This window comes from Arachis stenosperma, chromosome 9, assembly GCF_014773155.1.
Source record: "Arachis stenosperma cultivar V10309 chromosome 9, arast.V10309.gnm1.PFL2, whole genome shotgun sequence".
Classification (NCBI taxonomy): domain Eukaryota; kingdom Viridiplantae; phylum Streptophyta; class Magnoliopsida; order Fabales; family Fabaceae; genus Arachis; species Arachis stenosperma.
Window position 1 is genome coordinate 158,475,117 of NC_080385.1, and position 133,114 is coordinate 158,608,230.

At 31.4% G+C, this 133,114-nt stretch overlaps 14 protein-coding genes and 1 non-coding gene across 18 annotated transcripts; 4 read left to right on the forward strand and 11 right to left on the reverse strand.

The window, feature by feature from the left end:
* The first annotated feature begins 14,462 nt into the window (after positions 1-14,462).
* LOC130951851 (transcription factor ABORTED MICROSPORES) lies at positions 14,463-16,773 on the forward strand. The gene is made up of 3 exons (XM_057880594.1): positions 14,463-15,296; positions 15,697-15,873; positions 16,517-16,773. Exons 1-3 carry the CDS (start codon positions 14,475-14,477, stop codon positions 16,727-16,729), a joined length of 1,212 nt encoding a protein of 403 aa, XP_057736577.1. The 5' UTR covers positions 14,463-14,474; the 3' UTR covers positions 16,730-16,773.
* A 141-nt stretch (positions 16,774-16,914) lies between these two features.
* Positions 16,915-17,003, reverse strand: LOC130952795 (small nucleolar RNA SNORD36). Its single transcript, XR_009074971.1, has one exon. It is a non-coding gene; the product is annotated as a small nucleolar RNA SNORD36 (small nucleolar RNA).
* Positions 17,004-17,529: 526 nt separating this feature from the next.
* LOC130950288 (mavicyanin-like) lies at positions 17,530-18,867 on the reverse strand. The gene is made up of 3 exons (XM_057878800.1): positions 18,387-18,867; positions 17,703-18,014; positions 17,530-17,576 (listed from the first exon to the last, which is right to left on the reverse strand). Exons 1-3 carry the CDS (start codon positions 18,574-18,576, stop codon positions 17,530-17,532), a joined length of 549 nt encoding a protein of 182 aa, XP_057734783.1. The 5' UTR covers positions 18,577-18,867.
* Positions 18,868-19,542: 675 nt separating this feature from the next.
* LOC130948512 (probable ubiquitin-conjugating enzyme E2 23) lies at positions 19,543-26,285 on the reverse strand. Its single transcript, XM_057877260.1, has 8 exons — positions 26,068-26,285; positions 23,198-25,282; positions 22,756-22,893; positions 21,955-22,398; positions 21,558-21,624; positions 21,331-21,470; positions 20,834-21,145; positions 19,543-20,294 (listed from the first exon to the last, which is right to left on the reverse strand). Exons 2-8 carry the CDS (start codon positions 25,280-25,282, stop codon positions 20,043-20,045), a joined length of 3,438 nt encoding a protein of 1,145 aa, XP_057733243.1. The 5' UTR covers positions 26,068-26,285; the 3' UTR covers positions 19,543-20,042.
* Positions 26,286-29,463: 3,178 nt separating this feature from the next.
* LOC130951007 (monooxygenase 2-like) lies at positions 29,464-35,212 on the reverse strand. The gene is made up of 6 exons (XM_057879615.1): positions 34,998-35,212; positions 34,779-34,925; positions 33,156-33,224; positions 32,866-33,034; positions 30,176-30,404; positions 29,464-30,095 (listed from the first exon to the last, which is right to left on the reverse strand). The coding sequence occupies exons 1-6, from the start codon at positions 35,072-35,074 to the stop codon at positions 29,533-29,535; spliced, it is 1,254 nt and encodes a 417-aa protein (XP_057735598.1). The 5' UTR covers positions 35,075-35,212; the 3' UTR covers positions 29,464-29,532.
* Positions 35,213-35,976: 764 nt separating this feature from the next.
* On the forward strand, positions 35,977-37,122 carry LOC130950289 (uncharacterized). Its single transcript, XM_057878801.1, has 2 exons — positions 35,977-36,707; positions 36,885-37,122. Exons 1-2 carry the CDS (start codon positions 35,977-35,979, stop codon positions 37,120-37,122), a joined length of 969 nt encoding a protein of 322 aa, XP_057734784.1.
* A 3,714-nt stretch (positions 37,123-40,836) lies between these two features.
* Positions 40,837-43,780, reverse strand: LOC130950426 (monooxygenase 2-like). Its single transcript, XM_057878912.1, has 6 exons — positions 43,566-43,780; positions 43,336-43,482; positions 42,466-42,534; positions 42,215-42,380; positions 41,885-42,113; positions 40,837-41,507 (listed from the first exon to the last, which is right to left on the reverse strand). Exons 1-6 carry the CDS (start codon positions 43,661-43,663, stop codon positions 40,954-40,956), a joined length of 1,263 nt encoding a protein of 420 aa, XP_057734895.1. The 5' UTR covers positions 43,664-43,780; the 3' UTR covers positions 40,837-40,953.
* Positions 43,781-47,297: 3,517 nt separating this feature from the next.
* On the reverse strand, positions 47,298-50,736 carry LOC130951445 (monooxygenase 2-like). Its single transcript, XM_057880095.1, has 6 exons — positions 50,551-50,736; positions 49,245-49,391; positions 48,915-48,971; positions 48,661-48,817; positions 48,311-48,539; positions 47,298-48,045 (listed from the first exon to the last, which is right to left on the reverse strand). The coding sequence occupies exons 1-6, from the start codon at positions 50,637-50,639 to the stop codon at positions 47,504-47,506; spliced, it is 1,221 nt and encodes a 406-aa protein (XP_057736078.1). The 5' UTR covers positions 50,640-50,736; the 3' UTR covers positions 47,298-47,503.
* A 6,219-nt stretch (positions 50,737-56,955) lies between these two features.
* Positions 56,956-57,891, reverse strand: LOC130950290 (uncharacterized). Its single transcript, XM_057878802.1, has one exon. It carries the CDS (start codon positions 57,889-57,891, stop codon positions 56,956-56,958), a length of 936 nt encoding a protein of 311 aa, XP_057734785.1.
* A 6,282-nt stretch (positions 57,892-64,173) lies between these two features.
* LOC130948538 (monooxygenase 2-like) lies at positions 64,174-66,828 on the reverse strand. 2 transcript variants are annotated; one of them, XM_057877298.1, is made up of 6 exons: positions 66,195-66,828; positions 65,958-66,104; positions 65,765-65,833; positions 65,503-65,659; positions 65,150-65,378; positions 64,174-64,934 (listed from the first exon to the last, which is right to left on the reverse strand). In XM_057877298.1, the coding sequence occupies exons 1-6, from the start codon at positions 66,281-66,283 to the stop codon at positions 64,378-64,380; spliced, it is 1,248 nt and encodes a 415-aa protein (XP_057733281.1). In that variant the 5' UTR covers positions 66,284-66,828; the 3' UTR covers positions 64,174-64,377. The 2 variants fall into 2 exon arrangements, with proteins under 2 accessions (XP_057733281.1, XP_057733282.1); XM_057877299.1 differs by having other exon boundaries at positions 65,765-65,852; positions 66,195-66,422.
* Positions 66,829-67,059: 231 nt separating this feature from the next.
* Positions 67,060-74,019, reverse strand: LOC130948537 (uncharacterized). 3 transcript variants are annotated; one of them, XM_057877296.1, is made up of 15 exons: positions 73,851-74,019; positions 73,103-73,702; positions 71,462-71,540; positions 71,025-71,106; positions 70,879-70,935; positions 70,275-70,330; positions 69,462-69,696; positions 69,081-69,164; positions 68,760-68,834; positions 68,356-68,439; positions 68,023-68,087; positions 67,736-67,946; positions 67,556-67,644; positions 67,352-67,466; positions 67,060-67,236 (listed from the first exon to the last, which is right to left on the reverse strand). In XM_057877296.1, the coding sequence occupies exons 2-15, from the start codon at positions 73,611-73,613 to the stop codon at positions 67,195-67,197; spliced, it is 1,785 nt and encodes a 594-aa protein (XP_057733279.1). In that variant the 5' UTR covers positions 73,614-73,702; positions 73,851-74,019; the 3' UTR covers positions 67,060-67,194. The 3 variants fall into 3 exon arrangements, with proteins under 3 accessions (XP_057733279.1, XP_057733278.1, XP_057733280.1); XM_057877295.1 differs by lacking the exon at positions 71,462-71,540; XM_057877297.1 differs by lacking the exons at positions 71,462-71,540; positions 73,103-73,702; positions 73,851-74,019 and adding an exon at positions 71,969-72,176.
* A 21,050-nt stretch (positions 74,020-95,069) lies between these two features.
* Positions 95,070-98,344, forward strand: LOC130948784 (probable protein phosphatase 2C 64). The gene is made up of 5 exons (XM_057877650.1): positions 95,070-95,371; positions 95,803-96,269; positions 96,667-97,034; positions 97,266-97,502; positions 97,801-98,344. The coding sequence occupies exons 2-5, from the start codon at positions 95,951-95,953 to the stop codon at positions 98,068-98,070; spliced, it is 1,194 nt and encodes a 397-aa protein (XP_057733633.1). The 5' UTR covers positions 95,070-95,371; positions 95,803-95,950; the 3' UTR covers positions 98,071-98,344.
* A 4,303-nt stretch (positions 98,345-102,647) lies between these two features.
* Positions 102,648-105,596, forward strand: LOC130950291 (protein ALTERED PHOSPHATE STARVATION RESPONSE 1-like). Its single transcript, XM_057878803.1, has 4 exons — positions 102,648-103,659; positions 103,909-104,129; positions 104,402-104,625; positions 104,726-105,596. Exons 1-4 carry the CDS (start codon positions 102,648-102,650, stop codon positions 105,594-105,596), a joined length of 2,328 nt encoding a protein of 775 aa, XP_057734786.1.
* Positions 105,597-106,231: 635 nt separating this feature from the next.
* Positions 106,232-109,177, reverse strand: LOC130947403 (protein CHAPERONE-LIKE PROTEIN OF POR1, chloroplastic). Its single transcript, XM_057876098.1, is given in 4 exon segments — positions 106,232-106,645; positions 107,559-107,855; positions 107,858-107,915; positions 108,707-109,177. Coding segments are annotated over 4 exon segments (888 nt in total). The 5' UTR covers positions 109,064-109,177; the 3' UTR covers positions 106,232-106,469.
* Positions 109,178-123,011: 13,834 nt separating this feature from the next.
* LOC130950292 (uncharacterized) lies at positions 123,012-124,996 on the reverse strand. Its single transcript, XM_057878804.1, has 4 exons — positions 124,265-124,996; positions 123,979-124,162; positions 123,150-123,879; positions 123,012-123,033 (listed from the first exon to the last, which is right to left on the reverse strand). Exons 1-4 carry the CDS (start codon positions 124,994-124,996, stop codon positions 123,012-123,014), a joined length of 1,668 nt encoding a protein of 555 aa, XP_057734787.1.
* Between the last annotated feature and the right edge of the window lie 8,118 nt (positions 124,997-133,114).

A 133,114-nucleotide genomic window follows, 5' to 3' on the forward strand; every position in this document is an offset into this window, starting at 1 on the left:
AAAGTTCTTTCATAACATTCTTAAAATATACTTCTAAGATATATATTAATAAAATCTTTATCAAAATTGTTTGTATTATTACCATTAGTATATGGTACTAATGTACGTATCTATAATTTATTAAATATGCGTAAGAATAATAAAAATATAATTAATTAAGATAATAAATAGTTCATAATTCAATAAGAAATTTTGAATGTAACTACTGAAAATAATAAAAATTAACTTTTTAATAATTAATATAATAAAAAAATAATTATCCAAATCAATTTTTGAATATTTTAAAAGTGGATATTTTAATTTTTTTAAAAAATAATACACATATTAATTTTTAGCATTTTTTTGTTCGTCAGCCAAATCAGTCACTAGTCCAGTTTTTAGCTTGACTCACTAACAGAAAGTACTGAGGTGACATATTAACTTATACACGTGGCTGTTAATTATCCACGTATACAAAGAGGACAAAATACTTCTTGAGCAGTAGTAAAACACATTATTGTTTTGGTGTAGAGTATAGACGCAGAAAAAATACATCTTCAATTTCATCACTGATCATAGCACCAATATAGTTTTTGGATTGGGTGAGAAACAAAACAACAAAAACAAAGAGCTCAGAATCAAAAAATCAACAGCCGACATAGCAGACAAACTGGTATACTTCCAAGCCATAACTGACCTCCAAGATCCGAACCTCTACACCGAAATTCTCATAGCACACGGCTGGCACCTTGAACTCGCCATCTCCTTTTTCACCTCTTCCCCTAACATCGCCAACCAATCACCACTTGCCTCATCTTCATTATCAACAATACCATTCCTTCACCACAAAAATGATGTCGCTTCATCCCAATTATCTGATTTTGAGCCCCTCGTTTTCTCTTCTTCCCGAATTGGCATGAAAGCTCATCCAATTAACTATTTTTGTGATCTCCAACAATTTAGGATTAATCTCTGGTGCAATTTGACTTTGGTCTTTAGGTGGGCCATCGGTGGTGTCCTCTCCTAATTCCTTGGATTCAAATAAATCGACGGCGGAGGTGAATCCTCTCCTTAGTTGTCGACGCCGTTGGTCTTGATGTCGGTGGTAGCTATTGAAGAAATGGATTTTGTTGCTAAGTTCGAGAGAAAGTATGGTGGACCCAATAGCAACCTCAATTTTTTCGAGAAAGGGTTTATGGATGCGCTGCAGAGACTAAGGAATGAGTTCAAGCTGTAAACATATTTAAATTAATAGTTCAATACAATATGGTCTCACTTTTTTCAGTGTGTGTCTTTTCTAAAAATATCTCTTCCTTACGAATCGGTGATGACATATTTACGAGAGACATCTTGCAAAAGGTAACGAAATGCGAACGTTGAAGGCCAAAATTGAATAACGTAACATTCATCACGATGGTGATGTTGGGAATGAGGTGGGAGGTGATGAGACAATGAGGTAAGGTTGAGTAGAGGAGAAGAGTCGCGACTTTTACTCTTCTATTGGAACATTGCATTTCACGCCTTACCCTAAAATGACGTCATTTTATTGACAATAATAGGGATCAATTTGTCAATAAAAGACAACTGGACACCTGATTGGACACGTTGATACTAACGTGTCACCTCATAATTTTCGAATGGCCTTAAACAAAAAAATCATGTGAGGCATTAATTTAGCTAATGAAAGAAAATGTTGGAAATTAATATGTATATTCACTTTTTTTTAAGATTAAAATGTATATTTTAAAAATTTTTTAGAATTGATCTGAATAATTATTTATAATAAAAATATATATATAATTGTAAATATTTTTGACGCGGTAATTTAAAATACAGTGCTCCTGTTTAAGTGATGGTGGAGATTTTTAAAAGAGAATTGTCCACTTTAAAAAAAAAAATTGTATGTTCCTGTAATAACATGAATCCTTCTAAGATGATTTGTGATTAGCTTATACCTACAAGTGGGGTCCTTAAAAGGATATTTGTCAACTACAAATCAGGGAGCCACAAGTAAGAGAGAAGATTATTAGAATGATCAGAGGCTTGGCTATGGAATTAGGGGATAGTAGGATAATCCGTTTCTAGGAAGATAGCTGGTTACCTTGTAGTGTTCTGAAAGTTATTTTTCCAAGACTTTTCTCGGTCTCAAATCTTCAAGAATCTGTCATAGGGAATTGTGGGTTTTGGGATGAGTTAGAGTGGATTTGGAATTTCTAGTAGCGACGAAAGTTATTTCAATGAAAGCTAGAACTAGTAAACCAGCTTCATGCGGTTCTGAAATCAGTGAAATTGACAACTAAGAGAGAGGACAGAGTGATCTGAAAATTTGATAAAACAAAATGTGTTTATTCTGCTAATTCATTTGTACAGATATTGCAGGCAGAGGTACTTCTCGCGAATATCACAAGCTATAACTTCACTAGTACTATTTGGAGAGGATTTGTCCCACCAAAGGTTGAGTTGTTTACTTGGTTTGTACTGGTTGGTAGGATAAATACAAGAAAAAGACTGTGCAGTGTAGATTAGGTGTTATTGGCCAGAATGATAACATGTGTGTTTTATGTCATAATAAATCTGTTGAAACTGCTTTTCACTTGTTCATTGGTGGGAGCTCACTTAGTAGGTATGGTGTGCTTGGTTGTTCGCTCTTGGAAGGATATGAACTACTCTAGGTACGCTCAAGCAACACTATGAAAGTTGGACGGATATATCGGCGAGAAAGATGGAATGGAAGTGGTGGTTGGTTGGTTATTTTACGGTCATCTGGACAATTTGGTTAGAAAAAAATGATAGAATCTTCAAAAATCAAGGTTCAAGTGTGGTAGATATTATTAACAGATCCTTTACAAGTTACCATCAATGGATTGGTGTTGAAGCTTATGGTTGTTAACGATAATGTCGGAAATAATTAAAGGTTGTTATTTTCAGCATTATGAATTTTTATTTCTTTTCTTTTGCTCTACTTTATTGTGTTGAGCTTTTTTACTTCAATATGTATGTATGTATATATGTACGTATGATAGAGAGTTAAGGATATTAGAAGAGATCCACGTGCAAGTGCAATGACAGGATCGTCTTGATCACAGCTTAGATTACGTGTGTTGCCAAACTCCGCAAGCTAACAGATTCCCTGCCTATGTCAACGGAGGGGGTGACCGTTTGCTATCATGTTTTTTTGTTATAACCAAGGCTTTTACTTTTTAATGCTAAGATTTCTTTTTCTTTTTCTTTTTCCTCTTTAGATTTAATTAACAATACTATAAGAGCTTTAAGACTTTGTTTGTTTGGGAGAAAAATAGAAGGAAAAAAATTAAAAGAAAAATATTATTTAATTATTTTTATTATTTAGTTAAAGAGATAAATAAAAAAAAGTTTAAATAGTATAAAATAAATTAGTAGAATCCACTAAAAACTTTTTCTTTTAATGTTGGATGAAAAACTTGCCATGCCATTTTATTATAATATTATTTTTTTGAATATATTTTATAATACAAAGATAAAATTATCTTTTTATAATTTTTTATTTTTTATTCATCTAAATATATATAAAAAATAGAAATTTACTCAATTTTGTTTCTTTCTCTTTTTTTATTTTTTTCTTTCAACCAAATAAAATCTAAGAGTATTAGATAAGATATTAAATATAAAAAAATTATATGATAAACATAAATACTTCAAATTTTTAAAGATTTATTATATAAAAGTTAAGAAACGATAATATCACTCATATTTTTTATAATATTATTTCATATTTTTTTATATTATATATTTGCATAAATAAAAAAAAAGACATTAATAAAATAGAAGTCATGATAATAGTCGTTCTCTGAAAGTTACATAAAAATTATTTAACAAAAAATTAACTAATGCTTTAAGACGTGTTAAGAATTTTGTTTTTATTATTTAGTAGAACATATGTAAGGTTAGTCATGCAGTTGACCATTAGCCTATCTTCTTATAAGGTTCAATTTCTTACAAATGATAACAATTTTGACTTATAAAAAATAAAAAATCAATTTTTAGCCTTATAAATAAATGTTAAAAAATCAATGAACTGAAAGCGTGCATATTCTTAGAATAATTTCGGTGTAATTTCTTTATTCTTTAATAAGTCCCGTTGAATACATATAAGAAAAATCAATGAATAAAGGTCCTCGTTCATTTGTTAGTTATTATAAATTAGTGAGTTTATGAGATGGATGGATTATTTTTACCAAAAAAATGGGCACTAGCGATATTATATTAAATCAGAAAGTGGTGAGTTTGTTCCGTTTAGCCTTATGTTTGCAACAAAGTCAATAAGTCACAAGATGGATGGTGACTTGGCATTTCTTCCGACTTTTCTAGAAAGAGTAAATTAAAGTCGCAATTTTCTAGTAAGAATTTTAATTTGTCAACATAAAAAAAAGTTAATAATTAGTTAAAAAATTGTATAGAGTTAATTGATCCCGTAAAATTTGAGGTGGGATTTAAATTAATCTATAAAATTATAATTAATTTAATTTAATTTTTAAAATTTATAATAATAATTTGTGTTAGTTTTTGAATTGATTTTCGTAAATGAAATAATAATTTTATACGTTAACTAGTTAAAATTTAGACTTTTCACCTAAATTTTATGTGACTAAAATTTATTAAATCTCATAACTAGAAGTTTGATTGGTTTTTTAACATTCTTACAAAAACGATAATAATAAGTTTAATTTAAAAATTTTGTAGCTTTAAGAGCAACAACAAACTTCTAAAATTTTAATAAATTTTGATCATATAAAATTTAGGTGTTTAAATTACAACAAATTAATATATTAAATTAACATATTATTAACAGAGATTAATTCAAAAATTAATATAAATTATAATTATAAATTTTAAAATTCAGTTTGAACCCATTGAAAATTTAAAGATCAAATTAAATTTAATTTTAAATTTTAAAATTCAAATTAAATATTAACTAAAATTATATATCTCAAAATTTGAAATTTGCACATTTAAAATCTTTGTTAACTGCTTATTAGTTATTTTGTTATTATTTCCTCATATTTATCCTTACCCTAATGACTAAATCACAGCAATAATCCCCTCCTCTCCCTACCTCTTGGTACATTTCTACTTTAATTTCTTTTCTTCATGTATAAGTTATTTCTATTTTGATCAATTCTAAATCGTATTTAAAATAAAACCCATGAAAAGGATTAGTTGAGTTTATTTTGATGCAGGTTAACGATACTCCTACAAAAATGTGGGAATAATAAATCTATAGCCTATTATTTCACACAATACTCCTGTATTTACGAAAGTATACATTAATTTTGTTGATATTTAACTCATATCACATTAAATTTGACGAATCCTTTTATTCAAATTTATAACTAAAATGTAATATTAAACTCTCTTATAAACAATACATTAAAAATATAAGACATAATATATTAAAAATAATTAATTTTTATATCCAAATTATTTAACCAATTAAGTCATTAAGTAGATTTAACCTAATTCATCTCCACACGCCACTATTTCTAACAAATTTTTGACTTAGCGCGCAAATATATATAACTGTCATTTTTATACGGATTTCGTTTCTTTTTTTTTGAATTTTCTTAATATTTTTTGCATCTTTGCATTCTCTATGTTTTCTTCCTTCTTTTCGTTCTTTTTGTTCTCTTCATTCAAGATCAATGCTCGCTTTTTTATGTGATTTGAAGATTTGGATTACGGATTTTGAAATCAAGTTTGAACAAATATTTTGTTTTCGAAGACAACAAATGATGTAATAAGTTCACATTGTGAGTTGAACTAAGGTGAATTGGATTATTATTTTGAAACGAATCAAGTGGATGAAGTTTGGTTCGAACCATATTAATGTAGTTTGTTGGTATTTGATGCTCCTATAGTTAAATAATTTCGTTTTCGTTTGTGAAAATCGGTGTTCATGGTTGAAGGTTTGAATTTGAATGTAATGTAGGATTTTGAATTTTTTTCATTGAATATGTTTTTGTTCCTAATTTCATTGCATTATAGATTTAATTTTAGTGTAAAAACTAATAAATTTATGTGTTATTGTTAGGAAATTTTGGTGTATTTTTATTCTAATAAATTCTGCATAATTTAAAACTCTTTATCTTTCTCCTTTTTATCTTTTTCCTCTTCATCTTCTTCTGCTTCTTCTTTTTTATCATCATCATTTTTTTTCTTATTTATCTTTTTCTTCTTGTTTTATCTTCTCAAATTTCTTCTTGTTTTACTCTCTTAACAAAAATAAAAAAAATAATGAAGAAGAAGAAACACATAATGCTGCAAAATTACTAGAAAGAGGATAAACCTACATTGATTCAACTAAAAAAAAAAGAAATAAAAAAAAAGAAAAAAAATACAACATTAAAGAAGACATTTTTGTACTTTTATAATAAAATTTTGGTGTAAAAACTAAGAAATTTATGTGTTATTGTTAAGAAATTTCGGTGTATTTTTATTCTGATAAATTTTGCATAACTCAAAACTCTTCCTCTTCCTCCTCCTCCGTATCTTCTATACTGCTTCTTCTTCTTCTTCTTTTTTTTATCATTATCATCTTTTTTTTTTCTTATTCATCTTTTTCTTTTTTTTTACCTTCTCAAATTTCTTCTTGTTTTACTCTCTTAATAAGAATAAAAACAAAAAAAATCAAACTAAAAAAAGAAGAAATACATAATTAATGCTACAAAATTATTAGAAAGATGATGAACCTACAATCATTCAACTAAAAGGAAGAAAGAAATAAGAAAAAAAAAGAAAAAATACAGTATTAAAGAAGACATTTTTGTGCTTTTATAGCAAAATTTTGGTATAAAAACTAAAAAATTTATGTGTTATTGTCAAGAAATTTCGGTATATTTTTATCTAAAACTCTTCATCTTCTTCCTCTTCATCTTCTGTTGTTTCTTCTTTTTCATCTTCTTCTTATTTCATTTTCTCATAATTTTTTTTGTTTCACTTTTTTAAGAGAAATAAAATAAAAAAAAAAGAAAAATCAATGCTGCAAATTTGTTAGCAAAAAGAATGATGAAGAGAAAACACGTGAAGAAAAAGAAAGAGCGCGATGAAAAGGAAGAAATAATGCGAAGAAGAAGAATGAACGCAAAAAAAAAATGTTTGTGTTAGTAAAACGTATATACACGCTCTGCGTGTAATAAAAATAATTTATGGTAATTTAATTAGATTTAATTAAAAAAATTTGAATGTATAACGGGACTCTATTAAAAAACATCATGAATAATATCGCATAGTCTCAAAGCTAAGGATTTTAATTAATAAAACTTAACCTAGTATAGGATAGTTCTATACACCGTTGTTTAACAGAAATAATTATACTTGTAATTTTTTAAAAATAGTAGTGAGAATTAACTAGCTAATATAATAATAAATAATTAGAAAGTAGCGTATGTAGATATTTTTTATACATTGACAACAATATATAGAAGTTAAATCTAACATTTTCATTAAAAAAAAACAAACATTTTAGATTTCCAATGAAAAATGGTTTAATTTGCTGATTATTTATTCATCACATGATCCTAAAACTCATTATAATTTCGAAATCACTATTCCTCCTCCTGAATTTGGTTTGAACTTTGATATGCTGATGATATAATGATATAGCTAGTCATGTAAATAACAATGCATGGGTAATTTAGAATAGGGTAGGGTGGTGTTTGTGGAATAATTGTGATGGTGATTTGGGTGGCTGGGGCATTTTTTGTTTGGTTGTGGTCTATATGGATAATTATTGTGGCAATGGAATCAAAGCCACACAAAATGAAATAAAATATGAATGGAATGGAGAAATGTCTATTATTATTTTTTTTAATTTCTTATAATATCTCTTAACTTAATATGTTACGGATTAACCTGTTGTAAATTAAAATTTTATTTAAGAATTTAATTATTAGTTAATAAATTATTATATATATAAAATAAAATTTAAATTTTTAATATTTATTTAAATAAATTAATAAATTAATTATTATACCAATCCAACTTAATTAAACTAAAGGTCTATTATTATTTGAAAGGGATGTTGGAATATGCTTAGCTTGTTGTGAAAAAGAAGGAAATTAATTAATGGACTTTGTCAAACTTAAATTCATATAAGTCAAAATAAAGAAAACAAATCGAAGAACACACGTCACTATAGATGCTAATATAGTTATACGATGACGAGATTCTAGAAGTAGCTAGGTTAAAGCAACTTAGAGATTAATTAGATTGTAAGTAAAGAGTAGAAAAATAGTAACCTGATTTGTATATGACTATTCAAATTAAATAAACATTCTCTTTTCTTAATCACACTGCTGCTTTATTACATTATAAATAGAGATGCTATCGTAATTATTAATCCAATATTTTATAAATTGATATGGATAAATACTTTATAATAAAATTGAAAAATTATGGATTCAACTCTATCTTCTATATATCTTGGAGTTAATTAATAAAATATTTTTTTATAGATATATGTGATAAAGGGTTATATATTTTTTATTTATTTGGAAAAAAAAATCTCTCTCATATGTCTCTATTAGATATAGTTATTTTTATTTGAAATCAGTGGAATTATTTTGGGTCACACAAATAAAAAGGACACTCTACGGAGGAGCTCCATGATTCTAAGCATGCAGCAGCGACAATGAGTGTGATATATATATAGGGACACCAATTTGCATATTACTATTAATCTATTATTAATTATTGATGATGGAGTAGTTGACTAATTGTTACGTATTTTTTTTTTTATAATATATCACGTTTGAGATAATAAGTGATTAAGTTGATTTCTTTTCTAATTTAATACATATATAAAAATAAAAATAATGTGTGGTTATAAGGCCATGCACATGCAAATAATGGAGGGTAGGGGTAGGGATATGGTTATTACAATTGAGGCTGCTTTTTTCAGCAAAAGTCGTTGAAGGTTTTAATCCAATATAACGCAAGTCGTCGCAGAAAAGAAAAAAATAGATTGCATTCACACACATAACTCGAAATATATAAAGTAACATGCATGGAAACACATACATATATATAACACATCCACCATTATTAAACATCTGACCTTGTTTTGACTCATGAACTTTATTTGATTTGGATATGGAGTAAGATATCTTTTTAATATATTTGATAGGTGCTTGATTAGTTTTTTTTGCTTATTTAAAATACGTGGTTAAAAAAGAATGACAGAATATTTAAAAATCAAGAAGTAAGTATATCAGAAATTATCAATAAGTTGATTAGAAGCTATAAAGAGTGGGTTAATTTTAATTTTTTAGTTGTTGATAATAATGTAGAAATGACTACGAATTAATTTATATTTGTTTGTCTTGTAACTCTGTGTTCTTTAGTTGCTCTACTTTGTTTTGTTAAATTTTTGTTTCAAAAAAAAAAAAAATTCATCCTCTAGTTCATACTTTAATTGCTTGCTAACAAACTAGTTTGGATTAGGGATAAAACTTGCGTGAGGCCAGGGGCAAATAGGGGCGGGGCTAACCCTAATTTAGAGGGTTAATATTTTTTTTTTTAAAAAAATTCTAATTTAGAGGGCTAAGATTTTTATAATGAAAAATATTAAGGGGCTAATAATTTTAGTATTTTGTAACTATTAATTGGTCATCAATAGTATTTTTAATGGTGTGAGATTATATCCAATGATGAGAAATCACTCACTTTTTTTTATAGTTAAGTGCTGGCCAAAAAACACAAAAGTTACTGATCTAGACTTTTCCTTTTATAATTTCGAAAAAGAAGTATGAAGGAAATGGCAAGCTAGATAGTGAGTCTAATTGGAAATTATATGTAGTGGCGGGTGGGAAGTGCCATTTACTTCTGTTTATAAGCAGGACATTTGAAGTTAAATTAAATGTGATTTTTTTTTTTTTAGTTATAAGGTGTAAGTAAGTCATGTAATAATTCTCACAAATTATTAGAGTGAGCATGCCAATTACAAAATTTCAACTACCTATCAGGTTTGGCTTTAAGATCATCAACATTATTCAACATGTATAAAGAAGTTTAATTTTCTATATTTATCATTAAAAAAAAAAGAGGTGAATGTTAATCATTATACATACTACTATTCAATCAAATCTAAGATTACGCACATTAGGCACTCAGAAAGGACTCAAATTACAATAGAGTTTATGCTTATTCATTACGAGTTTAATTAGGGCATTAATTTTTTTTAAAAAATAATTACCTAAATCACTTTCTACAAATTTTAAAAATAGATATTTTAATTCCAAAAAAATTAATACACAAAAATATCTCTAAAATTTTACTCTAATAGATAAATCAGTCTCTAATTTATTTTTTGATGGAGTAATTACCCAAATCAGTCCCTAAAAATTTTAAATCGGATATTTTAGTTCTCAAAAAAATTTAATATACAGATTAATTCTAATATTTTTCTTTATCAGACATAGCAGTCCTCCATCCATTTTTCGACATGATTAACTAAATTCTTCAAATATTTATTACAAAAAGAATATTAGTAGATATTATAATCAAATTAACTTTTAAAGGTAAGTTAAACCTATTTTATTTTTAATATGGTATTTTTTCAAAAAAAATATTATTAAACCATCTTCACTATATACACAATTTCAAATCCAACAAAAAGAGATGTACTAAATCTCATATTCTCTTAAATTAAAAATATATTATTGTGATTTGTTTAGTTTCATGTTTTGTTGTTTGTAAATTTTATTTTGTTATGTTGAATATTTTCTAACTCCAAACCAAATATGTCTATTATTAAAAAGTGGACCAAACATTGATTATATACATGTATATATACTATATGTAAGATTGTTAGTAGATATTCTCATACAATCATCATCACCGAATGACATTCATTAAAAAAAAATTAGTATCAATTACACCACATTAGACATTCATTAGTATCAATTACACCACATTAAAAAAATAAATTAAAATAAAATTATTATTATTATTATTATTATTATTAATTACACAATAATAATATATTATAATTTTTTAGATATTTTTAGACAAAAATAATGATAAATTTATTTATTAGATTTTTATGTATATATTTATAATATAAAAAGAGTGTTTGCATAAAATATATATATATATATATATTGTCACTCAATAATAATAATAATAATAATAATAATAATAATAATAATAATAATAATGTTCACTAAAATTATTAGAGATTATTCTAAAAAAAATTAAAGTTGAAATCATTTAATATTTTTATATTTAATATAACTTAATTTGGTATGATAGCTAGAAATTAAATATAATAGTCAAAATTATTCTTCTATTTTTATTTGAATCTCAACTTGATTACTAAATTATCAATTAATTCAAAAAAGTAACTGAATTTTTATTTCATAATAAATACCATATTAGAAATCATATATGTTTAACTTAACGTTAAAAGTCAATTTAATTATAATGTCTACTAATATTCTTTGTCTAATAAATATTTGAAAAATTTAGTGAGTCATGTCGAAAAATAGACGGGAAACTGTTATGTCTGATGGAGACAAACGTTAAGGATTGATCATATATTAATTTTTCTTGGGAACTGAAATGTTCACTTTTAAAATCTTTGGAGACTATTTTGTGTAATTACTCTGCCAAAAAAATAAATTGAGGACTGATTTATCTGTTGGAATAAATAAAATCTTAAGGATATTTTTGTGTATTAATTTTTTTTTGGGAACTAAAATATCCGTTTTTAAAATCTTTAAGGAGTGATTTGGGTAATTATTTTTTTAAGTAATATTAATTTTTTTAAAATGATTTTTTATTTCAAATTTCATTTTTTTATTTTAAATTTCAAATTTTAATTCTATATCCTAAATCTTCCCAAAAAAGAAAAAAGAATTAAAAGAAATAAATTTATAATTAAAATTAATTAATATTAACGAATTAAAAATTAATTTTTTGTATTTATTCGTTACAATATTATGAATATATTTTAAACAATTTGGTAATGTGATTATATTTTTCATTGTGAGCATAATAACTAACTATGAGATAAGAATATTAAAGTAATAACACACATGCATGTAATGTAAGTAAGTACCGATTGGTACACCTACTTAATTAATAATTCACCTTTATTTGAAGGGTAAAAAAAAAAAAAAAAATCAAATGTACTAGTTAAAGTTACATCATCCACAATCAAGTGCACACATACACACTCCATCTTATATTATTATTTTTGAGGCTGCAATTTCCATTTGTGGTTAACACAAGAGTGGGGAATTGGAGTAGTTGAGGTTGTTTGAGAGAACATAGTATCCAAAACGAATGAAAAACTTAAGCAAAGAGGTAGTTAAGGTTTTATACGCCATATCTTGGATCATGCAATATGCTCCTTCCATCATTACCAACTCATATCTAATTTAATTTATAATATATCTTTTTTTTTAATTTCCATATATATAATAAGGCATAAAAGAATTATTTCATGGCTTAAATTAAACCTCTCTCTCATACACCCTCTACACTTCACCTACCATATAGCTAGTAACAGCCATACACACAAGCCATAAGCTTACAATATATATAAATAAATAAAGAAAAAACACACATTATTCATTGATCTTTGTGAAATAAATTAAACAAGGGAGTTTTGGCATAATAAGGGGGTGGTGGATATGTTCCAAATTTTGCTATCAACTATTGTGTCCAATTTGTATGGATCTTAGTTTTTGTTTCTCCTGCTTCTTGTTTGTTTGTTATTCAATTTCTCTTCTCTTGGTCTTAGTCAAAGGAATCATTAGTAGTATTCTTAAACACTTTGCATTTGGGAGTTCAAAGAAGGACTTCTACTATCATCTCCTTCCATCAGGTCTATATCTCATCATTCACTCTTTTTAATTAGTAGTTATTTATTAGTAAGGATAGAATATTTAATTATGAACAATGCGACATAGGCAATAAATATTATTATTTTTTATTAATAATTATATATTTACAAATATTTTACACATAATAAAAAAATAATCGAAAATGATCAATATATCTCTCAAAATAAACAAAAAAAAAAAACACAAAACATAAATAATGGATTAATTAAGAATAAGAAGCATATAATTTGCACTTATATTTATCAGAATTTTATACTCGTAAATTAATATGATTTGTACTCACATTTTTTTAGAATTTATACTGACTAAATAATAACAAAAGATACTAAAAATTACTAGTATTTTTTCATAAATTATATAGAAATTTTAATTTAGTCTTCTAAAATATTTAATTTAATCTCTTTTATATTATAAAATTAATTTTTTACCCCCCCCCCCCCTAAAGTTTAGTCTAACTCCTCCCTTGCTGGCCACAAGAGTTTCTCTTTAATTATATGAAAGTTTCAAAAGTGTAAACAAAAGATCTCCTGATATGTCATGCTATATTTGATTTTTTTGTCTTCTTTATGAAAACTATATATATGAGAAAGTGTTGATTGTGTAGGTGACAAGAACAAGAACATGAACATGATGATGATGCAAAACTTAACTGAGAGACTGAGGCCTCTTGTTGGATTGAACGGTTGGGACTACTGTGTATACTGGAAACTAAGTGAAGATCAAAGGTTAATTAATTATTAAATAAAACTCTCTCTATATATATAAATGTTCATGACATTATTTGGTTGTGTTCTTAATTCTGTGTCCAACTAATTAGGTTTGTTGAGTGGTTGGGATGCTGTTGTGGTGGCACTGATCAAAACAATAATGTTGGGGAAGACATTCACATTTTCCCATGTAGGGATACCATGTTCTCACATCCCAGAACTAACCATTGTTATCTTCTTTCTCAGCTTCCTACTTCCATTTCCATCATAGATTCTGGGTATGTATATATCAACTCTATTTTTCATTATTCAACGATGGAAATTCAGGTGCAGTCGACTTCACATGAAGTTAATAACTGAGAACCGTTAGATAATTTGACTGATTTGACTAAATTTTTATCTAACGAGTCTTAGCACCTGAGTTTTCACCTTATTCAATTCAGATATTTATTATTAATAATAATATCTCACTTATTGAACAGGATTCATGCACAGACCCTATTAACAAACCAACCCAATTGGGTCAACTATTCCCCAAATATCTTGCAAGTTAATTAATCTATCTCTTCATCACCATCATCTTAATTAATTAATTAATTAATTATCATTGTGATCCAAAATGAAATTCACTAATTTTTTTATTAATATATGGTTTAGGAAACAATTGGGACCCAGGTTTTGATTCCAGTGCCAGGTGGACTAGTTGAGCTGTTTGTAACCAAACAAGTAATTAATTAATTAGTATTCTCTTTGATCTCACATTTTCAATCTTAATCTAAGTTTACTAATTTATTGTATCTAATTAATTAAGGTACCTGAAGATCATCAAGTAATTGATTTTGTGACAGCACAATGCATTGTGTTGGTAGAGCAAGAAGCAGCAAACAACTCAACAAGTTTCAACATGCAATCAAATGTTGTTGGAGATGATAATAATAATGAAAATCAAGTGATGATGAACAACAACAACAACAATAACAATAATCAGTTTGTTCTCACAACTGCACCAGAAACTTCACCACATGATGAAATCCCCATCACTCTATGCAGTTCTCCACTCAACTTCATGCAACAGTTCAGAACAATGAATAAGAACAACGATAACAACAATAACAACAATGCATTTTCTGAAGAATACCAAGGTTCAATATTCCTCCATGAAAACCAAAACAACAATAACCAGCCAATGAAAGCAGCAGCAATGGAGGAAGAAGAAGAAGAAGAGCAGCAAGTGGGGACAAAGGAGAATAATAACAACCACAAAAATGAAGGAGGAGTTGTTGGTGTTGGAAGGTCAGATTCAATGTCAGATTGCAGTGATCAGAACGAAGAAGAGGAAGATGGAAAATATAGAAGGAGGAATGGAAAAGGGAACCAGTCAAAGAACCTTGTTGCGGAAAGAAAGAGAAGGAAGAAACTGAATGACAGGCTGTACAATCTTCGTTCATTGGTTCCAAGAATATCCAAGCTTGATAGAGCTTCCATTCTTGGCGATGCAATTGAGTTTGTTAAGGATTTGCAAAAGCAGGTCAAGGATCTTCAAGATGAACTTGAGGACAATAACAACAATTCTGACACTACTGCTGTTGATCATCATGATAGTAGCAACCAGTTTCTTGATCATTTCGGAGCATCCTATGTTGTCCCAAATCACAAGCATATGCAGCAAGAAGCAGTGGATGCCACTACTATTACCATGGACAAGCAGCACTCCCAACAAATGGAGGTACTATATCTCAAATGCATTTGTCTTTATATGAAAACTGTATTAATATATAATAATTGGTAAAAACTCAGGTGTAGTGGACTTTACATAACATAAAGTTGATAGTTGAGAGTTGTTGGATGAAATCAAATTATTTAACGACTCTCAGTTATCAACGAAGTTGATTGCACCTGAGTTTCTAGCATAATAATTATATGGGTAATGCTAGAGGGACAAAAAAAAATAGCCAAAATTTGTCTTATTTAATATTCATTAATTGTCGCAACAATTAATAAATACTAAATAAGGCAAGTTATGGCTGTTTTTAGCTGATTTTTTTTGTTACCAAACATTTTTGTAATTATATATTTATTTTAAGTAAGAGCTCGACAGAATAAAGTGAAAATTATTATTGGTGCAGCCGCAAGTGGAAGTGGCAGTGATAGATGGGAAGGAGTACTTTGTGAAGGTATTCTGTGAGCACAGAGCAGGTGGGTTTGTGAAATTGATGGAGGCACTCAACACCTTAGGCATGGATGTTGTACATGCCACTGTCACTAGCCACAAAGGCCTTGTCTCTAATGTCTTCAAAGTTGAGGTCAGATACCATTTAACTCATCATTCTAAACAAAACTAGTGAAATATAATGGTTCAATATTTTGTTCTATCAGTGTAAATTTTGAAATAGATAGATTCATAACATAATATTAAAAAAGTAAAGTATATTTTTTTGTCTTTAAAGTTTGATAAAAATTTTAAAAATACCATAAATTTTACTTTATTTTAATTTTATCCGAAAAGTTTTTTATTTACATTAAATATACCCTTAACAATTAATTTTTCAAAAAATTTAAGACCAATTCAACAACAATTCCATAAGAATAAACCTCTACACAAGCAAATCAAGCATAATTTTCATGCATTATTGTTATATTGGTCTTAAATTTTTTGAAAATTTTTTTGAAAATTTAGTAGTCGAGAGTATATTTGATGCAAATAAAATTTTTTTGGGACAAATGAAACAAAATAAAACATAGAAGTATTTTTAAAATTTTTGCCAAACTTTAGGGACAAAAATTATACTTTACCCTATTAAAAAAATATTAGTTTAATTCTTGTTATTTTTTTGTTAACATATCTACTGATTTAAACAATACTGTACTGAATTTAATTTGCAAAAGAAACTAAGAAAAATCCAAGAAGTGAAAAAAGATTATTGATTATTGTTTGGTTGTTAACAGAAAAAGGATAGTGATATGGTGGAGGCTGAGGATGTGAGAGACTCATTGCTAGAGCTTACAAGGAACCCATCATATAGGGTGTGGAGTAATAATAATACAAAGAATAGTAATCCCACATCGGAGAATTCCAATGGTGTTGCTGTGGGAAGGGATCATCATCATCATCATCATCATCACATGCCCGCATATCATCCCCATCCATTTCATACTTAATTTCATGCCATACTCTCATAAACTTTCTTCTTATTTTTCTTTTATTATTATTTTTCGTTCACAAATGTATTAGTATTATAATTAATATACTTTAACCATGAACAATAATAATACTAATCAATACATTATAGTTTCACAGCACCATAAGCATGACACACACAAATTAACAAGTGATTTTAATAATTTGAGCATCAGTTTTAAAAAGCTCGATTTGAATAGCTTCATGGAATAACCAATAAGCAATTATTCAATTCACTTAATTCATCATCTGCTCAAAGTTTACACTACCCATGATTAATAAATATAAAAGTAAAAAAAAAAAAAGAGAAGAAGAACACAATAGATGAGTTTTGATGAATTCAAGAAATTAGATCATTATTTATATTGTAATCCGTTAAGGTTGCCTTCAAATCTGTAACAGAATTTGTAGGATCAGTTGAGATAATATCTCTCTTTTGATCCTAACTTTAAGAAACCGTTTCAATTAATTTTTTTTATTTTTTAAGTAATATTTTCTCTCTTTTAAATATTAGGATAGGTATCGGTTGTTGCATCGCGTATGAAGCTAAGTTTCAAATCTAATATAATCTAAACTGGTAATTTAATTTAATATAATCCCAAAAAAATTAATCAAACTTACAATAGTTGAATTGAATTGAATTTTATTTTATCCAAGATTGAATCGAATTTCTTAAATTGATGATAAAATCCAACTCAAATCGAATAATATATTAATTAAATAAATTATTTATCTATCAAACCTTTTTATAATAGTACACTTACTAAAATACTAAATACAATCATAATGTTGAGGAAGAAAGAGTATAGAAAAACATGTACATCAAAACTAGAAAGAAAAAAAAAACAATGTGCAAAAAATAAAGTCAAACCTACAATATGTGCCTAGGTTTAAATTCTTAATAAAAATCAACGTTGAACAATAACACTAATAATAATAATAATAATTCAAAACTTATAGAAGAATTATTATTATTAAATGAGGGAGTAGGTTCAATATTGTTATGTGGGGTTAATGCATGATCACTGAAATTTGAAGCATGGTGGGTAAGATTGGTTCTTTGTTTAACATCAATTCCAAATCTCATGCCTCCAAGGCAGTGCCCTGCAATGTTGCAAATGAACCAATATTTCTTCACCTTTTTGAGTTCAACTTCATCTTTTCCACTCTCATATTTTGCCAACACTCCATTGCTTGTGTCACATGATCGGAAACTCTCCTCACTTACTTCATACACATTATGTTGCCCTTTAACATACTTGAAAACTAACCACCAAACAAATAAATAAAATTAAGCCTCATTATTCTAAAATAAAATTGTATTTACTTTCTAATTTTATATCTTTTTTTTTTTCATTAGAACATTCTAAAAATAAAAATTAAAAATTAAAAAAAATAAACTAAGCATACCCTACAAATAAATTCAAGAGTTTCTTGTGTGCTGTTTACAACTATATTACGTATACACTAAAAATCAGTCACTCGTATAAAATATATGTTGAAATACAAAATATACATTGAAAATAAGATAAATAGCACATGTATTTATACACAATGACTGATTTTTTGTGAATAAATAATATTTTGATAAATCAGTATACATAAATAAAAGACAATAATATATATATTTATATGTACCTAGAAGATCACCAAGAGTAAAATTGTTTCCCTCTGCCCATGAAGCATAATCTGTCTGGCTATTCCATTCATCTTGGTCACCAACAAAATAAACAGTAGCCATGGAAAAGCTCAATAGAAAACCACAAAGCAAAGTGAGAGTAATTGAAAGCAGCAAGGTACAATTCTTGAGAGATTTTGTGCCTCCCATGTTTGTGATTGAACAAGAAGCTTAAAATGTGGAATTGTTATTGATGTGTAGTTGATGTTATAAATTCTATAGACATTATTGGAAGCTTGTCATCATCATTTTAGTTTATACGATGGACCTCATCAAGTGTTTAAGATTATTATTATTATATAGACGCGTGGGATTCAAACTAACTCAAAGATACAATAAAATTATATATGGTCCCAACACAAGGGACTTAAGATTTTACACCTTGGAAGTTGGAAGGGCAATGCTGGCTGAAATGATTATTAACTTCATACACAAGATACCTTGCCCTTGTGTTTGGCCACATAAATAACAGTTGCAACCCAAAATTTGTTCACTTCTTTTCTTGTTTTCTTTAATGGGGGCTCTAATGACAGTTCATTATTGTTGGAACATTATTAAAAAAAACAATCTATTGTTGTTGATGCACTCCGATTTGTAATTTACTTGTTCATTCTGTGGCATAAGCTTCTTCATGTTTTTATTCCTTTACCAATTTTCCAACAAAATTCAAAACAAGTGTTCCACCTTATCAAACAAATAAATAAAAATATATGCAACTTGCAAGTTACTAACTAGTAGATAATTAAATTTAGCCCCATAAATTGTGTAGCGTGACTTTAATTAATTTAGACGACTGTAATTGTGGAGGCATGTGTTAAGAGGAACTACAAACTCAAACATCAATTATAAGCTTTCTATACACCTAAGACATCAAACAAAGTATTTGATAAAAATAAAACCACTTATTAATTTAAAAAATCTAACACACAATAATCTGATAAGTTGATAATATAAAACTCTTAAAACTATTATATCAGAGTTAAACTCATTCCCTCCCTCTTTATAACGTTATATTGAGATATGGCAAAGTATCCCCCCTAACAAGAGAAAACCTGCAACATAGGATTTGGTTCTCTTGACAGACAAAGAAACTCTGATTGTAATAGGGAAAGAATATGAAAGAAAAAGAAAGTATTCTTTTTTTTTTTTCATTATATTCGATTCGAGGTAACCATTAACCAATCAATGCAAGACAACTAAATGCTTTGAAATACCTGAGAAAGTCCAACCCTGTTCCCCCACATCTTCCCCAAATATAAAAAATAAAACAATTAATAATAAAAAAAAAAGGAGTAGACAACAACAACATTCAAGTTAGAGACCAACATTGGCACCCCTCACACTCCCCAGACCAAAATCAAAATGATATCTGGTCTGCTCTTTCAGTAATTTGCTCCTCACAATAAATAGCTCAACTCCCACCAATTAAGTTCCTTCAGCCTCTGAAGGCTAACTGTTCTTTTCAGAAAAAAGAGGAAAGGAAGGTTTTGATTGAACAAGAACAGCACCTGAGAGCCTTTACACTTGTTAGTACCTTCAAGTTTCAATTTTGGGGCAGAATCACCTGAACCTGCTGATTGAGTAGGTGATGCATCTTTTGCATAATCTAATGTATTCTACAACTCTTTCAGATGCTTGAATTCTTCGCAATCCGCGCCAACATTGCTCAATGACGAGAAAAGCTTTGGCACTATCTTGGCTAGCATCAACTTGAAACCCACAGAAGTTGAATTCTGTTCACTCTTGTCACTCACAGAAGCATCTTTGGTCAATGTGCCAATCAAGTAACCCTTCATATATGCATCACAAGCCTTGAGGATGTTATGACCGCGCTGCCTAAAATGTTCTTTGATGAGCATGTCAAAGTCCTACAATATTCATCAGTGAGATCACAATCAAATATACTTTGCGGAAGTGAAATAAATAAACTACAGTAGCTACAACACTGAACACTTGAAAGCATTAAATCTAGATGATTAGAATTAGTAGATATAGTATGGTAGAGATGGAATAAACTTCCCGACACAGTATTGCCAAAGCAAATCTGTCATTTCAGCCTATGCAATTTGAAATAAATAAATGAATTTTCTGAAGATATTAATATTATTAGTAAAATGTCTGTAGTTGCAATTAGGTAATTTGGACTATTTACTTTTTTATTACTCCTGATATACATTTGTTTCTAAGAAAATCATGTTCCATATTACACAGATGTAATAGAATTGTACACTGCCAGTGAGTTTTCACTATGAACTAATAATGCCATATTGCCATTTTGCAACCTACACATAAATTTTCCAGCGAGGGAATTCTTTTTTCCTAGCAAAAACTGAGTGTGCTTAATTTAATAGTGACATAGTAACAACGATGGAATCTATCAAATTCAAAGCCAATAGTAAATAAATACCTTGGGGGGTTTACGCATAAGATACATCATAGTCTTGCAGTTGAGTAAAAACGTATTCTCATTGTATGACAGTGAATTCTTCTCTCCTTCTGCTGTTCCAATCTGTTTGTCATACCCAGCTTCGTTGAAGTAAGGCTTAGAGTTGAGCACCAAACCTTGTAGTGAAACTAGGACTTGAAGGATACTGGAAGATTTTGGATCCCATACTTCATTTCCTCTGCCCGTCCATGTATTTAGAAGGCTTAGGCACACCTTCCCTTCCTCGTACAAATTAGGGTTAATACGCCAACCACCAGAATGATAATATGCTGACTGCATCATTTGAGACCCAGACAAAAAACACAAAAAGACATTTAAGATATCTCCATTTGGACACTAAAGTTGAACAAAATGAATATGAAATTACTAACTAATGTTTAACTATCTTCCAATTGTTTTTGTTTGTGAGGAGGATCATAAATAAAAAAGCTGTTCACTTTCAAAATTGTAGTGCTTACTGGTGGCACATCAGGGTACTCTGGTGGAAGGTGAAAATCAAAGAAAAAGAGACCATCTTGGTATGGGGTCCCGTATGGCCCTACAATAACTGCTCTCAAAAGATCCATTCTATCCTCATAAACTCGGACATAGATTTCCTCTGTCAAAACATTTCAACTGTTTACATGTACTGAAATAGGTGTACAGTGGAGTAAGAAACTTGGCAACAGCTAAGAGTCTCGCTAACCTGGAAGGTTATTCTGCAGTATGCTCCAATCTTGTTGCACCTTCTTAAACCATTTTCGGTTATTACTCTGAAAGACAATTGTATGATACCATGAACAAAGTTGCATTCCAAAGAACAAAAGAAACAAGCATTTGAATGTAGGTGCACAGTCATACTTAAGTGCTATGAAGTTATCAATAGGTTAGATCATTTGCTACATTAATATAAGAACCTAAGTAAAAATTAATATGATATATAACTTTTTATTGATACTTAAGGAAAGTGTGTGACTTAATATACCTGTGTCTTGCTCAATACTCATCAAAGGAAGACATTTAAAAAAAAGAGTTCATATTCATTCTTTAATTTCCATACTCTAACAGTAATTGAGATATTAGAGATAAAGCGGTAGCAATACCTGTCCATTTGCACCAATAAAGTAATTGTCTGAAGGGTCTGTCGCTATGTCAAAGTGTTTGAAACTACAAATATCATTGTCGCAAGTTGCTGGAGCATCTTCAGTGCTAAGGCTACACTCTGTCCCAAGTGTTTTCAATATTTCAGCTGCTTCTTGAGCAGCAGCTTCTTCATTTATTTCATTTTTATTGCTTAAATTGTCCCCATCTTTGTTGAGACATTGCTGAGAACAAGACTCGTCACTAAGTTCACTTTCACTTTTGGACTGCGAGTCAGCAGAATCTAAGTTTCTTTGGCCCATTGAGAATATCCCTGAGGCAAGTCTGGTGACAAATCGTAAGGCGGCTAGGGGTACAGAAGAAAGTGCTGCAGCCGTTCCAGAATCGTTCTCTCCAGTCTCATCTGCCTCAGAAGTAACACTGCTTGAATTTTCCCTCTCGATATCCTGCACGTCATTGGTTTGCATAATTAAATACATGAGCTAATGACGTATTAACTTGCACGTCATTGTTCACAATCACTTCATCCATCAACGTTAGACAATGATATTACACTCTAGATGCAGTAAAGATATGTGAAAGCAGAAGAACGAACAATATGGAAAACAGACAAATTTTGCATGTTAAAGAACTTTAGATAAATTTTCCCGTATCAAGATTTCTCACCATTGAATAGAAGCAACTTTCAGAGAGGGATTCAATCATAAGTACTAGCTGACAGATTCTTCTTGGGTGGTCCTCTCAATGAGAAACAACTTTAAGACTTACTAATAACAAAAGTATCGATGTAAAAAGAAACACACCTCTTTGGAGTCCTCGTCGACTTCCATTTCATCATCATTAACAGTTTCCCAGCTTGCAGCATCACTTAGTTCACTTCCAGCAGCAATTGATTCATCATCATCATCTCGACCAACAACATAGATTGCCTGGGGTCCGACCTGAAAGTAAAATGAAAATGTAAACATAGACAGAAAAGAGAAAGTTCTATGTCACGGTACCCTACCCTGATTCCGGGTGTTATAATATCTAGCAACACTAAAGCACAATCACAAGAAAATATTTTAGTCAATGAGAGTCTCAATAGCCCTAGACATAAAGAATTTAGCAAAGGAACCAGTTTTTCTTGTTTCCACTGCACGAAGTAAAGTGCAAGGAGTTTGCAAGTGTAGTGTGTTGTGTGATTGCGCATTGTTAAGACAGCATTATCTTCTATCAAGCAATTAGATAGAAACTAAAACATACCGTTGACACCATCCCATCTGCCCATGTAACTTCAATATCACCATTGTTAAGACCAGTTATATTCCCAACCCAAGAAAGGTCAGAGAACTCTGCACACGTTTGCCCGCCAGATGCATTTTCTGCTTTACTACTACTGGAACCTGTAGGGCTTTTTGTTTCCTTTTTCATCCCAACTTCCTCATTTTTCTGGGACAATTTCTTAGTGGACTCTCCAACAGAATCTGTCTCTATCCAGACAGACACAGGTGACAGCCGAACAACCACATCTCCATAGCAGTAATCATAATCTGGGTGGCCCTCTAGCTCATATACACTTACTATTTCCTCCTTGTCAAAAACTCTAGGATCTTCTGGACGTTCAACTGGTTTTAACCACCTCACACAAGCTGTCCGCTCCTTCGCGTTAACACTTCTAACCACCCCAACACGCCTAGCTTCACAAGTATCCTCACCATCATCAGATGTCTTCTCAACCACATATTGTTCCGAAACAAATTCATGATCACCAGGATTATCTATAGGAATCAGGCTTGTAGAATGTAGTCCACGCTCTATGGTGCCATCCTGCCATGCGACATCAACACGCGTCCTTGTGTTGGCAATCAAAAGAGCTTTCTCAAAACTTTCCTCTTTCTTCCGGGCCCTTTTTTCCTTCCTAATTACAACTTTCCTTATTTTCTTACGATGAAGAGGCCAAGTCTCATGTACCGGTTCCTTAGATACCGAGATGGAACTACCACATGAGCTATTATCACGAGATGTGTTACTTACAGCAGCTCCATCATTCCCTCCCGAAGAATTCACTGGATCAAGGACCATAGCATCCTTATTCCCATTAGATTCCTCAACAGCAGCATCTTCTGAATCACATCCACTTCCTGTTGGATTAGAATCTAGTTCATTGTAAACAGAATCATTAAGTTCTAACTTTGACATGCCTTTCTCCATGGAAATTGATGATGAATATGCTGATGAGGGCAAGAGACACCAGTCACCTAATTGCCAATTTGCATGTGCAAAACAGGACAACAATTTTAGGTTCCTTGGACTTTGCTCTTCAGCTGGTGCAGTAGAAGAATACGCCCCATAACCTGCAGATGCTATCCAATAAACAAACACTGACCCAACTGTAACCTTAGTGACAGTACCTTCCAACCGATTTGCTTTCCACAAGCCAGACAGCCATCTTGAATTCTTGAAAACTGATGATGAACTAGCCCTTACACGTTGCCCAGGGTAATAGGGGAAATGCACATCTTCAACCATATTCTTAGAAATTGGTTTAAGATTCAAAGGATCTGCTTTGGTGACTTTACACACTGAACCATCATCAAATAGGACAGTCACATTATCTAAAACATCATCGATTCTGCCTAGCCAAGGACCAAGCACAACATAATCACCAATGGTAAAGTCCCTAATACGTTTTAAGTTTTTGGATGAGATCTCTTTTATTGTAGATCCATCAGGGGCCAACAAATCCACAGACGTATTCACATCTACCACTACACCAACTTGACCAGTAGGGTCTGAAGCAGCGGCAACGAAATCCCCATGTAAAAATCCACGATCAACTACTTCTACATCACTGAAATTTCGAGTAGGTTCAGATTCATCCATCCAGAGTGCACGCAGCTGGTCAGCTAGAAGGGCACCAGTTTTGGAGTGCCCATCAGTGCCATTCCTATCAGAATTTTTGCTAGCATTATTATTATTAGCATCACCATTGCTTTCCTCAAGATCATCATCCTCATCCTCACTATCATCCTCATCATCAGTAACGCTACTATCTGAATCTGAATCTGAATCACCAGCAACTTCTGTTACAATCCCGATTGCTCCATTGGTTTTATCTTTAACAACATCTTGCCTATAAATATGTGGGGTAATATTTTTCTTGGCAGAAATGTCACTAGGTCCATTAACTTCATCACCATCAGTATTACTACTATTTACACTTGGATTGCTAACAGCCGATGCTGGGGACGCATTCATAGCATCACCGTGATTGGATGAACTGCTGGTGCAAGCATTCCCACCAGCCTCATTGCCTCTAGAACGCACTTTGTGTTGTTGAACTCCCATCTAAAATCATGATACATCAATGTCAAGACACAAAAAATAACAAATAAAAAGCACTATTAACCCACCCCTAGATCTCTTTCGATAGCATCATCATCGATTACTTTGTGAGCAAGGGAAAAAGAACCTATCCTTTAGCTAGAAAATGACAAATGTAAATGTGCAAGAGGCATTTAATTTAAATAAATTGGTTTAATAACTTCAGTGCTACACTTGAAAGTCATAACAAAATTTAACAGCACACAAAAGGAAAAAAGTTGCCAACCAACTTCATCTTCACAATAACAAACAAACAAACAACATGCACATTCAGGATCCATAATAACATTATTATATCCAAACAAAAAACATGGTCAAGCTGCCAATCTCAACCCAGTTTGCAAATTCAAATTGGCTTTCACACGGCACCATCAATAACCATTTATTGTTCAATCCGACCGCATCTCATTCACCGTAATCCCCATAAAAACCTAAATTTACCGCCAAAAACAGTATTCTATACCCTAATGCAGCTCAAACATAAAAAGATGCAAACAAATAAACAAATTGATCCACAATAAAAAAAAAAGGAAAAAAGAAAAAGAGACATTCAGAAGAAACCGGGAAAAGGAGCTATTTTTTCAGCTTGCATCGGCGTTAACCCTTCCGAAATAGAATCGGAAATAATTGCAGTAACGAATCCGAATTACAGAAATTAGAAACAATAATACATAAAATAAATTGAATGAAAAAAGGAAGGAAAGTATAGCTATGGGTATCGGATAAGAGAAAGATTGGAAGAGCAATACCTAGAGAGAAGGAAGAAGAAGCTGGGGTATGAGATGAAGAAGATGAAGACGACGACGAACGAAAGAAAGAAAGAAAGAAAGAAAGAGAGAAAGAAAGAAGACGAATATGCGAAACGAAAGACGCAGCAGAGAGAAATGGTATTTTTCAATTTTTGTGTATCAGAGGTATAAGGGTAGTTCCGTAATTGTGCTTCTCTCCGATTGCTTCTGCTTCGATATCCAGCTACCTAGCTCACTCCATCAACACCGTACGTTTTAAATACTTTATCATACACTCCCACACGCACGTACAAATTTATTACTCATTATTATTATTTTTTTATGTTTAAATAAAATATAATTTAATTTAAATGCTTAAATTTATCTGATTAGTGCTATTTACTTAATGTCTTTATTTAAAGATAAATATTAAATAGATAAGAGCTATGATGCATGCATACTGAATACACGATACGAGATACGACACGTAAATTTTAAAATTTTATAAGACATAGAACACACATACATATAAAATATAAAATATAAAATATTTTTTAGATAAATCGAAATGATATTTTGATATTTTATTGATATTAAAATATAAATTAATTTTTTAAATTATTTTTAACGTCTTATTTTATTTATATTAAGTATTTAAAATATTTTTTGTTTTAATAAATAATAATATATACTATATCTAAATTTATTTTAAAAATATATGTTAAGAATAAGACTCGACACGCTGACAGGTGATGGTATTTAGGAGTGTCCAAGTGTGTCCGAACAAAAATTTTTTATTTTTTATTAAGACATGGTTAGACACAACAGACACGCGTGTTGAACGAGTGTCGATAAGTGTCCTGTCTGAGATGTGTCCGACACGAAGACATGACAAATCAACGAAGTATCCGTACTTCATAGGATTAAAAAAATAAAATAGAATCAACTAAGATAAAAATAAATTAGCAAAATAAATAATCATTTTTTTCTTATATTTGTTTGACCAACTTATTTTTAGCTAATAATAATAACTTTAACGTTGCTTTTTAATTTTTCTTTCCAACCAAGATATATGACATATTTTTTAAGCGTAGAGAATTCGAATTTTATTTTGTATATGTAATACTTTATTAGTTAATAATAAATTCTTCTAATAAATTAATTTTTAGTCAACCAAATCAAAAGATATCATTTAAAAAAAAAAGACATGTTTTGTTTCCCAACTATATCTTCATGAAAGTGCTTTTGTAACATAAAAATTTTGGAAGTCATATCTAACATAAAAATTTAATAATAATATTTATATTAAAATAAAATTTAAAAATATATATTTTTTTAAGTTTATTATTAAAAAAATAATAAATAAATAATTTTATAGATAAAAAACATAAAATAATTTATTTTAATGATGATTTTATTTTTTGTTTTGTTAAATATTTTTTTATCTTTTTTTGTTAAATAATTTTTTTATTTAATTTGATTGTTAGATGATATTTTTCTATTCTTATTTTTTTAGATAATCTTTTTAATTTTATTTTTTAATTTTAATGTATTGTAAAGCTAACAAAACTTTATTCAGTTCAGTATAAATTTAATATATTTTTAATGTTTAAAATTAAAACTGTTATGCAATAAAAATAAAAGTTAAAGATTAAATTTAGATGTTTTAAATTATAATAAATATTTAAATAAATTGAACTATTTTTTATTTTTAAAAAATATTACTAATTTTTTATAAAAAAGTTTAAAAAAATTATAACTCTATTGTCTTAATTAAGCTCCAACACTGCTTTTGGGGTTATGCAAGTTTTGGATCGTTGAGAATTCTTCAAAAATCAGTAGTCTTTCATCCTAAGATAGTGCATAATAATTTTATACGTTTGTTATCAGCAAACGTAAGGAATATAAACGCATTTAGGGTGACTTCATGCACGACCTGAATTAATCCCCTCAATTGGATTATACATTTTTTTTTGCGTTATATATATATATATATATATATATATATATATATATATATATTCAGTTAGCATTTGTTTTAATGATGAACAGCATTTAATCTATTTTATGAGTAATATCAAGTAATTAATAAATATTTCTACTAATTTCAGCTAATTTTTAAAAAAAATTATTTTACTTACTTTAAATTTAAATCTTAAATTATAAATTCGTAATTCTAAAAATTAAATTATAAATCTAAATTTTAAAATTGACAAATTAAAAATTAATTTTTATACTTTTTCTATTTCTTTACACTATTTTGACATTTTTTTTAAATATTGATTAAAAAAATCCCAATATTGTTAGTGATATATAGATATTATTTAGCTAATTGTGTAGAAATATAGATATTATTTTTTAACTAAAATATGTTAACCAGTTTATATGATTTTGCCATAAGTTTAATAACTTTATTTCATAATTGATCAATTAGAACTGTTTTGAGAGTTATCTGAAACGTTAATTTAAATCTGAACGTAAAGTATAATTCTTTTTGTATGGTAGCATTCGATTTGTTAATGCTAAGGTGCTGTCTGTCCGAATTTTTCGTGAAGAGATTGGGAGTAATACTTATAAGAGACTCAAATGCTTAAATTAGTAAGGGCTTTAGACAGGTTTTTAATAGATTATAACATCTATCATACTTGGAGTGTCAGTGTATTTATAGTAGGGTAAATAACTATATTTATTGGAGTAGTTCTATCTTTTTTTATATTGTAGGAGTTTGTTGAGATTTTATCTTCTAGATGAGATACAAATAATAAAAGAAATTTGAAGAGACAGTTACTTATTTAGATAAATATAAGTTAATTTCTTTCATCGGGTTCAATCTCTCAAAAAAATCAGATATCCGGTAGAGACCATCCTTTAAGGTAAGCCTTATATCTTTATTAAACTTTACTTTATAATTTAAGACAGGAAATAAACAGCAAATATAATGATAATAACTTACTTCAATTAAACTCAAACTAATTAGATATTGGTACACATGGACAGCTAGATTCAATTAAACACGATCCATTGTTAAAATATCATAAATTAGATACACTTTTTAATTTGATTAAACAAGTTCAAAATCACACCACTATATTATACTAAAAATAAATAAAAAAATTGCACATTTTTTCACATTATTCATGTATCTCTTTAATGTTACATTTGAAAGAGAGATCAAGACTAAATTAAACTTTTATATTGTGTTTAGTGTTTAATAGATTGGACTAAATTATGTTTTAATATTATATTTAATTTAAAATAAATATAAAAATTGGAGAGGTAGAATTAAAATTTAAAAAATTAAATAAAAATTTTATTTTAGAAATAATATTAAAGTTTTAATATCTATCCTAAAAAATTTTAGTCTTCTATATCTTTATTTTTTAAAAATAAAAGATTAAAATTTTGTATTTCATGACTAAAATTTTAGTTTTAATCTCTAACTATTAAATACAATACTGAGGATTAATCTTAAAAATCAAATGCTAGCTAAGAGTAAGAGGTGACAATGTTTAGTCTACCACAGTCAAAATCTGACTTGTTGACCATCAAATGAGCTAAAAATGAAGCCAAATATTTGTCCCTTAAATGGGACACAAAATCCAAATCACCCTGCTGAATAAAACCCACCACCAAAGATGTAACACTAATATCAATGCTTCTCCATTTTCTCTCATTTGCATATTTCTCCAATGCAGCCTCAACTCTTTTGTAAAGATCCTTTTCTTTTTCTTCTTCAATATTATTATCATAGTCATTGTTGAAGACCTGAGCAACACACCTGGCCAAAACAACAGCATCTTCTAAGGAACAGCAACCACCTTGGCCAAGGTCAGGGGCCATTGGGTGAAATGCATCTCCAGCAACACAAACATTACCTTTGCTAATGTTTCCTCTTATAAGCTCCCATTGAGGTCTATATTTCAATGGAGCTGTGAATATATCTTCTGCTTCTGTTTTTTCTATGATGCTTCTAATATCACTTGGTGCTTTCTCAAGCTTGCTCAACACAAATTGCTTCATTTTATTTGGGCTCTTTGCCATCTCCAATTCTGTTTGTTAAATTAATTAAATGATGAGCATACTGCCATTTGGGAATGAAGAAAGAGAAAGAGTAAAGTATATAATTGACCTTCGTTATTTGGAGTCCAAGTCAAAAACCAGTAAACGGTTTTGTGATCACAGGGGAGAAAACCAGAACGAAAGCCTTTCCCAAAGAAATGCATGAAATTGGGTTGAAGCCCATGGCCATGATTATTATTAACACAACCCCTCACACAATATCTGCCTGTGAAAGAGGTTCCCCTCAACCCTAACCACTTTGAAACCACCGACTTTATACCATCGCACCCTATCAATACCTTCAATTCTCATTCACAAATCAAGTGTCGATCATTCTTGCTATGAACTTGACATCATATCAGATAGATTAAAAACTTATCTGAATTTTATTTACAGCCAATGAGTAATGATATGGCGGGAATTTATATGTAATTTTTATGCAAAATTGATAATTGAAAACTGTTACATGATTCTTTATATTTAAAATTTAATTTTGATGTATATTTAATATACATATATATTCAATTACATAATTCTATATAAATAAAATAACTATTTTTTACGTTGACTGCATATTAACTATACGAGTGAATGATCATTTAAATTAAAATTTAAAATTATTAGATAACAATTTAAATAAGGGAAAATTCACGTAGAATTATTTTCATGTGAAATTAAAAATCGTTAGATAAATTAGAACCGGTTTGAAAAGCTTTAAAAGTTATTTTTTAGAGTTTTTGACTCATGAAAAGTAGTAGTATTAATATTCGGTGCAATTTTAAAAACCAAATTATAATTTTCTAAGAAGTTATTCAAGTGTTTATAGAGAAGTTAAAAAAATTATTTCTTTCATAATAAAAAGCTTTTTTATCACATTTTTTTTAAATAAACACTTTTAGAACAAAAAAATCAAATACAAAATAATTTATTTATAAGCTATTTTTAATATAAGCATTTATTGTTCAAATCATTAAAAAAAATCTTAATTAAGCTATTTTTTTTTTTAAAAAACTTAATTAAACTGTTTACTCAAATTGGGCCACGTCAAAATTATCAAACTCTCAACTTCACATAAAATTAAGTGTTAAATCTCAAAGTGGTCCCTGAACTTACAATCAAGTCTCACGGTCGTCCATAAACATACAATGGCCTCAATATTGTGCCTGAATTCAACAAAGGTGACTCATGGACGTCCTTGAAGCATTTTTCGGATAATATTCCTTAACGGCATGATGACGTGTATTGAGAGACGCCACGGTGAATAGGTGACGAGACTGTTATCGTTATTTGACTCAATTTAGTCTCTGAAGTGGTTTATAACCCTAGTTTCCAATTTGAGTTCCATCTGTGTCCACCATTAGAAGTCACTCTCTTTCTTCTTCTCTGCTCTCCTTCTTTTTTTTCTGTCAGATTTCCTTCAACCAAAGCAGCATAATCAAATAAGATGAACCCAAATAACATCCATGCAAATTCAATTTAGCCTCCGATGAATCCCAAACCATTACCTCTCACACAAGAATCCAATAACTCCTTAAGTCTGGAAACTATTTCCACTGTCGATTACCTCCTGAATGAGTTGCCATTGTCGATTGAGGAGATGAATGAGATGCCCGAGCTTCTCATCTTCTTAAGTCAGGAAACCATTTCCATGTGCTCACCATGAGTGCCAAAAGTTGAAAGAACCATATTGGCGTAAACAGTGTCAAATCTCAAAGCCACCTCACTTTATTTGATCCACAACTCTCTGCAAATCATGGAACAACCCCAGCCTCCCATAACCATACATAATGGACTTCAACTCAAAAGCTGAAGGGTCAATCGTTTCACCCATTGTCTCTCAAATTCTCAACCAAATTCTCAGCTTCACGAGGTCTATCCATTGCACACAAACCACTAACCACATGTATACTCCAAAGTCCTATGTTTTTATGTAAACAGAGGAAGAACTACAAAAAAATTGGTTCATGTAACAATAAACAACATCAAAATCTTTAGGTGAGCCTTGCTTGGAGTGTGACTCAAGCAATTTATAGCAGAAAAGAACAAGCTCTCTGTTTCGAGATTCAAGTTTGGAAGTGACCTCAAAAACCAGAACTTCAGCTTCCTCAGAACGACCCAATTGATTAAGAAGTGTTGCATGGTCAGAAATAATGGTAGGGTTCCAAGTGAACTAGGGAGCTTGGGCGAAACATAAATAAAACTACGAAATTTTGGGAAATTAGAAAATGAGAAAAGAAGAAAAGGGTTTAGAGTACTTACGGAGAGAGCGAGAGAAGAAAGGTGAGAAAAGGAGGAGGAAGGAGATAGAAGATGACAAAATAGTGTCTTCTAATAGTGGAAGAAGAAGAAGGTAAAGTGGTTGAAGGAGATGTGGCATAGAAGAAGAAGACAGAGAGCAGAGAAGAAGAAAAAGCGTGACTTCTAATGGTGGACACAGATGAAACTCAAATTGGAGACTAGGGTTATAAACCACTTCTGGAACTAAATTGAGTCAAATAACAATATCAGTCACGTCACCTATCCATCGTGGCGCCTTTCAGTATACGTCATCACGTCGTTAAGGAATATTTTCCGAAAAATACTTTAGGGACGACTGTGAGTCATTTTTGTTAAATTCATGGACAATATTGAGACCGTTGCAATTTTAAAAACAACCGTAAAATTTGATTACAAGTTTAGAGACCACTTTAAATTTTAACTCTAAAATTAAATTCTAAATTCTAAATTCTAAATCCATGTTTTACACCGTATATAACATACCTTTGTTTTGATGGTTGTTCCATCTTGAAGATGAAGTATCTTGGAGAATCCAGAATCTTCTATTGCAATGACCTTTGAGTTGTATCTGACTGTTCCACTTGGAAGCTCATTGGCAAGTGCTTCCACCATTAACTGTCTTAGAACACAACGAACTTCAATGTCTCCGCAACTGCATGCATAATAATTAAGAATAAAAAAAAACTTTATGTATCACTTGACATAATTAGTATGGTATTTATTTACTTTAATTTAATTTGATATTTTGTTTACTATAAACTTATTATCGTAACTGCTTTGCTGTGCCCCTCAAAGAGGTAGTTGATGTTTCTTGACCCATAATCAAAGAAGTCGTAACACTCCTGCAATCCCATTGATCAAGAATTAGCACAAAAGAAATTAAAACCTAGTTCACAATAATGTAGATAAAAATATTAAATAATTAATATTAGTATATTAATAAATATTAATGTGATTGTTAATCTATTTTTTTATAAATTAAATACATATAGTAATAAACTTGAAATTAATCAATATGATAAATAAATTATCTTCTAATAAAAAAGATTTTTATTCGAGTCTTCGAAATAGTGAAACATATTTTTCATGAATTATATTTATTGAAGGTTATTTTAAGAAAAAAATATGCATATCCCTATTGTATATTTTATATCCTAATAATTATTCAATTATTTAATATAAAAACAAAATTATTGATCTATAATAATAACAGTAAAGTAGTTGGTTAAATAGATAGAAATATAAAATATTTTATTATTTCAACTAATTTTTGAACCAATTTGTGTTTGAGAATCAATTACCAAAATATATATGTAGTATAAAATTATTCAATTCACTAAAAAATGAAGAATAAACTTTAACTAAATAAATTTTTACTACAAGAAAAGAGAGCTATTTTAATACTTTATTTTTTAACACCATAATTAAATATCAAAATTAATATATATTTTTGACAAATATCACAAATGTCAAATTCTCTATATTTTTTTTATGAATAATTTGACCGTAGAAAATTACTTCTTAATTTTGACTCTCATTTGTTTTCAATTTACTCTACTATTTCTCTTCTTCTATGGGCTCAATTTTGACATCTTTCAGTTTGGGATCATACTACTCATTCTTTATTTTCAAAATTTCAATTTATTCTTCAGTTTTAAGATCTCATCTCATTCTTTGTTAAAAAATTTTGTTGAGAATATTTTATGGTTAATAAGTGTCAAAATAAATAGTATTTTTTATGGTTAATAAGTATCACAGAAAATATATTCTCAAGTTTTTCTGACAAATTATTTTTGACAGCTAATATTTATCAAAATAAGATTTAAACTTTTTTCACAATTACTTATATGTTAAAAATACTATTTTTGACAAAACTTTTATTAACATATTTTCATAGTTAAAATAATGTCAAAATTTATTTTTTTGATAAATTTTAATTCTTTTTCTACACATATAATCCTAAAAAAATAATCTATATTGTTGTAGTGTTTGTAATCGAATAATATCACGCAATGTTTTTTTTAATTAAATTGATTTTACATATATTTTTATCTTTTTTGGGATAAAATTTAATAAAAAAAAGTTTATTATTGTATAAGATTAAATTTAATAAAATAAAATTTTGACGCCAAATTTAGTAAGATAATTCTTATTTTAATATAGAGGCAAGCATAATTTTACATTAAAATCAATACACAAATATTTTTTAGAAAATAAAAAAATAAATAAGTCCAAACCGTTTAATCCGTCAAACTGGTTATAAATAGTCCAAATTAAAAAATAATAGTCTATAATTTTATATGAAAATAATAGTTAAAAATTTAAAATATAGATATTATTATGTAATCGATTTAATCCAATATATCAAATTATCTTATGATTGCGTGCATGCTTACTTGGTTAGACGTAGGTGTTGGTGGCGTAGGATGTCTCCAACGCCGAGAGCATCCAAGGCCTTCCAAGCATTAGTCCATGTTGTGAGTCCAAACCCATAAACTCTCAACTTCTCCGATGATTCTAACACCAAACTTGCCACACCCATCCTAATAATAATTAATCAATTAATTAAACTTATTATAGTGTTTAATTTGAATTAATTAGAATGAAGATGATACCTGTGAAGTCCTAAGGATGTTGCAAGGCCAGCAATTCCTGCTCCCACAATCACAATGTCCTCAACTATCATCTCCATTATTCTATCTTATCTCAAATTTTCACAATTCTAAGGTGCTTGTGTATGTGTAATGAAGCGCTTGCTTAATACATACGTACATATATACATAATATAATACAGGAGTAGGACCAATAATAATAGTGCCTTGAATTCACATGCATATATATAATAGTACCATTATTTCATTTTCTTATTATTAGTAGCAGTTTTCTTCATGATGTCAGTAAAATAGTAGATTAATTATTAATTAAGTAAATTTAGACTTTAATTTCTTATTTGTTTTATTTAATGTTTTGTTGAAATAGTAAACTTTTTAGTACCAATCCAAACTTGAAACAGAGAGCGGAGCATCATATGAATCTCTTGAACATCGTGTTGATTCAGACAACTGCAAAGAGAGGACAAAAAAGATAGAAGAGTGATCTCATTATTGTTATAGTTTTTGTTTGTTCACTTTCTTGACAGGGTAAGGTGAATAATCGACACGTGCTGTGTATCGTGTTCAGGAACATTGAAAAGTATCACGGACCATTATTTTTGGAATTTTTTATTTTATTAAATACAATAAATATAATATTTATCGAAATAAATATTTTTACGAATATTTACGGATTTAAATTTGACAAGTCAGACTGACACGTGTATCTCTCGTTTACATTGTAAATGATATATATATATATATATATATATATATATATATATATATATATATATATATATAAAAGATAAATATTCAGCATCTATGAAATGATGTGTAATTCTTGGTATTATTTACACACATTTTATGTCCTTTCACTATCTTTTTTTTTTTGTCTCAAAAACAAAGATGAATGGCCAGTAACAATCCATTCATAGTTGTGCTTCTTTATCCAAATTGTTGTATGAGAAATGGCGACAATGCACAATGGGATGACATTTGAATGTCAGGATCCGATATTGTTTCACACTCAGCGTGTGGAACGTTGTCGGATTTGAAGAGTTTGATATTGAGCAAGTTCGGTGGAACACAAGCGAGGGAAATCGGAAGAGTGGCATATAGGTTGTTGGCACCCATGGAAAATGGAGTATTTCGGTTTCGACTATTCCGACTTCACGAGGACGAGCATGTGCGACTGATGATTGACATTCATGGGAGGATCATGTGTGAACAGGTAATGGAGCTGTCCGCCGAGGTGGGTCACGGTGGTAGTGGGGGTTTCGCACACGAAACATATGTGCAGGACGACCGACCTCTCGCACCACCGCCCATTCATGTCGTTATTCCGGAGCATGAGGCAGAGGAGGGTGAGGAGGATTCGGATGAGGATTACGTGGTGGACAGTGGGGATAGTGAGTCTTCCGATAGTGGCGATGGGGATGAGTTTTTGCCGGAGACACCTGTAGGGGCTGTGCCACGCCATGTGCTGCCTCCACCTTACCCGATTTCGGCGCTATCGGCTGTGCCAAGTCACTATCACAGTCTAGATCTGGACGCCATGCATGAGAGGATCCCGATTTGTGACACCTATGGAATGGATTACAACCTAGACGGCAGTGTGGAGTTTCGGGTCAGACACAGGTTCAGAAGCCGAGAGGCGGTGCTTCAAGGTATGAAGAACTACAGTATTCGCATGAATGCTGAGTACCGGGTGATCGAGTCCGACCGGTTAAAGTACCATGTGTAGTGCCGTCAAGCCGACAGTGGGTGTCAATAGAGCCTCTGTGTGACCCTTCGTCAGAATCTCGGATACTAGTAAGTTCAAGTTTAATTGTGAATTTCAGTAGTTTTGTATGATATTTTATTTTGGTTATAGATGTTGTGTAAGAATAAATTTTTTGTTGTGATTAGGGAGGTTCGGAGGTTTGGTGGACCACACAGCTGTCTGGCACCCATCATGTCTCAAGACCATCGCAAGTTAGATAGCAGTCTCATCTACAAAGTCATCTTACCCTTGATTCAGTCCTACCCGTCTGTGAGTATCCCGGTCTTGCAAGTTGCGGTCCAAGCAAGCTATCACTTAAAATCCTCATACAGAAAGGTGTGGATGACAAAGCAGAAGGCAATTGCACAGATCTACGGTGATTGAGAAGAGTCGTACAACAAGGTGGCGAAACTGTTTCAGGCACTGCAGAGCTGTTTTTCCGGCACCATATGTGACCTACGCGTCAAACCGTACTACGAAGAACACCTCATGGTGCGCAACTGATGCATGTTCGACAAAGTATTTTGGGCTTTGCCGTCATGTGTCGAGGCCTTCAAGCATTGCAAGCCATTTGTCTCTGTAGACGGCATGCATCTGTATGGCAAGTATAGTGGAGTTTTGCTTATAGCAGTGGCGCAAGACGAGAACAGCAATATACTGCCAATTGCTTTTTTCATTGTTGAGTCTGAGAGCACCGAGTCATGGTCGTTCTTTCTTACTAATTTGAGACGCCATGTCACCCCACAAGACGACTTACTAGTTATATCAGACAGATCTCAGGCCATCAAGACCGCCCTAAGCTCCGATGATAATGGGTGGCATCCCCCTGGCCATATGCTAATCCCTGCTCTACTGCTGCAATCCAACCAACCTAACACATCGCAGGAGAGCATATACGATTCGTTAAGTAACATACCAAAAGATTTGACAAAATTATTTAACTCAAATGCATAAAAAGACATTTCTCACCTCGCAACCAGCGGATACTGGTAGACCCCTCTATCTGGTGGACACCATTAGAAAAATCTCTGATAGATCCAGGACATCAACAACGAAGTGCAGCCAGCGATATCCGTGACGCCCTACTGAGCCGCCAAAAAAAGGGACTGATACATCCAGGCCAGCACAGCCGAGCCCCAGAAAAATGCTCTACACTCCGTAAAGTCCCGAAGCAACGGTAGCCAACAAAGGTGCACCAAATTATTGGACTTGTCCGTCATCAGATACCCTCCGATCAGTAACATGATATAACATTTGGCGTACTGTCGGAGGGTCTTGGGATTGTCTGTCTAGGGCATCTGGCTGACACGATCTCGTAGCCATACAAGCTTCAGCGTGAACGACTCCTTCCTCTGCGCTGCCTGCTGTGCTGCCACGGGAGTCTTGGCGCTAAGGAGCTGTTCCACCAACGCCCACGTCTCCGTATGGTACCACCTACCAAAGTCACGGAGGCACCCTCGATGGGGTTACCGTGTGCGCATAGGCCAAGTTGGTATGCCACGTCCTGCAGGATGATAGTGACCTCCCCCCACGGGAGATGAAATGTATGCGTCTCTGGACGCCATCGCTCCACCAGTGCCGAAATCAGAGAATTGTGAAAGGTAAATCCCTGAGGGGCATGGTGTTGCCGAATCCGGCCTCAACCAGATACGGGACGATGGCGTCCGGTGGAGGTAAAGTACAGCTAACTCGCAGGGATAGTAGGAGGCGAGGCCTCTGAAGAATGACAAACAAAAATATTTTAGCCTTAAGAATACAGTATTTCAACTTTCTAGCCTACACATGTCTCTACATTACATATTTGATAATAGGCAAATTCGAACTACAACATTATAACTACTAACAACATAGCACAGGAATAACAGAGTTCCAAACTAATAATATTTATGTCATACCAACCTAGCACAAGCGGATAGAGTTCTAAATTCGGCCTACAAACCTAACTCCTAACTCATATACCAACGTTCTAGATCTTCATGACTACCCTAACAATGGCAACATCATTAAATTTAACAACCATAACGAAACTAACCTGGAAGTCGGCCGCCCCGGTGTAATGTGTTGTCTCGTTCAGCTTGTTTATGTCCCCGTCATTTTCCACTTGGCGTGCCATCACCGCTTGGGTCAAAGGTATAGTCGGAAAGGGTTAAAAGAGGGGAGAAATTAAAGATGTTGATAAAGTCAAATTGGAGCCCGGAACTAAGCTATAAACAACTTCTATATATAGACGCGTACGGGTCATATCTCGTTTACAGTGTAAACGAGATGACATTGTGCATATCTCATTTACAGTGTAAATAAGATATACACGTGTCATGTTGACGTGTCATATCTAGTTTACAGTGTAGACGAGATATACGCAATGTCATATCGTTTACACTATAAACGAGATATATTAAAAAAATTTAAATCGATAATTTTTTGTAAAAATATTTATTTATTAAAATAAAAAATTCTTATTTTTGTAAAATTTAGCTATTATTCAATCAAGAAGTATTTTTATTCCGTTATAATATGGAAGGTCTCTTGCACATTGTTGAAAAAAAAAAATACGATAACATAAATAGATATCTCTCACCCTCCTCTCCAAGGTATTAGGTGGATCTCTCAACTTCTAACCTCTTGTTGACGATTAACATGGTTCTATATTTGTAGTTTTATTGATAAAGATTATGAAATTTCACCTCTTTAAGAACACGACTCTTTTATTTGATTTGTCTGATTTTTAAATTGTCAGTGTTGCTGCTGTTTCACACTTTTTTAAGAATAGAATGAAGATCTCGATTAATGAAAAATATAATGCTCTTACTGATTTTGCTAATTTTTTTTACTCTTATATACAAATTCTTTTTTTTTTTTTGTTGCTTATTCGTTTTCAGCTGTAGAACAATTCACAACTTCATTTTCTCACTCTATATCAATAGTGGAATCAATTTTAAAAGAATAGAATATTAAAATAAATAATTTTTCCTTCTTTTAATTTCATAATTTTTATATTGTATCAATAAACACAATAATAATTATAATTATGATTATGAATTTCTAAGTTTGCAAAGCATGCTATTTTTGAAGGAATCAAAGTTGTTACTAAATTCACTAGTTCTTAGCAGGTTTAGGTTTTTTCATTATTTATTTGAACCTTCATTTTGCTTATCTATGGTACATGTAAATGCAATGCTAATGGTTATTAAATTAATATGTTCTTGTTAGTTCCAATTGATATGGATTTTGAGCATTATTAGATAAATGAATTAGGCTTAAAGTATTATCCTCTTTGAATATAAAAGTTTATATTTTAAATAATAGATTTTAAATTGAATGTACAAAATCTAAATTATACATTATTTGATTTTGATTTTCATAATGTAATAATATACCGTTAACGCAAACTATACGTTTTGAAGATTCTAAACTAAGTGAGTTAAAAATAGAAAATTGAATCAAAGAATCACTTTTACAGATTATGTAGTGAAATAATAAGTCAGGAAATTATTTGTGATTTTTTCGCCTAAATATGTAGGACAAAAAGTGTAGCAAATAAAAAAATAGAAGAGTGACACCCCGATATATTCTAATTTGGCTACGAAGTGTAATATGACTTACATCCAGTCTCCATCAGAATAATAATAGAATTTATACTTTAATTAAGATAGATTACAATTATCAATTCTAAAAGATTCATACTCTTGTAAACCATCATAAGTTATCCTACTCTAATTAAGATAGATTACAATTACCAATTCCAAGAGATTCACACTCTTGTAAACCATCTAAGTTATCTAAAACTTAATAAATCACCTAGATACTAACCCCACTTAATTAAGAAGAACCAAATGCAGTTTAACTCATTATATTTTCGAAATCAAAATACTCAAACAAATTAGACATAATGACATAATCTATTTTATCCGATAACTATTTGACATGTCATAAGAAATAACTAATTTTTTAATTAAAAAACAGTTGAGTAAAATCCACTCTATATTTTTATATATTTAACATCTATAACTATACTTATTAAATATAATATTATACATTTATTTTAGTGGTAGTTAATGAATGCAAAACTAAAATTAAAAAAAAGGGAAAAACTATGAATTTCAAATTTTAGTCCCCAACATTTTCTTAGGAGTAATTGAACATTTGAACCTTAATAGTATTATTCTCACTTGTAATTAACCATTTTACAAAGACAAATGTTTCACTTGATTTTCATCAATTGTAGTCCTCCTTTAGTTTACCACAATCAAAATCAGATTTCTTCAACACCAAGCCAGCAAGAAATGGAGCCAAAAACTTGTCCCTAAAAAAAGAAACCAATTTAGAACCACCACCACCCTCTTGAATAGTACCAACAACATAGGCACTTGTAACAAGATCAATGCTTCTCCATCTCCTCTCATTTGCATATTTCATCAAAGCCTCCTCAATCCTCTTATATTCTTGTTCCTCTCCCTCTTCATTATTGGAGAGTGATAATGATGCCTCACCTAGGCACCTTGCTAGAACAACACCATCTTCCAAAGCAGAGCAACCACCTTGGCCGAGGTCCGGCGTCATCGGATGGAGTGCATCTCCGGCAACACACACATTCCCTTTGCTGATGTTTCCAAACAAGAGCTCCCATGGATGTCTATATCTCAATGGAGATGACATAAAGCTATGTAACTCTGTGTTTTCTATCACTGTTCTAATATCACTTTGCAACTTCTCAAGCTTCTCTAACACAAATTGCTTCAATTTTGCTGGGTTATCTTCCATCTCTTTCCCTGAAATAATATTATACCTTTTAGTGTTTTATTATTTTGAACCAAATCAACCATTAAAAAATCATATCAGTTCAACTAATTTTTTAATTGTTTGATCGATTTTTTTAATATTTTACTAGTTTGCTAACCACTGATTTTTACCCTCGAATCAATCCAATTTAGTGGCTAATTTTGTATTAACCGGATCAAATTGACCTGTTCAGTCCGATTTTCAGAATCATTGATAGGTTAAATGCTTGCGTGACAAGTCAAATACTTATTGTCCCATTGAATCAAAGTCAAACAAAATCTTTATAAAAATCAGGATTCTATAAGGAATACAAACTTATGAACTTATGTTTTTTGAATGAAATGATTAATGCAAAAGAGATTATCACCTTGGGGGGATGGTGTCCAAGTGAAGAACCAATAAAGGGTCTTGTCATCAATAGGAATAGCACCAGCTCTAAAATCATCTCCAAAGAATTGCATGAACTTGTGCTCAAACCCATGATTGTTCTTCAACTCTGTACATCCCCTGATCGCCGATCTCCCCACGAAAGCCGCCGCCTTGAAGCCTAACCACCTTGCCACCACTGAGTTCACTCCATCACAACCAATCAATACCTTTAAAGTTACAAACAATCATCTATCATATGTTGAGCTTTACTAACTTGTGTAATATATTTTTCATAACAAATTGCTTGGTTAAATGAATAATTTCTTACCTTGGTTTTGATGGATGTTCCATCAGCAAGATGGAGAATCTTAGAGAAACCAGATTCCTCAATAGCAACAACCTTTGACAAGTACCTAATGGTTCCACTTGGAAGCTCATTGGCAAGTGCTTCCAACAATAATTCCCTTTTAATGCATCTGGTTTCAGAGGCTCCACTGCATAAAATAAAACAAAATATATTCAATGAACAAAAGTGATTATAGTGAAATTAATCTATATATCATTATAGAGTGTACTTACCCCTTTCCCTTTTCAATGAACGAAACAGTTGATGTTTGTTGCCCTGTGATCAATGAAGTAGTCACATTCCTGCAGTAATCCAATACACACATTAGTATTATAAATTTCAAGTAAACACCAAACTAATCCCAAAGAATTTCATATCAAATACTTTGATTTCCAACTAACTTTTATTCTCTAAAAAGTTACTCTTATCGGACAAATTAGTCGTTCCATCTTAGAGTCTATTCTTTAGACCTAATTATTTTATAATAAAATTTAGGGTTATTTATTTCGTGCTTTAAGAATTTTTTTTTATTGAAAACTAAAAAATTTAAGTTTCCAATGCATTTGTTTTACATTTATTAAATAAAAACTTTTAAAATTTTTTTACTAATGATAAACTTAGCTAGACCCTAAAATTTATTAAAAATGAATGAATGACCATTTGTATTCATAAAAGATGAAAACACTGACATATATACTCATACTTTATCGAAACTAAACTTGTACCCATGCAAGATGCTCTTCGTGTGACAAAAGTACCCTATGTGGCACTCCAACCCTCCAAAGACAGAGTATTTTTGTCACACAGAAGCCATCTTGCGTGGATACAAGTTTAGTTTCAATTTAGTATGAATACATATGTCAACGTTTTCATCTTTCATAGGTACAAATGGTCATTTATTCTATTAAAAATTTATTTATCCAACATGCATATCAAAATTTGATTAGAAGCACGAAAAGACAGAGGGACCAATAATCTGTCCAACGTGAATAATTCTCTCTGGAGAATAAAAATTTCTTAAAAACCAAATTATGTAATGTGAAATCAATTTGAGTGTTTATTCTATAATTTGTTTACTCTTAGTTCATAATAGGGTTTATTACCCATGAAGGTGAACATGTTTGGGGCGAAGAATGTGTGCAACACCAACAGCTTCCAAAGCCTTCCATGCATTCTTCCATGTTAATAGAGCAAAACCAGTGGCTCTCAATTTATCTGAAGATTCTAACACCAAACTTGGGATACCCAACCTGCAAATTACATGTGTATTAGTAAAGTAAATCTTGGAAATTTAAATACACATTTGAATACATAAAAGTATAGTATATTGTACCTTTGAAGTCCTAAGGCAGTTGTAAGGCCAGAAACACCAGCACCCACAATCACAATATCTTTAACTAATGTTGTTGTTGTTGTTGATGTTGTTTCCATTTCTTAATAGGCCTTAATCTTTGATGTGTGTGTTATCTCTTATTATATCCTTATTTATATATGTGGGTACACTTGTTTTTATAAGTGCTTTTGGTCAAACATGGTGAGTGGTGACGGTTGTGCTTATTTAAGATTAAAGGTGCCGTGATTCTTTTTTATTTGCTTCAAGACTCGCAGAGTACATCTGTCACTAAAAACAAATATTGAAGCAACATGTAATTTTTGTGATTTATAAAATAATCAAGGTGATTTATTTAAACTATGCATGTAATTTTTGAGTCATCATATACGTGACCTTACCAATTATATATATATATATATATATAAATACTATTTGTACAGTAAAATTAGTCACTAAAATAAGCTACTAATGTATTTTTGTATAAATATATGTGTAGTTTAATTTCTTTTCAATGTGTATTTATATTTCAATATGTATTTTATACTAATGGCTAATTTTAGTAGCTAATTTTAGTGTACACGTAGCATAACTCATATATATAATATTATGATTCTGGTAAAGTACTAAATTGGTCTTTTAAGTTTGGGTATAATTTTATTTTGGTCTTTAAGGTTTAAAATGTTCTATTTGAATCTAACAAAAATTTCATTTAGCTTCAATGAAGTTTCACCGTGAGGTCAAAGTTAAATAATTAACGGAATATCGTATATGACAGCAGTACAAGAACAAGATCGACAATTTGGAAAACAAGTATACGCTCCAAAGGCACAAAATCAACCATGGATGCATCAATACGTTTATTTATCATTCTCCTTAGTTCTATAAAAAACATTTCATTTAAATTGTAAGAAAAATAATAAATAAATGTATTGATGCATTTACGGTTGATTTTGTGTCTCTGGAACTTGTATTGTTTTTTAAATTATCAACTTTGTTCTTATACTACTGTCATGTATGACATTCTATTAATTATTTAACTTTGATCTCACGATAAAACTACATTCAAACTAAATAAAACTTTTTTAGATAAAATACTTTAAATCTTAAAAATCAAAACAGAATACCTAAGGACTAATTACCCTTATGATTCCAAACTACATGGCAATGTTAATATATTATTCACTATTTAATTATTTATTGCATTGTTACTTTCACTTGAATATTCATGGATAAGCTAGTAAGAGTGGCGAGAGATCCAAAGATGGCAAAAACAAATTTGAAGTGCAGCCATTTAGCAGCCATATTATGGACAGATTTGTGATCAACATTCATTGAATCTAAGTCAGTTAGCTCCTTGTCATTGCTGACTCCTAAGACATTATTGTTCAAAACAAAATATGATGGATTTACTGTGGACACAGGTGCAATATTTGAACGTTGAATATTTTAAAGAAAAATTATTGCTCTACATCTTTGTTTTTTACATTATTTACAAATAATTAAAAAAAGTTAAAAAATAAATTCAAATAAAAATATAAAAAATATAATATAAAAGTATAAATTAATTTTATAATTATGACATATTTAAATATATCTAGTAAAAAAATATTTTGCCAAATTTAAACTTATTTAGAGCAATTTTTAATAATTTATATGAGAGATTAAGAAATGAAGTAATAGTAATAAAAATTGTATGTAATATAATTTATAAATAGACCAAATAGTATAGTAACAAGAGTTTTATATAATATGTATTAGTAAGTCAAATAATGTGCGATTTAAATATTTATAACTGATTCTTTTATAATTATGATTATTATAATACTTTATTTATAAATTTATTATATTTAATTAGTAATTTATGTTTCAATGAATAATAATAGATAAGAATTTTTTTTAATTTTTTTAAAGATGATCGATTGACTGATTTTCATATGTTATCATATATTTAGAAGTGTCGATGTGACATTATTAAAAAAAATTAAGATGATTAAAATTTATTGTATAAAAAGTTAGTATTAATCTTTATAGATTATAAATAGATAAATAGATAGATAGATATACAATAATTCTTTTAGAGAATGGTATGGAATGGATTCTCTCAACTTTTTATTTTATTTGAGATTTGAAAGAATAAAATGTAATTTTTTATTATATATTTTATAGATAGGACAAAAAAATATAAAAAATATTAAAAAATAAAAAATTATATTTTACTTTTTTAATTAAAAAAAATTTGAGAGGGTCTATTTCTATGTTATATATCCTTATAAATAATGCAGGATTGCTTTGTTTCAAAATACCAAGGGAGAGAAAGAAAAAGGTAGTGTATTTTTTCTAACCGAAAGAGGTGCGAGTAATACCTAAAAATGATGTAGTATGAGTTTTTACTCGGAAAATATTTTTGGGGATAATAGCTCTATAATTTTTTCGTATCGAAAAATCGGTATTCAAAAATCACTATATGTAATTTTTCTGTGTTTAACAATGTAGAAAAAATATTGTGTTATTTATTTTGAATATAATGAATTTCTTTCGAAATTTTAGCCTATGATTTTTATCTAAATTTTAAATTTTTCATATAAAATATTAATGTAAGTTACAATTCATGGAATTTTTTATTTTTAATATGATGAAAAGAATGGTGTATACCTGAGTTATGGGTAGGAGTGTCCATGGATCGGATCGTATCCGCAGATCCGCGGTAAATATCCGCATCTGATCCGAATATTGTGGATACGATCCGATCCGCACCCTTTGCGGATCGGATAGCGGATATCTGCTCTACATCCGTGTATCCGATCCGCAGATCCGCACAATAATAATTAAAAAAATATATATATATATATATATATGTTTGGTATAATATTTACTTGTTTGTATGTTTTAGTTAGTAATTATTATTCATATATTGTATTATTTTATTTTTGTTATTTAGAAAGAGTTTGATTAAAAATATTTTAGGAATAAATAAGTTGAAAAGTATGAAAGAAATATTTTTTTGAATTTTTTTACATTGAAATATGATTAAAAAGAGAAGGTTTAATTATGCAGATATATCCGATATCCGATCCGATCCGATCCGCAAATCGGATCGGATCCGGCACTAAAAAGTGCGGATATCATATCTGATCCGATGGAAATTGTGCGGATCGGATCGAATTTTCGGCCATATTCGATCCGCGGACACCCCTAGTTATGGGGGTTCATGGTGATTTACTGACGTATGGTGACTGTTCAAGAGAAATCGGACCGTCCGATTTGAGGTACTGAAAATCCTGGGTCTGATTTGTGTACTGGCAGAAAACTTTGGGTTCGATTTCAGAAAACCCTGGGTCCGATTTGTGTACTGGCAGAAAACCCTGGGTCCGATTTCAGAAAACCCTGGATCCGATTTGTGCCCCTCTCTCTTTGCAATGAAATCGGACCCTTCGATTTGTATACTTTTCACAATTTTAAAAAATACCAAAAATTACAATGTTAAGATATATCACTACTCCTACTTCCATAACAAAAAAAATTAGCCACAATTCATGTAATCGTTTTTGTATAGTACTATCCATTGTAAGTATACAGTACTATTTTTTCTTTTTTTACGTATAAAAACTATTCAAATATACAATATTTTTTGGTGGCTTTTCAAATATACAATATATATAGTATTATTCACGAGTATGATTTATTTGGGTCAAATTTATTTCTCTTTGGTGAAGATTAAAAACTATTTAAATGTAAAACAAACCCTCAATTTACAAATTTATTTGGTTCATGGTAAACACAACATAACAACTATGATATCCATATTATTTTACAAAAAAGATAATGCTTTCATAAGTTGTGATAAAATGACGCCAATGAGCTAGAGTTCAAATGACATCATCTCTCCATATTCACCTAGAAGTTGTGGGTTCGAGTCAAAGATTTCTCTGGGTTCATTATTAGTCGTCTAATTTTCCACAATCAAAATCAGATTTCTTGAGTAACAAACCAGCAAGGGATGTAGCCAAGAATTTGTCCCTCAAAAAAGCAACTAATTTAGAACCACCCTGCTGAAAAACACCAATCATATAAGCAGTGCTAATGAGATCAATGCCTCTCCATCTTCTCTCATTTGCATATTTCTTCAAAGCTTCCTCAATCCTCTTGTATTGTTGTTCATCTTTCAATTGCTGTGTTCCTTGTTTCTTGGAGAATACGTCACCTAAGCACCTTGCAAGAACAACACCATCTTCCAATGCAGAACAACCACCTTGGCCAAGATCAGGAGTCATGGGATGGAATGCATCTCCAGCGACACAAACGTTTCCTTTGCTGATGTTTCCAAACAAGAGCTCCCATGGAGGTCTATATCTAAGTCGTGACGAAAAGAAGCTATGTAGCTCAGTGTTTTCTATGACTGATCTTACATCACTCGGCATTTTCTCAAGCTTGTCCAACACAAATTGCTTCAATTTAGTTGGGTCATGTTCTTGATCTTTCTCTGCAAGAATGGTAACTATAATATTAAATCTCATAGGCTAATAACCATTGTAAATGAATGTTCAAAGTAATCAACAATTTCCACAATAAACCAACTTTGAAAAAAGATTCAAGGACTATTCCTTAAACAAGTGTTAGTGTGCATAGTGGTTTGCAAGAATCTATGATCAAGACAACACCTTTTTTTTTAACATAATTTAGCTTGTTTTAGGAGTTTAAATAAGGAAGCTTAAAACAATTCTACTGGGCTGAAAAAAAGGAATCACCTTGATTGGTATGATTCCAAGTAAAAAACCAATAAACACCCTTTTCATCAGTAGGAATAACCCCAGTTCGAAAACCGTATCCGAAGAACTGCATAAACTTCGGCTCAAACCCATGATTGTTCTTGTACTCTGTATATCCCCTGATTGCAGATCTTCCGGCGAAAGCGGCCTCCTTGAAGCCTAACCACTTTGTAACCACAGAGTTCACTCCATCACAACCAATCAAAACCTATTCAGTTGCAAACACCAAACATCCATTTATATGGATCAGTTAAGGTTTACTAGCATTCATTGCATAAAACTTATTTGTTATGTATATGTCATGAAATGTAACACATTGTTTTAGTTACCTTAGTTTTGATGGTTGTTCCATCAGAAAGATGCAGTATCTTAGAGAATCCAGATTCCTCAATAGCAACAACCTTTGACAAGTATCTGATTCTGTCATTAGGAATCTCACTGGCAAGTGCTTCCAACATTAAGTGCCTTTTAACACAACGACTTTCACTGCATCCATTGAAAACCATTCCATATGGAAAACTTCTCAGATTAAACTAGAACTGAATAATAATAATCAAACAAAAAGCATATATAGTGTACTCACTTCTTGAAAGAACCAGTTGATGTCTGTTGCCCTGTGATCAATGAAGTATTCACATTCCTGCAAACAAATTAACTTCTTATTCAGTTTAACTAATTCAAACCTGAAAGATCACGAGTTAATATTCAGATTAGTCCCTAAAGTTACATTATTCAAGTCTCAATCTGGTCATCAAAATCGATTTACTCAATTTGGTTTCCTAACTTAGTATTCGTATTAGTCCCTGCTTAAGGACTATTTTAACTTCATGGATCAATTTGAGTATTAACTCAAAGATCACATATTGAGAATGCGAATAAGTATGATATGAGAAAATAGTTAGTTGGTAGTTACCCTTCAAGTTGAAAATGTTTGGAGCGGAGGGTGTTTGCAACACCAACAGCATCCAAGGCCTTCCATGCATTCTTCCATACTGTTAGAGCAAAACCAGTAGCTCTCAGTTTATCTGAAGATTCTAGCACCAAACTTGGGATACCCAACCTGCATCAAACAATTTATATTATGATCTCTAAATCATATTGATTCGGGTGGATTTCGTGAAAAATAGATTAAGTGAAAAATAATGGTTAAGATGAGAAATTCGGGGTAAGTAAACTTGTGAGGAAAAACACTTCTATTAATGGCAAATAAGCAATACAAGAACTAATGATGAGAAATAGAGGTGGAGAACAAGTGTTGAGATCTCCACTAATGTCACAAGAGGATGAATGAGCTTTGTTTAAAGTAGACAGGGGTTGGTTAATGGTTGTCGAGTGTTTTGGTGGAACACCAGAACGCCAATTTTTACTCGTGAAGGTGGTGAATGAAATGAAGAACAATGAAAGAAAATTTGGGTAGAGAAAAAGATGAATTTTATAGCTTGTTAGCTTCAAAAGTCAGAAAGATCTAGAAGAAGGTGAAGGTGAAAGTGAAAAGTAGTGAAAGTGAAGAAGAAGATGATCCTGATTTGAAGAGATGGCTTGAAGTCCTTTTATAGTATAAAACCATGATGAAGAGGAAATCTATTGTCCAATGATTTTTAATCTGATATTTGATCTACTGCTTTTTCCAAAATATCTTTAGGTGTTCCTGTCACCTCAAGTCTTGTCAACTGGAAAGGTAAGAAATTGATTACAGCACGCTAAACTAAAGCTCATGACATGTGACATTAGTGAAGGGACATCTAGTTTGATTTTCTTTTAACTAGATGACACATTTACACTTCAAATCTAACCAATCCATTTCCACCAATATAGTTCCACCGAAGAAAAATTCAACTCCTCAAGGTGTTCTTTTGGGTTCCATCCTTTTATAGCCCAATACCTTTAGGAGAAACTTAATTCTTTTTTGACCATGTTTATAGGTCATTATAAAAATTAATTATGTACAAAAAAGGTTTATATTTTTAGTACACAATCACATATAATCATGGTTTAACTCTTGATTCCTATAATTTTATCAAATTTTCAATTAGGTTTTTATATTTTTTTTTTTCAAAAGACTTAATTATAAATAGTATAAGAACTCGATCGAAAGAAAAAAAATATATGAAACTAATTGTAAATTTGATAAAACTATAAAGATCAACAAAATAATTAAAGCTATAATCATCATATGGATTAAATATAATACAAAAGTCTATTATTTTGATGGAAGATACCTGTGAAGCCCTAAGGCAGCAGTTAGGCCAGCAATTCCAGCACCAACAATCACAATATCTTCTTCAATTAACACTGTTGTTGTTTCCATGCTTTTGCTTTTGGGGAGAATACTTAAACTTTAAAGTGAATGTTATGATTGAACACATCACATGCAGGGAACTTAAGTAGTGTGGTTGGAAATACATGATGACGACTATGATTATGACCTGGATTATTGAAGGACCAATGTCCCATAATTCATTTGTTGCTGATGACTGGTCATACGTAAGCACTAACCACCCTTTTTTATTTTAATGCCTTCTAAGTTTATCCGTATTATTTTTTTTTACTATTAATTGCTATCACTAATGAGTAATCACTCTTGAGGCAAACCATCTGTGCACATGCAATTGTTTGGGCGGAAAAAATCGTCATTGCTGATTGTTGGTAGGTCCCCAACTTCAAGTGGGACCTACACATACTAAAATAAAAAAAAAACAAAAAAAGAGAAATAAAGTGGCTATTAGCCATGGAAAGAAAGAGAGAGAGAGGAAGCACGAAGCTTCATTCTTTGAATAAAAAGAAAAAATGGTGTTGACGGAGAAGAGAAAGGTTGGGGGAAGAAGGTAAGCTATTTTGATCTGATTGATTTGGTAAATTTGCTTTATTTTTTTATGAAATTTTAATATGTTATTTCTAGTGTAAAGATAAGAATTAGGATATAACTTGTTAGTTGTATTGTCTTTTTTTTTTTGCCTGATTTGAGATATTTACTTTATGAAAAGTTTATGTTAATTCCATCAGTTTTGATTATATATTTTGTTGATTGTTGAGATGCTCTAGTATTATTAGGAAGACTAATTGTGTATCTATTATTCTGATAGTGAAAGATTTTTTTAGACTAGGTTCTGTGGATTTTTTGTGCCTCTTTTGGAAATTTTTCCACGTTAAAATTCTAGTGTCTGATTATTTAATTTCTGTCATTATATTTCCTGCTTGGAGTATCTTTGGTATCACCTATTTAATCGCACAGGTTGTGTGAAAATTATTTTTGGTGCTTTCGCTGTTAGACAGGTTCTTGTTTTGAACCTTTGTTGAGTTTTTCCAACAAAGTGGTATCTAGAGCTTTGGTTGTTTATCTCTGTGCTGATTAGATGGAGGAAAATACTCATGGACTAAATATGGTTAAATTGAATTTCCAAAATTATTCAATTTGGAAGACCCTCATGGAAGATATGTTGTATAGCAAGGACTTGTATGATCTTGTAGAGGGAGATAAATCCAAAGATACTAAATCTGATGCTGAATGGAAGAAGATGAATCGGAAGGCAGTTGTTTTGATTAGGCAATGACTTGATCTTAGTGTGTATCAACATATTGACACTGAAACGAATGCCGAAAAGATGTGGAACAAATTGAAGGAGCTATATGAGAGGAAGAATGTGCAAAACAAGGCATTCTTGATCCGGAATCTTGTCAATATGAAGTATGTTGTAGGTAAATCAATGTCGAAACACTTGAACATTTTTCAGGAGACAGTGAACCAACTGACAAATAATGATATCACTTTGAATGATGAGTTGCAAGCCTTGTTGTTGTTGAGCTCTTTACCTGATAGTTGGAAAGTTCTGGTTGTGACACTGATTAACTCAGCTCCAAATGGGAAGTTGACGTTAGCAATGGTTAAAGAGAGCATGTTGAATGAAGAAGTCAGAAGAAAAGAGCGAGATTTGACTAATGCCTCCTCTCAGTCAGAAGCACTTGTTTTAGAGTCACGGGGGAGAAATCAAAGTAGAAAACCTCACAGTTCTGACAAATCAGAGAGTCGAAGCAAGTCAAGAGGAAAGTACAAGTCAAGAAAAGAGTTCATTTGTCACCATTGTGGCAAGTCGAGGCATATCAAGAGGTATTGTAGGTTCTTGAAAAGAAAACAATCAAGGGGAAGAAACGAAGACAAAGGTAAAGATAGTGATAAAAAAATTACTGTTATTGTTTATGAAGATGTTCTTATCACATATGATGAAAATTATGTGAATCTTGTCTGTGATGATTCCACTTAAATTATAGGCTCTGGTGCCTTATGTCATGTCATGTCACTTTGAGGTGTGAATTTTTCACTTTTTATACTGCTGAAAATTTTGGCAAAATCAAATTGGGAAATAAAAGAATGTGTGATATCATTAGTATGGGTGATATGTGGCTTGAAACTAACATGGAATGCAAGTTGCAGTTGAAGAATGTTAGGCATGCGCCAGATATGCGGTTCAATCTCATTTCAGTGAAGGCATTGGATCAAGAGGGGTATTGCATTTCCTTTGGTAGTGGAAAATGCAAGATTACCAAAGGGGCTCTCATTATTGCTAAGGAAGACAATAGTCTCAATACTCTACTAGTTGCAAGCAAAGTTGTGCAAAGAAGATGTGAATGTAGCTGATGATTTCTCTTCTGATTTGTGGCACATGCATCTTGGTCACTTGAGCAAGAAAGGACTAAGCATCTTAGCCAAGAAGCACTTACTTTCAGTTAAAGGTACAACTTTAAATACTTGCATTCATTGTTTTGTTGCAATGAAAGCATGCTAGAGTATCATTTCATAATTATGGATCTTATAGGAGATCACATGTTCTAGATTTAGTTCACACTAATGTTTGCACTATAGATGCTAAGACACTAGGTGGTGCATCATATTTCGTTACTTCTATTGATGATTATTCTTGAAAAGTGTGGACTTTTGTTTTGAAATCTAAAGATCAGGTGCTCGGAATCTTCAAACACTTTCATGCAAGTGTTGAAAGAGAAACAGGAAAAAAATTGAAATGTGTTCGAGCAGATAATGGTGGTGAATACAGGGTCCGTTTGAAGAGTATTGTAAAGGACATTGGATCAATCTTGAGAAGGCGGTTCCTAAGACCCCTCAACATAATGGAGTTGCAGAGAGAATGAATCGCACTATCAATGATAGAGTCAGATGTATGCTCTCTCATGCAAAGTTGCCTAAATCCTTTTGGGGTGAAGCGATGAGGACTGCAGTAGATCTGATCAACATTTCTCCTTCAGTTTCACTTAATGGTGATGTTTCAGAGAAAGTTTGGAGAGAGAAAGATGTCTCCTATAAATAATTGCGAGTGTTCGGCTGCAAAGCTTTTGTTCACATTCCAAGAGATGAAAGGTCCAAATTGGATGGAAAGTCAAAGTAGTGTATCTTCATGGGTTATGGTCACGAAGACTTTGGTTACAGATTATGGGATCCAGTGAGCAAGAAGATAATTAGAAGTCGAGATGTGATTTTTTTTGAAGACCAAACTATTGAAGATCTTGAGAAGACAGATAAGCCAATAACTGTTAGTTAGACGTTCTGCTAATGATGAATCTAGTCCTTCCACTAAACCTCCTATTGATGGGGGAGATGTACAAGTTGATAATGATGGTGATGATTTGCATGATGAACCCACACCTCAACTTGAGGTGCCAAATGCAAAAGTTTCGTCAGATGTTGAAGTTCCACCTGAATCACCAGTTGAGCCTGAATTGAGAAAATCTACTAGAGAGCGTCATCCTTCTCAGAAATACTCTCCTCATGAGTTTTTTTTTCGATAATTCTATCCTCACTAAAGTCCAACAGAAGGTGAGGTTTCTAGGCAAACCACCACACAAGTGGCAGCCCTCAACCAAAACAAACATAAACAAAAAGTATCAAAGCAAGAAAGATACAATAAGCAGGCAAGCCAAGCCAAATCCAAACAAAACGAAAGCCAACAAAAAGGGAATAACACCAACACAAGGAGATCTCCAGGGTGTAGGCACTCAATCCATCAACCAAGAGGTGCCAAAGGTCGAGACCAGTAGTTAACACACACTACTACTTCATTGATTGCTGACTCCACTGAGAACAACTCCTCGTTAAAAATCATCTTATTTCTACCTTTCCATAAGCTCCAAATGACAGCAAAAAAACACAGAACCCACCTCTCTTTATAATTATTAGGGACATTCCTTTCAAACCAAGATTCAAAGCACTTAAGAGACTCCCCAGGCCAACCCCACATCACATTGAATTCCTTCAACACAAAGGACCAAACCTTCCACGCTTGCTCACAACCAAAAAATAGGTGGTGAACCGACTCAGGTAACTTCCCACACAGCACACACTCTGGCTGAGGGACAACGCCACAACTGAAAAGTCTTTCTCTAGTGTTAAGTTTTTCATGCATCACAAACCAACACAGCAGCTTCACACGAGACGGGGTAGGCCCCTTCCAGAGCTTCGAAAAACCGCGACTACCCACCACTCCAACACCCTGCCCTTGTTGATTAAGATAAGCCTGCAGAAAGGAATTCACAGAAAAGGATCCCAAACTTTCAAACCGCCAAGCTAATGAATCCTCACCTCCCCTAAAGGCACCCAACTTTGGCAGGAAGTTCAACAGCTCTTGCACCTCCTCCTGCTCCCACTGCCAGGGTTGACGCCTCCATTGAAACTGCCACACCCAAGACAACCCATCCCAAATACCACAATCACTATTGTGGCAATCTTTATCAAGAGCAACAGAAAACAGCTTAGAAAACCTATCCTTAAGGGCTCCACCTTTTATCCACCCACTATGCCAAAAACTAGTCCTATTCCCATTCCCAACTATCAACTGTAAACCTTCTCTAAACACCCCCAAAAGCTCCTTATTTTTCCTACTAATCTGCATAATATCTGTCCACACACCACCACCGCCACAGCCCTCCAAGCCAATCAGATTCAAACTGTTAATTTTATTACAAGAACACATTACTTGTTTCTAAAGAGGAAACTCCTCTTTTTCAAACCTCCACCACCACTTGAATAAGAAAGCCATGTTCTTCAACACTAGATCGCTAACACCTAGACCACCTTGATTTTTGGGTCTCTGAATGATATCCCACTTTATAGTAGGCATACCCCTACTCCCGTCTGCCTTTCCCCAAAAGAAATCACATTGCAAAGACACAATTTTTTTTGCCACAGTTACCGGCATCCTGAAAATGCTTAGATAGTACATTGGAAGATTATTTAGGACAGCTTTAATCAAAACAAGCTTACCTGCCTTAGATAGTAATTTTCCTTTCCAGCCATTCATCCTCTCCTCTATTTTGTTAATCACAGGCCTCCAAGTCTCCACTCTTTTAGGATTAGCTCTGAGGGGGATGCCCAAGTACTTGATTGGGAGATTTGCTTTAGAGCACCCTAAAACATCGCAAGCCATGTCCACCACTTCTTCGTCAGAGTTCAGACCAATAATCGCTGACTTTCTAAAGTTTATCTTCATTCCAGTCATCATTTCTAAACCTTTTAGCAATCTTCTGTAGCCTCTGATAGTTTCTAACTCACACGGACAAAACAAAATCGTGTCGTCTGCAAATTGCAAGTGAGACAACTTAACCCTATTCCTACCAACCTCTAACGGTTTCAACAAACCTTTCTCCCTCAGGTGGCACATCGTGCTATTGAGAATTTCACCAATCAGCACAAAAAGAAACGGCGAAACCGGGTCACCTTGCCGAAGACCTCTTTCCAAAATGAACGGTTTTGTAGGGCAACCATTTACTAGGATAGACATAGAAGCCTTTAAGCAAGCTTGAACCCACCCCCTCCATTTAACACCAAACCCCATGTTAAGTAAGATTTTCTCCACAAAACTCCATCTTACACGATCGTAGGCTTTCTGAAAATCCAGTTTAACAATCCACGCTGACACTCTTTTCTTTCTCACCCAATTCACCACCTCGCACGCTATAAGGGCCCCATCCAAAATCTTCCTACCACCCACAAAAGCCGATTGAACCTCTCCCACCAGCCTTGGCATAAAAGGACGCATTCTATTCGCCAAAAGCTTCGAGATGACTTTATAAACACAGCCCACCATACTAATAGGCCTATAGTCTTTTAAGTCATTATTCCCTCCTTCCTTATGAGCCAAAGCTACCCACGTCAAATTTGCTTGTTTGGGCATTATTCCACTATCAAAAAAACCCAGAACAGTTTCGCAAAAATCCTTCCCAATTACGTCCCAAAGTCTCCGAATACATTTGAAATTGAAACCATCAGGACCGGCTGCCCTAGAGGGCTCGCACTCCCAAACTACACCTCTAATTTCTTCAACAGAAGGACTCCTTTCCAACTAGGTAGTCTCCTCCTTTGAGATTTTGTTTACAAGTTCCTGGTCAAACCTAATATCACAATACTGCTCTTCCGAGTACAGCTGCTTAAAGTACCTTATTACTTCTCCCATAACCCTTCTTGGACCTCTAAAGATCTTTCCATTAATCCTGATCTCCTCTATCCTCTTACCTCTTCTTCTCGTTTTTGCAAGGGCATGAAAGAATTTTGTGTTTCTATCCATTTTTGAAGCAAAGTTAGATCTAGACAACTGTTTCCAATGTTTGTCCTTTCGCTCATACTAGCGTTCTGCCAAAACCCTAAGGGCTTTCATCCTAGCCAGCACACACTCATCAGCTTCACTACTTTCCATCTTCTCATCAATAGCTTTAATTTCGTCTTCAACCTTCTGAATGTTGTAGTCAATGTAACCGAATCTCTCCTTATTCCACACTCTAAGCGGCATCTTAATGGCCTTAAACTTCTCTAGAATTTGGCCTCCAACCAACTTTCTCCATTCCTCTCCGACCTTATTAACAAAGTTTCCATGCAACAACCAAGCATCCATAGTCCTAAACGGCTTAGATCCCCAGTTAAGATCCTCAGAGGCTAAGAGCAAAGGGCAATGATCTGAAAGCGCCCTATTCAATCCCTTTAAGCATAGGTCTTTAGTCACCTCCTGCCACTCACAGTCAACAAACACTCGGTCTATTCTACTACAGCACTTCCCCCCATACCACGTAAATCTCCTCCCACTCAAATTCATATCCATTAGCTCCATGTGACTTACCCATTGTTTAAACTCACGACTACTTTGTGATAGAGTTCTATTTCCTTTCCTTTCTTCCTCCTTCAAAATCTTGTTAAAATCCCCACCATACATAATTGGAACTCCCACCGTCTTCTTAACCTCCATCAGGCCATCCCAGAAGGCTTTCTTTTCATCCCTTAGGTGCGGACCGTAAACCACACAAATGGCACAATCAAACCTCAGCTCCTTGATACAACCCTTCACTACAATCCATCTATCACTTCTAAAAATATCCGAACAAACAAGAAAATTATTACGCCACATACAAATGATACCTCCTACAGAAGAAGAAGATTCCACACCAGCCCAATCAATACTGTTATCCCCCCACAAGTTTCTAATCAACCCTCTATCGAACCCACCTTTCTTTCTTTCGGACAAGCCCACAAAATCCACTCTATTCCTTATACACACTCTTTTGACCATCTGTTCTTTCCCCCTCCCCCCCAAACCTCTAACATTCCAAAATAAAAACTTCATAGAGAAATAAATTTAGCACCTGAACGTAGGACTCTGCAGTGATTCCCGTCGTTGGTCAAGCTTCCTTTCTCCCCCAGCTTCTTGTTTCCCCTGACAAGACGCTTCCCTGTTTTATTTGTGCTCTTCCCCAAACCTTGAAGCTCCTCCAGTATAACCGTTTCTTCGTTTTTTGAGAATATGATGCCACCTTCTTCACAGAAACTCATAGTTCTTCGTGCCTCACACAGCTCCGCCGTATCGTCTTCATCAGCATCGCCAACAGAACAGTTATCACTCTCACACACCAAGTTAGGGCATACCGGCTTAAGGCCCTGAATAAGGTCTCGCTCACGTTGCAGACCTTGGTCACCATCTCTCATGAGCAACTTGTGTACATGGTTTCCTTCCTTACAGGGCCCATAGCCAGGCGGGAATGGGCAAGAAGACTGGGAGTCTAAGCCCAACGAAACCTCATCCTCCTTTAAACTACATCTGTTCCCTGCACTATCCACTTCCAAGGAGAGCTCCGCATTAGCCCTGCAAGGTGTATGGGTCAAAACACCCATGGGCCCACGCTCATATTGCACCATAGCATTCCCCTTATCCTGGACTACTCCACCTTCAAGACCCAATAGATTTTGGACCGCATCTTGTCTCAGCCTAGCGTCTTCACGATCTTCCTCTACTTGATACCTCGTTTCACCCTTTGAGCAAGGAGGCCCATTTTCATTAATCACCCCCCTTAATAATGCTTCATCAAGCACGAGCCTGCTGGTTGCGTCGCTTTCACAGTACTTACTTGGCATACTCCAGTCACGCGACATCAATTCCTCGAGGATAGGGTCATGTGCATAGAAAAAATCATCACCTTGTTCAACCAACTTGGACTCTTGGACTACACTTGAGCTTCGAACTGCCTCTTCCATGGCTACCGAGCTTGCATCCCTATATTTAAGCCTATTAACTGAACTGATATTCATTCCTGATTCGTCTTCTTTACCCACTCCTTCTTCAGACTTAGAAGGATGCACTTGGGCACTGTACACCTCTCTACCCACTTCTTTTGCAAAAACTTAAAATTCAGACTCGTCCACCTTTAGGGTCAGCCATTCTTGAATAGGTTCCCACAAGTAAGAGTCCACGAGGATCCTCGCAGCACTAAAAGAACATGCCGCCTCTGCTATATCTTCCAGCATCACTAACCTTCCCCATATGCTCCCAATCTCCGAGAAAGATTCCCGAGACCAGACATGCACTGGAACACCCATTAGTTCCACCCACACTCTTCTAGACAAACTCCATATATTACCCCCATGGGGCTTAACCTCGTCAAACAAGGAGAGCAGGACTTCATTTTCCAGCACTTTATCCCTGGACTCTACAGATTTTAAGGTTAGAAGGCATTTATAAGGACCCAGATCACGACATTCAATCCTCCCCGGCCCAGACCACTCTTCACGTAGTCTTTCCATAACATTTCCAAACTTAATAGGGTGAAAGCTAGCCGCCACAATACTACATGCTAGAAGGTCCTTCTGTGGTGTAGAGACTTTAACAACCACCACCCTTCTTTCTCCTTTTTCCTGAGGCACCCTCCTATGGATGGAATACCTACCTGTCTCCTTCAAACCTATCATTCCTTCGAAATTATTGACTTTAATATTCTGGGTCTTCTCTTTCCCAATTCAAGCCTCCCCTCTTCTCGCTTCTTTCTGAGTTTGAAAAGTTCTACGAGCATATTTTGATTCCGATGCTGCCAAAGTCCTCCAATTAACCCGAATTCCATTAAACCTATCCATTGCCCTGGTGATCCCCCCTCTGGAGTCAAACCGCACGAAGGCAAAAGAGCCTTTTCCATCCTTCCTTGTTTTACGAGAGATGTAAACATCTACAATACCTCCAACTATACCGAACATTTTAAAGATGTCCCTTTTGGAGATGTCATCTGGTAGATTGTCCACAAAAAGGGTGTGACTTCTTCTATCCTCTCCTACTTCTGTGATGAACAATGAGACTGGTGATGTTTTGCATGATGAACCCACACCTCAACTTGAGGTGCCAAATGCAAAAGTTCCGTCAGATGTTGAAGTTCCACCTGAACCACCAGTTGAGCCTGAATTGAAAAAATCTACTAGAGAGCGTCATCCTTCTCAAAAATACTCTCCTCATGAGTATGTGATGAACATTGAGACTAAGAAGGTAGAGAGCTACCAGAAAGCTATGTCTGATGAGCATAAGGAAGATTGGTTGAAGGCCATACAAGAAGAAATAAAATCCTTGCATGAGAATCACACTTTTGAATTGGTGAAGTTACCGAAGAGTAAGGGAGCATTCAAGAATAAATGGGTGTTCAAATTGAAAGCGGATGAAAATGTCTCACGGCCAAGGTATAAAGCTCGATTGGTTGTGAAAGGCTTTGAGCAAAAGAAATGTATTGATTTTGAGGAGATTTTTTCTCCAGTTATAAAGATGTCCTCTATTCGAGTTGTGCTTGGATTGGCGGCTAGCTTGAATTTAGAGGTTGAGCAGCTTGATGCGAAGACTGCATTCCTTCACGGTGAAATAGATAAAGAAATCTATACGGAGCAACCATAGGGTTTCGAGGTTAAAGGAAAGGAGCATCTTGTATGCAAGTTGAAGAAGAGCTTATATGGGCTGAAGCAAGTGCCAAGACAATGGTACACGAAGTTTGATTCCTTCATGGAAGGTCATGGGTATAGTAAGACTTTTTCTGATCATTGTGTGTATATTAAAAAATTCTCTGATGGTGATTTTATAATTCTCTTGCTTTATGTTGATGACATGTTGATTGTTGGTCATGACACTAAGAAGATTGAAAGTCTTAAGAAAGATTTGAACAGATCCTTTGCTATGAAGGATTTGGATCCTGCAAAGAAAATCATTGGCATGAGTATCACTCGTGACAGGAAGAATGGAAAACTGTGGCTGTTGCAGCAGAAATATATTGAGAAAGGTTTAGAGAGGTTTAGTATGAGTAATTCCAAACCTGTTAGTACTCCACTCGCTAGTCATTTCAAGCTGAGTTCGCAGCAATGTCCTACAAGTGAGAAAGAGAAAGCAGAAATGAAGAAGATTCCATATGCATCTACAGTTGGCAGTTTGATGTATGCTATGATTTGCACCAGGCCAGATATTGCTCATGCTGTTGGAGTTGTTAGTCGATTTCTCTCTAATCCTGGTAAGAAACACTGGCAAGCAGTAAACTAGATTCTCAGATATCTTAATGGTACTTCCAGAGTTTGTTTATGCTTTGGGAGTGGCCAACCTGTGTTGGATGGTTACATAGATGCGGATATGGTTGAGGATCTTGATTCAAGAAAGTCTACTTCTGGTTATATGATGACTTTTGCTGTCGTGACAATCTCGACTTCAGAAATGTGTTGCTTTGTCTACTGCAGAGGCAGAATACATTGCTGTTGTTGAAACTTCTAAGGAACTCTTGTGGATGAAGAAATTTTTACAAGAGTTAGGCATCAATCAAGAGAAGTTTATGTTATTCTGTGACAGTTAGAGTGCTATCCATCTCAGCAAGAATTCAACGTTTCATTCCAGATTGAAGCACAAAGAGGTGAGGTATCATTGGATATGTCAAGCGCTTGAGAAGAAGTCATATGCACTTGAAAAGATCCATACTGATGATAATTGTTCAGATATGATGACTAAGAGTTTACCTATAGTGAAGTTTGATTCCTGCAAAAAGAAGGCGGGCATAGTAGAGCAGCCTATCCCCACTTGAATTGGTGAGGGAGAGATTTGTTGGTGGGTCCCCAACCTTAAGTGGGACCCACACATATTAAAATAAAAAAAGGGAAATAAAGTGGCTATTAGTCACGGGAAGCAAGAGAGAGAGAGACAGGCAGCATGAAGCTTCATTCTTTGAATGAAAAGGAAAAACAGTGTCGAGGGAGAAGAGAAAATTTGGGGAAAAAGGGTAAGCTATCTTAATCTGATTGATCTGGTAAATTCGTTTCATTTCTTATGAAATTTTAGTATGTTATTCCTGGTGTAGAGATAAACATTAGGATATAACTTGTTAGTTGTATTGCCTTCTCTTTTGTCTGATTTGAAATACCCACTTTATGGAAGGTTTATGTTGATTTCATCAATTTTGATGATGTATTTTGTTGATTGTTGAGATGCCCTAGTGTTACTAGGAAGACTGATTGTGTACCCATTATTCTGATGTCTAATTATCCCTCTTTTGGGGGTTTTTCCACGTTAAAATTTTGGTGTCTGATTATTTAATTTCTGTCATTATATTTGCTACTTGAAATATCTTTGATATCACCTATTTAATCGCACAGGTTGTGGAAAAATTATTTTTAGTACTTCCGCTGTTAGACAGATTCTTTGTTTTGAACCTTTGTTGAGTTTTCCCAACACTAACAACCCAAATTGAATAGTTATGTTTCATGTAAATAAAAGATAAGTTACTTATGTTAAGAAATTGTTATTTTTTAATTTATTTATAGGTAATAAAAGATAAAAAAATCAAACTCTTTTAATTATGCTTATGAATTTAAGTATGTTTTCGATTTTTTTTATACTTTCAACTCTCTTAACTTTTTTAATAATTTAACATAAATAATCTTAAAATTAAAGAATTTAAGAATTTTTAACAAGTAGTTTTTCACTTAAAAAAACCAATCTAAACTAGCACTATATCTACAATTAAACTAAGCATCCTCAACATAATATTCATCAACAGATTAGCCTGGCCAGATGAAAAACGAAAGGAAAAAAAAAATCCATTAGGTCAAAGAAGATACCGTAAACAAATCATATGGCGTCTCTACTGGTGAGGTAGATGGTAAAACCTAGAAAATACTCCCTATTTTTGGTTATTAGATTTTCTAATTAAGGTACTAAAGTTTTGTCTTAATCATCTAGGATATTATTGATAGATATTCGACTATTCTAATTTAACTTTAGGTATTATAAAAGAGAATAGGTCTTCAAAACAATTTTTTTTTCCCTCAACTCTAATCAAAACTGTTAGTTAAGAAACTAAATAACTTGTTATCTTTACCCATCTCACATTACCAAAGTTTTTAAAAAATATTATGGTGTAAAGTACTATTTTAGTCTCTAATGTTTGTATTAAATATTAATTTGGTCTTTAACATTTTAAAGATTATGTCTCAATTTCAAAAAATTTTAAATAGGTTCAATGTTATACTGTTAAATTTGATATGAATAATTAGCATATTAAAGAGTCAATAACATTTAATATCAGTAAAATTAAGACACCAACGATCATCAATGTAAACCCTTTTTCTTTAATTCTAAAGCATTAATGGTTGATGATTAGAATTTTAATTTTATACAAAAAGAAGGACAAAAGTATTTTGGTTATATTTATTTAACACATAGAAATAAGAAAATATGACTTAACTAATAAAAAGTTAAAAAACATTGTTAATATCTGCATCACTCATTCCGTTAATTGTTCATGTCAAATTTAACCGCGGAACAAAATTAAATTCGAATCGTTTGAAACTTTTTGAAACTGAAATATAACGTTTGGAACGATATGAGCTAAATTAGTATTTGGCCCAAACATTAAGGACCAAAATAGTATTTTACTCAAATATTATGTATATACAAAAAATTATCATTATATATGTCTTCTTTTTTTTTATGGTATTTCCTGATCTAATAGGCTAAAAACTAATCCATTGCGGATCAAAACTCCATTTAAGGGTTTACCAACTGGTCAATGAGTTACTGCATGTACAAAGCAAAATTCGAATCTTCGACACTTGTTTAAGCGAACTAATGATCGAATCACTAGACCAACTCAAATTAATTATCATGTATTTGTTTATAAATATATGTTATTTTGTACATTTTTAATGTGTATTTTATACCAACATATATTATATGCGAATAAATAATTGATTGTCAGTGTATAAATATAATAAGAAAAATTACAAGTTTAGAATAAAAATTGTCTTATATATAAAGTGGCCTTGGAGATTTCAAAGTTTATACATACAATTTAAGGGCCAAAGGGAAGGAACTTTGCAGTGTAATTTTCTCGTGAAATGCGGTAAGATAGAGAGTAACGAGATACTAAGAATCAAGATTGAAGCATTGGCCATTTATGGCTGATTATCGGTAGGAAGTGGTGTTGTATTTCCGTTTCCATAGTTTCTTTTTCTCCAGCATTAACAACTTTTTTTAACTCAATTATTGAAGAGTAAAACAAGCAAACAACAACTCAAATACTCAATTTATAAATTTATTTGGGTCATAGTAAAAATAACATAACAACTATCATGTACATATCATTTTACAAAAAAGAGAACGGTTTCATAAGTTGGGATAAAATAACTTTTTTTTAACATACGTTTTTAGAACTCATCATGGAACCTGTCAGTACCTTCAGTGGATAAAGTGATCACGATTTATAGAAGGATTTTTCTTGGTTCATTGGTGGTTGTGTAATTTCCCACAGTCAAAATCAGATTTCTTGAGTAACAAGCCACCAAGGAATGTAGCCAATAATTTGTCCCTCATAAAGCCAACCAATTTAGAACCACCCTGCTGAATAAAACCAACCATATAAGATGTGCTAATGAGATCAATGCCTCTCCATCTTCTCTCATTTGCATATTTTTTCATAGCTTCCTCAATCCTCTTGTATTGTTTTTTCTCTTCATCATCATCTTTCAAATGAGTTCCTTGTTTCTTGGAAAATACCTCACCTAGGCACCTTGCTAGAACAACACCATCTTCCAAAGCAGAACAACCACCTTGGCCAATGTCTGGCATCATGGGATGGAATGCATCTCCGGCAACACACACATTCCCTTTGCTGATGTTTCCGAACAAGAGCTCCCATGGATGTCTATATCTCAGTCGCGACAAAAAGAAGTTATCTAGCTCGGTGTTTTCTATGATTGATCTTACATCACTTGGCATTTTCTCAAGCTTGTCCAATGCAAAATGCTTCAATTTAGCTGGGTTATGTTCTAGATCTTTATCTGCAAGAATGGTAAGCATAATGTTAAATCTCATAAGCTAATAACTGTTGTAAATGAATGTTCAAACAGGTAACGATCTCATAATGTTAGTGTGCTTAGCCATTTGTAAGAATCTATTATCAAGAAAAGTGTTTTTTTTATAACAGAATATAGCTTGTTTTCATAGTTTTAAGTAAGGAAACTTGAACAATTATGGGCTGAAACAAAGAAATTACCTTCCCTGGTTGGATTCCAAGTGAAAAACCAATAAATACCCTTTTCATCGGTAGGAATAACACCAGCTCGAAAACCATCACCGAAGAACTGCATGAACTTAGGCTCGAATCCATGATTGTTCTTGTACTCTGCACATCCTCTGATTTCACATCTTCTAGTGAAAGCGGCCTCCTTGAAGCCTAACCACTTTGCAACCAGAGAGTTCACTCCATCACAACCAATCAAAACCTTTTCAGTAGCAAACATAAAAAATCCATGTATGTATAAGTTAAAATTTACTAATAACTTGCATTCATTGGATAAAACTTGTTTGTTATGCATGTCATGTAATGTAACACATTATGCTAATTACCTTAGTTTTGATGGTTGTTCCATCAGAAAGATGGAGCATCTTAAAGAATCCAGTTTCCTCAATAGCAACAACCTTTGACAAATACCTGATTGTGTCACTAGAAAGCTCACTAGCAAGTGCTTCCAACATTATGTGCCTTCTAACACAACGAATTTCACTTCACCCATATAGCAAAATTTTCAAATCAAATTAGAGAACTGAATAATAATCACACAAAAAAAGCATAAATAGAGTGAAATTCATGCATATAGAGTGCACTCACTTCTTTCCTTGCTCCTTGAAAGAAATAGTTGATGTCTGCTGTCCTGTGATCAATGAAGTAGTCCCACTCCTGCAAACAAATTCGAGTTCTAATTCAATTTAACCAATTGAAACCCGAAAAATCACCATAAGTGATAAGTCAAGATTGACAATGTGAATAAGTATGATATGATAAATAGCTAGTTGGTAGTTACCTTTCAAGTTGAGGATGTTTGGAGCGGAGGGTGTTTGCAGCATCAACAGCATCCAAGGCCTTCCATCCATTCTTCCATATTGATAGAGCAAAACCAGTGTCTCTCAATTTATCTGAACTTTCTAACACCAAACTTGGGATACCCAACCTGCACCAAACAATTTATATTATGATCTCTAAATCACATAATCAACATATGGATTATATATAGTACAATAATAATTTTCATGGAAGATACCTGTGAAGTCCCAATGCAGTAGTGAGGCCAGCAATTCCAGCACCAACAATCACAATATCTTCTTCAACTAACACTTTCGTTGTTTCCATGCTTTTGCTTTTCTGTGGGCAATACTAATCTGAATGTTAGGATTGAGCACACCACATGCAAGGACCTTACATATTGAAGTTTGAAATATATGATTGATATATTATTGAAGGACCAAGGTCCCATAATTCATTTGTTGCTTATGATTGGCCTTCATAAGCACCCCTTCTTATTTGAATCCTACTAAGTTCGTCCGGAATATTTATTTATGCGTTTAGCTTAAAGTTACCCATTAAAAAATTTTATAGGAAAAAAAATCTATTTTATTATACAGTACTATCAGTAGAACGACAAATTTCCCATAAATAGGTTCATAAATAGAGAGAAGCATCATAGTACTCGGGATGATCTAAGGAAGAGAAACGTTGCAGTTCTCTAATCATTCTTCATCCTTGATACTTGCAAACTGTTTTATCACATGCAATATATTTCGATTGGCGTGCCCAAAAAATAAGTCATGCTGACACCCCAGATTTGGCATCTCTTAAATCTTAATACAACTTTTTAACTACTCTCCACTACTAAACAAAGATAAAATAAAAAAAAATTGTTTTTTTTTTTTTTACTTGTATTAGTTAAAAAGATAATTTAAGGACATACCTAACCTAAAACAGTCACTCTACAGAATATTATTGCGGACGCAAACTTTAATTAAGAAATATAAACAAATTAGAACATTACTGTCTCCCAAAACTTGGTCTGGGAGATTATCAATTTATCACCATCAACCAAAGTTGAATTACAGCAGTAGTGTGCTATCAAAAACAGCAATAGGATCTTAAAATCAAAGCAACCCCATTATATATATATAGCTTTTGCAAACAGCAGCTTTCCAACTTGCCATGTTGGAAGTACATGACTTAGTTACATGATTCATCATGCAATAACTACCAAACGATGGACCAATGAGAATTCATCTGCTATCTGGGAATTTATCCTCATATGTCTGGGGAACCTGCCAACAATTCACATGATTTAATACATTTCTGGTTAGGGGTTAGAAAGCTGATAAGCTGTGAAAATCTGGAAAAATCAAAACAAGGAAAACAAAAATAATCAGTCATATGCACCATAAAGCTTGCAGTGATCATCTTCCCAGCAAACCATCTTCCATGTAGGGCACGCTGTGCACTTATTGCAGATTGAGTATTTTCGAACCGTAAGTAGACGGAACCAGCACTATTTCTGCTTATCATAAAAAATGAAAAGATAAAAAAGCTGCAGCTTATCGTCTTATGGAAGGCATAGAGGAACATAAAGCTTACTATACTCACTTATCGACAAAGATGTGCTTTAACTTCCCAAATTTAGAGCATTCTGCCTCAACATCTTCTTTAATATCCAAATCAAAATCCGGTTCCTTCTGCAGTACATAAGGTCAATAATATCATCAGGTCACTATTTTGAAAAAGAATGCAAGGTGAAAATCTTCATAATATAGTTCATTTAACCACCTCGTCTTTGGGATCAAACATATTCTTCAACAGTAAGCATTCACTTGGAACACCAATTGTATCAATAGAGGAAATGGTAGGTGTGGGAACTTGAAGGCCTCCACCTGGCAATCCAGGTACCGTAGGAATAGAAGAAAGGGGAGAACCGACTGTTGCGGGCATATTAAGGCCAGTGGCGTTGACAGCAGCATTACCAGCTGAACCAGTCATGCTACAAACAAAAGCAAAAGAAGTGAGACTAAAGTGATATCAAAATATGACGAGCCAAATTGGAATGTAAAACAAACCTAGGTGCAGTGCCACTGCGGTTCAACTTCTGCATGAGTAATGCTCGAGAACTGGCATTCAGGGACTGAAAAATATAAGAAAGGTCAGCTAAGAACCAGTACAAGTGCCACTTGCACTTGGGACAGGAGAAGAGTGGGGGTTATTGTTAACTGCATTCAATTAAATAATAACCACAAATCCACAATAAAATACTAGCGAAATATGATTATATTTATACTAAATGTGGTGGCTCCGATGCAATCATGGAGAAGCAGCCCTTATGGGAAAGCTGAGAAACATAGTAACATTTAAAGATATTATACGCAAATATTCAGACAAAATATATCGCTTACCAAGCCACCACCTTCATCATCATCAAGATCACCAGTATTTCCTCCAACTTCTTGCATTCCAGATTGATCAGTAATAGCGGACACCTAATCCATAAATAAATAAATGCAATCAGGTCATTCTATTTAGATCCTCTACACACAAAGATCATAAACAGAGTATCCATTTTGTAGCCAGTCATTAGCATCCAACTTTTATTAATTTATGGACACTGAAGATCATATTTAGTTGTCTATTTTCCTGAAAATTAAGTTATATTCCACAAGCTGAGTGCTCATTTTGATATTTTAGTAATGCACATTCTCCAAAACAAGCATGAGCTCAAACTTCACCAAAATATAAAACCTAACTTGAGTCAAACAAGGACCACTAAACTCAGATCTAAGGACAAAACAATAGAACGTACCTTGATTGTCCTGCCACCAATTTCCAATTGACCATTCAAGCTCTGTGCATTTCTCGCATCTTCAAGGCGTGCAAACTACAATAAACAATGGTTAAATCAACTGACACTGCTAGAAAAAATTGCAATTTTATAGAAGACTAGTCTCTCAAGTCCTGCAGACCGCAGTTCAATACAATCAAAGCTTCCGCATAGAATATGGGCAACCTCTTCAAATATTACTATAACATATAATTTTAGAAAAGGGAAAGTTATAAAAACATAAAGGAAGAGGCAACCAAAATTGAATGCACTTAACCAGACAAAAAAGTCATGATAAATCACCTGCACAAAGCCAAAACCTTTGCAGTTCCCACTTTCATCAAGAGGCAGCTGGACAAGCTCAACCTGACCAAATGCTTCAAACACCTAAAAAATGAGACCAAGGAAGTCAAGAGAATAACACAGGCAATTAGAAGGGAAAGATTGGACTCAAAAATAATAAATCAATAAACTGTGAAGGAAAAACAAGATCCTGAGTTCAACTAATTGACAAAGAAAGGGAAGAGAAACAAAAACACTAGATACATTCTAAGTACATGAGTCTAGCTCATTCTACAATCAGAATTGCATCATATCATGATGACCCCTTGCGGTCTATTAAATCTAGAGACTCATTTAGAAGTGACGAATTGTACATAGGCCAAAAGAAAAATAAGTGCTCACCGTCCGAAGATCAGTTTCGGTCATATTGAAATGCAGATTGCCTACATATAGCCTTCTTGCTCCCCCTGAATATGGGCCTATAACTCCAGCAGGTCCAGTAGCAACAGATGTTGTGGACTGAACCAAATTTTTTTCTGCTTCTGATGGCTTCACCATCACTGGTTGACCAAGAAGAAATTGGCCAGAAAGTGCTATTGCCATGGGGACAGACATGACATCATAGAACTCAATATACCTGTAAACATAAACAAAAAAATATTAATTATATAAACATACAAAGCCATTGAAAGAGCAGGGTTATAAAATGTAACTTTTAATTACAAATGCACTGATGGCCCATTAATTGAGATGGTGAAAGTTTTGTAAAATCACTGTACATAGAGAAACAGATTTCGATACATATAGAAAGGGGGAAAAGATAAAAGACCATTATTACAATGAAAACTTGGCAAAAACTATGCTTGTTAATTCCACAGTTCCCTCGCATCATAAATATATCAGTATGTATATTTGTCAACCCTGATGGTGGTGTTCGGTGTTCATAAAACTAGCACACAATTTTTAAGTTGTACAAATTCACTTGAATCAAACATGATATACAAATTCTCAAGATATAGTGCCATCCTTCATTCATTTATTTAACAGCCAACAGCACCTGTTTCATGCTACTCCCCAGTTTCCATAACTATAAACAGAAGTTAGCATTCAAGATTCTTAAATGGGAAAAGTATGATAGTCATCAATGGCAACTACATGGCATAACTGAGAAGAGAAACAATGATTTAGTTCTGTGCACAGGGATGTAATGCATACCCAACACCCTTAGAGCGTCTTGAATTGCGGTCCATAATTAACCGAACATCTCGCACCTGAATTTGATAAATGAGAGATGTCAGGAAGACCTAGATTAAAATAAATGGAACCTTGAAACCAAAAAGACCAAAATAAGAAAGTAGAAATGCATAGCAATTGAGATATTATAAGTTAGAATTTTGTCCAAGCATCACTGCAGAATTCTATATACTATTGGCGTTAGGCAAGAAGGTGCAACATCAATCATGAACGTTACACTTTTAGTGAAAGTTCTTAAATTACTTGGCAGCTCACGATTTACTACAGTGTAAATCTATTCATCTCTTCATAATGATCTTTAAATTATATTAAGTTATTAATAAGAATGGATGTAGTCACACTGACAGACAAACAATATATACGTTTACAATCTATATTTCATCAGGTAACGTTGTTTTTTAAGGGAAACAGAGATATACTAGATTCGAAGGTCAGAAGGAAACAGAATCTAATCCATTTAGAAGGTATTTCTTCACGTTTATATATTATACTACATGGTCCCATTCAAACTAACAGAAGAAAGCAACTCTAACGTTACATAAGAAAGTATATGGAGTATCATGACCTTGCCCGCCCTTGAGAAGAATTCATACACATCTCTTTCATCAGCTTTCAGAGAAATCTGGGGAAATGCTTTGACATATTAGTGCTTGCGATAAATGATGTCAGCAAACAGAACATCTGGTTGCATTCCAGATATATCTGGATTACCTGATAAGCGAACACAGTTCTTTGATCTCTTTCAGGATCAACCTCGGGTTCTGCTGCCTCTTCCTTTTTCTCTTTATGTCTTCTGCAGCACAAGAAAAGTGCAAATTATGGCCCATGTTATTCGAATATGTGCATCTCTTCATAGCAATTCAGATATGAAAAAAACAATAACATATGGATAACAAACTATTGCATCAACCATATTTTCCCAACACAAAAATTTCATAATCCTTAAATTTGAAAAGGAGCAGATAATTGGCCTTAAATGTATAAAGTCCAATTCCACGTGACAAAGGCCTGCAGGGAACTAGATTAAGTTAACATGAAATCCTTAGGTAACAGGTTTGAATTCATCACTTTGCTTGTTTAACTCAAAAAGAACCAGACCTGGAGATTAATGGAAATGGTAATTAATGCTACTGACACAAGATTTGTACCTTCTACAAATAAAACAAAATCTTATATTGAAACAGCATCGCCAATTTGGATTGATAGCAGTACGAAGGTTTGAGGGACCTAATTGCATTAAGTTGAAACCTGTTAAAAGCTTATATATACTTGGTAAGAGAAACCACACAAGCATAAAGAATGAAATTACTTTCATATATAGTTTATAGTTTTATAAAAGATGTCCCTAGTGACGAGACTAAATTAAAGGTACTAATCACCAATAACACGATGGAACAGAGCACAAAAAATCCATCATATCCATGCTGTATAGAAATGACAAGAATCAAAGTGTACTGAATTTGGTTTCATATTTATCACGTTAAACAAAGCGTAGGTGTCAAAGATGTTATCATCTGAGAGTCGCACAAGTCATTCACTCAGAACCCATGAACCAATTGATATACAAGACCTGGACATTAATTACAGAATAGCCTAGAAGTATGATATTTCTTGAATTAATAACAACTACACCCATTACAAAAACTGTGACTAACATGCAGAACATTGTTTTTGCCCGAAGGCATCAGAAGATGAGATAGCTTCTCTTAAGCATAGCCCATTACTCCCTCACCAGCATTTCTGCAACATAATAAATGCAATTAAGCAACTAAGCTCAAAAAGGAAGATAAATAACATGCATCACTGCAGCTATAACAAACATTCAAACCCCCAAAAGCTTGCAATGCACTCTTTCCATATACACTCCAGAAGAGAGAAACTTTTGAAACCCAGAGCTGAGGTTCCAGTGTCTGGCCCAATTGCCAGAAAGACCATCTCTAACTGCTCTACCATATCTGCGAGTTCCCAGAATCTAATATTCAATATTCAGAAGCTTAAAAACTGGATAACAACAAAACTAACTATATAGAACACAGAATCACTATTTCCATCTAGCGTAGAAAATAATTTAATACAACCTTTTAAGCAAATTTACAATGAGTTTCACTGTACAAAGGAAGGCAAGCATGCCATAGTCAAAGACAAGGGTAACTTGGTTAGATATAAAGTCCTTCGTGTATATTTGTCCAACAACTTAAAATTCTAGGACAAATAATTCATAACATGATGTCAAAGCATTAAACCAAACAATCCAATCATCCTAGCTCCCTTCCGCTCTTTCAACTATATATTAAATTTCAGCACAAAGTAAGGTCAAGCCATATTTGTCCAGGCTACCTAAGAGGATAATGTCTTTCCTGTCATCTAAGCTTAACAGAATTTATGAATGCAAATATATCTGGTTTTGTAGTAAGTTTGCAACTCCTATTACTAGCTGAATTTTGACAACGATTTAATTTTAAAATGACACAAGTATAGAGACTAGAAATCCAGGAGTCACATTTTGAAAGCAAATATGACAAACATCAACATCCCCAAAGGATTTTTTATATATAAAAACAGAGGCAGTTTAGTCATATAACAAGTAACTTTCAAGTGGAAAGCATATCTAATCCTTTCCATATCCAATGCTTTGCTATAGCACCAGCTATAGTCTTATATGAATAATCATCCACTGTTCCCAATGGATGTAGCAAGTTTAAAAGAACCAACAAACCAGCCATCTAGGTAGGCAGCTAAACAATTAAAACACTGCCAAAAAGTATAAAATTGAAACAACAGAAGGATACCTGCTTTCTCTATCCCGTTCCCTGGATTCCCTTGCCCTTTCCCTGTCTCTGTAATCCTTATCCCGGCTCCTTTCACTGTCTCTATGCTCCCTGTCACGACTCCTCTCTCTTTCTCTGTCATCAGGATCACTCTTACGCCTTTCGGATTGACTTCTGCTTCGCCGTGAGCTCTCTTTCTCCCTGTCCCTTTCACGGTCACGTTCTCTGTCTCGCTCCCTTCCATACTTGTCCTCATCATCTCTGTCCCTATCTCTCTTCCCATCCCTGCTGCTCCTAGAGCTTCTATGCTCATCCTTCTCCTTGTTTCCATCTCTGGACCGGGAATGACGATGCGACGAGCCTCTTTCCTTGTGCTTATCGTAATCACCACGAGAACCATCGCCAGATTTTGAATGCTTAGAGCGGTGATCCACATCATTATCATTATCATCATCACCATCACGATCATCCTTATGCCTGGAACTCCTACTATACCCTTTCTCTTCTGATTTGAAACCTCCACTCCTGCCATTAGTGGCTTCCTTCTCCTTCCTAAGCTCGGGATTCTCAACTGCTTTCTCTAAGTACTCATATTCATCGAAGTCCATCATAACTCCAACACTGCGATTACAAAATGCTCTTAGTTTTGAGTTTTGAAGCGTTAATTGTACAGGAACGTTGCAGCGACGGAAATCGAAAATTGAACGTTGAAATTAATATGAAAAGTGAATGATTGTAAGAAGAGAATCAGAATCAGAATCGGAATCACCTTGCTCTTTCTTTGACTTAGGAGGCGTTAGGGTTTGCGGTTGAATCTAGAAAATGAAAATCAGCTTCAAAAATTTACCAGTTACCACTACCAAATCAATGGCTCAATGCTTTTGCTCACACTCACTCTCACTCAAAATGCTGCCTCGTCCTTCAAACCAAAACCATAGCTTAGACGATATTTTTTTTTGGTGTACAAGATGGGCCTATTTGGATAAAATTAATCCAAAGCCCAAAGTTATTGAGGCTTTGGGAGCAGCCCATCTTACTATCGTATTGTGATCAGTAATCACAGACCCCACAAAAATACGTATTTACATTTCGGTCCAAAAAAAAAAGAGCTAAGTACATTTCCTTATCAGAAGAACTAACTTAGATTGGTCCCATTTACTCACTTAAGTAAATATCAAAAATTCAAATTTTATTTTATATATGAATATAATTGTTCATATTCTGACCAAATGCCAAGGTCCAAATCCAAATAATATAAAAAGGTCCAATTTATAAGATTAGTCTTTTCCCGCAATCGACAAGAGGTCAGATTTGACATAGGCTCCACCACAAGGAAGTCAGAAAAAATTGTTAGCTGACAAATAACATTCATTCAAATAAGTAACTGCCCCTAAAATCTCTCAACTCACTTTTAGGAGTCAAATCTCAACCTTCGTAAGATAAAGGAACGGTTATCCTCCTTAAAAGGTGGAACCACTCCAACGGTTGTTATAGGTTCACCACTATAAGTACACTGACACTCCTCAGATATCTCTAAGTTCCCATACTTTCTAAAACTTGCTTAGACTCTTGCTTACTTAGGCATCGGAGTGTCTTTGCAGGTATTATCCCTCATTTATTCATACACACAAGTGGGACAGAAGTCCCCAAACCGGAGTCAGCCTTACAAGTCCAACCCACTAATTTCTGGTTACATGACGTAACAATAATAGTTAATGATAAATTCTTAAATGTCAGGTTTACAATGAATTAGTCTTTAATTTATCGAGTTAGAGAATATGATAAGAAAAAAATACTTAGAAGCATAGATCCAAAGCTTCTTGAAATTGGAAAATTCTTATTTATAGTGTAAATTAATTTATTTTCTTACTATATCATCTACCAGTTTTTCTCTTTCTTCTTTTTTTTTCCACATATTATTGAAATTCTTTTGAATAAATAGATATAATTACTCGATAAAATGCAAAAAAATTACTCCATAAAAAATGGACTCCTTTAAATTTCCGTGAAAGAAAAAAAAACACGTGTTTTGTTAGGATAATGTATAACAAAGAATCAGAAATGTTTGTTATATATTTCATATCGATTATTATAGTCCATAAAGTAGGAATCTATAAGCTAGATTACAATAATAATAAGTTTATAGGAGATTTATATATAGCAATTTTTCATGTTAATTAGTCTATCAAACTCAATAGTATATATATATATATAAAGTGTTTCCTTGTTGTGGAACTACTAGTGATAGGTAAACCACCGGGCGAGTTGATTATTTCTTGTCACAGTCGTATAGCATGCATATTCCAATATATTTATTTAATTTCATTATTACTATAATTATTACTTATTATAGTATCAGTATAAGTAGTCTCGTTCCCATTCTCGTCATGGGTTGAACGTAAAGGAAATATGCATGGTTACAAGATTGCCACCAATGCTATGCTAGAGTAATAATACAGCACATACAGTACTGAGTTAGGTATTTTCAGCTAGCTAGAAATTAAAACACTTCTAGAATCGCCTCATTTTTTTCTATGTTATAAACAATTTGGTGATATATGCATTGATATTTTAGGATTATTGTATTTTATCTTACTATAATTTTGATTCAATTTTTTTTTTAAGGCACAAAACATATATGACGTTTTGTGGGTGAATAATATTTTTTATGTAAATAAAAATAAAATGGTATCCACGTTTTGTATTAAAAGAATTTTTTTTTTAATTTGTTTATATATAAAACGAAAGTAACATTTTGCATAGTTATTATTTTTCTAATTGGCAAAAAGAAAAACAGCTGTGACGTTTGTGACGTATTAAAAACTCCCATAACAACATTAAACATAGTTTTTTGGTCATTTTTATGAGTTACACCAATTAGCTCCAATATTAAAAAAAAAAATTCACTAGAATAAGCAGAGATATATAATTTATTGAAATTAAAATTTTTAGTTGGTGAGTCAGTTCAGTCCTTTAGATGGAGTTTGTTTTTGGGACTGACACTAGAGAATTAAGATTTAATATTGTATTTAGTGACTAGATATTATAATTAAATTTTAATCTTAAAATATAAAATTTTAATCTTTTTAATATTTTCAGAAAGTATAGATACAATAAACCAAAATTTTTTTAGATAAAAACTAAATTTTTAATAATATTTTTTTAAAATATATTTATTTAACTTTTTAAATTTTAAATCTACCTCTTAATATTTATATTTGTCTTAAATTAAATATAATACTGAGACATATATAACTTAGTATATTTTATACCAAATACAATATAAAAACTTGTTTTAATTTTTATCTTTTAATCTTTATCTCTCAATTTCAATCTCAATCTCAATCTCCCTTTTAAATGTACGCAACCTTAAAAAACACTTAATAACTACCAGTAATAGTGAATAATAATCTCCGTATAAGAGTCTAGCATTCACTATTATTTGATTAATGAGGGTGAATAATTTTTTCAATAAGTATTTTCTTAAAAGAAACTTTTATAAAGATAAATAACTTATTATAATAAATTTATGATATATATTAGAATTTTTATAATCATAAAATTTAGAATTTAATATTTATTTATTTTAACAAAATTAAAATTTTAATAAAAAATAAATAAAAAAAAGAGTCATTCTTGTCTAAAAATTTAAACGTATTAAAATATATAATTATTTATATGCTATTTCCAATTATTTTTTATACAGATAATTTCAACACATATCCATCCATAAAAAATACTAAAGTATAAGTAGTTATCACGACTATTTTATAAGCTTCGGAACTAAGAAATATTAGATGAAACGTCCCTAGTAAAACCCAATTAAACAGTGCTAATTAACACTTGCATTATATATATTGTTACACAAATACACACGTATATTAAATTTAAATGCATGCCATCATCTTTAATTGATAATGATTGTTTTCAGGTTTATATATCTCTCTCTGACCAATGCAATAATAACCTTTCCTATATATAGAATAGAATCCATTCAATATTATAGATTCAACTTTTAATTTGAACAATCAAAAGCACCCTTTTGAGGAGCTAAAAGAATAATTGATGCATTATTCAAAATGGACCAAATTAAATAGTGAGAGAGAAGCAGCATAGCATATATATATATATATATATATATATATATATATATATATATATATATATATATCGTTGTTCTTCTTTTTCTTATATCGTCATTGCCAACATCATTAGTATGTAATTTGACCATTATTTAGACCATTTTGGATCCCTTCTACTCTTGCAATGTTTACAATATCAAGAAATTTCTTGTTATATGTATAAAAAGTCAATCACTAAATAGGATATATTTAATTATAATATATATTAAAAATAAATTAAATAATATACATATTCATATACAAATACACAATATATATTTTTATTATAAAGTATAAACACATAATACATATATATTTCTCTAGTAGTAAATTAAATGTTAGATTATAAGAACGTTTTCATGTAATAAATAAATATATGTATTAATTCGATATAATTTAAATAAATAACTCACATTACTAGAATGAATTAATAGTTATATAATTAAGGATAAAATAGATTTTTTTCATAATATTTGTAATTTTTTTAAATATTTTTAACGTTTAATTATATTCAATTTTTTCTTAATATTTTTTATTTATTTAATTTTTTTTATATAATATTTTTAACTTGTGTCAAAATGATCTGATTTTTAGACGGTTTTAATTTTGTTGTTAACGTTTTAGATGAAGTTAATATTTATATATAATAATTTTAATATAAATAAAAAATATTAAGTATAAAATTAAATTATAAAAATATTTTTTTAAAAAATCACAAATATTATGAGAAGAAAAACATACTTTGCTTATTAATTAATACATGTATGATGTATTAAGACTCACATGGAATGGGCTCCAAAACTTAGCTTTCAGTGAAGCTGTGATCTAATGCGTGCAAATCCCTCTGTGGCCAATTTCATATATTATTATTAATAGTTAATCATAAATTGTCACTTTCTTTTTTCTTGAATACATGCAACATCATAATATAATTCCAACTTAATTAGTGGTATCTAGCAAGTGTGAACTGAAAACTAGGGCTGTCAAACGGGCTAGCCCGGCCCATTTAGGCCCAGCCCATTAAGTCCATGGGTTAAACGGGCTGGCCCATTTAAGCCCGCTTTATTCGCAGGCCAAAATTTTTTAGCCCGGACCATTTATAGTCAGCCCGATGGGTTAAACGGGTCAGCCCGTTTATCATTTTATTTTATTTTTTGAAAAATATTTTGACAAAAAATACCACTTTTAGGTCAAAACCCATTTAAAAAAAAAATTTTTTAGTTGATGGGTCGGATTTTCGGGTCGAATCGGGAAAAATATTAGCTAAAAATGTTACTTTTTTTAAAAAAAATGAAAAAAAAAATAAACGGGCCACCCGTTTAGCCCGCGGGCTAGCCCGTTTAACCCGTCATTTTTTCGGGTTTAAACGGGTAAACGGGCTGGCCCGATGGGTTTAGCCCATTTTAACGGCCCTACTGAAAATATTGCCGGCTAGCAAGCTAAGCTACCCAAATAATATTCAAAAATAAATAAATAAATAAAGGTTGAACCGTTGAAGTGATGAAAACATTGAAAACTAACCTAGCTAGCTAGAGATAGCTTATTATGAATGTGAAAGGTTGGGTTTCGGAACTATCTATATATCTAGAAATAAGAGGTTGATTGTTGTAGAAATAAAAAAAAAAAAAATTGTGTGTAATACACTGGGATGATAACGTGATGTGTGTGTGTGTTTTTTTTAATATAGATGTTAATTTTTAAAAATTTTAACGAAAAATTTAACTCTCAAATTTAAAAAGTAGTAAAATTATTGAATAAATTTGATTCTCATATTTCATAAAAATAAAATTTTAAAATTTTGTAATTCAATTTGTATATCTTCATTATAAAAAGAAACGTTGAGTATTGTCAAATTTAACATCGTAAAATAGCGGCGAATTTACCGACAATAAAAGCGTCAAATTCGATGGGTTAAATTATTCTCGGCAAATTTACGTTTCTGACGGTAAATTCATCAGTAATAATTAGAGAAAAACAAACAAATATAGGCACATAAGTTAGTATCGGATTTATCATAGGATAAATTCGTCGATAAACTCATTTAGTGAAAACGTTATGTTTTGGTGATCCGCAAAATTCGACGGTAATTTTGTCCTAAATTCGAAATGCGAACGATCTCTCCCTTCATTTTGAATTTTTTTTCTCTCTCTCTCTCAACTATTTCTTCTCCCTTTCTCTCTCTAACCCTCTCCCTTCCTACCGCTCCTTCAGCCCCCGCTGTCGCCTCCTCAATTCGTCTTTCTCTCTTTTTTTTTTCTTCCACTCTTTCTCTAACCCTCTTCCTCTCCGTCACTCCATCAGCTCCGCCGCATATCAATCCCGCCACCGCATCCTCTCCAGTAACCTCTCTCTCTCTTGTTGCCATCCAGTTCTGGCAGCCGCCACCAACAGCGCCAACTATCATCAATATTCTATCGTACACTTATGTATCTGCATTCTTTGGTAAATAAATTTATGTTTATGTTTTTGTTTTTGTTAAATTTAGGTTTTAGTTGTTAATTAGTATAATAATTTAGCTATAAATAATTTTTTTTGTTTAGTGAATTTACGTGGTTAAGATAGGATTATGTTAGGTTATTAGACTTTTGTGAGTTCTAATGCTATAATAATGTGATATTGTCGTTGTGTTGTTGATTTTGAATTGGAGTTGAATTTAGTAAATTGGTAATGCTCAAACTTAAATGCATATACTTCACATAGTTCAAGTTATTCTGTTCAAATAGGCATATTGCTAAATATTTGTGAAGTTGGTTAAACTTATTTTTATACGATTAATGTTTGGTCAAACCAATTTTATCTATATAATTAAATAATTAATTCTCTGTCATTCTAGTAGTTCTTTATTTTATGCATAGTAAGTGTAATTAATTATATTATATTATTCGTTATAATGTATATTATTATTATTATTATTATTATTATTATTATTATTATTATTATTATTATTTCCTGCATGAGTCAACAGTCAACAAGTTGATTAAAGACTCCGACAATAAGTCACAATTTTCATTATGTTTTAAGAGTAAAAATGACAATAAATTAAAAAAAAATCAAATATGAGATCATTTTAAATGACTTATGGATTATTTCTTATTTGCATACGGACAAAATTATACATGTAGTAATATATATTACTAAATGTATATGAAGTTGGAATGTGCGCTTACTTCTTTTGTTTTATTTGATTTCAACAGATAATATATTTCTTTAATTAAGTTTAATATCATTTATTTTGATTAAGTATTTTGAATGTTGTTGTGAATATGTTTAGCACATTTTTAAATGGTATACTCTTTGCAAACATGACGACAGGTATAGGTATTACGGATCAACCTAGTGGTCGTGGTCGTGGTAAAGAGAGGGTTTCTGGCAGTACCCTTGGAACTGTTGGATTCCTCTCCCTCTAATAATTCGACTACCCCGGTGACGTCATAGATTGTGGGTGCATTGGAACAACCGTTTATCATGATGCCTAATCTCAACTACGTCCCTGCGCCTACGGCGATGACACCGCCTCTATTCGCTTAGCAACCCACTGTTTCGGCGACGCCGCCTCCAACAATGGACATCGCGACGCAGGAATCCTCTCACATAAGCCATCCAGCTGATGCCCCATCATCACCTCCCATCATACGGTTGACGATTTAGCCTGATGGTGGAACGGCGCAAGTACTACTTTAAGTCTTTTATATCCTGGATATTTGATATATCTTGATTATTGATTATATTTTCAGTGGATGTAGGGTTGTAGGTTTGAACTGCTGAAAATGTTTGATATATTCTGATTATTTATTCTTCATTATTGATCATAGTTTAGTGGATTTAGTGGATTTATGGATGTTGCTTCTTGATTATTGACTGTTGTTCATTGATTGCTGACAATTGATGCTATTTAAGTTAATTGTTAATGGATAGAGTTTGTGACGCATTCCAGTTAGATGAAACTCTGCCAAAATTTCTAAAAAAATCTCTATATATTGTGGTTATTTGCTTCTGAAATTTTAATTTATATTGTCATATTAGTTTGTTTATGAATTGTTGATAGGTTTGTGCCAAATAACAACGCACATACTCAAGAGATAACCAACGTCATCAAACTGATGTACGACTATCCATAGTCGAACTACAAGAAAATTCCTCTGAGACTAGAGAGCGATGGTTTCAGAAGTGGATGGTAAAAACTTAATATAGTCAAATCTCGTCAACTAGTTTATAGCTTCTATTTTGTTTAATACGACATATTTTGATTAACTAATTTTAAAGTTTCTTTGTGCAGCTGAACTTTATATGGGATAAGGAGTACGATGCCCTCATAAGGAAGATATACGACTAACGGATGGATAGGCGGCTACAACAAATGCTGGATGATGTACATGAAAGGTGAAACCACCTCATTTTCTAGCTCCACCCACAAATCAAGAAGGCTCTGTATGTTTATTGGGAGACTGATGAAGGGTTTCAGGCATCAGCATCTCACAAACAGAGTAAACAGGACATCGGCCATGTCGTCCAAGTATATCGGTGGCTCAGCAACCTTCATGAATACTAAGGCTAGGCTGGTATGTAACTTCTCTAAGTTTCTTATTAACTTAGTTAAATTCTTTGACATATCATTAATAGGCTCCTAACATATTGGGTTATACAACATGTGTAGTCGAAGTCGTTGGATCGCAATACAACATTTGGCGGAGACTTTCAAATACACCCACAATTTGAAGGAGAACAAAGAGAGATTTGCTGATCAGTGGTCTACGAATCATTATGTGAATAAACATTTGATCTTATGATATAAAATTTTCAATTAACTATACAATTGTCGTCCTAATCATAATAACATGTGTTACACATGATCGAATCTTACACACAAAGACTGGAGGCCGCAACTCAACAATTTCAGCAAAGTGGGGAGGACGCCAGTAGCTCTGCTGCTTCAGTCATTGATTCTAATGCGGTTTGGCGCGAGACTGTCTCAGTGCTGTACAAGAACTACGTATACGGGGCTGCGGTCGTTCTTCGCTAGCAACCTCCGCACCTCCACATTAAGGTCATCGTTCACCTCTGCCACCAATCGAGCTGTCACACCTTGGCCGTGTACCAGGCTCAGATGTGCGCTGGTGGCAGCAGCGCTGCTGGTGGCAGTAGTGCTGTTGGTGGAACACAAACTTCACTGTCTTCTTCGCCGTCTTAGTAGGACTACAGGAATGACGACGACGACTACTAGAATCTTTAGTGTTTAGGGCTTCGTTTTACTGTTTCATTGTATTTGATTTATTTGACTTTTAGTTTATTTGAACACTTGATATTTAATATTACATAATTGGTTTCTATTATCTATAGTTTGATCAGTAATTATATGAAAAATAAATTTAAAAAAATAAAAATAAAAGGAAAAAATTAAAAAAATATTGTGTCACAACATTTTTTTTAAATTGACATTACTATTGGATTTACTAAGGGTATAATTCGACAGTAATAGTGCAAGAAACAAGATATTGTAGCGCCAACGCTACCGTCGAAAAAATTTGCCAGTCAATAAATGATTTTTCAAGCAGGTAATCTATCGCAGAATTCAACGATAATTATCATCGGACGAAAAAATTTGACAGTAACTAATTACCGCTAAAATTTATACCGTCGAATTTCTTCTAACATTAAATCTATCGATACTTAATTTATCATCAAATTTTATTCGTTTTTTCAATGGTACTCAACATTTTTTTGTAACACTTAAAATTTGACCATTCGATTTGTTGATATTCGATTTTATATCATGGTACGTAAAACACACTAATAAATTCCAATAACACTGGAAAATATTATTGGTGGTCCAATATTAAAATTAAAAAGTAAAAATAGGACAATATGATACAAAATTATTTAATTAATTAATTAAGACTGTTCATGTGAAGAAGGTGGGTGCTGGCTGGATTCACAATTTGGCCATGGAATTGAATGTGATTTATGCGAGTGCTTTGAAACTTCAACAACTTATTAACCTTTCGCTTTCTCATGCCAATCAGGTCTTGATCTATAACTAATTAAGCTAGGCACCATATATAGACGACGAAGACGATGATTATTATAAAATAATACTAAAAAATAATATTCGATTGACATGTGCCTCCTTAATTTGACTGAATTATCGATAATGACAAATAAATTCGCTTTTTATAATATATATATAAGATTGTAGATTTGACATTTCAAATCTATTATTATGTGAAGTAGTACAACTTTATTATAATTATTTGAACCTCACATCACATATGCAATCGTTGGGTTACGGTCACACACATGCACATGCACACTCATAATTAACTCATAACTAATAATAACTGCGTTTAATTAAAAATACTAGTATAATTATATATATATAATAATCAAGAGAAACTATAATAACCGAAAGGCAAATTAGTTAATCATATATAATACATGCCTAAATTATGTAGCATCTAATAACGTATAACCTAATCATATCGATCGTTAAAAATCACCAATTTAATTATAAGTGTTAAAAATGATATTATCCTTATTTTTGCATACGTGTGGACCATATATTTTTTCATGAATACAGGAAAAAAAATGACAAACCTAGGCTAAATACATTGGTTCTGAATAAAGACATGACTACCTGATATTATATATTATTATTAGAGGAGTGTCGAGAATCAACAAATTTTGTAATTTGTAATAATTAATTAATTATTATTAATATTTGTAATAGTATAAAATTTTATTTAATAGTATAAAATTATTTATTTATTTTTAAATAATTAAGTATTGACTAGATTTTAATAAAACTACTGAATTTTTAATTTTTTTTTTCTTCTTCTTCTTATTATTATTATTATTATTATTATTATTAGCTGAAAAGATATATCGACAGATTGAGTTCCCATTCTTGTGACGGTGGATGCCTATGACAAGAAGTCTCAACGAACCATCCTTGTGTATATATTACATTCCAAGCTCAAATTAAAACTAGACTCAAGTATTAAAATTTAATTTTATGATACTGATAAATCTAATTATAAAAAAAATAATTTGTGATTATAAAAAATAAATTTTGATAGATAAAATTATTTAAATACTAAAAAATTATCAAAAAATTTTAAATTATCCTCCTAAATTATCTTAACTATTTTTAGATTTTAACTCTAATTCATTTTTAATCTCCAATGTTTTTTACTGTCATTCCTAATCTTTTATTTTTTTTCAAACTCTCTCTTTTGTACTTTTCTTTCAGTCTAATATTTTAGAGAACTTATTAAAAATGTTAGGAATTAAAATTTATTCAAGAGTTAAAATTTTTTTATTTTAAATTTAAAAATAAATTATTTAATTTTTTTGAGAATTCTAATTCTTATTTTTTTTACTGTAAATCTATCAGATAAAGAAAAGTCTATTTTCCAAAACAATTCTCACATCTTTTAAACTTAATAAATCAAATGTCAAAATATTTTTATTTATAATTAATAAAATAATTTTACCAAATATAAAATTGTAAACAAAATTTTTAACTCATCTAAAAATTATTCTAAACTAAAAAATTAAATTTAATTCTATTAATATATTGTAATCTTTCTAAATTATAAAATTAAATTTTAAATAAAAATAATAAAAAAAAATAAAATGCTTTTTTCATATCAAATAATATCAAATGGTTTCTAAACAAATTCTTACTCCCAATCCGTCTCTCTTTTACAAAATTCAAATTGCCAACGAATTAATGAATTGTCACTCCATATGGCATTCAATTTACACGTGATCTTCTCTGAAATAATGGTGGCTAATATTTTCATGTTCTTTTCTCTCCCTAATATGAAGACTCAAAAACAGTGACTCGTTCACAGAGTCAAATCGAAAAAATTAAAAAAAAAAAAAGAATTCTTTCCAAGTCATTTCACTCCTTTCCCTTTTTACATGGCTGTAGCGTTCGGTGTTGGTTTTGATTTTAAGAACGACATATATTTACAAAGCTTCTGAATTTTTTATATTATATTATAAAATTATGTATCTCAAAAATTTAAGTGAATAAACAAATATATAATTAATTATATTTTTAACCCTCTAGAAATTTTCTTATTATATTTGAAAAACTTAAATTAAATGAATATCAAAATTTGTACAACTTGCATTGCTATCACACACACATACATGATATTAATTGCGAATCTTATATATCTATACAACTACATATATAACATTTGTGCGCACGTGTGATCGCACGCACGCACGCATTTATAATTAGAATATTCCAAATTAAATATCACTCATCACCTTTTCCAATTTCCAAAATCACTTAGCCACTTACATTATTATTATTATTATTATTATTATTATTATTATTATTATTATTATTATTATTATTATTTATTGTGTTGCAAGTGTGAGTATGGGATTATCCACTAAGAAAAAGAGCCATATATATAATATACATAGTATATAGTAATAAGAATAATAATAAGAATAATAATATACAGGGAGGCTAAGGGAACATAATGAAATAAAAGGCATGTCTTATTCTATTCACGTGGCGCACTTGAAGTTAAAGGGCATTCAATAGGGGTAGGGTGCCTTTGCCTCAATCCAAATCCAATGCCAATAATGCATGCTAACATAAGAATTTCAAGTGTATCAGATATATTAATAATTTAATAATTTTAATAGTTTATTTTAATTATAAAAAAATATATAATATATATTAATTAAATTAACGATTAAAATTATTAAAATATTAATATTTTAAATATATTTAAAAATCTAAGCTGCAATTTTTTTGAAATTGTCCTCGATCGTCTTTTCATTATTTAATTGAGGGGTATAATTGTCATTTTGATGCTCACTACAGGACAAAATGAAAGGTTGCAACTAAAATTATACATAACACGGTTTTTACGTAAAGTTGATAGTTGAAATCTATTAAATAAAAATTTAGTTAAATCAATCAAATTATTTAATAGCTCTTAATTATTAACTTCACATAAAATCGACTGCAATTGAGTTTCCACCACATTGATCTTCCAATATCGTAAAAGTGGAGCACCTGAAATGCTAAATATTATGGTGGATACTACAATGAAGATGGCAAAAATATCTTTTCATGAAGATACTTTGGTTAAAAGTGTGGTTTATTTATTTAGCCACACTTTAAACAAAAACAACACTTTTATAAATATCAAAATCTAACCATACAATCCATCATCCAAGGGTTTAAAAGAAATATATTCACATGAAGACAATTATAAAATCTTCATTGTAGTATCCACCAAATATTATTACCCCACCACCACATACACCTTCATTCTTCAGCGCTTTTAACTTTTTTTAATTTATACATATCATGCTGCAACAAAATGACAATTGAGTTTTTATTATTATGAGATTGGGTTGTCACAATGTGACACACATTTAATTTTTATATAATGTTAGGTAAAAGAGGCATATCTGTTCCTGCTCCTTCTGCGTCCTTTTTTTTTTTCTTTTAATTTAATTTTTCTTCATTTATTATTTTTTTTCCTTTCACTTATCATTATCCATTCATGCTCTCAAAATCAATAATAATAATAATATAGTAGGTCGATAGAAAATTATTAATATGATGTACTAGATAGAAATGGCATGCCCATTATTATATAATTTTGTAACACATAACGTACGTGTAACACATAACACCCCAAAAATTAAATTAAATACGGATTAAACCTTCCCCAGAAAATGTTGTATGTATATATAATTATATATGATTGATATGGATAAAGGAAGGTCATTGGAAGCTAGGGGGTGCAAGTTTCCTAAATATGATGGCATGCATGCATGTCAAGTTTAAATGATTAGGTTTTTGAATTGTGGAAAAAGTACTATACAGGATTCATATATAGAAAGATCCAATTAAAGAAAGATACATATGTTATGGTAACACTATATATATATGATTTTTACTGCATGGGTGTAGTTGTAATTTCACATGTTTAATAATAATATTAAAATTAAAAGTTAAAATATCGCAAAAACTTTGTAGTTTGGTTTGCATTGAGAGCTAGAATCTTGCTAGTGAGGGATATATTATTGACTCCATCTTTGTTGATATAGGAGTTTCTCCACAAAACATGATACTAATGATGCTATATATTTTTTTAAATGAGTTTTGTATCATATTGTTAATGCTATTATAGTATTATAACACTCTCCTTAAATAAGAGATTTTTTTTAGTTTGTGTGAATTTTTTATAGGGTTTTTTTATTATTAATTTTATGTTAAAATTATTTTTTAAAATTAGCATAAATCGAATTCTAAATTTTAAGTTATAGAAACTCTAATATTATGTTATATACTATTTTTTCTAAAATTTTAAATTAATTTTTGGGCAACGATGCAAAACTTATTATTTATTTGTTAGAGAATGGCATCACAAAAACGATAAAAATGAGTGTCAAAGAGATTATAGTACTTTCTACTGGTAGACAGATCATAATGAAGTTTAATATAGAGTTGTAACCGATCGATTAAGTAACTAGTTTGTTAAGTGAGTTTATAGAGAGTTTGAGTGCTGATTTTTAATATTTTTCTATTAATAAAAAAATTGAAAGACAACAGACATTGCTATGAAAAAAACATGCATACAATACAATTAAGGTATAATCTTAAATTTTGTAGCTTCTTATGTTATTTAAAATGATATATGCATCCTTATTTTTTGTTACCTTCATATTCATCGTATTATGTCTGAAATTTGTATCAAACCTTTCAGTATGAAAATGATGAGAACAAAAAAATAAAGCGAATAAGATTCAAAGGATAGAAAAAATTTGGAAGGAAACAAGAAATAACTTATTTTATAAGTTTTATGACGAGAGAAAGAATTTAAAAGAAAATGTTAAATGTAAACCATAAGAAATAACCGAATAAATATACAACAGTAAAAATGGTACTTTTAATATCGTTTGAAGGAGTCTATGAAAGTAATTAATTTTAAATTGGTATTTTATTTAACATACAATTTTAAATATTGTAAATACTTGAATAAAATAATTGATTAACTGTGATAGCATTAAAAATTTAAAATATACATTCATTATGTTTCTAAACCTTAAAAAAACAAGGGTACTATTAAGGAGTCATAAGTTGTAAAATTTATTACATGCTCAATTGTATTGTATCTTTTTTTATAGAAAAAATATAGACAAAATACTTTAAATTAGTTGAAGCAACTTTATACACATATTGAGAGTTTTAAGATATTAGCAAGATAAAAAGATGAAGAGGTAATTATATGTCTATTATTTTTTACATATTTTTTTGTATTTTATGATATTCATTTTTTAGATGTATAATTGTAAAAATATTTAATGTAGTTATAGGAGAAAGCTCAATAAAAGCATATTGGTAGAGGAGAGGTATGAACTATGGTTCATTAAAAATGATGGCTCGTATATGAATGATGATGCGCATGTTGTTGGAGTAATAACTATTGTGTTATAATTATTTGCACCTGATGTTCTATTCATATTGCTAATTTTGAAATCACAATAACCCAATTCTGGTATATCTGTAAAAAACAATTGCGAATATTGAGAGTCAAGATGGTTCTTCGAAAAAACTTTCACATAATAATTCATTTGCATAAGTTCTTAGAAATGAGCATTCAAAACGAATTTGGGGGTAGGTTTTGGACCATGTCTAACTGAAATTATGAGTTATATTACAAAACAAACATTATTCTGGAGTGCAAATTAAGGAGTATCAGAAGGAGATTACATAATTGAAGGCAATAACAGTAAAACTAAAGACAAAAATAGCAGAAAAGAAGGTAATAAAACAGATCATAGAGAATATGTTGAGATACATAATCCAATAGTAAGGAGATACTTTGCTATTTGACGTCGCTGCAAATCAAAGTTGAAGTCTTTTGAGAACGCAATAAAATAAATAGTGATCATTTAACAATTTAATTTTTTTTGGTTTACTTTATGAATAGGGCACTTTAGAGACAAATTGCTATTAACTTTTTTTTGGTAGTTATATATATAATTTGAATTATTTTAGCATTGTTTTTTACTTGAATTATGTTTTTATTATAATTAGATACATAATCAGTTAAAATGATATGTAACTTCTCAAACTAAAAGATAGAAAAATGGTGATTTTGATTTGAAATAAAAATTCAAATAAATAGAGTAAATAGAAAATGAAAATAAGAAGTTTAGTAATTCTGAAGTCGCCGTAAAAACTACTAAATTCGAGACATATATAGCGGCTGTTAATTAACCTGTTGTGAGATGGCTGGGTATTAATAAGTTTTGGACAATAGCAACAATCGTTAATTGCCACAAAAATTTTTGTCACAAAATATAGTTTAGCAATGATTATTTCTACAGTCATATAAAACCGCCGCTAAAAATTTACTCGCACTATATCTTTCAATAATCAATTAACCGTTGGTATATGTTTAGCGACAATAAAAAAACTGCCGCTATCTGAATAATCAATTGAAATTATTTGCCAACAGTGTTGTAGTGTTATATGAAGCATAAGTGAAAAAAAAAAATTTAAACAAAATTTATTGAACTATACGTAAATTGGCGTAAAAAAAGCAAACACCATGATGGGCACTTATCTAATAAATATGTGTAAAATTTATATATAAATAATATGGCCGTGTGATGATAATAAATCAATAACAATTAGTCTGGCTTCTGATTTACTGAGCCAACTATTTTCTTCTTCTTCTTTATTTTTTTTTTAATAGTCTGATAGTCATTGTCATGTGGTGCTAACAAGTCCAATAAGCTAATTAAGAGTGGGTTCCTAATTGCCTCGTTGATTTAAATATGTCTTAATCTTGTGTGGAGAAAAAGCATTACCCTAATAATAAATGCATCAAACTATTAGGTACAAAAAGATTAAAGATGAAGAGAATGAAGATTGATGATGAAAGATGATGCAGAGAGAGTGTAGCAATGAAAAAAATGTAGCAAAAAAATGTAACATATTATAAAGGATCATTTTAGTATAACTATATTATGATAATTATACTATAATTATAATATTTTAAAAAATACGACTAAAATTAAAATAATAATTTTTATTATTAAATAATATTTTTTAAAAATATTACTTATAAAAAAATGTTACCAAAATATAATATAAAAAATATAACTTTATTTTTAAAAACACTTGTATAATTATTATAGTTATCATAACATAATTATACTAAAATTCACTTGTTATAAATTTAATATATTAAAAAATTTATTGATACCACTATAATATTTTTGTTTATGATTACTATTTTTTTAGTTATATTTAAAAAACAGAATTATAACTATATGGATCTTGACTTTCTTGCTGCTCAAGTTATGTCATTAACTCTATTACTACTATATTCAACAGACACAAATTAAAGCAAGAAAAGTCACTAGAAGCTCGATTACGTGTGTTCTTATGAGTCAATTAAGTTATTAATCCTTTTAAAACTCTATTTAATTTTTTGTATCATTATGTTTTCATTATTTTTTATTTATTTATTTATAATATTATACATGGTGTGTTCCACAAAAATTAGACATTATCTATCTGAGCACATCTTTCTATTATATATATGTGTATTTGCTTTTTTTTTTTATTATGACGTGAATATAAAAAAATTATTAAATCAGTAATTTGTATATAATATATATTAAAAATAAATTTAATAATATATTTTTATATATAAATACATTCAATTAATTTAATGAGTTATTTTAATATGCACAATATTTTTTATTTTTTCAATGTTTTATTTACTTATGTGGTCTTTGATCAGGAAAAATTCAAAAAATTTGACAAACTATATGGAATATGAATTATATTGTTATATTCGAGAAGGGAAAGTATAGGAAGTAAATGGAATATTTGTACAATGCGGATAATGAAGGTTTATGAAATATTAGAGATATAACCATTAGCGTTATCTTTTTTCATTAGCGTAAGCTTTTGGGATGAGTAGTATCATGACATGACTCAAAGTTAAGAGTTCGATTCTTCGGATGGTTATTGTGAATATTATGGGTGATATTCATTTTTATTTTGTAATTCATATAGCCCATTGTACATATTGTACAAATATTTTATTGGTTCCTAAATTTAAGTGAACTTCATGAATTTATTTAGATTTATGAGTTTAACAATTTTATACCTAACTAACTAAACAAATTAAGCTATTTCTTTAAGAAGTTCTGACTAATTTTACTATTTGTGTTTTTTTATTAGATTTTTTTCTAGTCTTTTACCTATCATAATTAAATTGAAAATAGACAAATAATGAAATTTGTGTATAACAATATACAAGAATAGAGTTAGAAAAATTCTTAAGAGGAGGCTATATAAAAATATAACTTTATAAACAAATTAAAATTTAAAAAACTAATATAAAAATTAAAGACTTTTTTATACATTAAAAATTTTAATTTGGGATCTATTATGCCACTTAGCTTACCCCAGTCTCTGCGCCCGACAATGTAATAAAAACTTAATATGTATTTTTTATTATATACATAAATAATTAATTGTGCCTAATTTTTGATATATACATAATATAGTTAAGAGTATATATTAAATAAGTCTTTGAAAATTTTTTAATATATAAAGATCTCTGTATTTTATAAAAATAGGACATATAATTTCTACCTTTAGTCAAATTTATTATTTTTATTTAAACAAAAAAGGTTCTAAAAATATAACGAAAGAATTTCTATATCTTACTTTTATAAAATTTAAAGATTATAATAAAAATTTTGTAGAAACAAAAACGTCTAATAGAAAACTTTTTAGATACTTATTTGAATATAAACTCTATTAATTAATTAACTTTTTTTTTTTCGTTTTAAAACAACTTAATTATGGTATCGAGAGTGGTTAACCCGGGAATCTTATCAACTAACTATCAATGTCAAAGGTGAATTCATCAACTCAAAACTGTCTTAGCCCCACTTCATCTTCCAATTAATCGGTTTGTCAATACTTTAATCAAATCGAAGGCGAGAATATAATTATATAATACTTCCCCTTTTGTGATACCATATATGATCACACTCTAAAGAAAACAATAGTTTGGTCAAAACGAATATTTCATTATTTTCTAATTATGAACTTCATTCCACAGGAGATGCCAAGTGGGGAACAAATTAAACCTATAATATATTTCTATGCCAAGACAAGCAATTTACTAGTTTTCATTTTATTTTTTTAAATATAAGTAAACTACAAAAAATATCTCTAAATTATTGTAAATGGTAAAAATATTCTCAAAATATTTTTAAATTAAGACAAGATTAAAAAAAGTATATAATTTTTGTAATTATACTTGAAAAAATTATATTAAAATTTGATCTTTAAATAATCTTTTTTAAGAATATGTTTAGTGATTGGATATTTTTATCGTACTTTAAAATATTTCAAAGATACTTTTGTTGATTAAAATTTTTAAGGATATTTTTCTCAGTAATTTGATAATTCAAAAGTATTTTTTGGTGATCTAATAATTATATTTAGTTAAAAAGATGTGTTTTAAAGACACATATTAAATAAAAATTGTTTAAATTTTTATATATTTAATTTCAAAAATAAAAAATATATTTTAAAAATTTACTTAAATATATTTTATTTATAATGTTTTTAAAATATATTCTTCTTATGACGCAACTTAATCATTTTTCTTAGAACAAATTGTAGTATGTTGGATGTTAAACTGATTTCATCTTAGAGTATATATGTTTCTTTTTGAATAAGTAAAATGTTTTGATGATTTATCTTTGGCGGTGAGATTTAATTTAAAATCCTTTAATTGTTATTGATTAGAAGATAAGATAATGGTGAAAATTCACGTGCAGTTGATTTTACATAAAATTGATGATTGAGAGTCATTAGAAACTAAAGTTTCATCTAACAGTTCTCAATTATCAACTTCACATAAATTTAACTGTATTTGAATTTTCACTTAAGATAATATACAAACAAAAATGTTATATATATATATATATATATATATCAAAATTATGGCCATTTTTTCCGTACAACTGAGATCTAATTTCAACATAAAAATTAAAAACTGTGAAACCTTTGACTAAATGAAACTCTTTCTCAAGAAAATGACGAAACATATTTTCGTAAAATAGAAGTAAAAATCATTAATAGAGTTACGTGATATATCATACTAATTATTGTTGCTTAATTATACAAGGTAGAGGTAGAAAAAGGAGAAGAAAAAGATAATCCCGTGATTAATTTTGGTGCCATTAGTCAATAATCAATCCGAAACCACAAATTCATTTCAACCATAATTCGTAGTAGTAGATGTACGTATTATTAATTATTATAAAGAGTCATTTATTACAATGTTAAATTCAACGAGAAGATTTTAATTTCTCACCAAATAAACGTTTTGGCTAGACTTTTTGTTACCATATACAAAAATATTAAGAGTTAATATTTTTTATTAATATTAGTTGTCATTTTGGGTTAATATATTATTTTTATAATATTAGAATATAAACTTTAAAATGTAATTTTTAGTATTTAAAATTAACTAAATATTTATAAAAATAATAAATTATATTAATTATATGTATAATTATTATAGTAGTGAAAATTTATTTTGCACGTGTAACTTTATTTATTTTTTGAGTGACAAAGTCCGTACAATCGAATTTTGTTCATTTATCGTTGTGAGTTTGACTTAAGTAATAATTGTTTTACCAACATTAATTAGTAATTACTACTCAATTTCAAAATATATTTATTACTTGTGTTTTTTTACTATGTGGTCAACTGGTGATTGATTAAAATATGTTTGATTGTGTTTTCTTCTTTCATTTGAGGCTTTGGTTTTTAACAAGTGCTTAAGGAAATTTATTGTGGAAGCAATAATATATCTTTTAAATTTAATTTCATATTATATATTACAATTTTAAAAGTTGTTATTTTTTTTTATCTATTTAACAAGTATTCTAAAGATAACTATCAAAATTCCTTTATGCTAATTTTTCATAATTTTGTAACAAGTGAAAATAAGTAAACAAAGATATATGAACGATAATTTAAATAAATGAATCGTTAATCAACTATATAGTAGGTGTATAGTAAAATGACTAAAATCAAATATCAAATTTAATCATTAATAAAATTTATATTAAAATATAAAATACACATTAAAAATAAAATAAATAACATATATTTATATATAAATTTATTATAATTAATTTTAATATACACATCATAATATTTTTGTTTTCATTTATTTGATAATAAATTATTATTCAATTATACTAACGAGTTATAACATGATATAGTCTTCTCATACTCATTTAGAGCTTACGAGTTTGAATTTCTCTATTTTTTGGTAAAAATAAAAACACTATTATCCAATTATCAATATTTATATAAATAAAACAAATTATTTTTTATTCTAATTTTTTGAATGGTTATTTAAACAAATGAATAATAATCAGACAATAATATTATTTTTATCAATAAATTATAGTTCAAATGATATATTTATTTTATATTTATTTAAAAATTGTAAATTCAAGTCTCAAATCTCAATTTTAACTTAAAAAATTTATTTTTTCTTACTTTATAAAACTCTTTATACAATTAATGCATTATAATTAAACTCCAAAACAAGTAGTTAAAAGAGAAAATTATAAAAAAAAAAAAGACAATGTGAATAGTAAAATGACCAAAGAACCCCTGAAGTATTTGATTGACCCCTCACTCTTTGTCCATTGTAAAGTTTAGTTGAAGAGTGAAGTGATGTGGACCCCATTACTGGACCTTTGCTTTGCTGGCTTCAAACCCCTCTCTTTTTATGCCCTCTTCTCTCTTTCTCTCATTTCTTCAGAAAAAAAAGGATTTCACTTCCTCCAATCTCGAAAGTCTTAATCTTTTTCTCTTTCTATTTAAAAAGAGAAGAGAAAAATCCAATCTTTTTTTATTTTCATGCACCTTTTATTGCACAACAATTTCATCATCTTCATACCATTCCACCACTCATCTTTGATGGATCCATAGATTGAGATAGATCTAATGCTCTTAACACACCCTTGATTACCCTTTTTCTTCTTTTCTAGATCCTTCTTTTTCTTCTTCTGTGGCGGCTAATACCTTTCAATCATTAGTCAAAATTACTGGGTGAGATCTCTCTTTCCAAATTCCAATTTTTTTTCTTCTTAACTCCTGCTTTGTAGATATGTTATGGTTTTTCCTAAATATGCTTTGTGCTTGTTGAAAAAGTTAACTTTGTTGCCATTTTTGGATAAGATGGATACTAATTATCCGTGTGAACTTCAGGGGTACCTATGATTTTCCAAGGAACTGACTTATCTTAGAAAAACTGGGTTTTGAACATTTGGAAGAAAAAAAAGAATAGAAAAGAAAAATTTCTAACCGCCTTTTGTTGAGTTGAAATTTTCCATCCTTAGTGGCTGCACATGGTTGTAATTTTTGTTGGATTGTGTTGTTCATTTCCAATAAAGTGGTAATAAGCCTCTTGTAGGAGTTGTATTTTGGAGTTGGAACATTATTGATTTAGTTCTATGTGTTTATTGATGTTGTTGTTGTAGTTTGTAGTGGAGCATCATCATTGTGGTGTGATTGGTGGAGAGTGTAGGACTGTTGTTACTTCAGTGGATGAAAGATCTTGGGGTGGAGTTGTTCTTGGGGAGGTTGATAGATGTGGAAATCCTCGAAGGTTGTTTGGTGAGATGAGGGATGTTATCGGAGTTGATGAGCTTTCTGAGGGCCTGCTTTCGGCCGAGTTCGGAAGGATACACGCGTGGAGGTGCTGATGCTGGAGGCAGACAGGATGGACTATTGTGGTACAAAGACTTGGGGCAGCAGTCGAATGGTGAATTTTCGATGGCGGTAGTACAAGCCAATAACCTGCTGGAGGATCAGAGTCAGCTTGAATCAGGAACTTTGAGCTCCAATGAGTCTGGCCCTTATGGTACCTTTGTTGGCGTCTATGATGGTCATGGAGGGCCCGAGACATCACGATTTATCAATAATCACCTGTTTCACCATCTCAAGAGTAAGATACTACATTAGTCAAGCTTGTTATGTGCATTTTCTTGTTAGTTTCATATATTTTCCTTGGCATTCCAATTTGAAGCATGTTCTAAGTTGTAACTAACATATGTTTTCGAACTTAGCGACTAGCATACAGTGGGATTGCCTTAGGAAGATTAAAAATAGATGTGTTCTGCTGCTTGTTTTTCATATGTGAGATAAGATTTTTGCTACGTGTCTAACGAGTATAAGCTAAGGGATAGCGTAGAAAAAGGATTTTCTGCTGAATAGTGTCTACAAAAATTGCCTTGTTTATACCTATTTATCTGCATATTTGCCTTTTATGGATTCATCTGCACTGAAATTTTGCTCTCTACATGATAATTGATCCAAATATTATGTTCTTATTTAAATTTCAGGATTTACAGCAGAGCAACAATCGATGTCATCAGATGTAATTCGCAAGGCATTCCAGGCAACAGAAGAGGGATTTGTGTCACTTGTTGCCAGACAGTGGCCATTGAACCCACAAATAGCAGCTGTCGGTTCATGCTGTCTAGTTGGTGTTATTTGTAATGGAACGCTTTATGTAGCGAATCTTGGTGATTCCCGGGCTGTTTTGGGAAGAGTAGTCAAGGCAACTGGTGAGGTTTTGGCCATGCAGTTATCATCAGAACACAATGCATCTATAGAGTCTGTAAGACAGGAGCTGCAATCTTTGCACCCCGATGATTCGAATATCGTTGTTTTAAAGCATAATGTATGGCGCGTGAAGGGCCTCATTCAAGTAAGTCACTTGTATTTCATAATATTCATTTTCTTGTTGCTAAAGCAAGTTTATATATATAGCCTTTTCTAGCCGAAACATAACACCTTGTCCGATATTTCATTTCTATTCTCGATGCTACCTCTTAGCTTGTCATGTCTTGTTATTGTTTATCATGCCGAACAAAACTGGAAATATTGTTGTCTCTTGAATTGGATTACATCATAACTTCTAAAGCTATTCACCTTGTAGGTTTCGAGATCTATTGGTGATGTATATTTGAAAAAGGCTGAGTTCAATAGAGAACCTCTATATGCTAAGTTTCGACTCCGTGATCCAATCAAGAGGCCAATTCTGAGCTCAGAACCATCAATATCTGTGCATCAATTGCTTCCACAAGATCAGTTTGTGATATTCGCATCGGATGGTCTCTGGGAGCACCTTAGCAATCAGGAAGCAGTTGATATAATTCAAAATAATCCTCGCAATGTAAGACTACATGTTTAGATTCTACTATATAGTGTCATACCATTGTTAGTAAGACTAAAGGGAAAAACTCATATGCAGTTGTTTTCATGTGAAGTTGATAATTGAGAATTGTTATATGATAATTTAGTCAAACATGTCAAATTATCTAACGGATCTCAACTATCAACTTCATATAAAAACAACTACATGTGAGCTTCCGCCAAGACTAAAATGGATGCATTTATGGCTATTTAAGACTGAAATTTTTGTTTGACAAGATATTTCAAGTTCCTCAAGAATCTTGAGTTCCTTATTTCAGGGAATTGCAAGGAGGCTGATCAAAACTGCGCTACAAGAAGCAGCAAAGAAAAGAGAAATGAGATATTCGGACTTAAAGAAGATCGACCGTGGAGTTCGCCGGCATTTCCACGACGATATCACCGTGATTGTTGTCTACCTGGATTCGAATCTCGCTAGTAGGGCAAGCGCCGGCAAGTTTCCTAGTGTTTCTATCAGAGGGGGCGGAATTAACTTGCCCCCTAACACACTGGCACCTTGTACTACACCAACAGAGAATGGTGGTGCCTGAACTAAGAAGAAGAAGTTGCATCCATCCTTTTTATCTTCTTTCTTTGTTGTGTGAATACCAACCAGTTTATCTTGAAATAGCAATGAGAGGAGCAGCACTTCAATTCTTTTGAATGTGAACTGTAACTTGGTAGAAAACTAATATACACTCATGTTTAGGTTCTCTCTCAAAACCAAAAAGGGCAGAAGAGATTTGATAATGATGATGACCATTGTATGTAAGGGTTTCATTTTGTCAAATGTTGTTAAGTCAAGTAATGCTTTCATTTTAGCTATAGGTAATTGTTTCAGGTCCTAGATATGATATGATATATATATATAGAGAGAGAGATGAAAATCACCATGTAAATATCAAGCATGTTTTCATGGTCAAAAGACTATCTTACGCTCCTCAAGGAAGTGCATCTATTTCAAACTACTATTTTATATATAGTCAAAGATATAGGAATACCTGTTAATAACTATAATAACTTAAAACTATAATAATAATAAAAAAAAAAACAGGTAAATGAGGTCCATTTAGTTTGTTGGGCTAGTCTGTTTAAAACTATAAAAATGAGTTCATTGTTAAAAAAAGATACAAATTTAAGCTTTTTTTTTTAAATTTAAAAATGCTTGGCTGTTTAGCATTTATGTTTAATTCATCTGTTATATATTTATTAAATTTAAAATTAACAACTTTTTCTAAAAGCTAAATCTATATAATAAAATCTTAATTTTAAATTAAATTGATCAAATGGATTTGCCCAATTTCTGATGGGGCCTAAGACCATCTCCAGTAGAAAATTCATTCTAGTCCCTATTTATGGCCCACCTGTCATAAAAAGTAACTCCACGTCAGCTTTTGCATCATTACCACTAAATAGGAACTCAAAATATCTCTCTCTCCTCCGTTAGAAGGAACTAACTTTAGTTCCTATTGTGGTCCCACATAATTAATTAATTAAAGTAATTAAAATTAATATAATTATTATTTTTTATAATAATATTATTTAAATTTATAAATTTAAAATAATTTAATATTATAAAATATTAAAATAAATAACTTAAATTTGGTTAGTATTTTAAATTTTATAAATAAAAATAAATAATCCAACTAAAAATTATTTTATAATATGTAAAAATTAAATTTATTTTTTATGTAAAATAAATTTAATTAATTATAATTTAATATAACAATATAAATAATATTTGATATTGATTTAACATAATTATTTATATTAATTATAATTTAATATAACTAATTATTAAATAATTAATTAAATAGATATATAAATATTTAATATAATAAATTATTATAATTATTAATAAATTAATTATAATTTAATTATTCAATATATATTTAATATATTTTTTATTTTTTTTATTAACTTATCACATGGCATGATTTTATTGGTTGTTGCAAGTCCCTATTTAGAGGAACTCTCAACCTTGATCCAGGTGAAGAGTCCTCCTTCCCTTTTGACTCTAATGGTACTTAAGTCTCCATATGTCAGAAGAGAAACTCTATTTCTTAGCATTGGAGTTGCTCTAATAATTAAGAAGGTTATGAACTAAGTTAGCATTGATTACATTTGATCCTAGCCCTTGGCATTTGGCAAAAGCCCAAAGGGCTCTCACCCTCTATCTTATTATTATTATTATTATTGGAAATTGTTATCTTGGTTTGTGGGAAAGCCTTCCGATTGTTTGGTTTAGTTAAGCATTGAATTAATGAAATAAAAATAACAACTGGCCATTAAGGAAAGAAAACAGATTCACCCCAATTTAAATATGGATAAAAGAACATGAAGTTGTTATTATTAGAAGAGAGAAAAAATAATATGTAATGTTTTTTTTTGTTTTTTCAATTAAAAATGATAATTTTAGTTATTTTTACATGTCCTTATCTTTTATCCTATCTAAATACAAAACATAAATATATAAAAAAAAGTTATATTTCTATCTCTATTATCTTAACCCTAAAACCAAACATATCTTATAGTGTATCAAATCTAAGATCACACCTGAAAAAACTAAAGTGACAAAATCTAGTGGCAATGGCATAAGGCATATAGTGGGGGCAGGAAAGGGGGTAAATTTGTGACAGTTCTGACACTGGCATTCTCTACTTACTACTAACTACTCAACCCAAACAGAATTTAGTTTATGATTAAATATACAATTATTCTCTCATTATATGATTAGAAGACAAAGACTACCTTAATTAAAAAAAAAAAATCAAGAGAGAGTAAGAGAGACACAGACACCATTTACTGACAAAACCATCCTGTGGTTAAGTGGAAAAGGACTTTTTTTTTTAATGTGTTTGACTCCTCTTTTTACTCACAAGTCACAACCTCTTCCTCCATCTTCATCCAAACAATTGTTTTTCCCACTATTCTTTTTAAGATAAGTTTTCTTAACATTTTTAATATGATATTAACCTTTTTATTACTACTCCAAAATTGATCTCTAATAATTTATATAGTAATCTAACATTTAATAATAATTTATCTAAATTCAATGTACATCCAAATAATATTGTGTGTTAGAGAAAGATAAGCTAATGTAATTTTAATAAGCTAATTTCTCAGTCCAACTAATCAAGTGGATCCAATAGTATTTCAGTCTAACTTCACCCTTATTTTTAATCTCTCTGTGCTTCTGATGCTTTTAAACCCCCAGATCTTTATTAGTATTTATTGTTAGAAACTTAAAAAATAATTTTACTATTTTTTATATCATTTTAATTTTTAACTTACACCTTTTCTTTTCTCCCCTTCATTCATTTAGTATCCAAATATTACTCTTTTAATTCTAAAGCTTAAATTGTCGCTTTTTACATAAAAAAAATGATAAAATCTAACTAAAATAAGAATTAATCATAAAAAAATTCACAATTTTTTCAAAGTTTGAAATTAGAGATTTAAAAAAAATAAAATAAGTTCTTAAAATAATTTGCGTCGGATATTTTTATCCTAAAAAAATTTATTATATTAAAGTTTTTAAATTTTATAAAAGTAATACATATAATTCATCGGAAAATTTACCCATTTAAATAAACTGCTAACCAAAATTATTAGAATATACATTATGCAAATTAAATATCAAAATGTATTTTTTCCTTAAACTATGTAAACCGCAACAGGAGTATCGCGGTTTACAAATGCACGTAATCTGCTATAGGGGTGTCGCGAATTACGTTGACGAAAACTATCACATAAACCGTTACAGGGTATTGCGGTTTATGTGTGGTTTTGACCGGATTAAGTTGGCAAAAACTATCACATAAACTGCGACACTCTTGTAGCAGTTTATGTGATAGTTTTCGCCAACGTAATCCGCGAAAACCCTGTAGCGAATTACTTGCATTTGTAAACCGCGATACCCTGTCGCGGTTTACATAGTTTTGGAAAAAAAAAATATTTCAATATCCAGTTTACATATAATGTGTATTTTGGTAATTTTTGTTGACAGTTTATTTAAATGGATAATTTGTCCTAATTCATTCTATTATATATTCTAAAACCTATTTGTTTAAATAAAAATAATAAGTTTTAACTAAAATGAGAATTTACATATATTATTTTTAAAAAATTCATAAAACTCAATGTAATAAATTTTTTTTAGAGATAAAAGCGTTAAGTGTCTAACACAAAATTCTTAAAGAATCTATTTGAGTATATGCTAAAAAATATTATTGAATGAGTTAATGATAAAAACTAATTCTTAAAATAAAAAATATTTAGTTATTTTCAAATTAAAATAAAATAATGAAACTTATAATATGAAATACAAATTTAACGATTTTTAAATTATCACTTTCTTATCATATAAATCTTTGAAAAAAAAATTTCATTGGATGGTTTAGTAGTAGGCAAGTGCAAAATCTGCAAATTGCCAAACACTAGAAGCCTGTCTTTATGTCATTCTTTCTCTTTCTCGAGCCCCTACCTTCTTTTCTTTCTCTCTCTCTCTCTCTCTCTCTCAACTCACACACTTGCACTTCTTCTTCCTTTTATTAATCATATTTGCTGTTAATGCTACTCTTTTCAAGGATTACATTATTTCATTAATAAGCTAAGTCACTAATATAGTAATATACTAATATGTAATAAACTCTCATTTTACAATGTTTTTTTGTTTGTTTTCCTTTTGCTTTTCTTGTTGTTCCTTGTAGCTCATGCTATTGTTGTTAATGTTAACAAGTAAGAAGAAGTGAAATAGCAGCTGAAAAAACTGGAGAGATAGATAGATGAAAAGGGTTGTAAGTTGTAACTATCTGCATTATTTTTTTTTCTTTTTTAATTGTTTGGCATGAACAAAAAGAGGAATGTAATGGTTTTGTTGTCACACGTTAAACTAGGCAAAAGAAAAGAAAAAAGCACTTTTTTTTTTCTTTGAACTTGCTCCTTTTCTTTCTCCTTCTCCTTCTTCATATCTGGGAAAGCCCTCTCCTTTTATCTGTCAGAGAAAACAACACCACATTCCATAAAGCAAAAACCTTTCTCCCTCCATCTTCCAAAAGTAGTGTTCTAAGAAAACACTTCAAACACCCCCATCTTCTTTTTTTACATTAAGAGAGAGAGAGAGAGAATGGGGTGTGTAGCATCAAAACTAGAGGAAGAAGAAGAAGTGGTGTCCATGTGTAGAGAGAGAAAGAAGCAGTTAAAGTTAGCAGTGGATAAAAGATATGAACTTGCTGAGGCACATTGCAAGTACTTTCATTCTCTCTATGCTGTTGCTGCTTCCATTAAACTCTTTGTTGCACGCCATTCTTCTCCTTCTTCACCTTTCCTCATAACTTTCCCTCCTTCTTCTCCTTCTCCTCCTACTCCTCCTCCTCCTTCTCAGAATGTGATAACCAACCCCATGTTCCTTCAACAGACTCCATCAGAGACAAAGCATGTTGAAGCCATTGCTGCTTCACCACCTTGTGGCTCATGCAATACTTCTTCTTGTTCTGAGGAAGAGAGGGAGGACAAGGTTGAAGAAGAAGAAGCTCAATGTAAGAGAGAACAAGTGCAAGATGAACAACAGCAGCAACAACAAGAACAAGAACAAGAACAGCAGCCATGTGAGTACTACTACATGCACATGCCTATGCCTATGTCTATGCCTATGGCAGCTTCAATGCCATCACCACAGAGGGATTTTGGGTGGGATTTCTTCAACCCTTTTGATGTTATGAGAACCAATGAGGTTATCAGTGGATACCGGGGGAACTCAGATGATGATTTGAGGGTGGTGAGGGAGGAGGAAGGGATTCCAGAGTTAGAAGAAGAAGTACTAGAAAGAGAAGAAGAGGAGGTTGTTGATGTGAACAAGGTGGTGGTGAATGTTTTTGAAGAGAAGAAGAATAAGAAAAAGAAGAAGAGGAATAGTGCACGTGAGGAGCACGTGGTGAGTGAGAGTGTGAAGGGTGTGGATGAAGGTGAGCAGAGAGGGCTTGCTGTTCTTGAGACAGAAGGTGAAGGGAGAGAACTTCTTGAGGCTTTGAAGGACATTGAAGATCATTTTGTGAGGGCTTATGATTCTGGAAAGGATCTAACAAAGATGCTTGAGGCTAATAGGATTCCACTTCATTCTAGTTTGGATGAAATAAAAGGTGCCTCCTTCTCTTCACTGTGTCTTCTTTCTGTTATCTCAGAAAAATTTATGTGATTTGTTTATAGGAATATTTACAAAAAACTGGGGTATGATTTATAGGGTATGATTTGTGCACTTTAGTTGCTTATTTCATTTCTATGATTCTTGAAAATGATACATTGATGCACTTTTTATGATCCTCTTTCACTTGCACTTCACTATTATTTATGCCTTGAGAAAGTTTAAACAACATGTGATGTTAATGCAGAAAGTTCAACCAAACTTATTCAGGCAATAACATGGAAGTCCATGTCATCTAGGCCATCCTCATGCAAGAGTCTTGTGGTTTCGGATACGAAAAATTCATCAACTTGGGTGGAATATAAGAATGATCTCTTTGATGATTATGGTGGAATGGATTCAGGAAGTCATTTATTAACCTTAGGAAGGTTATATGAATGGGAAAAGAAGTTGTTTGAGGAGGTTAAGGTATGGTACTACTTCTGCTTGAAGTTATACTTTCTGTTTTACAATGATGATATCGCTTATAGTTGAATCATCTGCATTATTTATCATGTTCTGCTTCCTCAGAAGCATACTTAGAAAGGTGATGAATACATATCCACAATAATTACTAGTTGGAATATTATAGCTTGTGTTAATATTTTGTGATCGATACTTTGGAATATGTAATAGATTTTACAATCCTGCTTTCTTTGTCCCATCTTGCATTCGAGTTGACACCGAGAAATTTTCCTTAGGCTGGAGATAGCATCAGGAAAAATTATGAGAAAAAGTGTGCACAGTTGAGAAACAAAAATGTTAAGGGAGATGATGAAACTAGTATGGACAAAACGAAAGCTGCTGCGAAAGATCTATATGCTGGTATCTTGGTTGCAATACATCGTGCAGAATCAATCTCAAAAAGAATTCAGAAAATGAGAGATGAAGAGTTACAGCCTCAAATTGTTGAACTATTGAAAGGGTGAGATAATATATACTACTGGAAACTAGGCTAAATGGACTCAACAATTTTGAGACTGGTTGGTTTCTTATTTTCCGTTTTCCTAATGCAATGTATGCAGTTTGACACAATCGTGGAAAGTTATGTTGGAATCCCATGAAACTCAGAAGATGATTCTTTCTGAAGTAAAGTCTTTCACATGTCCCACATTCGGGAAATTCTGCAATCAATCTCACCGGTTGGCGACTCTTCAGCTCGAAACACAGCTTCAAAACTGGCGAATGTGTTTTAGAGAGTACACTACTGCTCAAAAGGCATATGTTGAAGCTCTTCACAGTTGGCTGAGCAAGTTTATAGTCCCAGAAGTCGAATTCTACTCGAGAAGCAAAGATGTACCCATGCCATATCATCAAGCCAATGGGCCACCACTACTTGTGATATGCAGCAATTGGTTAAATTCCCTGCAAAAGTTACCCGACAAAATGGTATCGCTTGCATTGAAAAGCGTGGCGAAGGATGTGAGAGCTCTTTGGCATCAGCAGGGTGAAGAGTTGCAGCAGAAAAGGAAAGTAGATAGCCTAGCAAAAGACTTGGAAAGAAGGTCGTTAAGTTTGCATAAAGATTCAAAGATGAAGTTGCTTGAGTTGCAAGTAATGGACCCGAAACCAGAGGCGGGAAGTAATCATGATCAAGATCAAGAAGAAAGCTTGATGGAGAAGAATGATGATCAGTTGGAGACACTGAGAAGAAAACTGGAGGTAGAGAAAGAGAAGCATCAAAGTTGCATGCAAGAAACACAAAGGATAACACTACGTGGATTGCAATCTGGATTCTCTTTGGTGTTTGAATCCCTAACCGAGTTCTCCAAAGCATCACAGAGAATGTACAATGAGCTTGTTGCTTGCAGTGAAAATGGTGACAAGGTTGGGAACATTGGGTATATAGAGGGTGATGGCTGCAATGCTGAAAATTGCAACAAAAATGGACAATAACTGCATTAGTTGTAATGGTTTATGTAATTATGATACTATTATTTGTGTTGTGTTTGTGTCGAAGCAGCTCGCTGAGACATCAATTTTATTATTTAAGGTATTAGTTGGCACTTGGCATTTTTTTTCTAGTTTAATTATTTGTATTGTATTGTTCCCGTATTCACCATTAGAAGGTAAGAGGTCAAGAAAATGCAGATTGTATGGGATTAAAAGGGTGGAAATCTTTGAAATCTGTAGTAACCAAGGTAGCGTAGAAGCACAAGTATAAAATATTATGAATAGTAGTGTTCTCCAGGAACCATATTTTTGCCATCTTTTTAAGTTACTAATCCAATTTCGCACCATCTACAAAGCTAACTTTCCTTTTGTTTGCTTGGGCCATTTTAACATCTTTGCTCATTTCTTTGATTGTTCTTAAAAGATTAAAAGGTAATATTTAACGCTCCTTTCTCCCTAGAAAAACACTTCACACGTGAGGCATTATTGGAAACCAAATAATACATTTATGGGTTGAGATCAATTTCAAAAGATTATGTAAATACCAACACAAATTTTCAAGCCACACCCAAACAAAATATGCCCCATATATATAAGTTTGCAAAATGCTTATTAAACAATAAAGAAATCAATATGGAATTGCAGAATGCTTACTAAACAATAATGATCATACATCTCCCTTCATCCAATATAAGTTCCATGGTTCTTAATTGCCAAGATAAGCAGCTACATTCTATTCAAAGTTTTGTACATATTCAATGGTTTCACATCCTAAGGGGAGGAAAAAAGATTAAAGAAAAAAACTTTGGGTATGATCATGCTGCAAGCAAATAAATAATTACAATTTCACATTTTAATACATGGTCATGTGTTTTTCTATCTTAGGTACAGAGAAACCAAGAATTGAGAAATAATTATGATTTCACTAACAACAGCAGCAGGGGAGTGAATGCCCATAAATGGGACAATATCTACCTGCAACCAGTTCTCTACAGCCGATCCTACTACTGCGCCAGCTATGAGCCCTCCTATGGTAATAACCGTAGCCTTCCCTGCAAAAAATAGATAAGAACAATGTAAAAAAGAGCAAAATGAGGATTCAAAGAAAAGTGGTTATGATAATCCATAAGAATTAAACAGAGTTGGAAGAAAGAGGCAAAAGGTCTGACAGGATCACCCACAGCTAGAAGCAACCATTTGTCATTTGTCAAGGTGATCACCTTTTTCAACTACATTAACTGCCACATTTATTTGATAGTTCTAACTTCTAAGTCCTCCAGAGACAACCATTTTCATTGGCATAATCTTCATGTTTAGTAAATAATGCCCTCCTCATGTGACATACTCTAAACAGGAGTAACCAACATTCAGATTAGCAGCACCAAAATTACAATCTTTTTCCTGTAAACCCAGTCTCTTTTACATTCAATACTGGAAAGCTGGAAGAACATATAAAATGAAGTCAAAACAATAGGTTGGTCTCATTCTTTGGATAAGGTCTGATGTAATAGCCACACTAACATGGCAGTTATTGATTGTGTATTCCAGGAGTCATTACAATGCAAGAGGAAGTTCAGCACACAAGGTGCTTTTATGGATAACTATAAGCTTAACTTATAACTTTCTCTAAATATTTTATCACGGATGATTATATTATGTAAAAAATAGTTGCATTCGGTCAGAAAGTAACCTAGACAACAAACAGAACAAAATCCTACATCAAAAAACTGTTTTCAGAAAATCCAAGAGATGGAGTTAATTCATAGCCCTCATTGGTTTCATCTGCATATCAGTCTTCATTTTACAGTTCAAACAAAGTAAAGAAGGTAATAAAACTCAGAATTTCATTTTCCTTTCCTCTTGTTTTCCCACACATTTTGGCCTTCCAACATTCAAGTCAATATGAAATACTTATGAAACAGAAATTATTTTGCAATGTAACAACCTGACAAACAGTCTCCTTACCTAACTTAACATTCTTCTTGGTCATGAAGTACAGAGAAGCTCCAAAGCTACCAGCCAAGATAAGTCCAGGAACATCAGCCCCAGCATAACCAGCAGAGGGTGTAGAGGTCCCGTTGATATAGGTTAAACCCATCAATGCACCATATACTCCAGCTTGTAAGCCTAAATCACTAGTGGAAGGTGACACAATTGAAACAGGGGAATTCTTCATGGTGGATTGCAACCATTGAGGCATTGATCCCACAGCTGGGGACTTAACACGTTTGACATCAGCATAGCGAACACTGCTGTTCACTACTTTCCTGCTCGCCGCTGGCTTAGGCTCTGCATAAGCAACATGTCGTACGCAGCCTCAACCTAGAAAAAGAAAATCCCACCAAATGCATCGATAAGGGAGTACACTTCATCTAGATTCATAAGAGAGTAAACCATAAGGCAAAAAAGAGAGATATTAACAAATTCGATGCCAACCCGCGGCATAACAACACAAAAGTACTGACCTTACAACATAAAAAAAATATGGCAAACAGAATAGTGCATGGCTGCATGTTCATATAAACTGTAAGATGGAGTAATCCCCATCATTCCTTTAGGCCTCTTATCACACACATAACCCAAACACAGAGATTACAAGGTGGAAAAAGAACCCCACAAAGTAAAAATGATATTCATTCATGATATAGTTGCATAGAGACATTGTGCACTGATACCTCACATACATGTATTTAACCAAATTTTTATTGAACTAACTCAACTATTAATCATTTGGTAAGCTAGAACGGGCAATTGATTAACCATATAAATCAGCTGAATTATTCACATAAATTACACATTACCTAACTTAAAGAGTAAAGCTCCCTAATCCCTAGTAAATCTAAAATCAGTTAAAGCCGTTAACCACTCATCCATCCAATTTTTTAACTCCCTTACCATGGCAACATAATCTAGCGCAATTTAAACCACTGCAAGCAAATTCAGACCTAAAAACCAAAATCTACAGTTTTCTAATATGTACCACACAATCGGAGGTGATTATTAAAATGCGAATGAGAATCACCGAATAACCGTTTCGAATTATCCGAAACTCGCGAGAAAATTAAAAACATACAAATAAATCGAAGAATGAAGAAGAAGAAGAAGAAGAGAACCTGCTTGATAGTTTCGTGGTCGTCCTTACAGGAAGCGACGATGGAGTTCTTGGCGCGGAGTATGTCCTCGAAGGAAGCTCCCTCAGACACTCCGAGCAGCTTCAGCGCGCTCTCCACCGACATCTCGAACGGCGCCGACGAGTCATCCGCTCTCGACCCGGCCTGCACCGGCGCCACTGTCCTCGCCGGCCGCGCTAGCCTCCTCCAGTACCTCGTCTGCAGGGGAGCGGCGCCACGCCATGGTTCGGTGACGATCGGCTTTCCGAGTGGAACACCGTCGAGTCGGCGAACCGGATGTCCGGGGAAGGCTGGACCGGATGAGAGGCGGTCGGGCCGGACGGAAAGTGTGGCAGCCATTTATTTATTTTATTTTAATTTTATTTTTGTGAAAGAAATTGAATTGAGAGTGTGAGGCTTTAACTTAATCTGAGTGAGAAAGAAAGAGAAGAAGAAAAAAAAAAAAAGAGAAATGAAGTGTTAAAACTTGAAATAGTTTTAAGTTTAACGGAGACGGAACGGAAGCATGTAGCGCCACATTTGGTTTGTTTCTGACCGTTGATGCTAGTTAATATCTTCGTCATCATTATCCTTATTAAACGTTAACGCAAGTGGCGTCTTGTCTCCTATATCCACTTCTTTTGCTTCTACGTTACATGAATTTTGGTTTGTAGGAATATTGGCTTGTTTTGTTTTGGGGAATTTTTGGTTTTATATGTGTGTCATGGAAGAGACTTTTAAGACGAGTGCTTCTGTGAAAGAGAGCTCTACTAAGGTTTTCACACATGAGGCGGACTTGGTAAAGTGAAGAACAGGAGTAAACCTTTCGATCCCTGTCCGGTGATTTTTGTGTTTAAGGATGAATTTGACGAATGGTGTAAGACTGTAAGTCATGGAAGGTGGTTTTAATGGTGAAGCTCATTAGAAAGGGAGTTGATCTTGCATTCATGAAGCAACGTCTTCATAGAGATTGGATGAATAAGGAAATGATAAAAGTCATATAGATATGAATTGTCACTATTTTTTTGTGCATTTTTCAGAAAAAGAGGATTATTTTCGTACTTTTTTTAGAGGTCTATGGATGATTGTTGCGCATTGCCTGATCGTCCAACGTTAAAAGCTTTTTTTTCTATCTTTGGAGAGTATGTTGAGTAAAGTTGCGGTATGAATAAGAATTCTTAATCTGCCAATTGAATTGTATAACTACCATTTTTTATGGAAGGTTGGCTCTGTTATTGATAATATGTTGAAGATTGATCAAACTACGTCCATTCACTCTAGAGGCAGGTTCGCAAGGATTTGCGTTGAAATCAATCTGATAAGGAAGTTAGTTTTTAGAATCTCTGTGTTGGGCAACAATCTTAACATTGAATATAAAGGTTTGCACCTTATATGCTTTTCATGTGGCAAAATATGGCCACAAGGCGGATCAGTGCTCTAAAATCTTTGTCACTAAGACCCAACAATTGAGTTTAGTCGCCGCATCCAGCCAAGAAGGGATGGACCAGCGAAAAGATGGACTAGCTCTCTGATAGAAACCATCATTCAGAAAAGTTCCGATTTGTGGGAGAAAGTTAAGGCCAAACAAAGTTCCCTTGATTTTGGGCCTTGGATGATAGTCAAATGACCAATCAGAAAGAAGCAAGAAAAGATTTTGATTGAAAATTGAAGGAGCGATTTGGGAAAAGAATCACACTCGAATAAGGCAAGTACTAAAAGAATTTCTATCAATAGTAATAGTAAAGAGAGGGATTGCGTTTTGATATCTGAATGAAGAGAAATGTGAATCTGGTAGTGACGTCGACGAAGACGCACGTGTACAAGGTACTCATATTGAAACCATGCAAGATGGGCCACATCCAAAACAAAGCCAAATAAAAAACCAAACAAGTAAGTCTGAGGTTAGGAAAACATTGCGGCTTGGTGCGGAAAAAAAAACCCAAGGGTCCAAAAAGGCCTCTTCCATAAAGATTGGACCTATTATGTCTAAGAAGGGGGTTAAACCCAAATAGAAGAATTTGAAAAAAATCTATCTCAAATGCCAAATCCCAAAAAATGAATGAAAACTCTTCTCTGAAACTCAAGAACTCATACCTGAGGGAGATGGAGGTGGACATGCTTGCTAGAATGAGATCTCGAGAAGAAACAATGGGAAGCCTTTGGCTTTATGAAGAAGAATCAAGCTGTCATGATTAGCCACATGGACAACACCCCCCCCCCCCCGGCCCCACATCTAATGCCCCTAACTGTTCTTTGGAAACATCTGCAAGACTTAGGGATGGAGTTACAGTTGGGCCACCAGATAAATCACTGGATGAGAGTGCATCTTTGGTAGCCTGCATAGACATCTTAAAATTATTTATGGGAGAGCTTGCATGACCTGAGAGGTAGTAGTAATCTCCCATGGTGTACTATAGAGAACTTCAATGCTCTATTGCATGACTTTAAGAGGACAAATGGTATTCCTAATTAGTTGGAGAAGCATGTTCTGAGTTTATTTCTTGTATTTCTGACTATGGACTCATCAATTTGGGGTATTTAGGTTTGCCTTTCACTTAAAAGAGAGGAAGCTTAATAGAGAGGCTTGATCAAAGGTTGGCAACGCTTGAGTGGCATATTGCTTTTCCTAGTGCGTCCGTTCACCATTTGCTCACGTTTAAATCTGATCATTTTCCGTTCTGTTTGCAATTACATGTTCCTCCCTCACCCAATCGGAGTAGACAATCGTTCAGGTTTCTATCAGCTTGGTTTAGTCATTCAGAGTTTGATAATATGGTTAAAAGTAACTAGAAATCTAAAATAATCATTTACCTTGAAATGCTTGCTTAGAAGAGTTTCATAATTCTTTAAAAGTTTGGAATTCTCATGTGTTTAGGCACATACATAAGAGAAATACATTATTCTCCGAAGACTACAAGGTAAAATTAGTGAGAATATATCGGATATCCGTGACATTAATGATACGCTGATCACATTAATTCCTAAAGGGGAGCTGGTGTCTCACCTCAAGCATATGTGGTAGTGGATCTTTTTCAGCAAAAAAAAAAAAATAAATGATGTTTAGTATTTAATTTAATCATTTATTGTCTCTCTTTTTTATTTATTTCTGGTCCTATTTATAAAATCAAAAATAAAAAAATCACACTGTATTCTATCAAGTGTTAAAAAAACTGGAGAAATTCTATTTCCAGCATATGTGTGTCCGATTAGCCTTTGTAACGTCTCATATAAGGTCATCACATCATTTTTTCTAATGCTATTTCATTTTCTTTTATCATTGTATTGTAATATCCATTCCTATGTCAAAAGGAATTCTTTATTCGTAATAATAGTATAATCATTCGGAATTCGAACGAGCTCATTAAAATTAAATTGATAATTAGGATACCACCTATTGTAGACATATTTCATATTTGTCCTTCCAAGGAAACTTAACGGAACAAAATCGATAAAGACAATTTAATGTGCCTATTTATTCTAGGTTTCAATATTTTGTTGGGTTTTATATTTTCATTAAATTTTTAATTAAATTTTTATATTTTTTAATTAGATTTTTGTATTATTTTTAATTTATTTTTTTATATAAAAATATTAAAATTAATCAAATATTTATTTCAAAATACATAGGATCAAAAATCTAGTTAGGTTTTTATTATAAATACCTTCAATTTATAAAAAAATATTTAGTTAATTTTATTATTTTTTATACTAAAAAATACCTAATTATAAAATTAAAAATACAGTATAAAAACCTAATTAAAAAAATATAAGAATTTAATTGAAAAGTTGATAAAAATATAAAAATTAACAAAATAATTAAATCTTTATTCTGTTACCGAATTAAATAGAGTTAGAACAAGTTTGAATAAATAATTGAATTAGTTATTTAAAAAAAATTAAAATATTTTGAATCATCTTTTAAAAGATCATAAATTAACAGGTAAAAAAAATCATTTATGAATCTAATCGGTTTGAGGTGCTACAACTTTCTACTTTAAAATATTGACTTGGTAATTTCTAACACATTTTTATTTTTACTTTAAGTTCTTTGTCTCTAAATGGTTTTGATTGCAATTCAATATCTGGTTAATAGTATTCTTTTGTCTAGTTAAATAATACTATAGTTAGGTTTTAATATGAGAAAATATCATTAATATCACTCTCTATTTTACCTTCATTCTTGACAGGCTTGCTTATTTAGTTACATGAAGCAATTGAATTGAAAGTTGTTCACCAGGATATCAAGTCTAGGATATCAAGTCTAGTAATATATATATTGATTGATGAAGAGTTCAATAAGATGTTTTATGTTGTGAAAATGAAAACTCAACATTATTGGGTATTCCTACTTTTTTTTAAGTACATTAAAATATTATTTTAAATAATGTCTTGAGACTTTTTTTTCATGAATTAAAAGACAACACAATCTTATTTGAATGTTTTTGCAGGTATTCCAATGAAGATGTTAGAGATCTAATAATGATACATTATGATACTTGATTTTGTAATAGTTTAAAATCATTTAGTTCAGAATATTTACTTTTTAACACTATTACTTAAATTTCATATTTTTATTACTAAAAATACTACTTATATGGATATGGCTAATCTTTTTAATTTTGTATGATATAATTTTATTCTAAGTAGCATTATTATTACTAGCGGCTCAACAGGCACTACCGTTTTTATGGGATTTAAAGTTAATTATTTCAATGAATTTTAAAATTTTAAATTCGAATAACATAAAAATAATAATATAGAATAATCTATAACAATATAAAAATGTTCAAATTAAAATAATCATATATTACCTATCTATAAACAATAACAATATGAAAATGATTTAATTATAATAAACACATACATCACCTATCTACAAATCTACAAATAACATAATTCATATAAAATAATTATTACAATATTATTTTATCTTCTTCTATCTAACTCAAAGTCATAAAAATAAATAGAAAAATACGATAGTTTACAAAAAATGAGCCATATTTAAAAGTCACTTTTTTTTCTTTGTTTAGGGACCTTTTTTTTTAAGTGGTAAACCAAAGTACGGATCTGTATTTGAAGAATCTTTCTTGTGCCTACAAAAAGTGTAAAGAAGAAAAATAATTATGCCTTTTTTTTGTGATTATATATCAAACTATAAGTAAAAACGTTAAGATAAATCTAAAGTAATTTCTGAATTTGTACCGAGAAAAAATCTTTAGCAATTCCTCATACATCTCCTTATCAATAGATTCTTGAGCCTCGAAAAACTACAAAATTTAGAAATCAATAAAATATACCATATGCCAATACAAATTTCATTATATTTGAACGAAAAGTTAATAATAAAAAATATAAAACCTGCAAAATTGAAATTTCTTGTTTGAGGTTGGATTTCCTACACATGCACAACAAAAGAAGCCATTAAACCCTCTGTAGAGCATTCAAATCTATAAGTATCCGATATTACCTCTATTTTGGGTGGTTTCTTAATCTAATGATAGGTACCTGCAATGTTGTTCTTTACTAACATCAGTTGATTCCGCTCCTATGAGTTTGTTGCTGGAAAAAGAAAAATGTTTAATTTATTATCCGTAGTTTAAAATTATTTTTTGTAACTTTATTCAACATGAGAAACATAATCTCCGTTACAATCTCAGAGTAACCTTTTAATATTTTAGGCATATACTTTTTTCCTTCATATTTTATTAGTAAAAGAAGAACATAGAAGGGGATAGATAATAGGCATATCAATAACATTCTGATTACGATGATTGTGTTACCTTGTATGTTGTTGGAGCAGTATTTCCTTTTTTATCATCTTCCAGAATTGGGTCTTGTCTGTTTTAACCGTTCCTCCCCAGCCAATAGAATAAATTTGAAGGGAATGAACCTATTAGATAACATATGATTATGATTACTAACATAGAAATAGAAGTATGTATATTGAATGCAATTTTGACAGTAATTAATTTAAAAAATTACTTTATTGTCTATTGGTTGGATTGATGTAATTGCTTGCTGATGAGCGGATAATTTGTACCCTTTTTGGCATTGTTTTTAGTATGTTTTTAGTAGTTTTAGTTGAGTTCTTAGTATATTTTTATTAGTTTTTAGTTAAAATTCACTTTTCTGGACTTTACTATGAGTTTGTGTGTTTTTCTGTGATTTCAGGTATTTTCTGGCTGAAATTGAGGGACCTGAGCAAAAATCTGATTCAGAGACTGAAAAGGACTGCAGATGCTGTTGGATTCTGACCTCCCTGCACTCGAAGTGGATTTTCTGGAGCTACAGAAGCCCAATTGGCTCGCTCTCAACGGCGTTGGAAAGTAGACATCCTGGGCTTTCCAGCAATATATGATAGTCCATACTTTGCCCAAGATTTGATGGCCCAAACTGGCGTTCAAAGTCACCCTCAGAAATCCAGCGTTAAACGCCGGAACTGGCACCTAAATGGGAGTTAAACGCCCAAACTGGCATAAAAGCTGGCGTTTAACTCCAAGAAGAGTCTCTACACGAAATTGCTTCATTGCTCAGCCCAAGCACACACCAAGTGGGCCCGGAAGTGGATTTTTATGTCATTTACTCATCTCTGTACACCCTAGGCTACTAGTTTTCTATAAGTAGGACCTTTTGCTATTGTATTAGAGAGCTTTTGATCATGTTTTTATGATTGAACTCACTTTGGGAGGCTGGCCATTCGGCCATGCCTAGACCTTGTTCTTATGTATTTTCAACGGTGGAGTTTCTACACACCATAGATTAAGGTGTGGAGCTCTGCTGTACCTCGAGTATTAATGCAATTACTATTGTTCTTCTATTCAATTCCGCTTGTTCTTTGTCCAAGATATCACTTGTTCTTCAACTTGATGAATGTGATGATCCGTGACACTCATTATCATTCTCACTTATGAACAAAGTGACTGACAACCACTCTGTTCTACAAGCAACCAAGGCTCTAGTGTTTATCTCTTGGATTCTTTAATCGGAATCTTCGTGGTATAGGCGAGAACTGATGGCGGCATTCAAGAGAATCCGGAAGGTCTAAACCTTGTCTGTGGTATTCTGAGTAGGATTCAATGATTGAATGACTGTGACGTGCTTCAAACTCCTAGCAGGCGGGACGTTAGTGACAGACGCAAAAGAATCACTGGATTCTATTCCGGCCTGACCGAGAACCGACAGCTGATTAGCCATATGCTGTGACAGAGCATAGGAACATTTTCACTGAGAGGATGGGAGGTAGCCACTGACAACGGTGAAACCCTACATAAGCTTGCCATGGAAAGGAGTAAGAAGGATTGGATGAAGACAGTAGGAAAGCAGAGAGACGGAAGGGAAGGCATCTTCATACGCTTATCTGAAGTTCCTACCAATGAATTACATAAGTACCTCTATCCTTATCTTTATGCTTTATTCGTATATCACTATACCCATTTGAGTCTGCCTGACTAAGATTTACAAGGTGACCATAGCTTGCTTCATACCAACAATCTCCGTGGGATCGACCCTTACTCACGTAAGGTATTACTTGGACGACCCAGTGCACTTGCTGGTTAGTTGTGCAAAGTTGTGTAGTGATCACAATTTCGCGCACCACTTGCTCATCTTTCCATGCACTCCAGAGATTTTGGAATCCTTCTTCCTGTAATTGATATTTGTTAATATATTTCTAGTATATATATAGTATGTCTTAGTTAATGATAATTAGGCTTAGTTTGGTAAAGCTTTTGCTTTTTAAAAGTAGCTTATGAAAGCTGTCTTTTAAAAGACAGCTTTTTAAAAGCTGCAGCACTTACGTTTGGTAAAATCAAATTAAAAATGGCTTTTAATAAGTACAAGCACCATAATTGTGTTTGGTAAAACAGCTTTTAAAAGTTAAAAAAATTATAATAAACATGTTTATAACAAAAAAATATTTTTTTTAAATTCTTTAAAATTTTATATAATATTTTAAAATAAAATAATGTTAAAATAAAAAATTCATAATAAACATAAATATAATAAATAAATTCTTCTATTTTTTAACTTAAAAATTTTATATAAGTATCATAAAAATTTATTTTATCCTAAACATCATTACTAAAAATATTAAATTACCTAAATTACTATAATCTAATTTTTTCCACCAATCAAACTTAATGCTATATTATTTCGAACCATCTCCATAGTTCCAAGAAACTCATCTCCAACTTTTTCAACTCCATTTTCAGCTTCACCTTCATCGCCATATCCATCTTCTTCTTCAAGCTCAACGTCCATCTGATCATATTTTTTAAACTTACGATCACTTGTAGAATAACGTCTAATGTAGTTATGCAGAGCCATTGTTGCAATAACAATTTGAATTTGTTTTTTTATAGCTAAAACTAGGCATATCTCGTAAAATTTTCCATCTCTTTTTCCAAACTCCAAATGTACGTTCTATCACGCTTCTAAGTGAAGAATGAGCATAGTTATATATTTCGTAGTATCCAGAAGGTCCATTAGCACGACGAAATTCTGGCAAATGATATGTTGCTCCTTTGTATGGTCCTAGATAACCTTTCTTTTCTAGATAGCCTGCATCTACTAAATAGTATTTACCTGTATATTATTAAATGAAAGAAAACATGATAAGAAATTAAATCTATATATGGAGTATATAATTTAATCTTAAAGATAATCAAGTATTACCTGGTGGAGGTTTTGGAAAGTTCAACTCAGATGTACCAATTGCATATAAAAATACTCTTGTATCATGAGCTGTCCCTTCCCAACCGGCCAAAGCAAAAGTAAATTCCATGTCAAAATTACATGCAGCCATAACATTTTGGGTTGGAATTCCTTTTCTACCAATAAATCGAATTTGGTCTTCAGTAGACACAATCACTGGCACATGAGTTCCATCTATAGCACCAATTGCATCCTATGATTAACATGATTAGAACATTAATTTTACAAATACTATAAAGCAAATTTAATACCAACACATGCAATGAAAGATAATAATTTTTTTGGTAATTATTTATAATATTTTTTAAAATAAATAATATATAAATTACCTTAAAGTGAGGCCAATATCTATCATCATTCTTTAATTTTGTAGGCACTTCTTTAAAATCACGATCCTTTGGTTGTATAATGTCTATGGCCATTTTGCACACAGCTTGTAGCACTTCTTCAAATTTTCGACTTATTGTTTCACCGAAATGTTGAAACCGCTCCTTAGTTGACTTATTTGAGTTTCTACCTCCTAGTACAAATAGGAACATTGCTAGCATTTCTGCAGCACTTATTCTCCTTGAGGCACATAAACATAGTTTGTTTCCAAATCATAGCATAGTCTTTTGAAAACATCTTTTTCCATCCTAAACATGCTGCAACAACGGCTATTATTCCCTTCTAATATCTCTTTAAGACATTTGTTTTCTGTTTGTGTAGAAGTCATGCATGGTCTTTTATAGATATACTTATTATAATATTGGAAGACCAAACATGCTGTAGAAGTTAAAACTCGATCAAATTCTTCCTCTTCCTCTTCATCATAATCAATTTCCATATTCCAATGCACTGTATAATAATTATATTAAAAGAAAGAATACAAAGATTAAAAAAAATAGAATAATATATCAAGAAAGGAAAGTATTGTAATTTTTATTTGCAATAAAGAAGATCAAATAAAATAAACAAATCCAAGCAAATGAATGTAAACAGCAGACACAACTCATGGTCTATAAAATGAATGTAAAAAAATCTTAAAAAAGCTTTGTAAATAAATTATTCTCCTTCTCCTCTTGGACATTCTTTTCGTTCATTAACCACGCAATTTTGACTTCTTTATGCTTTAAGGCAACGAACAGCTCTCTTTTATCTTTATCCAAGAAGATTCGAGTTGCAAACATATAAATTTGTCCAAGTGGATCTATATCCGGTATAGCATCCAATTCTTCTATTGCTTGAGTTATACTAGGTCCCAAAGTATCATTTTTATTGGAGCTCCTACGTTCCACAGCCTCACAAAGTCTATCAATTTGGTGTGACAATTTCTGAGCACCTCCAACTTTTTTTGCTTTCTTGTAAGTATTAGCATTAGTGAAATTTTCCCTTTTTCTTTTAATGTTTATAACACTAGACTCAGGCTCTATATCAGAATCTTCACTATCTTCAAGTTGTGTATTTTTCTCAATTGAAGAAGGAACTATTCCGGAAGATGGAGTCCAAGCATCTTCTCCTGTTGCAGCTGTTCTTTGAACTATCCTATCCAATGTTGCCTCAAAATCTGGATGAATCCCTTTTTTTCTAAATTTTTTAGCCTTTGGAATAACCTACATAAAATATTGATACTTAGTACTAATTATATATATCAATATGTATGCTACTATGCTTACTAAACTAAGCTTAAGAATACTAACCGCTAATTTTTTAGCCCACCACTCTTCACTTGCATCAATTGTCTTTTTAGCAGAATCCCATCCAAGTCCAGTCTCGTTCCCTTTCAATTGCTTCCAATTCTTCCAATCTACTTTCAACTGATCCCATTTGTTTCTCAATTGTTTTCTATTATATTCTTTTTCCGTAGCTTTTGTGAATTCAGCTATCAATTGTTTTCAACCTTTGGTATCAAAATGTGTGCCCGGTTTGCTACCAACTTCAATACTTTTCACACACAAAGCACAAAAGATGTCTACTAAATTTTTGTTCCATTGTGCAATTTCTTTTCCATCATTTTTCTCTTCAGATGTGATCAAATTCATTGTTGTATCCATCAAACTTATTATATGATAACAAAAATTATTCCATAAGTTCATACAAAAATTGAAAGATTGAAAACAAAGTAAATCATAAAATTTTAAGTCAGGTATACCTAAATACTTGTTATGTGGTACACAATAATAAATTTTATAAAGTATTATTATCAATTAATAAGACTAATAAACATACAATATTATTCTATTCTAGTAGGCTAATAATAACACAGGAACCGGATATATTATAAAAACAAAAGAATCATAGAATAATTAATTAACATTACTTGAAAAAAAAATCACAAGAAACAATAAACTGATAATATGATTCATGAATCAAATTTTGGAGTTCTAATTGAATCAATTAACACTTTATTTTGATACTAACTCAAATTTTAGAGACTAATAATTAACATATTTACTTGATTTATTCTCTGTACTAATATAAATAGATTTATCATTAGTCAATAATAAAATTTGTATGTAATCCAATGTTAGTACTGGGTACGTCTATTACCCACCTATGTATATTGGCTCACCTTTACAGATCATAAAAAATGGGACACATATCTCAAATAAACTACTCTTATGATTATATATCTATATTTACATATGTATATACATGTTGTTATTATAATTTGGACTAATGCTCATGCAAAAAAAATTTTATGATTGGTTTTCATCAACCTCTTCCCGTTTCAAAGAACAGAAAAAAACAAACAAACATAATAGATCTACTGAAAAAATATAAAATTAACGCAAAAAAAATAATATAAATAGATAGAAGTTCATACCTAATATGTGATAGAGATGTATTTGTGTTGAAATTTGTGAAGATTAGGTTGAAAAATAAAAATATATGAAGATTGTGTTAGATTTTATGAAGGTTATGAAGAGAAGTTAGAAATATATGAAGATTTTAATGGCAATATAATAGCGGGAAATATGTGCGGGAAAATAAAAAAAAATTGGTAAGCATAAGCCAGCTTTGAAAAGCTCCCTCCTAGGTACTTTCAAAAGCACCCTTAACTTTTAAAAGCCGCAAGCACAAGCACTTGAGCTTTTTAATTTACCAAACGCAAAATGACGTGCTTGTGCTTTTTAAAAGCACAAGCACCTCCTGAAAAAGCTTTACCAAACCCAGCCTTAGTACGTACCTGTTGCATAAAACAAATGTTCAAGGTGGTTGTCTTTATCTCCTGGCATATATTGATGAGCTCCTTTGAAATCAAATTGTCTATTAAAAAATTATTAGTCGTTAATCCTCAATAAATTAAAGTTTGTATACATAGATATATATATCAATGAAAAAGATTTAAAGATTAAAATTATATGTAGACTGAATTGTACCAAGAAGTAACTACACACACTTACTAAGAACATAAATTACCTGTGGGGAAGGTAACAATATTTCTTTGAAAACTACATTTCTGGTAAATTCTCCACTTGTTCCATCTATTTTTTCTTCTTTGACTAAAATTTTTGTAGTTGACTGAGAAATACTTCGAGACAGAGCAACATATAATTGGCCATGGCTAAATACATGTTTAGGGAGATAGATCCCTACTTTAGGAATTGTCTGTCCTTGTGATTTGTTTATTGTTATTGCAAAACTCAACCTTACAGGAAATTGCTTCCGGATAAGGATAAATGGCAGTCCTGTATTTTCTGTTGTTTTGTGTTTTATCCGAGGCAAGAAAGCTCTTCTTCCACAGTGATGACCGGTTAAAATTTCTACGTCCAACATGTTTTGAAAAGTTCCACGACATAGTAACCTTGTACCATTGCATAAGCCGGCCTTAGGGTCTATGTTTCTCAATAACATCAAAGGTGCACCTCTTTTTACCTTCAACACATGAGGTGGCAACCCGCCTGTAGAAACTGAGTTAAGATATTCTTGTTGATATAAATTATTAGCATCTCCTTCTACTTCATCAAATGAGACTAAATTTCGTTCTTCTCCTGGAAACTGGTTGATAATTATATCATTAACCTGTTGCACATCATGATTTTTTGGCGTCAATATTGCCCTTTCTACCATGTAAGAAGCGTCCCACCCATGAGATTGTAAGTTTGGAAATATTTTTTCTATTAACTTGTGTAACGATGTTTCACCCTCCCACGGAATTGCCATATTTGCTTGTATCCGTACAAAGTCTTCATGTATGGTGGGTTCAATTCCATCACCAATGCGCATAAGGTACTCAGCAAAAACATGATCATTAGAAGATCGCATATTTTGTCGCAAATGGAGAATTTTAGTGGAAGCCCATAATTGAGACTTAACTATAGAAGCTGAAATCATTTGTGACTTACTACCTTTCGGTACCACAGGCAGTACTTGGCGGAAATCTCCTCCCATCACCATCACTTTTCCTCCAAATGGCATATCGTTTGCTAATATATCTCTCAGAGTGCGGTCTAATGATTGCACCGATTCTTTATTTGCCATAGGTGCTTCATCCCAGATGATTGCCGTTGTTTGTCTAATCAGCTTTGCAAGATCTGATTGTTTGCTTATGTTGCAAATGGATGATGGTTCTGCATTAATTGGGATCTTAAACCTAGAATGAGCTGTTCGACCCCCAGGCAATAATGTTGCGGCTATTCCTGATGATGTAGTTACCAAGACAATATGACCCTTATTTCTCAATTCTACAATTATAGCTCTGTAAAGAAATGTTTTGCCTGATCCTCCTGGCCCATCAACAAAGAACACTCCACTTTCTCTTCGATCAATTGTATTCATAATGCACTTGAAAGCTTTAGACTGGTCATTGTTCAATCTTGTTACGGAACACAGGTCTTCCCGGGGTACTTCGACAGACAGTTCTTCTTGGATAACTCTGGGTATCGAGTTGTCATTGTCATTTTCATGAGTTAGAGCTGGCAAATCGTATTGTGTAATCTGTTTTCCGTGCTGAAGGAGTATATCATTTATATCCCTGAGTAGCCGATTTGTGAACACTAAGGCTGTTGTGGTGCTGGTTGACGGATAATCATCCACCATATATGAAAAAAATTCATCCCATAAGCTTCTTACATCTGTAGGCTCACAAAATATTAAGATGGTTGCAAACAACCTTCGTAAAGCACATGGCAATCGTAAAACAGATGCCTCAACCAAACATTCACGGATGCTACTGTCACTCTCTAACAATCCTCGATGTTGAGCAGATTGCTTGAAGGACGAATATTGGATCCCATTCACTGTTAGCAAGTCATCCCAACTGATTGGTCCTCTGACATTAGATAACAGAATACGCAAATAGAATTTTTCTCCTTCTGAAGGTGATACAGTATAAATTCTACCGATGGATCTCCTCTGTGTCTTGCGCCGACGCCATTCCTTTTCCTTGTTGTGCCAAGTGTAATACTCTAGAATTTTCCTGTACAAAAGATGCTTAGATTGTTGGTCCTCCTCACGATTTAGAGCAAAGAAGTCAGTGAGCATTGTTCTAGAGAAATAATCATCATTAAGTATTTCAGGAATGGTTTGGTGATCATAGAAGCTCACTTGATGTTGATTTGGCAAATGAATTTGTAACCTTTCCACTGATGGATACATTCGGTAAAGGTTAAATTTAAATATTCTCCAACATGCCTCTGGAGCAGCAATCCATCTTGCATCAACAAACTGTTGGACCTCGTCAACGTTAGAACTGTTGTGAACTTCCATTGCAACCCGGTCTGGACCCTTGTAGCAATATTTGTAGAGATACTTTATACTCTTGATGCTACTACATATCTCAACATTAATATGGCAATCATACTTTAGTAGTAGCCAAGGGTTGTACGGAACTACCCATCTATTGTCAACCGTGACATTTTGGTTAATTTGTACTGGAGTGTCGAATCGTCGCCTATATTGCGGATATGAGTCGTCACCTCTTCGTGTTTCTGCTGCGAACTCTTTTGGGTAGTTGCGTTTACATTTGCCATTTTTCATGCAGGGTGAAGATTGATCAAGTGTACCGCAAGGACCATGAATCATATGTTTTAGCACAGCATCATGTAGGTGTGGTTCTACTTCTTTAGATGGTATCTCTGCACGTACCAAACTATCATAATGCTCCGGGTCAATTAACTTGTCATTGTTTTCTAAGATTAGCAACATATGTACATGTGGCAACCCTCTTTTTTGAAACTCAGTGACATAAATATAGCTCTTCACCTTTCCCAAGACACCCTTAGTAATTACATCCTCTTTCAGCTGTTCAAATTTGGCTCGAAAAATTCTTGTTGTTAGATCTGGACGATCTTGTGGAGTTTGAACTGGGTTGAGTTCTGAAGTTATTTCAGTCCAAGATGGATTGCATGTCATTGTGAGAAAAATATCTGGCTTTCCCTCTTTAAGAACAATCGCCATTCCATCTTCATATCGTTGGGTCATGTCGCGACGGCTACCAATGAACGACGATGGTAATATTGTTCTTTTTCTTCCAACATTTTCTGAAGACAAATATATAGAGAAATATTATTAGTTTTAATAATTATTTTGGGTAATTCTTAATGATTTTCGAAGTAGCAATTAGATACAACAATATTTACCTGCATTAGTTTCTCCTGTGTGCAAAGCATCTTGTAAACCTTGGTATAATTCAGCCCATAATTTCTTCTGTCTATTTCGAACCCATCTTAACTTTCTGGTTTCAATTTTCACATAGTTATCAACAACATATTGTTGTAGTAGTCGTCCTGCTTGCAATACGGTGGAATGATCATCGGGGCGGATCTACAAATTTTTTAGAATTTGCAAAAAAGATTAGATATATTGATTAATTTTTTGGCATAATTTTATTGAAGTCTATACTGCGTAGGAAATGGAGATTTGTACCTGGAGCATATAACTATTATATGTTCGGCACGATACTTTGCCGCCACTTTGACTTCGGGTATTGATATCCCATCCATGAGTTCCAAATGGAAAAAGAAGAGGATATTGTAGTGGATCGTAATAGCCAACGAATTCCTGAATCCTTCGTAGGCTACCAGCATGAGTTTGCACCTTAATATCTCGCCCACGAATCATTGTTTCAATGTCATCACCAACAATTATGGCTGCTACCTGCGACGCAGTTGAAAGACTATATTGTGGCTGATTAGCAGGTCGCTCTCTAATGACCAAACTACACTCATGTACATCTGACCGTTGTGCAAGCTGGCGAAACACATGGAGAAAAGGATTATACCGGTGTAGCAATTGTTGTAACTTGAAAACTAATGTTTCATGTAGTTGTGTGTTCTCCAGCATCCTATTCTGCAACTCGTGATCAGTATCATATATGTACAGTTGCAAAAACCGTGGCCGCGTGCCCTGATCCGGATGAAATCCTCCTATACTGTGATATATTGAGCCTTGAGCACGAAATGTATATATACCACGACCTGTTATAGCCAGTTGTTCGTCTATGTGCACACCACACGAAGTGAAGGAAAATACATGATTGTATCCACGAATATCTTTTCTAAAATGGTTTCCTTCTGCAGAGGGGTCCAAGAAGATTTCAAGCAATTCCTGAGGAGCATTTACTCGGGGAAGAGAGACTTTTCCCCCATTACAGCACATCTCGAACGTCTCATGGTGAAATAGACGTGTGCTACAGTAATGACATGTCCTTGGGACTGGTAGTGGAGTTCGAATTATTGTTCCATCCTCTTGAAAATTTCGAGCACAATTATGGGATGCTCGAACAATTTGTCTAATTTCTGTACTCGTATTAAATTAACATATATTTGGTTACATTCATAATGAAAATCATAAAATGATGAATTTTGTAACAACTAAAAAAATAGTTCTTTGTTGATTATACATACAAAAAATTACTTCCATTATAGTAGTCATCATAAAAAAGAGATAAGTAGCTATCAAATATTTAAGTGATGTTTCAATCATTTTTCTTGACTTTGTTACATTGTATAATATTGTGATGTTGTTTGACTTTATTTTTTTTAAATTTTGTCATTCAGATGTATTTAACAACTTTAATTATAAAATATTTTATTTTATTCTTTCTAAAGATGTTTTTTATTCGTTAAATAAATGTTTTTATTCTTTTAATTATAAAGAAATATTATTTATTCTGTAGCAATATAGTTTTATTTTTTTTTTAATAAAATCATTTTGTTTAAAACCTTTTATTCGAAACTGTTATAACAAAGTTAAAATCACTTACGATCTATAACAACATTATATTATTCTAAATGTTTATTATTTTCTTGTTCCATTATATATTTTTGTTTATATGGTAACACTATGTTTATCATGGATTATTTTTTTTAGATTAAATAGTCAATACAATATAGATTGAGTCTGAAATAAATAATTTAAAAAAAAATACTTTCTTTATATATCATAATTTTTTTTGTATAAAGTTCTTTGTTCATCAATTGTCTTATAGCATTTTTTAGTTAATTATCTTATATAGGATATGACAATTTTTGCCTTTGGCCAAATTTTTTAGCTTGTATGTTTTGTTTCATGTTTTTTAAATGTTTAGATATTACTGGTCGAAATAATACAATACATGACGATAATATTGGTTCATATTTTATTTATTCTATTACTTCTAATAATTTTTATTTTGTATGCTTTCGCCTAGAGTTATCATTTTAATTTTTACTATTTATTTTATTTCTTAAAATATATTTTATTTAATCATTTTATGTTGTCATATTTGTGTGAATTATAATAATAAAATAATTCAACAAAATATAAAATTTTTTAAATTAATTTTTTTTCGTTTTCGCTTAAGTTTCCATATTTTTCATTTTGATTGGCAAATAAATATTTTAAGTATTATATTGGTTTTTATAGATTTTTTGTGTATAGATTTTAATTTTTTTTTTGTTAGGCACGGACACTCTTTTTTTATAATTAGTTCTTGTAATGATCTTAAATAAATAAATTTTTTTACATTTTATTTAATTATTGTATAAAGTCATGTTTGTGTGAATTATAACAGAATGATTCAACAAAATATAAATTTTTTTAAATTACCTATTTTATTATTTTTGCTAAAGTTTACATATTTTTTTATTTTAATTGGCAAATAAATATTTTAAGTATTTTATTGGTTTTTATAAAAAAATTTTGTGTATAGATTTTAAATTTTTTTTTGTTAGGCACTGGCACTCTTTTTTTATAATTGGTTCTTGTAATGATCTTAAATAAATAATTTTTTTAACACTAATTATGCTCACACTTAATGTTTACTATGAATACATTAATATGCTAACAGATAAGGATAAAATAATTTTTTTTTATAAATTTATTTACCTATTAAAATTATGTCACAATAGTAAATATATAAAGAAAAAAAAAGTACAATACTAACCAGTTACATTTTCTTCACGTCTACTGTTTTGATCAGATCTATTTCCATGAATTTCTGATAGTATGCAAAAAGAACACATCAACAAAGTTATAAAATTTTTCATTAAATTAAGTCTGTACACTATCAGTGGTAATTGAGAGGTTACTTTTAAAAAAACAAATCATACCAAATTAAATTGATTGGAAGTAATAGAAAACGTAGAATACCCATTAATATCATAATTATTCAAACGCTGAATAACTAAAAAAATAGATAATGACCGTAAAATACAAATACATGATAGGTAGTTAGAGTTCCTGTAAAAAGTCACCATTTGAAAAAAAATTCAAGTGTAACCGTATAATAGATTTATTAAGTGAAGAAATTATCATTTATTTTTTTCAATGTTATATATATTTATTAAAAATATTTTAACCTTTTTTGTGTATTAAATAAAACGTTTAAAAGAATTGTAGAATATTAAAAAAGATATGAAACGTAAAATTCTATTAGATATTAATTAGACCACTATTATTATGAGCATCTGAATAATAGCAATCATATTATTGGAACGACAATAATGTATTTTAAATGATTATATTTTACGGTGTTTAATTTTTCTTTAGAGATAAATAATTCGTGAATATAAAAATTATATTAAACTGGTAGCATAATAATTATATTAAAAATAGTAAATTTATCAATTTAAATTTATGTAGTGAAGAAATTAATACTTCTGATATATCTATTTTTGAAAAGGAAAAGTATAAAAAAAATATCGAAAATTTAATTATTTTTGTTATATAGTGAAAAAATTTAGGTTACAATTATATTATTAAACACATATATCTTCTAATATAATTTTTTTTATAATGATGCGATGCGAGAACATTTTATTTATTCTTATAATAATATTATATAGGTCAATAATGGAAGGTTTATTGAATCAAAATTTATGAAAAAAGAAATTACTATTAATTAAATAAATATACAGGAGTTCTATCCATATTTATTACCATTTAGTCTATTACTTGAATCAGTTTTGTTTTAATTATGAGTATCTAAATATTTAAAAAATTTATTATTAACATGAAAATAATGTATGTTGACAATTTAAGAGTACATTCGATAGATAAATTACAAATAAATAGTACTAAGAGTACATTAACATAGAGATATTGTAGAAATAATTCAAATTAAATGGCAAATTAAATTGTAGAATTAAAATTTAAAAAATACCAAAATTATCTACTAAATTTTAATAATAAATATATTATTAAACATTGAACATATATATTTTTTTATAATAATACAATTATAAAAATTGTTTGGCAGTATAATATTATATTAAAAAATTATTAAACTATTTAATAATTGAGATTATAATTATATATAAAGTACATTAAGACAATATAATAATATCTATAATAATATTATTTAGGCCAATAATAAAAGATTTATGGAATCAAAATTTAAGAAAAAATAAATAATTATTAATTAAATAGATATATGTATAAATATATAGGATTCCTTCCCATATTTGGACTGTTTGGGAACGACAATAATATATTTTATATGATTATATGTTACAGTGTATAATTTTTCTTTAGAGATAAATAATTCGTGAATATAAAAATTATATTAAACTGGTAGCATCTATAACTTATAATATTGAAATAGTAAATTTATCAATTTAAATTTATGTAGTGAAAAAATAATCACTTCTGATATATTTATTTTTTAGAAGGAAAAGTATTAAAAAAATATTGAAATTATCAACTAATTTTTTTTGTTATACAGTGAAAAAATTTAAGCTACAATTATAATATTAAACATATATCTAATTTAATTTTTTTATAATGATACGGCGCGAGAAAATTTTAGGACAATAATGGAAGATCTATTGAATCAAAATTTATGAAAAAATAAATTACTATTAATTAAATAAATATACAGGAGTCCTATCCATATTTATTACCATTCGATTTATTACTTGAATCAGTTTAGCTTTTATTATGAGTATCTAAATATTTAAAAAATTTATTCTTAAGATGAAAATAATGTAGGCTGAGAATTTAAAAGTACATTCGGTAGAGTACGGTAACATAGAGATACTGTAGAAATAATTCAAATTAAATGACGAACTAAATTGTAGAAAAAAAGTTAAAAAAATATACCAGAATTATCTATTAAGTTTTTTTACAGAATAAGAAAATTTAATAACAAATATATTATTAAACAGTGAATATATATATGTTTTTCTTATAATAATACAGTTATAATGATGTAAATTACATTTAAGATAATATAATAATATTATTTAGGCCAATAATAAAAGAGTTATTGAATCAAAATTTAAGGAAAAATAAATTATTATTAATTAAATAAATATAAATATAAGATTCCTACCCATATTTGGATCGTTTGGTATATTACTTGAACCAGCTCCGGTGTTATTGTGAGTATCTGTATATGTAAAAAATTCATTATTAAGATGAAAATAATGTAATTTGATAATTTAAGGGTACACTCAAGAAATAGATTATACATAATTGGTACGTACTAAGAGTCCAGTAACATAGATATATCGTAAAAAATAATTCATATTAAATAATAAACTAACAATATAAATTTGTTACTGAGAAGTATAATTTAGAGTACCTGATATAGAGTATTGTTGAGGAGGTATATTTGTGATATCTTGTAATGGTGTTGCCATGTTAGTTGGTCCACTTGATGTATCGATTTGTTTTCCTCGTCTAATACTCTCTCGGTAACTGGCGCCTTCTGACAAGGTGTTGCTGCCTCTGTTCTTCACTCATATTTTGTCTTCGTTGTCTGGCATAGTCTTGCCAAGTTCGTCGACCACTTCCACGTGAATCTTCCATTGGTATGTTGTCAACTATAATTAATCAAAGAAACATATAAAAACAATTATACACTTTTATTTAATGACAAAAAATAAATTACAGCAGATTTTACATTATATTTAGGCGAAGTGAGAAGAATGCAGGAGAAGACAGAGGAAAAATGAAAGAAATTTTTTCTATTACGGAGAGATATGGAGTAACCAGTGAAGTGAGAGAGATTAAGAGAAAAAATTGGGAATAATACAATTGACGGAGTAATTGATGTGAGAGGAATTAACTGTGCAGTAGTGGAGAATTAAGTAGTAAAATTTTGTAACTGATGCAGTAACGTGATGTGAGAGAAATTAACGTGGAGAAGTTATAATGAGGTGAACGTGGATGGAAATGGAATAGCAGAATGCTGTAACTGGAGGTAGGTTACTAAAAAGGATAAAAATGGAAAGAAAAATTGGACACCAAAAATGGGTTTTCCCATTATATATTGTTATAGATTATTATTATTATTATTATTATTATTATTATTATTATTATATATTTTTTTAATTTATCTTTTATGATTAGCCACGGAAAAATCGTGGCTAAATAACCCAACAATGTTTAGCCATAGAAAAAATGTGGCAAAAAAGCCCAGCTTACCAATATTAGCCACGGAAAAATTGTGGCAAAGCTATACTTGTTGGTTACAATGTTGTCATTTAGTCACGGTTTAGAGTGTGGCCAATAACATAAAAACCGTGGCTAGTCAGATGTCTCCACGGATCATAAAACTGTGGCTAACCTGCTGAAAACCGTGGCTAACTGAAAAGGCGTCGCCCTCATCCAAAGTCTTTGTGAAAATAAAAATAACAAATACCTGCAACAGATTTCGACGCTTAAGTTAGTTAGAGTTCTTACAAGTTTAAATGAAATAGAATTGAGAAATATTCGAAGTTTAATAAGATATTTATAAGAAATAGAAATGACTTGGTCATTACTTCTGTATTTTGTATTTGTAATAATGGGTGATATTTTTTTAGTTCTTTGGAGATTATTCCACGCTGTAGTAGATGATGATCAGTAGAAAATATCTTAATTAATGCGGTGATAGGATTTTATTTGCTGCGTAAGTCAGTTTGTATATAAATAGCAAAACTCATGCCCTGAATAATTTAAATTAGCATATCTAGAATCTAGTCAGATTGAATATGTAGTGATCCGTCACCTTATAACTCAGTCTTTATTATGTATTATGAGTTATAACTCGGCATTAATTATCATTCATTCTTTTGCTTGTAACTGACACTTTTATTACCGACTTAATGACCATCATTTCTATCTTAATGACTAAACGGTCATAACATCAATTCTATTCATCAATTCTATGCCTATAAAAGAAATATTCTATATCTAATCTCAGGGAGTAAGATGATAAGTTCTATATCATATAATACATTCTATATTCATAGAATTATTATAAACACAACATAACACATGATAACTTTCATTTCATGTCTTACATTCTATATTCATAGAATTATTATATACCTCTTAAACACTTACTGATTTGAGCGTCGGAGTGTCTTTTGCAGGTACTCACCCCCTTGTTCTCTCCTTGCCGACGTATAACTCATCCCAACGAGAAGCTTGAAGACATTCATCGACGGACGAGCTATACACCGGCCAAACTCAGCAAGAACATGTAGAATTAGTGGACTATCTAAAAATGATCTAATCTTTGTAGAACTCTTAGGTTCGAATTATTTAAACTAAGATATAAATAATTATATATCAATAAGAGAGAAATTAATTTTTTTTATTATAAAAGATTCGAATACTGATAATCCTGAGCATAAAAAATTTAAATAAATTTAAAAATTATCAAATATTACCAAGTTTGGTAACTTTAATCAAAGTTTAATTTTAGGGTAATGTCATATCCTACCTGGTAATATAATTTATAACATGGGAATAACGCATTTAACTTGATTAAATAAAATAAAATTAATTATTTTTCTTTTTAATTAAAATGAAACTTAATCCTTTTGTTGGATTTTTTTCCCCTTCTCCTCGTCTTTTTTTATAGCAAACTTTTTTCTCTCCCACACCACCACCACTACAACCATCGTTATTAGTCTCACACTATCTTTTGCCGCACAACAAAGTCTTTCTCTCCCTCCACGCAACTCACGCATGCTATCTTCGGCTTTCGTCCACAAAGCCATCATCTTTTCCAACGAAATCATTGCACTCAAATGCATAGATTTGTTGGGCTTCATCCAAGACCAAGGCGAGTCCTAGTGTTCTACAACAAATTTTATCTCTATTTAAATCAACTCACCTTAACCAATTTGAGTTGGTCGAGTGGTCAGCTCACTCGTTTGCTTAAATAATTGTCGGAGGTTTGAATTCGACCTTATGTATGCAGTAATTTATTGGCCAGCAGCAAATCCTTAAATAGATCTCAGATCCGCGACGGATTAATCCTTGACTTGTCGAGTTAGGGGAAACCGTAAGAAAAAAAAAATCAATTCACCTTTTGTTTTCTATCTTAGGTTATTATTTTGACAGAAAAAAAAAATTCAAAAACTCATATTCATCTACTAGCTAATGAATAATCAAAGCCTCCGATTCCAATAATGAAGCTAGAAAATTAGAGAATACCTACATGGCTAAGACACTAATAAAAATGAAGGAATATAGTCAAACTAACTTATTTTATATTGGATTTTTTATTTTAGAAAAGCTAATTTTTAAAACGAAACAAAAGAGAGAGCATGTGTAATGTGACTATAATTTATAAGTTTCCCAAGAAAAAGAAAAGGAAGAATGAATTTGATCATATTTTTTAAAATAAAGTTTTTCACCAAAAAAAGCTTACAAATGATAAAAAAGAAACAACTAAGATTATTATTGTAAGATTAAAGTGATAAATAAATCTTTGAAAATTTATATTTTAGATAGATTAGTTTTAAAAAAATATTAATAAAATCTTTTAAAATAATAAATATAAACACACTATCTTTAAATTAATTCTTATAATTAGAATAAAAAATCTTAACTTAAATTATTATTATCTTAAAAAAATTTATTAATATAAAAATTAATATAAATTCAAAATATAAATTCTCAAAATTTATTTATCACTTTATTCTTATTATAATATTTTTCTCCTAAAACCATGCTGAAAATATTATAGTCACGCAAAACATCTAACTAAAAATTTGTTTGGGTGAGCTTTTAAAAAAAGATCTTTTTTAAGTTATCTTTTTTTAAAAGATCTTATAAATAAGTAAAAGTAAGTTTTATGTTTGGATATCTCATGTAAAAATGTTTTTTTATCTATCAATTATGTTTGGGTATAACAATATAAAAGTACTTTTTTGTTTATTTATTACATGAAAAATATCTTTTTTTTAAAGAAAAAAATCTTTTAAAAAAAGATGTAAATTACAGCTTCTTAAAAAATATATTTTTTTTATTTTACTAGTGCTTTTACTTTTACTACTAGAAATTTGCCAAACA

What these genes read in the sequence shown, in the direction of transcription:
- LOC130951851 (XM_057880594.1), top strand. Translation starts at nt 14,475, where the DNA reads ATGCAATCAAATGTTGTTGGAGATGATAATAATAATGAAAATCAAGTG. An exon ending in AGCACTCCCAACAAATGGAG is followed by an intron (nt 15,297 to 15,696) that starts GTACTATATCTC and finishes TTATTGGTGCAG; the next exon opens with CCGCAAGTGGAAGTGGCAGT. An exon ending in CTAATGTCTTCAAAGTTGAG is followed by an intron (nt 15,874 to 16,516) that starts GTCAGATACCAT and finishes GGTTGTTAACAG; the next exon opens with AAAAAGGATAGTGATATGGT.
- LOC130950288 (XM_057878800.1), bottom strand. Translation starts at nt 18,576, where the DNA reads ATGGGAGGCACAAAATCTCTCAAGAATTGTACCTTGCTGCTTTCAATT. An exon ending in TACTCTTGGTGATCTTCTAG is followed by an intron (nt 18,015 to 18,386) that starts GTACATATAAAT and finishes TTTGGTGGTTAG; the next exon opens with TTTTCAAGTATGTTAAAGGG. An exon ending in TAATAATAATTCTTCTATAA is followed by an intron (nt 17,577 to 17,702) that starts GTTTTGAATTAT and finishes TTTTCTTTCTAG; the next exon opens with TTTTGATGTACATGTTTTTC.
- LOC130948512 (XM_057877260.1), bottom strand. Translation starts at nt 25,282, where the DNA reads ATGGGAGTTCAACAACACAAAGTGCGTTCTAGAGGCAATGAGGCTGGT. An exon ending in CAGATGGGATGGTGTCAACG is followed by an intron (nt 22,894 to 23,197) that starts GTATGTTTTAGT and finishes TTTTACTTTCAG; the next exon opens with GTCGGACCCCAGGCAATCTA. An exon ending in ACTGCAGAATAACCTTCCAG is followed by an intron (nt 21,471 to 21,557) that starts GTTAGCGAGACT and finishes ATGTTTTGACAG; the next exon opens with AGGAAATCTATGTCCGAGTT.
- LOC130951007 (XM_057879615.1), bottom strand. Translation starts at nt 35,074, where the DNA reads ATGGAGATGATAGTTGAGGACATTGTGATTGTGGGAGCAGGAATTGCT. An exon ending in CAACACCTACGTCTAACCAA is followed by an intron (nt 33,225 to 34,778) that starts GTAAGCATGCAC and finishes ATGGGATTGCAG; the next exon opens with GAGTGTTACGACTTCTTTGA. An exon ending in TTGGACTCCAAATAACGAAG is followed by an intron (nt 30,096 to 30,175) that starts GTCAATTATATA and finishes TTTAACAAACAG; the next exon opens with AATTGGAGATGGCAAAGAGC.
- LOC130950289 (XM_057878801.1), top strand. Translation starts at nt 35,977, where the DNA reads ATGTCAGGATCCGATATTGTTTCACACTCAGCGTGTGGAACGTTGTCG. An exon ending in ATCGAGTCCGACCGGTTAAA is followed by an intron (nt 36,708 to 36,884) that starts GTACCATGTGTA and finishes TGTTGTGATTAG; the next exon opens with GGAGGTTCGGAGGTTTGGTG.
- LOC130950426 (XM_057878912.1), bottom strand. Translation starts at nt 43,663, where the DNA reads ATGGAAACAACATCAACAACAACAACAACATTAGTTAAAGATATTGTG. An exon ending in ACTGCCTTAGGACTTCAAAG is followed by an intron (nt 43,483 to 43,565) that starts GTACAATATACT and finishes TGTAATTTGCAG; the next exon opens with GTTGGGTATCCCAAGTTTGG. An exon ending in AAACATGTTCACCTTCATGG is followed by an intron (nt 42,535 to 43,335) that starts GTAATAAACCCT and finishes GGATTACTGCAG; the next exon opens with GAATGTGACTACTTCATTGA.
- LOC130951445 (XM_057880095.1), bottom strand. Translation starts at nt 50,639, where the DNA reads ATGGAAACAACAACAGTGTTAATTGAAGAAGATATTGTGATTGTTGGT. An exon ending in GCTGCCTTAGGGCTTCACAG is followed by an intron (nt 49,392 to 50,550) that starts GTATCTTCCATC and finishes TGTTTGATGCAG; the next exon opens with GTTGGGTATCCCAAGTTTGG. An exon ending in AAACATTTTCAACTTGAAGG is followed by an intron (nt 48,972 to 49,244) that starts GTAACTACCAAC and finishes ATTTGTTTGCAG; the next exon opens with GAATGTGAATACTTCATTGA.
- LOC130950290 (XM_057878802.1), bottom strand. Translation starts at nt 57,891, where the DNA reads ATGGTCAAAAGAGTGTGTATAAGGAATAGAGTGGATTTTGTGGGCTTG.
- LOC130948538 (XM_057877298.1), bottom strand. Translation starts at nt 66,283, where the DNA reads ATGGAAACAACGAAAGTGTTAGTTGAAGAAGATATTGTGATTGTTGGT. An exon ending in AAACATCCTCAACTTGAAAG is followed by an intron (nt 65,834 to 65,957) that starts GTAACTACCAAC and finishes ATTTGTTTGCAG; the next exon opens with GAGTGGGACTACTTCATTGA. An exon ending in GAACAACCATCAAAACTAAG is followed by an intron (nt 65,379 to 65,502) that starts GTAATTAGCATA and finishes GCTACTGAAAAG; the next exon opens with GTTTTGATTGGTTGTGATGG.
- LOC130948537 (XM_057877295.1), bottom strand. Translation starts at nt 73,692, where the DNA reads ATGATGGACTTCGATGAATATGAGTACTTAGAGAAAGCAGTTGAGAAT. An exon ending in GAACTGTGTTCGCTTATCAG is followed by an intron (nt 70,936 to 71,024) that starts GTAATCCAGATA and finishes GCATTTCCCCAG; the next exon opens with ATTTCTCTGAAAGCTGATGA. An exon ending in CGCAGTGGCACTGCACCTAG is followed by an intron (nt 67,947 to 68,022) that starts GTTTGTTTTACA and finishes TTTTGTTTGTAG; the next exon opens with CATGACTGGTTCAGCTGGTA.
- LOC130948784 (XM_057877650.1), top strand. Translation starts at nt 95,951, where the DNA reads ATGTTATCGGAGTTGATGAGCTTTCTGAGGGCCTGCTTTCGGCCGAGT. An exon ending in CCTGTTTCACCATCTCAAGA is followed by an intron (nt 96,270 to 96,666) that starts GTAAGATACTAC and finishes TTTAAATTTCAG; the next exon opens with GATTTACAGCAGAGCAACAA. An exon ending in GCGTGAAGGGCCTCATTCAA is followed by an intron (nt 97,035 to 97,265) that starts GTAAGTCACTTG and finishes TTCACCTTGTAG; the next exon opens with GTTTCGAGATCTATTGGTGA.
- LOC130950291 (XM_057878803.1), top strand. Translation starts at nt 102,648, where the DNA reads ATGGGGTGTGTAGCATCAAAACTAGAGGAAGAAGAAGAAGTGGTGTCC. An exon ending in TAGTTTGGATGAAATAAAAG is followed by an intron (nt 103,660 to 103,908) that starts GTGCCTCCTTCT and finishes ATGTTAATGCAG; the next exon opens with AAAGTTCAACCAAACTTATT. An exon ending in AGTTGTTTGAGGAGGTTAAG is followed by an intron (nt 104,130 to 104,401) that starts GTATGGTACTAC and finishes AATTTTCCTTAG; the next exon opens with GCTGGAGATAGCATCAGGAA.
- LOC130950292 (XM_057878804.1), bottom strand. Translation starts at nt 124,996, where the DNA reads ATGTGCTGTAATGGGGGAAAAGTCTCTCTTCCCCGAGTAAATGCTCCT. An exon ending in ATAATAGTTATATGCTCCAG is followed by an intron (nt 124,163 to 124,264) that starts GTACAAATCTCC and finishes AAAAATTTGTAG; the next exon opens with ATCCGCCCCGATGATCATTC. An exon ending in AGTAGCATCAAGAGTATAAA is followed by an intron (nt 123,034 to 123,149) that starts GTATCTCTACAA and finishes TTGCTGCTCCAG; the next exon opens with AGGCATGTTGGAGAATATTT.